Raw genomic sequence first — 144,179 nt, 5'->3', positions numbered from 1 at the left:
GTGTGTGTGGTCAACAGGATAACCAGCAATGTAGGGGTTCAGGACACAGCAGAGAACGATAAGAAAAAGCAGATGTAAAATGTATTCTGAGGTAGGGATGGGACATGAAACAGATTTCATTGCTTAAACTTTCTTCCTTTAAATTTTTGATTAATTACGATCGATTAAAATTAGTTTGATTTTTATCGAGATTTTGATTTTATTGAATTCTGTTACCGAGTCATGGAATGTGGTTAAGTGTCTGTGCTCCATTTCTCCAGTCAGGCTGTTACTCCTGTAGGAGAGCCATGGTGCCTCGTACTGGGAGGTGATAGTGGAAATACTCAACAGCTCCTTCAGTGAAGTACCAGCCATTCACCTACATCCACAAAGGTGGATGTTAGCTTAGCAACTCTCATCATACCTCCTAGGCTATGATACAGTCATTATATTTTGTCTCTATATATTGACTTTATAATAATAACTGGTTTCTTATATCACCGAAATATTATTCTAGTGGTCCACAAGAGAAAATGTCCTTCATTCAGAAACTTAGGTTAAGAGAACATGCTGGCTGGCTAAGTATCTAACTTAGGTTTAGAGAACATACAGGTTAGGGATCCTCCATTAAGGCCAGGTAGCTGCTATTGAGCTACCTGGGTGAACTTCCTTGTCAATCTTTCCTAGGTGGGCTCTCTCACTCACTAGGCAAGTTTTTGTTGTTATTGTTGTTGTTTGTCTGTCATGGGGCTTGAACTCAGGGCCTAAGCGCTGTCTCTGAGCTATTTTGCTCAAGGCTAGTGCTCTACCACTTTGAGCTACAATTCTACTTCCAGTTTTCTGGTGGTTTATTGGAGATAAGGGTCTCGCGGACTTTCCTGTCTGGGCTGGCTTTGAACTGCAGTCCTCAGATCTCAGTCTCCTGAGTGGCTAAGGTGACAGGCAAGAGCCACCAACGCCTAGCAGAAAGAATTTTTTTTTTTTGCAAGAAAAACTAAAGTAAATTTCTCTTGGGAAATGATAGCCTCACTGTTTAAGTCCTTTGCTATCTAGTTGAAAGATCATAGACATGGGATTTAAACTGATTTGTGTTTAAATCTTGGCTTTACTTGTCATTTCTATAGGGGACTTAGGCTGGACCATTAGCTTTCCTGAAGCTCAGTCCTCTTGACTATAAAATACAGCGGCCTGGCAGTGTTGTGGGGGACGATATGAAATAACCTGAGAAAAGACCACAGTGCCTTTCTGATCCGAAGTTGGTTCTCAGTGAATAACAGCTATCATGGCTGTGGTCATTTCCTGTTGTGTATATCGTTGTCCTATAGCACACAGGAGCAGGCTGTAAAATACATAAAGTCACTTCCACATGTTTGTGGATACCTAAAAAGATGGATACCTCAAAAAGGCAGACCTCAAATTATACCTGTGTCCTCTCTCTACCACTTTACACCGAGGAAACAGGAGAAGCCACACACCTCCAAAACACTAAGTATCTCCATGCCACTGCATGTCCCTTTCTACCTGAATCTCGACCTCCTTCCTTCCATGTCAGCCCCTCCAAGTCCTAGGGTCCCTGCTGGAGATGATTTACCCATGGTCCAACTGGGGAAGAGTCATCCAAAGCATTCAGGAAGCAAGGGTTGGGTTATTAGGCCTGGCCGGGGGCTGGAGGAGGGCATGCTGGCCACCTAGCAAATCCTAAGACCACTGGAGGATGCACTCACTCACTAGCAGACAACTACCTCAAGCTGGGAAGAAAAAAGCCTGGTGGGAATAAATAAGTCTTGTTTTTTTGTTTTTCATAATGGATTTCATGATTACAGAACTCACATCCAAGAAGCTGAAGCTATAAGTGGCTGCAATAATAATAATAATAGTGAAAAAAACACACAGAAAGCAGACTCATTGGTCTATAAGGATGGGGTTTGTTACAGGCTGGAAACATCTGGAGGAGAGTGGCTGACCCCTCCCTCTGCCAAAACGTGCACTAAGTGTCGATTAATGAAGCAAGGAAGGGAAGCTCTTGGTCCTGGGCCTGAAGGAGATGGCCCAAAGGAGATGGGCCCCCAGGGTTGGAAGAAAGTGCTATGGACAACCCAGGGGAAGAAAGACACACCTTCCTCCCAAAGGCTGTGTAGCAGGTGTGACCAAAAAGCCCACTTGAAGACATGGGATCTGGGCCTGGGAGACTAAAATCAAGGCCGCTGAGCGGGGACGCAGGCCCAGGGAGAGACAGTCATCACAGGTCATCACAGAGCACAGTGCTAACACAGCACCTTGATGCTGCTGGGCCTCTCACCAGCCTGCTACTATATTGTAGGGCCTGGGGTCTAGGAAGGAGAAAGAGTTGAACAATTCAGTAAAAGGCAAGAAAAAGTAAATGACAGAAAAGTTTGGTGTGTATTAAATAATATGGAAATGGAGGTTGAAAAGCAAGAATCTCAAATCCCTACCCACTCCATGGTTTATTTTCTCTCTCGCTCCTATCTGAAAACACCACCCAGGGTAACAACTCACACAAGCCACTCACACTTCTGCTTGAGAAAGGACGGCGAGGGTAGGAAAGAGGAGAGAATGTAGATGAACTTGTTCAGTGCTCTGTACATGTGGATACAGAATGTAACGAATAAAGCCCTCATAGGATTAACAGAAAAATCCGAAAACTAAAATATCGACTCTGTGTTTTGAAAACTAAAACATTCCTTTAAAAAAAATCAAATACTGCCTCTATTCATAAAAAAAGAAGAGAGAGAGAAAGATCAATCTCACTTTCAAATGGAAAGTGATCTAGACACTGGCATAGGTTGAACAAAGTACATTTTAAAAAATGTTTTTTAAGACACCAGCTTCCAACTGTGTTCATCCAAGAAGCCTCAATTATCTTCAAAAACCACATTTAGTTCATCAGTGATTGGCCCATCTGGTCTCCCCAGCGTCCCTTCCATTTTTTTCAGTTATTATTATTTGTATTGTTTATATATATATATATTATTGTAAAGATACTGTACAGAGGGGTTACAGTTACATGAGCAAGATAATGAGTCCATTTCCTATCAAGCATTGTTACCTCCTTCTTTGTTTTTCCCCTACCATCCCTTCCCTCCCTCTCCCCCTCTCCCCCAAAGTTGTAAAGCCTGTTTTCAATATACTGTCTTGTACATCTCATTGTTACAATGGGTCATCCTGTATCCTTGTTTCAGAATTTTGTTACTGCCCTTCCCCTCCCCAAATTAGAAAAATGTATGTACAAGATGCAGGGCACTGGAACCAAATACAGTGGAAACAGGGGTTATACCATGGGGGAAGAACATACAAAAGAAACCAAACAAATCACATAGTACATTATATATACATTACAAAGAACAGCAAGAGATAAAATCTCTTGTGTCCCTATCTTGAGGTTCATTTCACTTAACATCAGCTTATATGGTTGTATGTACATAGCTTTTGTCTCCTCCACTCTTTACCATTTCAAAGTTTGTTTGAGTCGTGGGGAAAGGGCAGCAGAGGAGGCTACTTATACTCAACTGTAAACTATGTGCATTTGAGATACCATGGAGAAGATATACTAGCAAGAAATGGAGACTGAATGCTAGGAAAGTAAAATCGGCCCTGCTGGGGCTAGGTCCCAGAGGAAAGCAGGTGGGAAAAACGAAGAGGGGTGAATGTGGCTGAGGTACTACGTATCACTTGGATGAAACCAGAACAACAGGCCCTGTGGGGGAGACAGAGGGAGTAGAGGGGGTGAGGTTGATGCAGTGCATTGCTTGCATTTGTGAACGCGTCACAGTAAAGCCTCCCTGGTACACCGAATATGTGCTAATTTAAAAAGAAACTTCAAATAAATGCATCAATGATAAAGACTATAATGGCTTGAAGTGAGAGCGCACCTGCCTCACAAGCACAAGGGCCTGATTTCAAATCCTGCTACTGAAAACAGATACTGAAAACAACGTGACGTTCATCTTTTTGTTTCCAGTATTTATCAAATCTGTTCCTTATTCTTTGGGTTTTTCCTCCCGTCATGTTGCAATTTGCACTTTGCTACCATCTTGAAGAGTAGAATTGATAGGGATTGGGGTTGAGAGGACTTGCTCGTTTTCGGCACCAGTACTGGTGCTTGGACTCAAAACCTTCTCACTGCCTCTTAGTTTTTTGCTCAAGGCTGGTACAACCCCACCTCCAGCCTTCTACTGCTCAATTGAAGATAACAGTCTTGTGGACTTTCTGGCCCAGAATGACGTTGAACCGTCCTCCTCAGATCTCAGCCTCCTGAGTAGCTAGGATTACAGGTGTGAGCCACCAGTGTCTTGCTTGGTGTTTTCTTTTTCTTCGTGTGTGTGTGTGTGTGTGTGTGTGTGTGTGTGTGTGTGTGTTGGTACTGGGGCCAGAATTCAGGCCTTGTATACATGCTTAGCTTATTTGCTCAAAGCTTATGCTCTACCACTTGAGTCACACCTCCACCTCCTTGATGGTAATTTTGGCTTTCAGTGTTTTGTTTTACATGCTGCTGTGACTGAATGAAGTAGTGAATGTTTATCAAATAGTCGAAGATTCTAGCTCCTGTTCACTAAGCTTCATTTGTATAATTACTCTTGATTTTCAAAGAAACATTACACTAAATCATGCTGCAGTTGAAAAGGCCTTTACCTTTATTATTTTGTTAAGTTTCATAAATTCCAAAGCCTAAAGACTGCTTTCAAATATATTCCTTCGTTTGATTTGCCACTTCTAATGTCGCTTTAAATCTTCAAATGGTTGTTCAAGGGGGTCAGTTAACCATTGACCGTGTCCATTTATGTGTCCAGTGCATCTTGATCAGGGTCTTTCCCCTCTCCCCCTCCCCCTCCCCCCAAATCACATCACGTTTTCAAATAAAAGAAGATAGAAAAGTATATGCAATATGTGTAAGGATATAGGAAATAACGTAGAAAAATACTTGATGAAATTGTTGTTGGAGAGCTGAAAACTGAATTTAAGGACCTATCTCGTCCTGTACTATGTAAGCTGAAACCCCTTGTGCTCTCGAGGTGGAATTGCTTCCTCCAGTGCCCCCGACAAGGCAGGCGCTTTCTTTCCTGAGGTAATGTGTTTTTCATCCGGAAGGAACCCAGTTGACAGGAGTCCACATCTGGCCTGTTGGCAAAAGATGGATTTGCTTGACAATGATGTTTGAGCCCCTGTCAAGTGTTTTGGCACGGAACAAGGACATGAAATATGCTTGTATTGGGGCTGGGGACATGTCTCAAGTGGTAGAGCACTTGCTTAGCATGAACAAGGCCCTGGGTTCAATCCCCAGTACTGCTACAAAAAAGATTAAAAGCCTATGTTTCTTCGTGAAGGGATAGAGTTATGACCTACCGTATTTATTCTCTCTGTGCAAACCCAAGCTGCAAAGAATGGAAAGCTAGGTTTTTTTAGTCTGTGTTCTAATACGCCTGCTCCCTCCCTCTCTCTCTCTCTCTCTCTCTCTCTCTCAGCTTTGCATACGTATATACACATGAACCTACTCATCCTGGCCCTCTGGTGAGCTCTGTGGAAGACACCTGCACATTTCACTTAAAATACTAAGTCTGAACTCCTTATTGGGCCCTACTAGCCTTACATAAGCCATCCTGGCCCACCCGTGTCCCAGTCGCTTCTCTACTCCCTCCTCGTTCAACAGCTCCGCTGGTCGCTTTCAGCTCCTGGCTGGAGTCTCTGAGCTCTCTGTCCTCATGATCTGAGGAAAGCCAGCACCTCCCCAGCACATCTCCTGACTGGTCTTCTCCATCCTCTGGTGTGGGTCACATGACTCCCCACGGAAAAGCCTTCCCATTCATATCCTCTTTCTAGATAGACGTACCTCAGTGATAAGCCTGATTCTCTAACAATTTGTTGTCATTTCATTTGTTGGATTATCATCCTAACAAGACTTCAAACAATGTGAAAGAGTAGAGACTATATCTGTTTTGTTAGGAATTCATTCCCGGCCCTATAGAATTATTTGATGAATAAATACACTAATGAAAAAGGTAAGTTCATAGGCAAGTAAACAATCATTTCCCAAGACCTTATCAATGTGTGTGTTTTTATCTACTCACAATTGGAGATATATGGAGCCTCCCCCGAAGAAAGGACAGTATAGAATAGAATGGAACAGAACAGAATAGAACCAGGTGCCACAGCTCCCACCTATGGATGGAAGCCATCCAGGAAAAGAAAGTCCATGCAACTGTTAGGGGATGGAATGGAATAGAATAGAATATTCTAATATCCTCTTGCTAGGGTTTCATGGAGTGCTAAGGAGAAGCTACTCCTGAGACAGCCCTGAAATCTTGGGATAATAAGTAGCTATTTTTTCTTCTCCCAAGACCAACCTCGCAAGCAGCACTCACTGTGAGTCTCCTCTCTGTTCTGATGCTGCTGGGCTCGGTCACACGCATGCACAGGGTTAACTAACTTGGCCACCAGTGACAGGAAGGGAAGTGAGTAAGGCATAGAAAGGAGTTGGGCAGGGCTGGGAAGGTGGCTCAGTGGTAGAGCGCTTGCCTTGCATGCCTGAGGCCCTGGGTTCAATTCCTCAGCACCACAAAAGCAAAAAGATAAAAGCCGGATGTGGCGCTGTGGCTCAAGTGGTAGAGCTCTAGCCTTGAGCTGAAGAGCTGAGGGACAGCGCCCAGGCCCAGAGTTCAGGCCCCATGACCAGAAGACCCCCCCCCAAAAAAAAAAAAAGAAAAGAAAAAAGAAAGGAGTTAGACAGTTATGAAGGCCACCCGCACTTCGTGGCTGTGGTAGGGAGAGTCGGGAGTGGGTGAGGCCCAGCACTGTACCTGGGCCTAAAGGCCCCAAGTGCCAGGGCTCCATGTGCCTCATTCCTAGGTTACTCTTCCCAACCAAACCTGCATGCAGAAGAATTGTTGGCCACAAGCCAGAGGTGCTGAGAAGACTGCCACACACTCTCCCTCCTCCCCAGGCCAGGTCCCTGGCTGAGGTTCAATAGAAAGGGCAGAAGGAGGAACAGCAGGAGGAGGAGGAGGAGGAGGAGGACAAGGACGAGGAAGAGGAGGAGGAGGAGGAGGAGGAGGAGGAGAAGTGGAAGAGGAGGAGGAGGACGAGGACGAGGACGAGGACGAGGACAAGGAGGAGAGAGGAGAGAGGAGAGCTTGGATTATCCATGGCCTATATAATTGGCCTCTGACAGTTTGGCTTCATAGATTCGCAGGTTCCCCCTTTCCACCTATGAGCAGGAAATGAGGAGGAGGCACCAAGAACCAGGAGTTAAAATGCATCCTAGGGATGAAGCGCAAACACTGATGTGGTGGTGTTCACAACACAGGACTGTGGAGAGCTGAGGCTAGACCGCAGTAACCAGGCAGTGCACTTAGAATATTTGTCACCACTTAATTGGTCCCTGGATCAAAGAACAAACGCATCACCAAGAGGGGCAGGGGAATCGTGCACGGCTGTCTTGTGGTGTGAAGTGCTCTCTTGTGGTGTGAAGTGCTCTCTTGTGGTTTGAAGTACTGTCTCGTAGTTTGAAGTGCTGTCTCGTAGTGTGAAGTGCTGGGCACGGTGAGACTGGGCAGCCTCTGCCATACTGGCAGCAGCCACTCAGTGCAGAGGACACAGGTGCCTTCATCTCCAGGGAACAGTGACATCTTGGCCTAAGTCTTGGGTGTCTGGGCAGAAGCCTGGGGAGGACTCTAGCAGATACTCTTTGAAACTGTCAGTGATTTCTGAGTGTGTATGTGTGTGTGTGTGTGTGTGTGTGTACTGAGGCTTGAACTCAGGGCCTCATGTTCTTGCTTACCTTTTTCACCCAAGGCTGGTGCTTGACTATTTGAGCCACACCTCCACTTCCAGCTTTTTGCTGCTTAACTGGAGATCAGAGGCTCTCCGATGGGTCTGCCCAAACTGGCTTCGAACCCTGATCCTCAGATCTCGGCTTCCTGAGTAGCTAGTATTACAGGCGTGAGCCACCAGCACCAGGCTCAGTAAGTCATGTCTAAATGGAGGTTTGATGCCCAGGAAACCAACAAGGAAGTCTATTGTGGGTAGCCATGTGCATCTGCACATATCTGCCAGAGCTTTAGGAAAAGCCAGATACAGAAATTTACACTGATTTAAAAGTTAAACCGGAATCCTGTTATTCTTTTCCCAAGTGCATCCTTTATAAAACCATTTGGAGTAAGATGGCTTCATATACTCCATTCTCTGCTATCACAATATGCATAATTCATGAAACTAGGTCCATTTGTCTTTCATTGAACACAGAGTTTTGCATAAAATACACTGTAGTCATATTTAATTTCATTCAAATGGATTTTCATGAGTTTATTTAACGTTCTGTTTGGATCTTGCTTTCATGTGTGGCCTCTACTGTGTCCATAAATCTGTTCTAGTTCAAACAGATTAACTAGGGATGCACTCATTTCTTCAGTGTACATCGTGTGCTTGGGAAGTTTGATTGCCATCCGACTGTAGACGTGGCTACTGTGTGCATTCAATATTCAGCCAAGGATTCCTGGTTTCAGCTAGCTCAAGTCCCGTGTGTGGTGTGGGTTATGAATATAGAGCTGCGTTGGTGCTTAGCACCTGTGTGTGTGCACAGGTGTGTGTACTCTGCATTTTGTGCAAGCTCACTTCTGCCTATGACTAAACACTCTACTCCTGACTATGGGAAGGAGCTCTGGGTGTCCAGGACAGACTTGGCTAGGCAGGGGGAGCACATGTCTCCAGGGCCCAGTGGGGTGGATATCTCAGACAGTCCCTGTGGGCCACCCCTTTACACGCACACACTCACACACACACACACACACATACACACACACACTTCAGGTTACTTCAGTTGCCAGCTGCTGCTATTCCCCTGCCCCGTCTCCTCCTGGACTCCCGTATCTACCTGAAGGACAGGACAATAGACTCCATCAAATCACTTGCTGGACAGGTGTTCGAGCACCTATGAGGAGCCAGGCTCCATTCTGTGAGGCAGAATTCAACTTGGCCAGGCAGATAGTTCTCACTTCTATGGGCTGTGTTCTTGTGTTCGTGTGTGTGTGTGTGTGTGTGTGTGTGTGTGTGTGTGTGTGTGTGTGTGTGTGTCCTGGGGTTTGAACTCAGGGTCTGGACACTGTCCCTGAGCTTTTTAGCTCATGCTAGCACTCTACCACTTGAGCCGCAGCTCCATTTCCGGCTTTTTGGTGGTTAATTGGAGATAAGAGTCTCACAGACTTTCCTGCTCAGTTTTTCATCCTAGCTACCCAGGAGGCTAAGATCTGAGGATCAGGGCCAGCCCAGACAGAAACATCTGAGAGACTACTCTCTCCAATTAACCAGGAAAAAGTCTAATGTGGATATGTGGTTCAGGAGGTAGAACACCAGCCTTGAGTGAAAGAGACAAGTGAGAGCACAAGGCCTAACTCAAGTCCTAGTACTGGCACAAAACAAAAAGGCTGGTGACCATGAACTAATGTAGTCGGACAAATGGTCACTTTCTGTAGAAACAGCGGTCAGGTCTCCCGGGTCCCTGCATCCGCCGTCACCGAAATGGAACCACCAGAGACTCATTTTTGCACTGAAGCTCTAATTGCTTAGTGGAGGTTGAAAATTGCCTCCAAGAACTGGTATGGTTTCTTATTCCTACAGACAGTATGCCCTGAGAATTAAAGAGAGAAAAATTTAGTTTTGTTTAAACAAGGATTTCTGTGCTTCTTGTGTTGATGTACGAACCCCCTCGCCAGCCATGAGTTAGCCCGTGCTTCCTCAGTTCTTATTTTGTGCTGAGCTCTGCAAGTACATCCTGGAGCTTCAGAGGTGAGCCAGCGGTGGCTTCCTAGGCTGTGGCCCAAGGACAGTGGAGAGGCAGCTGGAGGGCTGGAGGGGGCAGGAGGAGGCAGGAGGAGGCAGGAGGAGGCAGGTAGTTTGTGACAATCTGCTTTGGAAGGTCCATTTGAAAATTGCATGCTGAGTCCCCTCCCGCACCTCCTCCACCCCCTTTCCATGATTCAAGCAAGTGGAAATGGCATGCAAGACTGCCTGTGTTCTCTGAAGAGGAAGCTCATAGCTCAGGGGGAATTCTATACTTCAGAGCAAGGCAAATTCTCTATCAAGCCTTTCTTCAGTACCCCTTGGTTTAATGCAGAGGAGACAGAGAGAAAATGTCTCCCTCTTATGCCCAACTGAATGATTATGCACACACACACACACACACACACACACCCCAAGAATACAATGTCAATTTTAATAGTGTTCCCAAGTCTGCAGCAAGGTGAGTGGTGTTCTTTGGACCCAGAGTTGTGTCCCAGGCAGGATGTAGACTTCTCACTTTCAAAGGTCTGTGGCGGTATTGAGCCACCTGATGGACAATACTGGTTTCCAGCATCCTCGACTCCTCCCATCCTCGATTCCTCCCCTGTACCAAAGAGATGTCTGGACAAGGGCAGAGATGGCAAATCCATTGCGGGCCGGGGTGGGGGGTGGGGGTGGAGGGGAGGCAGATGCCCGCAGGCACCGCAGAAAGGGGATCTGAGATAAAGGGATCTGAGATAAAACGCAGGAGTTCAAAAGATCAGGAGGCGTTTTCATTGATCCTGGACTTGTGCGAACCACACCATCAATCACAGTCATTGGAAAACGCTTATTAAGGGCCCAGAGTGCAAGGCTCCCATCTGGTCTGTCCTGCAACGTTTGGTCCTGGGCGTCTCTTCAGAATGAGCACAGATGCCATCAGCATCAGATGCTGACCCACACCACTGCCTCTTCCTTGGGGTGGGGGAGAAAAGGGGGCACGTTGCTTGTTGCTTACATGCCTGCTGCAGGGGAGAGGCATTTGGGCTCAGCCCTGGGGCCAGTGGACCGACAGCCCTGCCCCTGCTCACAAGCACACGGTGGGCAGATTTGGCCAAACCAAAGCTGGACGTCTTGGAAATACGTCTGCGCCATTCTGCATATCCTAGAGGTACTGGTGAGATGCTCCCTGGAAGAGACACGTGGGATGCTGGGAGATGTTGTATTTACCGCAAATCAGTAGGAATGAGGCAGGCACCGGGAGACAGCCACGGAACAAGACGCCATCCTTCTTGCTTCCTCCCCTGACCTCACTGAACCCTTGCAATCCACCTAACCCTAACTCAAGGGAAGAAAGTCCAATGCTCTATCATCCAGTACAGACATGTGACAACTGAAAACGTCTTATACGAACTCAAGGTGTGCCAGCCCAGCTCCCCAGGAGGCTGGAATCTGAGGATTGTGGTTCAAAGGCAGCCCAAACCAAAAAAAGGTCTGCGCTTCTTATCTCCAGTTAACCAACACAAAAAGGGAAATAGAGGTGTGGCTCAAGTGGTAGAGCACCAGCCGTGAGAGATAAAGCAAAAGGACAGCATCCACTAAATCCAAAATGTTAGGTGATATGACAAAATTAACAGGACTTAAGAAACAAAGAACTTCCACTCATCTGGTCAAACCACTACTAAATATCCCCATGCTGCTGATCACATGTATGGTGTATATGTGTACACTGTTATATGTTATAGACCGCGATAGACAATTTGCTCCAGGAAAGTTAGAATGAACTTGTGACTTTAAGTGAGCATCATTATTCCACAATACTGTGAAATTTGGGAAATTATGCAATCACTTAATCACAATTTAAAAAAAAAAAAGAACCTCGGGGAAGGGAGGGAGGGAAGGGATGGTAGGGGGAAAACAATGGAGGGGGTAGCAATGCTCAATAGGAAGTATACTCATTACCTCACTCATGTAACTGTAACCCTCTGTATAGTATCTTTACAATAAAAAAATTTTTAAAAAAAGACAGCATCCAGGCTCTGAATTCAAGCCTCGTACCGGCACAAAAAAAGGAGGAGGAGGAAGAAGAGGGAGAGGAGGAAGAAGTTCTGCCCATATCCTCCTCGCTTACTACACACAGAAAACAGCCCCGTCATTTTAACTTGCCAGGTATGTCTTATGTCTTAGTGACAGGCTGGATCACTGTCACCTCCCTACAGCTGCTGTTATGTGGGTTTCCCAGTGCCTATCTTGTTCTAGAGGACTGGAGTCCACACGTGCATGTAAGGAGGAAAAGTATAAGTCCAAGTCTGTGGCATTTGTCAACACAGCGGCTCAGACTTGTGCTCAGATGACAAGTCAGAAGGACATCTTCCCCAGGCGCCGGTGGCTCATGCCTATCATCCTAGCTACTAGGTGGCTGAGATCTGAGGATCGTGGTTCAAAGCCAGCCTGGGTAAGAAAGTCTAAGACTCGTATCTCCAATGAACCACCAAGGAGGTGGGGGTGGGGGGAAACTGGAAATGGAGCTCCAGCCTTGAGCAGAAAAGCTCAAAAACAGCAGCCAGGCCCTGAGTTCAAACTCCAGTACCAGCATGAAAAACTAGTTTAATCAAATAAAAAGAAGATATGCAAGTTCCTCCCGTGAACAAGGCAGACAAGGGCATTGTGAGTGGTTAAATGGAAGCAGCAGAAGAGGTGGTGGCATTGGTTGGCCGTAAGGACCAAAAAAGAAATGGGGAGAGGTGAGGCTGGTGCTGGGTTGCCTGAAGGCCCTGGCGTGGCTGACGGAGGCCCAGTCATTCAACAACGTGAAGATTCATCACCATTTCCCCCAGCTTGTCACCAGCTTTTATTTCCTGAAATGACAGAGAACTCTTATTAACTACGTCAAAAGCTCAAGACAGAAGGTCAAACGCGGGCCGGATCACAGATGACGCTGATGGATTCCCTGCCCCACCTCACACAGACTCACAAAGAGGTTCAGGATTTTCCAGACAAATGAGCATTGGATCCTACCCAAGAGGCCCTCAACCCCAGGGAATGGCACCCCTGTGTCTCCCAGCTCAGTCTGTCCTGGGCTACCACATCCAGAGGCCCAGGGTGAAGCTCCCTGGATCTGAAGCCCACCACACCCCTGTCCTGTCCATCTGGGAATGGGGAGTGCCCATGGGTTTCTCCTGTGCCAGTTGGAAGTGCAAGACTCAAGATGGCCTCCAGACAGTAGGCTGCCTGGGAAACTGAGCCCGGGATGGTGGGAGCCATGGCGTGGGATAGACAGTACAGCAGGCAGTGGAGCTGAGCTTTCCTTTGAGCTAAGACGTGGAGCAGAAGCCCAGGATGCCAGCAGACGTGACCCAAAAAGACATGTGCTCATGACCTGACATTTGAGAGCGCAGCACCTCTGTACATCACCTCTGTCATAGCAACTTTGGATGGCACGTCCACACACAGGACGTCACCAGCCCATCCATAGACAAGGAGGCAGGGAATAGGGCAGATGATCTTACTGCTTCCATGTTTAAAATGTGGACAGTGAGACTCAGAAAGTTGAAAACACTTGCCTCCACCCTCTTCCAGTAGCCTGGGCGCAGAGAACACCCATGAAGCCTGTTGGAATCATAGGAAGGTGGGTTGGTGCAGGTCATGGACACCTTGGCACCTTGAAATCTTCCTCATCCTCATTCCTGGACTCACCTCCACAGCCAACATTCACCAGAGACAGAAGGAAATGTCACGGAAAGGAACAAGGTCATGGAACAGAATCAAGAGTAAGAAGATGGCAGGCAGAGGGCTGGGAAGATGGCTCAGTGGTAGAGCGCTTGCCTTGCATGCATGAAGCCCTGGGTTTGATTCCTCAGCACCACATAAGCAAAAAGAAAAAAGCCGGAAGTGGTGTGGCTCAAATGGTAGAGCGCTAGCTTTGAGCTGAAGAGCTGAGGGACAGCGCCCAGGCCAGAGTTCAGGCCCACGACCGGACCCAAAAAAAAAAAAAAAAGATGGCAGGCAGAGAAGAAAGAGAAGGAAAGAGAAAACAAAACAAAGCAACAATCTAGTCTAATTAGGAATATATCTAAATAGAGGAATATTTTAGGTTTTCTTTTTCCTTTTTTCTTTTTGCCAGTCCTGGGGCTTGAACTCAGTGCTGGGCACTGAAGCTGAGCTTCTTTTGTTCAAGGCTAGCGCTCTACTACTTGAGCTACAGCGCCACTTCTGGCTTTTTCTGTATATGCGGTACTGAGGAATTGAACCTGGGGCTTCATGCAGGCTAGGCAAGCATGCTACCACTGAGCCACCTTCCCAGCCCTAGAGGATATTTTAGAAGGAAATTTAATTTTACTCTCTTGATTGCACCTAAGTATGGCTTTAGTGGAAACTCCTCACAGATCTGTTGTATTAAAGAACAAAAATGATTCATAATAGATTTTTTTATTAGCTCATATGACCCTCGTTCAGAGTTCTTGTTTGTTTGTGTGTGTGTGTGTGTGTGTGTGTGTGTGTGTGTATCCATGTATATCTGTGTGCATGTTCCTGTACTGAGGCTTGAACTCAGAGCATCTTGATCTTGCTTGTTTTTTTTGCTCAAAGCTGGTGCTCTACCACTTGAGCCATACCTCCACTTGCAGTTTTTTGTTGGTTGTGGGGCTTGAACTCTGGGTCTCGGCACTGTCCCTGAGCATTTCAGCTCAAGGTGAGTGCTCTACCATTTGAGCCACAGCACCATTTCCAGTTTTCTGGTGATTAATTGGAGATGAGTCTCAGGGATTTTCCTGCCCCGGCTGGCTTTGAACTATGATCCTCATATTTCAGCTAGGATGACAGGTGTGAGCCACCAGTGCCCGGCTTCACTTGCAGCATTTTTGGTGGTTAATTGGAGATAAAAAAAATCTCTGGGATTTGTCTGCCCGGGCTGGATTTAACTGGCTTCTCAGATCGCAGACTCCTGAGTAGCTAGGATTACAGGCGTGAGTCACCAGCAGCATATGTTCCTAGTTCAGAGGTTTAAATGCTTAGAACAAGGCCTGAAATTTAGCTTACATTTATAATGCATATTAAGAAAAAGGGACTAAATCAATTAGTCTGGTAGGGAGGGGTGGGGATGGACAGGACAACAATATGGATTTGCCAACTTGAATGAAAACCAAAAGCCATTAACCTATTTAGAAACATTGACTTATTTGCTTGAAAATCATACACGGGCTTACTCACTAAAAATAGATCTGAAAGGAGACAACATTGATGCAGTTGAAAATAATCAAATAAAACCAAATTTCTTTTTCTAAATATTATTTTGTTTATCCTTAACACCTAATTTATACCAGCTTTCTTCCATCCTCCTCCTTCTTCCTACTCCCAACCCCACAGCTTCAGTGAGACACACCCTGGCCAGTTCATCCAAATCGAAGAAATTTTACTGTGTTTTCAGGGTAAATGTGTAGAGGCCTGTTTCCATTCATGAAGCCAAGGGAGAAAGCAAAGGCCCAGGGCTAAATGTTTAAACGAGCATAATGTCTTTTTATCCCACAAAATCTCAGAAGCAAAGCTCCTATTCAAGAGTCATTTCAACAATCTTCTGCAGAGATACTTCTTCTGCCTGCAAGGGAAATCTTGGCCAAAAAGCTTTCAGCTGTGCTAGAAAACAATCTATGTAGATAGCTTCAACTTTTGGAAATCATTTCTGTGTATGTGTATGTGTGTGTGTATGTGTGTGTGTGTGTGTGTGTGTGTGTGTGCACGCATGCACATGCACACCCAATACTGGGGCTTGAATTCTGGTCCCGAGTACTCTCCCTTAGGATTTTTGCTCAAGGTTGGTGCTCTACAACTTGAGCTATGCCTCTACTGCTGGCTCTTTGCTGGTTAACTGGAGATAAGAGTCTCACTAACTTCTCTTCTTGAGCTGGCTTTGAACCAAGATCTCCAAATCTCAGCCTCCTGAATAGCTGGCCACTAGCACCCATCTTCTGATTGTTATTCTTAAACTACGTCTGGTGGGTTTTACAGCCATACTTCTGCCATGTTTTCTTTCCTGGAATCTCTCAGGCTTTGATTCCTTTTTAATTGTGTCTAGCCTACATTTTGCAGTATTAAGACTCTTCTTCTTGGTTAAGGAGACAAGAACATGTCAGAAACTGAGGTGCTGGCACTCCCTCCATGTATGTTGGTTGTTACGAGCATTCACCATGTGACAAAAGGAGCTTTTTTCCCCCCCACAAGCTTCAAGTTATCCTGTATCTTTATTTTGACCTCAGTCTCTCCTTTCTATGTAGCCTAAAGTCCTTATTGTCTATGTTGGTAGAACTTGAGGCCCGACCGCATCTTGCTCTTTATTTTTCTTTACCTACATTGTTCTTTGAACCTCATTCTTTAAGAGAATGTTTAAGACATCACAGGTCTTCCTCTGTCTTTGTGTGTGCATGTGCGTGTGTATGTCTGTGTGTGTGTATGTCCGTGTGTGTGTATGTGTGTGAGAGTGTGCCAGAACTGGGGCTTAACCTCAGGGCCTCACACTCTCCCTTGGCTTTCTCACTGTAGGCTGGCTCTCTACCTCCTGAGCTGGCTTCTTGCTGGTTAATTGGAGATAAGATTCTCATAGATTCCCCAGCTCTAGCTGGCTTTGAACCATGGTCCTCAAATCTCTGCCTCCTGAGTAGCCAGGATTACAGGTGTGAGCCACTGGTGCTTGACTCAATTTTTAAATTTCAAGACAGTGTTTTACATGTTTACTAACAGTGTATCACCAGTCTGCAACCTTGACCTGAATGCCTACAGTCTGACACTCATACCTCTACTCACAGAACAGACTTGTGACAATAGCACTCATGTGTGCAATGATCTGAGAGGGCTCAGGACACATTCCCTTATTCACAAAGGAGCTCCAGGCTGGAAACCTGCGTTCCCACACAGCTCGGGGCTAGTCTCACCATTTTTGTAGCAGATAGTAGTTTACCACAAGATTGCTCTTGTTGGATTCCTCCAGAATTTTCGACACAAATTCCGGGCCCATCCCAAGATTCCAGACACTCACCGGCGATTTTATTTATGGGACCCATTACTAATGGTCCTGGGATTAAGAACCTCATGGAACAGATGCCAGAGAAGTTGTTGCTAAAATGGTCCCTGCTGCGTGGATGGAGATGGAGCAAGCCCCACCCTGCCCTGTGTATCCAAGGAAACCGGGAGGAGGTCGGGAGTCAGCAGCGCTGCCTTCATGGCCGCAGATTATCCATGTGGAGAAAGCCGAGACGTGGCAGCTGCTGGGTGAAGCCTTGCTCATTTTAGGATTATGGAAGAGCTAAACAAGTCTTGATAAGTCACTAAAAGCCAAGTCTATCTTTGGAACCCAACATCATTTTCCATTGATGAAGAACTGGAACTGAAGTTGGTTAAAATTTAATGTTAACAGGTAGACTATATATATAACAAATATCATCATTCTTACATGCCAGTAACAGAGCTTAAACTCAAGGCCTAGACACTGTCTCTGAGCTTTTTTGACAAACACTAGCATTCTACCATTTGAGCCAAAGCTCTACTCTGGCTTTTTGCTGGTTAATTGGAGAGTCTCAACAGACTTTCCTTTCCAGGCTGGCTTCAAACCACAATCCTCAGATCTCCACTTCTTGAGTATCTAGGCTGACAGGCATGAGCAACGGGCACCCAGCTCATTATTTTTTATTAGAAAAAAGTAAATTAAACCAAATTTTATCATCTTCAGAGGAGATGATAAAAGATACTGCATAGCTATAATATACAGTAGCATGTAGCTAGCTAGGGAATAAATGAAATTAGCTTTAAGACAGGTGTTGGTGGCTTATGCTTGTATTCCTAGCTACTTAGGAAACTAAGATCCAGAGAATTGAAGTTCAAAGTCATCCCTAGTAAAAAAGTCCATGAAACTTCATTTCCTAAGTAACCAGCAAAATAAAAAAGGTCTGGAAGTGTGGCAGACGTGGTAGAGCACCAGCCAATCAGACTGAGAACTTGTAGAAAGAAAAGAAGAAAAACAAACAAGAGAGAGAGAGAAGGGTCAGGAAGAAGATTTTAAAGGCTAGCTATGGGAAATATGCATTATATCATCACTTTTTGGTTAGAACACAAAAAGAATAAAAAAGGAAAGAAATAAAAATCTATGTGAACATGTATCAGTGTAACTATACAACTGAGTTGAGGCTGAATAGGCTTAGAGAACAATCTAGAAAAACACATGCCAAACAATTAACAACAGTGTGTCAGTGGTGTATTTTTTTAACAACAAGCAAGAAGTCATTTTGTCAATTTAAAAGTTAGTATGAGAAAAGTATTTAGCTCTTATCAGATCAAGTTGACTCATTAATTTAGCACCTGCTGGCCTCTAATCCTATGCTCTGATCCATCAGAAGATGAAAGAAACACTTCTCCTGTCCTTCAGTATCATAATCCATGAAGGGAGTCCTTGGATACGTACAGTTTATAAATACTTTTCAAGCCCACATGCTCAAATCCTTCTCCTTTCATGAGTCAGAGAAGCTACAACTATTCTTATTTTACCCATGAAGAAAACTGACTTTCAGAATCTGGAAAGAACTTTGTCCTGACTCTAAATCTGAGCAACACTGCCCATTTCTCTAAGATAAATGTGTTTTGTGGCATCTTATATTTCTCAGTGCTGAGGCTCTGAAGAGAAAGATAATGTCAATAATGATGGTTTAAGAAGCATTTGAAGGATTTAGGAAGAGATGAGCTATACAATGTTCTAGTTTAACTGTCTATTCAGGAGAAAGGAGAACAAGGAAAGGGGTGACATTGCTCAAGATGCATTGTATTCCCAGACTGATGTGTTGATCCTCTGGACAGCTACTTAAAGATCATTTTAACAAAGAATGAGCTGGTCTGGGAATGTAGCTTAGTGGTAGAGTGCTTGCCTAGCATGCGTGAAGCCCTGGGTTCAATTCCTCAGAACCACATAGACAGAAAAAGCAGAAAGTGGCGCTGTGGCTCAAGTGGTAGAGTGCTAGCCTTGAGCAAGAAAGAAGCTCAGGGACAGTGCCCAGGCCTTGGGTGCCCGTGGCTCAGATCCATAATCCTAGATACTCTTAGGCTGGAATCTGAGGATCATTGTTTAAAGCCAGCCTGTGCAAACAAATCCAAGAGACTTTTATCTCCAATTGACTAGCAAAAAGCCAGAAGTGGAAGTGTGGCACAAGTAGTAGAGTGCCGTTCTTGAACAAAAGTGTGAGGCCCTGGGATTAATCCCTAGATACACACACACACACACACACACACACACACACACACACACACACACACACACACATCATAGAACAGTCTTAGCTATCATTCATATAGTATCATAGATAGCAATGGCCTTAGAAATCACCTTCTGTGATGTTTTTATGTGTCCGTTTTGAGGGCAAGAATCTGCAGTCCAGAAAGCCCTGAAGCCTGTCTTACTTTCTGATCAGTGGTAGAGCTGTGCCTTGACTCTTCTTCCCTTTTAGCCCCTTCCTTAATGACACACTGAGATCTCAGCCTAGCTTTTCTGCGGACTTCAGTTGCAAGGTAGTTGCTCCCACCACGTTCGGTCAGATCTAAGGAAGATTCTCATTGGTTCACAGGGCCTCACACCAGCTGTCCTAGAGCTAGTGAGTGTGCTATTCTAATTGTGCCTGTGTCGGAATAGCTTTTCCTGACATGCTATTTTTCTATGAGGAAGATAAATGTACAAACCCAAGCACAACCAGCGTTCACCTGGCTCTTGCTTCAAGTAGGACTTCTAATTCATCCTGACTTTAACAATCTAGGAGATAGATTGGAATTCCTACCTTACTGCTAACAAAGGGGGAGACAAAGGCTCAAACCAGGCCTTTTTGCAAATAGTTTTGGGGCTTTTTCCAAGTATATATCCCTCAAAGGTGTAGCAGAGGGGGAAATAACCTCATTGGATTTGGCCCAAAGAGTGTAGCTTCTTTTGTAGTAAAACATACTAATAAAAGTCTCTGCTTTCATGAGGAAGGCACCAGAAATCAAATAACAGAGTATTTCATGTTGTCATCTCCTGGCCTATAAAACTGAGAAGACTAGACTCCTGGGGAGTTACTGTTTCCCAGCCTTCCCGGGAACTCTGCTCATTTTCCATCGGTCCAGACTTCAGGATTTCATTCTCCGTCCAGCTTCCTGATCTGCTCCCAGCCACAGTCCACGCTGTCCTTCTACAGTCCCTCAGATCCGTGCTCCCTTGGAACAGATCACTGGCCCACCTCAGGCTTAAAGATTCTGCTGGTGGCTCACACCTGAAAGCCTAGATTCTCAGGAGGCTGACCTCTGAGGAGTTTCTGAAGCCAGCCTGGGCAGGAAAGTCCAGGAGACTCTTATCTCCAATTGACCACCCAAAAGTCAGAAATGGAGGAGGGGTCCAAATGGTAGAGTGCTACTTTTGAGCAAAAAACTAAGGGAAAGTGCCAAGGCCTTGAGTTCAAGCCCCAGCGTGTGTGTGCACGCACGCGCGCGTGCACACACACACATACACACACACACACACTTCTATGAACTTTGTCCTGTGAATTCCTGTGGTAAGTCAAAAATTCCCTCTACCATTCTTCCATCTCTGCCTTAATGTCAACTAGTTCCACTGCCTAATGAAGGGAGAGAAACGGACAGTGAGTTTACAATAGCAGGTCCAGCTGGACCTTAACCAGGACTTAAGCATTGTTAGCACGCTGTTAAACACTATTAAAACACCATTGATGTTAACGATGTCTCTTGCAGTACTGATGTTTGAAGTCAAAGCCTTGTGCTTAAGAAAGTGCTTTACCACTTTAAGCTAGACCTCCAGCCCTGTATCTTTTTTTGTATTTATTATTTCTTTATTTTATATATATATATATATATATATATATATACATATATGTACATATTAGAGACCATGGTGATTTGGTTCTCTAGTTGACAGCTTTTGGCCCCTGATCTGGTGCCACTACTGCATGCATTGAACACTCCACAATGCCTGGAAGAAGAGACATGACAACCACAGCTGCTCCCTGAAAAAGCCCAACTCTGACTCCAAAGGGCACTGTCATAGCCTTGATGGGTTCAGCTACCTTGTACCAGGCTTTTTGCTATCACAAACCCAGATACCCTGTAGTCATTTGCACCCAGACTGTGACAAATGTGAGGAAGCCTTCGTTTGCATGAGGATCTGCTGTGATTGGGGCAGGCAGGGTCCTTTGTTTGCATGAGGATCTGCTGTGATTGGAGGAGGCATGATCCTTCATTTGCATGAAGATTTGTTGTGATTGGTGGCAGCACTGTCCTCTATGTGTATGAGGAACTGCTATGGTTGATATTGATGCCCTTGCGACCATCCTGTTGGGCTATGTAAACAGCTGTTGGTCTCACTTTGTGGGTCAGCATCCGCCTGAAAGCTGTTCCTGGTGTTGCATGGTGAGGCCCAATGAAAAGCTGATAACACAGAGAGAGAATCATGGGAGCAGCAGTGGAGCAGTAACAATGTAAGGACATGCTGAAGAGTTCCAAAGAGGACCAGAAAGCATGTGAACTGCAGGTGACAGAGACAGCAGGGGTTGTGAAGAGCTGAAGACAAGCATATGTGGGCCTTGGCCATTAGAAGAGTTCCAGGCAGCTGTGAAGCCTTAAGGACTAAGGGTCTCAGACACCCAAAGCCTGAGACCTCCAATACTTATCACTGTAATAGTGCTGAGAGTCCAACATCTGAGACCTGCACATGAGTCGTGACAATCTCAGGTGCTGCCTACCGCTGCTTGCTTGGGTCTGCTCACAGTGCCCTCTCTCTGCTACAGTAGCTGGTTCTTGTAAAACTTGTTTCTATAGGCCTTGGCGATCAGCGGAGGGAGCAGTAAGCCTCTGACCCACCAGAGGTGAGAGCTCAAAGGTTGCGGATACTCAAGGTGCCAGGATGGCCAGCAACAGAAAATCTTCTCCTTTCCTATTAATAATGCCTATCTGGTTAAAGCAAAAAGATCCCAGACAGCCGACCGGTAAGATTGCAGCTTATTGCAAAGAGCCAGAATGAACATGTCCCCTACTACTCGCTCTTAGTTAGTTATTTCTCCAAACAGAAAGGATTATATCATAGAAAGCATAAAATGCACCTAAAAAAATATTCTCCAGTAAAGCCCAATAGACCTAAGGTGTGACATCCCCGAGGAGAGCCAAGTCACAAAAGAGCTAGTCATTCCGGAGACCAAGTTAAATAATTCACAAGTGTAGCGATCTCGGCCCAGCTCGCACCCTTGCGCGCAGGGTTATGAAATGCCTGAGTAGGCAACACCGCCTCTGTTCGGTCTTGCTTGATTTGGCCCGGCAGAGGCAGCTCCTCCGGTATCTGGCTTTCCCCATGCATCTCACACCTTCCCAGTGACCTTCTCACTCTCTGCTCAGCCCTTCTGCGGCGAGCTGTGTCGACGTGCATTCGCGTCATCAGACCGCAGCATACAGCTGGTATAGTCATTCATGGTGTTGTCCTCTGGAGATGCACATGCAGGGGTGGGGGGGGGTGGCAGTTCTGCTCAAGCCCCTGAAATCACCCACAATAGTGGGTGTAAGGATGTGTGTGTGTGTGTGTGTGTGTGTTCAAGGATGTAGCATCAGTAGTGTCCATCTCTAGATATGAAAGAGGAGACTGCAGTTCTGCTCAGGCTCTTGCAATTCATCTGGGATAATTATGGATTATAATTGGAAGATAAATGCCCCCTACTACTCCAGCTTGCTGCTCCTTATAGTCCCTTGCCCTGCACAGCACTTGGTATCCATCCAGACTTGTGCTTGACTGATAATGCCTAGTTCCTTGGAGTACAACACTTGAGCCGTGTATTGTCTATTTTCTTTGACATGAAGTTTCCTAAATCCCATGAGGACACTGAATTAGGTAACCAGGGGCTTCTGCACTTCCTTAGAGCTCTGTATCATCCAACTTCATTTACAATCACCAGCCACAGTTCATCCCTGCTCAGACTATGTCAAGTAGTCTTCTCCCAGCTACCCAAGAGTCCTGCGCCCCCTCTTTCCAGGAATGCTTACCCGGGCGGGCTGGGGCCTAAAAACTCCATTTCAGCAAATGTCATCTGAAGACAGGCTAGGCAGAGGAGGTGCCGACACCCCAGAGATGACTTCCATAGCCTGTCATACCTGGGCTTTTTCTGAGTAAAATAAGGCCCATAACATGACTTCCGGGCACATTATTTTAGCATTTTGCCTAAGTAACTAGTTTGTATTAATAGTGTAGGCTCTCAATCATACTGAGTATGACCGTTAGCAACATTCTTGTCCTTGCTACAGCTTTTTTTCCTGTTGCACGAATGTGGGCACTATCATCACCATCATTCTATCAGTCTTGTAAAGTGATTGTTGAAAAATCAAACGGTGTTTGTAGAGCACTCGCCTGGCATATATAATAAATATTTGGTAAATATTCCTCGTTTCGTAGTCCTTACCAACTGAGAAAAACTCATGCTGAAGCTAATGAATCCTCACAATGCTTAAAGGAGAGTGGAAGAACCGCCCCCTCTCCCCCCTCCCTGCCCTGCAGTGATCTTGACAGAAGGGTTGAACCCCAATGCTGTGCAGTTGGCTGTCCCAGCTTGACTTAAGTTAGATTTTTACCCACTGGAGTTACAGGAAAAGTAGATTCACTCAACTCAGACTAGGTCTGCTCAAGGACTAGCAAAGATACTCCAATGCTTAGCAAATATGTTTTTATTTTTTTCCCCAGCCACTCAATTAAATGACATTTCCTACTTCACGGGCAGCTACGTGTCCTCACCATTGAAATGGAAAGGAAATCATGTAACCAATTCCAGACCTGGCTTATAAAAATGTCCCGTGTTCTAGTTTTCCTTTTTCCCCATCTGCAAAGCTACGCCTCGAAAACAGAGCTGCCAGGAAATGGAAGGAAACTGGTTTCCAAAACTATTGCTTGGACAAGAGCCACCTCGGCCAGGGGCGACATGTTGGATTACAAAATTAGTGGAAAATGCACATTTGTGTCCTGGGATTTGGAAGTATGGCTGCTACACCATTAAGAGAAAGGTGAAGGGCCTTTCTCTATCTGTGGTGGGAGGAAGGACAGTCTCTATGTAAGACGGGGAGAATGCTAGGAACGCCTGTCACAAAGTCTAGAATGAGAACCGCTCCGTGTTGACCTGAGGAACTTTGGCTGCCATCTTTGCCCATTAGGGCTCTATGGGATGAAAAATACACAATTTTTAAGGCTCAAAACCTCTGTGTTTTGCTGTGCCTCTTCAAGTCTTGCAATGAAGGATAATAAAAGCAGAAAGTGTGTGGAGGAGGCATCTGACGTGGGAAATGGCATTAGGCTGGCCCATAAAAGGTGAGTGCTCTGAGTGGGAAGGTGAGCTAAGAAGGAAAGCATGATGAATGTTTACTTGGCTTTAAATAGTGAGGGCCCCGTTCACCCTCCCCCATGGCTGGAGGGAGTGAGGGGCATTTTGCAGACAGTGCCTGAGTTAGGGAGCCTGGCGGCTCAACCATGCAGAAGCCCTGGCTCAGGGAGTAGATGGAGGAACTGGGGATGTAAGTTGAGCCCCCCACAAGACACGAGAGAACCCTGAGTTGGCAAGGAACAGAGCCAGAGAGGAAAGCGGGGTCTGGAGGGAGGTACCAGGAGGAGAAGGAAGAATGTGATAAGAGTTGACTTAGGACAGGAAACATCTTTCTGGGGGCTAGTGGCTCACGCCTGTAACCCTGAAGAGGCTGGGATCTGAGGATCATCATTCAAAGCCAGCCCTGGCAGCAAAGCCTTTGAGACTCATCTCCAACTAAGGAGCAAAAAAAAAAAGGAAGAGTGGGTTTAAATGGTCACCAGCCTTGAACGAAACGGCAAAGGGAGAGGCCCTGAGTTCAAGTCCCAGAACTAGCACTGGTGAGAGAGGTGAAGAGGGGCAGGAGGATTGTAAACATGTTTAATCCTTCAATCAATCCTCTGCCAGAACACATCAACCCACACAGAACATGTGTCTTTGTGTCTTTATTGTCTGGCCCAGCACCCTAACATTAGAACACCACCCTCCATCCCCCTTTTCTCTTCAGTTTGTGTTATTTCCTAAAATCCTTCAAAGGACAATTCAAGTTCAACCTTCTCTGTGAAGCCATCTCTGGTTATTTTAGTCCCTGTAATCTTATTTTGGAAAAAACAAAAACAAAACCCAAACAGTAGTAGAAAGCACTGAACCACAGTCTTGTATTTGTTCCGCTCTCTTATTCTGTGTATATTTCTAACAAACAAAATTCACTTGCTCTCCCTGGAACTGGGCTGGCAATCACCGTTCCTTCATGATGCCTATAGAGACCGATTGCAAGGTATATACAAAGGTGCTGTGCTCACAGCACCAGGTCGTTCGTTTTCTCTGCATGAATAAACACACGGAGAACAATTGCGAGGATTTTATTTAGCGGCTTCTGTGCTTGGCACTCAGAGACAGTTCCATGCATAAGGGCAAATTTTTATACACCTTTTCTTCATGTTACATATTTTACATAACCCTTTTATTGCCCCCTTCTTTAATATTTATAATATTGGATACCCACTAGGTATATAAATACATTTATCTACAACTCAAAACCAAAAATCTTAATAATATCTGTATTATTTTTACTTGTATTACTGTATTTGCATTTCCACACCCTTTAAAATTTCTAGCTTGCACCAAGCTTCAACTTGTTTCATTAGCATTAAAAGAATCTGAAGGGAAAAGGAAAAACAATGGGAAAAAAAAGTAAACCCCAAACTTCAAAAGCAATGAACTATTGGATAAAAATGGAGATCTAGCTGGGGGCCCACGGCTTTCGCCTGTTACCCTAGCTCCTCAGGAGGCTGAGATCCAAGGATTGCAGCTCAACATAGCCCAGGCAAGGGAGTTCCATGAGACTCTTCTCTCCAATTAACCAGCACAAAGCTGGAAGTGGAGCTGTGGCTCAAGTGGTAGAGTACCTGCCATAAACCTAAAAAGCTAAGGGAGAGACTCAGGCCCTGAGTTCAAGTCCCAGTACTGGCACAAATATGGAGATCTCCGGGGCAGGCGGATATGTGGAGACGACCCAGCCTCAGTTCCCTGGAACCTGGCGGGATTTCTTATGCCACAGTGTCCAGTGGAGAAGCAGTTGGGATCAGAGGTGCTGGGCTAGCACTGGGGGCCAGGCCTCTACTTGCAACCTCTGCTCTTGGCATCACCTGAAAGTCTATAAAATCTATCCTTCACACTTCTGTTTGCCTCACCCCACCAGGCTGCAGGCTCTCGAGTGGGCACTTGGGCATGACGTACCTATTTCCTGGGTCATGAGGGTCAGAGTAGTATCCTTGCCCTTGCTGGGCACAGGTGGCTCACACCTGTTATCCTAGCTACTTGGGAGGCTGAGATCTAAGGATCTCAGTTGGAAGCCAGCCCAGGGAGGTTCTTATTTCCAATGAACCACCCCAAAAAAATCCATAAGTGGAGGTATGGCTCAAGTGGCAGAGCGCCAGCCTGGAGTGAAAAAGCTATGGGACAAGGCCCAGGCTCTGAATTCAAGCCCCAATACCAGCACACACACAAAAAAAAAAAAGAGGAAAAAAAAGTGAATCCCCCCCTTGTTCCAGACCCTCTCTGGTGCCCCACTACCACCCTGTCCCCAAAACACTGCTCCTCCGTTACCCCAGCATTTTTCCCTAGAACCTCGACAGGGTAAACCCTAACGACTTTCTTCATGGGTTCAAACTCCCTTCACCATGCACTCCTCCTCTCTCAGTCTCGGCCTCTGCCCCCTCTCCAGCTCTCTGCTCTGTCTGTCTGTGTTTCCTTCATTTCTTCTCTTCACAAGACATCACTGGGCCCTCTCCACAATGGCACACTGAGTAAAGAGAGTCAAGAGTAACCTCCCCCCCCAAAAAAAATCAACCTTTTCCAGGAAGCCAAGTCCAGCTGCGCGGCAGCGATGTCGTCCTGCCTAGCTTGGAGTGAAGGCTTCCAGAGAAGCCCTTCTTCCAGATGAAGGCTGAGCTGCCGCAGACAGAGGCTAGCCGTTGGCAGGCAGGCATGCAGTCCATGCTGCAGTCTGTAGCCCAGTTTCTGGGAAAAGCACCCATTCGGAGTCTTGTGCCAGAGTTCGCCCAGCCAGTGTGCAGCATGTTGGGGTGTGTGAGTTGGTGTGTGTCGATGTATGTATGTGTGGAATTCTGTATAGGTAGGTAGGCTCTGTGTGTGTGTGTGTGCACGTGCGCGTGCCTGTGTATGGTTTTATGGCGTCTACCTGCTAGCATCTCCTTTAACATGATCAGAAAATGATCATCCAGTCTCTTCAAAGGACGCTCTGACAATAGACGAAGCTTTCTAAAGCGAAGGCTTGGAAAGCAGGCAAGTGGCCACTGAGCTGCGGGTGCTTTACGCTCACATCCTTCAGCAGCTGCCAAGTGTCTCTGGTGGGTCTTCTGCATGTGTTTTCCTCCTACACACACACACACACACACACACACACACACACACAAATAATAATAACAATATAATAATAACATAGTTACTGCTTTCCAAAGGCACTGGGGCTCCCAAAAGGAGGATCTGCGCAGGAGGCCGTGGGGGTCTCGATGTCGTCCTGGCAGCGCTCTACACCATGTGCACAGACATCTGGGAAGAAGAGGAGCCAGGGACGGCCCCGTACTGCCTGCCATCGCAGGTGCTGGCTGCCTGCTGGTTGTTGGGTGAAGGGCTAATCATGTGCATGCCGTGGTCCATCCCCGCGGGCAGGTACTGCCGCTCTCCAAAGGCCCCGTTGGAAGGCGAGGAGCAGATTAAAGTGCTTTGGGAGGCACTCAGTTTCTCGGGGCTTGTGGCCAGCCTAGGGGATGTGGGGAAATTGTATCCGTACAAGTTATAGGGGTTGTGCAGGGGGAAGGCGTTGTAGGAGCTCTGCTGCATGTGGCCACCCCCAAACATGTGTGGGGATGAAGAGCTGGAGGCCGCGTTGCCCGCCTGCATAACGTACTGGAACTGGGAAGTGGGGAATGACCCCAGCTGGCCACCGTAGGCTTCCATCTTGCTATTGCTGGACAACGAGGAAGGAGCTGGGATTCCTGAGATGAGCGATGGAGTCCTCTGAGCCATGAAGGTTTCAGAGGGCTGGGTGGCAGACGCGGGGCCACTCTGAAGCCTGTTGTAGCCACTGTCACTCAGCCCCGGGTAGCTCTGCAAGGCGGCCATGTTGCTTCGGGCACAGGGCGGGTAATCGGAGAGGTTGAGGTTACACAGCTGGCTCTCCCGACAGCCCACGTTGAAAGTGTTGGGGGCCAAATGGAAAGTGGGAGGAGAACAAGATGGAGATAGAAGATGAGAAGAAGCTGAAGGGGATGGTGTCCCTGTGCTGGAGGTGGTTGGGGACGTGCCGGTGCTGCCCCCTGAAAAATGAAACAGAAGTGACACTGAGAATTTTAGGACAAGTCTGTCTAAGCCCACCCAAGCTGCACAGGACACCACACAGACACGTTTGAAGGTGTGAAGAGGGGCTGGCTTCGACAGAACTGTGGCACTCTCTCTTTGACCACATATTAGTTATCAATATAATTTTACTTTATTATTAAGGTGTTGTACTGAGGTTATAATTCCATAAGTCAGGTAATAAGTGCAATTCATCTTGGATGGTGTTACCAAAGAGTAAAAGAAGATGAATTCTCCCCCCCCCCCAAAAAAGCACACTGAAGTCTGTCTTTTTCTGCAAAAGACTTACTAAGTCTTACTTTTAAAAAAGAAAATTGAAATAGGCCGGGCACTGGTGGCTCACACCTGTAATCCTAGCTATCAAGGAAGCTGAGATCTGAGGATTGAGATTCCCAAGCCAGCTCAAGCAGAAAAGTTCATAAGACTCTGATCTCCAATTAGCCATCAAAAAGCCAGAAAGTGGAGTTGTGGCTCAGGTGGCAGAGCACCAGTCTTAAGCAAAAAAACCACGAGACAGCATTCAAGCCAAGTGATAGCTTAAGGCTGCGGGTTCAAGCCCCAGTAACAGCACCAAAAGGAAATAAAGGGGAAAAAAATGTGGCAAAAGGTGTGTGGAAAGAATGATCTTCCTAGACCTTCTCTCTCCCAGGAGCAGGACGAAGTGCAGAGCACCAACTCTCTGCCTCTTTCCTGGTCAATGCTGGGCCTGAGTCCTCACTGAGTTCCTGAGTGAGTGGCTGCTTGACCTTCCCTGCAGTTACCCTGATAACTTTCCCTCCCCGCCATTACAGTACAGTGTCAAGATACAGGACAGCTGCCACCCCTCAAGGCATGGGGCACCCTTTCTGTCACCCACAGTGTTTGTCCAGGACTCTAAGAACCTAGATACCAGAAAAGGATAAAGGTCATTTTAGGTAGAAAGAAGCAAGATGAAGCTTTTTATCAGTGAAGAAAATCTGAAGAAGATCAGCAAGATTCCAGAGATTGGGTACCCAAAGAAAACACCCAGAACGGGGCTGGGAAGGTGGCTCAGTGGTAGAGCACTTGCCTTGCATGCCTGAGGCCCTGGGTTCGGTTCCTCAGACTACATAAGCAGAAAAAAAAGCCGGAAGTGGCGTTGTGGCTCAAGTGGTAGAGCGCTAGCCTTGAGCTGAAGAGCTGAGGGACAGCGCCCAAGCTCAAAGTTCAGGCCCACAACCGGACCCCCCCCACCCCCCCAAAAAAAAGAAAGAAAGAAAACACCCAGAACATTCTACAAAAAAAAAAGCAAGTCCCAGGTGAGAGTCAAAGGGCAGATGGCCTCAAAGATGAACTCAGAAGAAAGCTGCTAGAGGGAGAAACACAAAATGTCAGCCTACACTACTAGTGCAGACAGTGGAACTCACTGTCGAAGTAAAACAATACACGGCTCTTTAATTTTATTTCGGAGTTATGTCTTTTTATAAGCAAAGTTAACATCATCTCTTTCTTGGTTAAAAATAACTTGTCATGGGACAAGTTCAGGAGATGCTCCTTCCTCTTTCTACCATTTAAATTCCTATGAAAGGAAATAAGGTGATCTGTTTTTTCTATATGATAAAGCCAGTGTTGTGAATATTGCCAACTGCTAGCTATAGTCAGAAGAGTTCGAGGCTGATTCCAGGTACCCTGACCTCTGCCCCACTTTGAGCAGTGCAGCCTTCTTTCTACCTCTTAGCTGTGAAATGAAGGGCAAGAACCAATGGACTTCAATTTCTGCCCTTCTCAAACTGGAGCTGCGTCCGAGGCTTACAGTCATGTGTGGTGTTAGTGGCCAGGGCCAACTTCCAAGGAACCCTACGAAGGAGTTGTGAAAGGGGGAGATTCTGCAAGGAATCTGCAGCTCCTGGAATGCCTGGTGGCCTCTCCCCATGTGCCCTGAGAAAGCTCAGAGCTTCGTTTCTTCTCCTCTTTCCCCTACCCCAGCCCACCCCCAATGCCAGGAACAGCACGGCAGTAAGTGCTCTGGCACCAATGGAGAAATTTGACTCTGGCTGTAAAGAGATTTGTGTTTTACGAGACATGTACCTGGTCCTCCTCTCTTTGAAAGCCCGTCCTGCTCTCCCTGCTCTGGTGTTTATGAGGCCCCTGAGGAGTGGGGACCACCTGTTCAGCCCGCCTCACCATCCCACCATCCTGGGGTAGACACAGCTCCATCGGGGCCCCGACCCTTGGTGCCCTGCAGCAGGAAGTGTCCAACGAAGCAGATGACTTTCTACAACTCTAAATGGCTTTCTCAGATGGAACAAACGGTACTGATTTAAGGCTTCGGTGGGTTTTCACTACCCCCCAAAATAAATAAATAAATAAATGAAATAAATAAAAATAAGAAGGGAACTATTAACAAGTTACAGGGATTTCTGCTAAGCAGATGAGAGGCACATGTTCAAAAGTTTATAGTCAGCTTGCTTCGGCTTTTCAATGACATTCACTGGAAATGAGAAGTAGGTGGCCTGTTTGTGGAGCTTTGGGGAGGGTGAGGCCTCCTTCCAGATGAACCAGCGTTTGAAGAAGGGGGTGAGCTGGTCCAAAGGAGGGTCACATGGCTTCTATCCACTTTGAAGAAATGTTCAGAAAGTACTCCATACAGATAATAGCTTTTCTCCCCCACCACTGTGCCCAAACTCCTCAAAGAGAGAGAAGATGATGGTATTCATTTTGCGAAGAAGCAAGCTGAGATACAGAAACATTTGTATTCCCTTAGGATTGAATAGCTCATGGACTCTTAAAAGGACTCAAAGTGCCAGCCAGTGAAAAAGAGGCTTAAGGAGATGGCCTACCCCCACCCCACCCCCACCACTCTGCATTCTAGTACTTGGCTGAGCAGAGAACCTGCAAAACAGAAAAGCCAGCACAGAAAAGGAGGCCAGGCTACATGAACACAGCAAGCGTCAACACTGCCTCTCCTTTTTGATGCCCTCCTCTTCCCTTCACCCTTCTTTCTCTCTGTATCTGCCAGGTCCTCTCAATGTAAATGCATTTAGTGAACAAATATGTAGTGTCCACCTGGACAAACCTGTTTGCAATTCCAGCTATCTCAGGGACTATGGGACCTGGGCAAGTACACCTCTTCGAGCTTCAGGTTCTATAATCATATACATGGAGTCACTAATGTCTCTCTTCTAGGAAGGATTGAAAAACAAGTGAAATCCTGTATACTGCCCAGCAATTATCACAGTGTGTGCTGTGGACATTAATTATGCTCTTTTATGAGAGGAATAAAGAGAAAAAATATCTGGACACCAGTGGCTCATTGCTGTAACCTTAGCTGCTAAGGAGGCTGAGATCTGAGGATCAGGGTTTGAGGTCAGCCCAGGGAGAAAAGTCTATGAAATTTTTATCTCCATTTAACCAACAAAAAGCTGGAAGTGGTAGTGTGGCTCAAGTGGTACAGTGCCAGCTGTGAGCAAACAAAGCTAAAGGAGAGCATGAGGCCCTACGTTCAACTCCAGTACCTTTAGAGAGAGAAAGAAGGGGGGCAGGGGATAATCTTGAGGCATCTGGGTCCCAAAGATGGAGCTCGAGTACAGGTCTTTGCGCAGGGAGCTGAGCATCCTGGGTACCACAGCCACAGAGGAGAAGAGCAAGCCCTTTTGTTGCAGATAAAGCCATCTCCATGCTTCTGTGGAGTGGAATGCTGGACCATCTGAGCCATACCCCCATAGGCTGGACCAGCTCTAGATCCTTTAGGACTGAGAATGCATCATCCTGTGTCTCCATCTCACAACACAGACCTGGCTGATCACAAATAAGGGGCTGGGTATTTCCCTCTGACCACTGACATCTTCTCTTCTGAGATGATTAACATGTACTACAATAAGCGGCGGAACTTTCTCAAGTGTCCCAAGGCCCAGCTCCCAGGACTGGATTTCACTTAGGGGTGGAAGAAGAGGAGGTAAATTCATATCCAACATTAACTGGCTCCAATACTCAAGGCAAACAGCCAAAACCACCCAAAGGAATCTGTGTTTAGCAGTGATCCCATACGAGGACAATAATCTAGAATGTTCTGCGTACCGTGAAGACAAGTTAAATGTGACCGTGAAAATCCTGAATACCAAACCTGCTGACTTTCGCATCTTCAAGTCTATCACTTCCAGATTGTAGTATGGAGGTTTTCACATAGTTTCCTTTTGGGTTTATTTGTTGTTTTTCCTCCCTTTTCTCCCCACTCCTCTCAAAAAAAAGAAAACCAACTCCCATCTGGGCTAGTAAATTTCTATGTCATTACTTAGTTCCACAAGTCAGATTCTTCTCTCCTCTAACTCAATGGCATCTGTCCCCAAGGAGTGCTGATTCACAATGTGTCCCCGAGTTTTCAGACAGGAAAACGGCAAAATATCAGCAGTCACAAACTCACCCCAGAGAACGAGCCCAGGGGCTACAGAGATGAATGGGCCTGGCTGGCACTGCTCATCTTGACTGAGGATAATTTCTTAGTTGAGATGAATGCCCTTCTCCTAACACAATACAACACATGTGGAATCCCGTGGTTTCAATCTTAGAAAGACTCCTTGGACCTCCCCCTCCATAATGTTCAAGATATACATAGATCCAACCGGTCACCAGAAGGACACAAAGGTGGAAGGCAGTGGGTGTGAGAAAGAGCACAGCATGCTTGGAAAATGAAAGTCAAAGCCAGGAGCCAGTGGCTCACACCTGTACTCTTACACACTCAGGAGGTTGAGATCTGAGGACCGAGGTTCAAAGCAACCCCCAGGCAGAGAAGTCTGTGAGACTCTTACTTCTAATTAGCCATCCATCCAAGAAAGCTAGAAATGGAGCTGTGACTCAAGTGCTGCCTTTGGGCAAAAAAAAAAAAAAAGCTCAGATCCTGAGTTCAAGCCATAGTTCTGGCACAAAAAAGGACGGGGGAGGAAAGAGAGAGGCAGATAAGCAGGCAGGCAGGCAGGAAGACAGGAAGGAAGGAAGGAAGGAAGGAAGGAAGGAAGGAAGGAAGGAAGGAAGGAAGGAAGGAAGGAAGGAAGGAAGGAAGGAAGGAAGGCAGGCAGGCAGGCAGGCAGGCAGGAAGGAAGGAAGGAAGGAAGGAAGGAAGGAAGAAAGGAAGGGAACAAGGGAGGGAGGGAATATGGAATTCAAGCAACAAAGTGGAGTCAGCTAAAGCTAGTATCAACCAAGGATAATAACAGGAAATTCTCACTGAGTATTTAGTCCTAAGCGCTTGTGTAAGCACTTTATTGCCTTATTTAAGGCATTAACTTGGCTAGGAATGTGGCTTAGTGGTAGAGTGCTTGGCCTAGCATTCATGAAGCCCTGGGTTTGATTCCTTCAGTACCATATAAACAGAAAAGGCTGGAACTGGTGCTGTGGCTCAAGTGGTAGAGTGCTAGCCTTGATCAAAAGAAGCTCAGGGACAGTGCCCAGGCCTTGAGTTCAAGCCCCAGGACTGAAAAAAAAAAAAAACAATGCAGTAACTTGTCTCATTCTTATTGTCACTATCTCCATGTTAGAGGTAAAGCCATGAAAAGGTTAGCGCACGCTTGGTCTCAGGGCTTCTGGCTAGGGGGTGGGCATCAGTGGGAGCTGGAAGGGCAATTAGAGAAGGTGAAGGGGTGGACATGGCTGAAGTACTTCATAGACACATGTGAAAACAGAACAATGACCTCTGATGGAATCGTTTTCAGAAGGGGGAAGGGAGATGAAGGAGAATGATAGAGAGACAGATTGGTCAGCACACATTGTATGCATGCATGGAAAGATCATATCACCCTTGTACAACAGTCTAAAGGAAAGAACATATCTTTCCTAAAAGAAAGTAGACAGTGGTCACTGGGGACATTAAGCAAGTCGGCATGTGGAGTTGATGTGAATGTTTGTGTTTTGCTGGGCACTGGTGGAGACTGTCTTGAAGGAAGATGTAAATACTCTGGAGGACTCCATCGTTTTCCAGGTGAGCCATGGTAACAGTTTGGAGTGTGGTAGCACGGGAAGTTAGCAATATGGACAGACTGGAGGACCCTGTGCTAATGGGGTTTGGAGTGGGGCAGGGAGAGAAATATCCAGCAAATGAGCAGTGGATCTGTTCTCAGAGAAGTTACCGGATCAGTGAGGAAGACTACAGACTCAGTTTTGGACTCACTGAGCATGAGAAACATTGGGGAAAGACATACAATGTATCATCAATTCTCAGTGGAGTATCATATAAACTCTTATCTGAAATGCTTAGCACCAGAAGTGTTTGGAATTTGGGATTTTTGTTTGTTTGTTTCAGATTTTAGAATATTTGCCTATACGTAGTGCATTGTAGAACAGAATCCAAGCCACCACATGAAGTGCCTCGTTATTTCTGTGTGAGGCAATTGTTGCATGCTGAGTAACTTTGTGCACGAGACCAAGATTCCTGGTCTGTGAGGTTCCTCTGGTGCTGTGACATCAGCATTCAGAAGGTTTGGGGTTTTTTGGAGTGACTCTGATTTGGGGTTTTGAGGTGAGTGCTGCGCATGCCACATGTGCTGCTGTTTCAAGGATGGATTTGACAGGTTCTCCCTACCCTGACAGGGTGCCAGCCGGGCTGCAAAGGTGAATTCTTAAACACCAGCATGCACCTTCAGTCGTGAGCTGACACTGATCCTCATCTCAGAGCTCCAACGCATCTGCGCACCTGCGCACGCAGTCTCTGAATCACTGTAATGACCTCACAGGGTCCAAGGCTGGATTTTTGCTTCTCAGGATTTTGCTACTGTGACTTGCTCACATCTGACCCTTCTCATTCTAATACAAATCAAACTGATAAAAATCCAACTATCATAATCCTGATGCTTTAATTGCCTGACAACCACCGAGTGTCTAGTCCATGTCTGCTAGCATCGGAGCAGAATGGAAGGCTTTGGAAATGTCAGATCTTGTTTTCCCCAGAGGAGACAACTTGCCAGCTCAAGTATCTCCCAAATTGTACCTTTCAGCACAACTGTCAAAGTGCTTAGATTCACTACTCATAAAACCTCTCAGACTGGGTCACACCGATGATTCTGGAATGCAGATTTAGAAATTGAGGCACAGGATTTATTCATCAGAACAAGACCAAATTGCACTTGGCTTATTATGGGTTTGAGTTCCTATTCCTTTTTCCCTCTGTTGCAATGTTTCCTCAGTGATTTTGCTGGTTAATCTCAATTGTCAACCTGATTGGATTGAGAGGCGCCCAGCCTGGGCCTCTCCTGCCTGGGCCTCTCCTGGGCCTCTCCAGAGGTGATTAGATCTTACAGGCTCTGACTTCATCAATGGCTTAACCCATTAATAGATTCAAAACTCAGATGAATTAATGTCCTACTTGAAGGACATTAACCACCAGCGGCCTTGGAAGGATAAACTTTGGCCCTGGCTCCTGCTTGCTACTCTTCTCCCTCTTAATCTATCTGGAGGAAGTTTGGCCAACAAGGAGAGTGAGTGAGGAGGAACACGATTGCAGTGGATTTTGGGTAAGGAGTGAGCAGCACAAAACGGAGGCACAAAGTCCACTTAGCACAACCAGGGAAGAGGAGCACTCTTTTAGACATGTGTTTGGAAAGAAGACAAGTGCAAGTTTCCACGGGCTTCCTGCAAGCAGCCTCCTGTAACTACAAGGCCTGAGGATTCATCACCACTGTCCACAGCTAAGGCTCTTCACATCTACAAAACTGGAATAGAAAAATCACGATCCTTTCCAGTGCCTCTGAACAACTGCTACCATTCCATCTCCAGTACCATCACACATACACACTCCGGCTCTCAGGATAGGACCTTGAATGCAGATAAAATCTGGGATCTGTGTTGAATGGAAACCCCTTTGGACAACTACTTAAAGAAAATATGTGTAATACTTAAAGACAATTTTAAAGTCTTATTTCTTTTTTTCTTTTTTTTTCTGGTCATGGGGCCTGAACTCTGGGCCTGGGCGCTGTCCCTCAGCTCTTCAGTTCAAGGCCAGCACTCTACCACATGAGCCACAGCGTCACTTCCAGCTTTTCTGCTTATGTGGTGCTGAGGAATTGAACCCAGGGCCTCATGCGTGCAAGGCATGCACTCTACCACTGAGCTACCTTACTAGCCCTTAAGTCTTATTTTCAAGTGGTTGCACAAAGGGGTTTAACACAACATGTCAGATTATGAGCATACTGTACCATGATCCATGTCACCTGTCTCCTCCCTCTGTCTCCCATCTCTCCCCACCCCACCCACCCCCTCCACTGGCCTGGCTTCATTTTCACATATGGAGGGACATTACGACCGCATCCTCCAACCCTTCCTTGTTTCCTGCTTCTCTCCCCTTCCCCTTGCCCTCACTTCCCTGACACTCCCCCTTCACTCCAGCACTCTTGGTGCTCATTTTGTTAGACTGTAAGGTTTATTCCTCAGAGAAGTTCCACTACTGGAAAAATGCTGATTCCAGACCCGGTGTGGCCAAGAGCTGCCACTTTGGTTCTTTATGCACCCACGAGCTTGCTCTGTTCCAGGAACCCTGGGCTAGCTCCTGTCTTGGCTAGGGGCGCTATGCAGGACACTCAGTACCCTCCCCAGCCCCGTTCCTGAGCAGAGGATGGGCCCGGGCTTTACCTTGCTGCTTCTGCATGGTGGTGAAGTCCTCAAAGGTCAGGGTGCGCACAGGCGGTCTCCAGAACGCATAGGTCTCCATAATGGCTTCGAGTCCAGTTCTGGAGAAAGGAGAAAGCCAGAGAACAGAGCTGCAAATTATTCCAAGAACTGCGCTGACTTTTAAAGAGCCAAAGGTGGTTAGGGGCTGGTGGCTCACACCTGGCATCCTAGCTACTCAGTAGGCTGAACTCTAAGGATTTTGGTTCAAAGCCAGTCTGAGCAGAAAAAAAAATTGGAGACTCTTATCTCCAATTAACCAGGAAAAAAAAGCCAGAAGTAGATCTGTAGCTCAAGTGGTAGAAAGCCAGCCTTGAGCAGAAAAGGCCCAGTAAAAGCACAAAACCTTGATTTCAAGATGGTTAATCTAGCAAGTGTTAAATGCACAAGAGATATCACCACCCAGATAAGTTAGTCTAGAAAAGTACAAGGTACCAATACACTGCTTACAGGAAGAACAGAGGTGCCCTAGTAGGTCATTAAAACAACAAGAACAACAACAAATCCATAACTATAACAAAATTTCACTCTGTCCCTTCTTCAGAATTGATTGTTGCACATGAAAAACAGCATTTGAAGTGTTAAAAGTCAAGGTCACTACTGTCCTTGAGCAGAGTTCAGTGATGATGGCCTCTCCAGTACAGGATACTGCCAGCCCAGCCACTGCATGCCTCCTCATGTACACCACCATGCACGTCACCACGCACGCTGCCACTGACAAATCCATCCACACTGAGTGTATGAGAAGGGCAAATGAAACGCATATGGATGTGGCTTCAAGGTTTTTTAAAATTGGGGGAAAGGAAATGAGGGGGGATTCTTGGGTAAATTTTATCAGGGGACATGGTGTGCATGCATGGAAAGACCACATGTAATCCTCTCAAACCATCAATAGGTGTTAATAGGTGTTAAATTATAGAGTAGGTGTTGGCGGCTCAGTTGGTAGAGTGTCAGCCAATGACCAAAGGGTCTGGTACTGAGTTCAAGTCTCAGTCTCAAAAAGACAAGAAAACATTATAAAGCAAAGGAAGGTGTCTTAATCAACAGAGAAGGATACGCTAAGAAGGAGAATAAGCAATCAGATACACTCAAGTTTCTACCACAGCAAGAAACAATGACCTGAAAGCCAAGAAAGGACTTGGTCCCAGAAGTTATACTGCCAGCCAGAACAACAACAACAACAACAAACCTTTCTTCAACTTGTGTCAGTGATTCTTTGTGTATGGTTTAGCAATTGAGCAGGTTTCCAAGGATCACAACCTGTCAGGCTTCAGGAAATGTCTAGTATTTTTACAAGCATATTCCTTGCTTATCACCGGAGGTTCTCCATTGGTGTTGAATATTGCATACATCAGATGGTTGTGTGTATTGTCTGCTATATCCTTCCGTTAATTGTAGCTTCTGTTCATTGTAGCCATCTTAGCCATCTATGTCATGATTCTGACAGCATTGTTTTGGATAACAGCATATCTTAACTGGCACTCCATAGCTCAAAACATGGTGTTGGTTGGGGCTTTACTTCAAGTTTTAACATAGCTTCTTCCAATTCTTGGGTTAAAAATAAGTGCTACGGAAGGTGGGAGGTTGGAGAGTAAGGAACAGTAGATTGCCTACGTCCTTCCTTTGCAATACCACTGGAAGGGATGTGGGGGCCCTTCTCAGAACAGCCTTGCTTTCTCTGAGGCAGTCATTTACAGAGTTGCATGCTTTGAATGACAGGAGAAACGTTACATTAGGTGAGAACAGACCATCTTTCCTTTTCACTGACAACAGGGTTCCATGAGATTGTTCTTCAATGAGCTACTAACATACTGATTGGCTCTTTATTTCGGAACATTTTTGTTTCCTCTGTGGACAGCCCTTACTTGCAAAGTTAACTTTCTAATGTCTCCTCTGGAATCCTGGAGGCTTTAAATACACCCACATTGGCAAACCAAACTCTGTATTTTAAGAAGAGGTTCACAGGAGAGAGTGTTGCATGGTGTTTATTAGCTGTTAATCTGTGAGAATAGGAATAGAAGTTATCTCCCAGCAGCCACCCTACATTAATACTGAATATAGTACATGAGACTATTCATGGAGAGAAAGAGCCCAAGCAGTTAGGGAGTTTAGAATAATAAAGGGCTGGGTTGATGGACCATGTGGAGCCTTGACGGATAGAAGAAACAGAAAGGCCCAGCTTAGCTCTTACAGCTCTGTTCTGGAATGTTGGCAGCCCACCAGAACCTCTCAGGATCCCCTGTAGAGTAGGTACCCTGCTCCACCTTCTATTCAGGGATCCCAATGAGAATACAACACTACCTTGAGGACAAAGAGCAATGCCCTCTCATCTCAAAATAGAGGGCTAGAAGGCTGTAACGTGGCAATCACACACCCACCAGTGTACTGCCAATGCTGTGTTTAATGAGCAGGTAGGAAATGATCTTTGATCTATGTAGCAACTGCAGAAATGATTTGATTTAAACCACCCCAACTGTACACTGGAAACGAGTGACCATGTACTATGTGGCTCGATCTGAGGCCTAAGTATGAAGCTGATTGAATACTGGAAACCCATCTTGAGTGTTGTCTCCTTTACCTCTTCTGACATCTGATCATCTACTCTTTGCTTTTCTTCCCTTTGGCAGTGGTGGGGTTTGAACTCAGGGCCTTGTACTTGCCAAGCAGATTCTCTATCACTTACATGACTCTCCAAACCCTCCCCCCAACACACACACACACACACACACACACACACACTTTATTTCTTCACTTTTGAGACAGGGTCTCACTTTACCTCCAGGCAAGTCTAAACTGCAGTCCTCCTAATTGTGCTTTCCCGGTTCGCCAGGATGACACACAGGCACACCATACCCAGCCACTTGGTAGAGATGGAATATCACAAAGTTTTTGTCTGGGCCAGCCTGCAACTACAATCCTTCGAATCTCCGCTTCTCAAGTAGCTGGGATTACAGGTTGAGTCACCACATTCAGCCCAGCCCAATGCTGAGTGTTAGTCCAGCTTCTGTGGGTATATTTTCTTGAAAAACTATTCTGGTTTTTTTACATGTACTAGAAAGTTCTGTTACATTCTGCTGCAATCTCTGTTATAACTTTTACCCTCTCATTCCATTACCAACAGATACATGAGGAGAGGGCCAGACATTTCCCGCAGGAGGTGTCCTAGCCACATCTCAGGGAGGCCTCCTTTAGCTTAAGAATGTAACATCCATGTCTGGTGTCAGGGGCTCACACCTGTAATGCTGGCTACTCAGGAGAATGAAATCTGAGGATTGTGGTTTGAAGCCAGGCCTGGCAGAGAAGCCCAAGAGACCCTCATCTCCAATTAACCAGCAGAAAGTCAGAAGTGGGAAGTAGCTCAAGCCTTGAATGAAAAACAATGAAAAAGAACATGAGCAAAACCATGAGGCCCTGAGTTCAAGCCCCAGGACCAGCACAAAAGAATAAATAATAATAAAGCCTCCAGCATATCACATATGGGTACATCCATCTTTAACAAGGGATATTTTAGTGTTAGCGTTGGGGACAGAAGGGTTCTGACTTCTCCCCAAATAAAGGATAAGGCCACAGTATTACTCACCACATCCATCTTTCCTAGATCTCCACCATATAGAACATAATACCAGTGTCCCAACTGTGCCTTTCCCAACCTTTCCTCTTTCTTGTCTAATTCAAGAATCTTTCTCCATCTCCACCTAGAGAAACTGTGAAGAGGGAGAGGGGGAGGGAAGGAGCGGCCAGATTGTCCTTCTAGAAGCAATATCATATGCCCTAGAAACCTAGGGACTGACTCTAGTGTCACCTAAGAACTGTTCCTTAGCATGAGGATCTCCGACAGACACACAGGAAACCCCCACACATGAGAATCAGGCTACATCCTTCCCTCAGCCCTGGGGACTGGATGACTGGAATCTGGGGAGCTAAGTCAAGGAAACTGCATGGCGGATAACATACCAATCAACTAGGCTCCGGCCAAGGAAGGAATGTTCTAAGAACTGAGACTAGGTCAGGGAGGCTGAGCTCAGGGAACGATGGCAGAGAGCGGTAGGAACAGAGTGTCTGTTCCATGTGAAATGCTCAGACATTGTTATTCTCTGTTTAGTTTATGCCCTGATCTCCTTTTCTTTCCCATCTTATTCTAGTATTTGGAGAGAAAAAAATCTCAAATCAGAGCATGCCATTATTTCAGACCTACTTACAAGGGAGCTCAGCGACCTTGGACTGTCCTTTCTCCATTCAGGTGAAGGATTTTTTTGGTTTTGTTTTTTGCCTTTGTTCTTTTGTTTTGTGCCAGTCTTGGGGCTTGAACTCAGGGTCTGGGTACTGTTCCTGAGCTTTCTTTGCTTAAGGATAGTGCTCTACCACTTGAGCCATAGCTCTACTTCTGGCTTTTTTTTTTTTTTTTTGGTGTTTATGTGGAGATCAGAGTCTCTCACGAACTTCCCTGCCCGGGCTGGCTTTGAACCACAATCCTCAGATCCCAGCCCCCTGAGTAGCCAGAGTTACAGGTAGGAACTACTAGCACCCAAGTAGGCACAGTTAAACCTTTCACATTTTTTTCAGTGGATTGAGAATTTGTTTTTCTGTCCACATTATTCAGGATATTCTAAAAAACAACAACCAAAAAACCCTTCCCATCAGAAGTCTGCAAATTGTCTAAAAAGCAAGCCATCATTCAAAACACGTATCTACACAGTGAACTAGCTGTGGTGATATGCCTCTTTGAATGGCTCCAAAGAGAAAATAATCCTTGGAGTTGAGTTATGACAATGCATTATACACATAAACTGGTACACTGAGTTGAAACCCCTTTGAACAGCTAATTAAAGATTATAGATATAATAAAATTAGAAACTAAAAAAGGACAGTCCATCAGCTGGTGATGCATTGGACTAGAGTAAACCAACTTTGGTTTTAGTATTTGTAGTCACCAGAAGGGTAGAGTAGTATTGCATGAAGAGCATGCTCTGAGGCTAGACTGCCTGGGTTCAAATCTCAGCCCTGTCTCCTACAGGTGCAACCTTAGCCAAGTTATATAACTTCTCCCTGCCTCACCCCCCTTAGCTGAAAATGGAAATAGTGATGAGACCTAATCCTAATAGTTACGTAATAATGCAATTGATTGGGGATGAAAAAAATCTATCAGAACTCAGAAGGAGAGGCTGAGGACCACTGGTCCAACTCAAGCAAAAGAAACCCCATCATCCTGCTAGAGTTGTGGTGTTCTTTTGCTGTAAGTGGAAGCTTTGGGAGCCCTGTGGGTCTGGGTTAAACGTTGAAGGAGCACTACGCTACCTAATTGCTTTGCTCATTTTCTAGTCAAAGAACCAAAAAGCGTGCCCCTCGAGCCCCTGCAGGCCTCATTATCTTGTAGATATTTCAAACTCAATCTGTTAGCCATTAGAAAGACGTCATTGTGTTCAATGACACCATCCCTGGTCAAGAGCCACAGATAATAAAACCATTGCCAGCTTTCTCTGGCAAAGCCCCATGGCCAAGAGGACAATGGTGGAAGAGGTCCATGACAACAGAGAGACAGACAGACAGACAGATAGACAGAGAGACAGAGAGACAGAGAGAGACAGAGACAGAGAACAAACAATAAGGCAAAGAAAAATAACATTAAGTGCACATTAAACGACCCCAAGTCAGTGGATATAGCAAATGCTATAACCTGGATGGAGAGTGGGAGTCCAGCTGTGCCAGGTTCCAAAAGAAGCCCAGCTCCCTACGGCTGCCCTGACCACTTCTACAGCTCCTAACCTATGCCAGGGACAAGCAGAGAGTGTGCAAAACCTCAGGGTACTCGTAAGGTTGCCAGGGAACGAGCTAGGTGAGGTGGGCTGGGAAAACACAGTCGCTGGCTGTCTAGAGAACAGCGGCAGGCCTGGCAACTGTGTGGGGCTGTGTGGGTCACTGTACTGGTTGAACCAAGATGCATGGTCAGCGGACGGGCCCCCAGCTTGCTGAGCCAGACTGCGTGCACAGAGGGGCGTGGCCCCATCCTCTGGGCAGATTTGCAAACTCTGAACGCGCACACCTTTCCAGAAGTGCACTGAGAGATGGTACAGCCACACCAGCAGCTTCAGAGGGAAATCCGGATCCTTCCCATGTCAGATGCAGCATGGATGAATCGGTGCTCTCATTTGTATGCTTCTGGCTCGAATGGCTACATGCAAGCAGGAAGCTGAATCGTAGGAAATAACCGATATGTTGTCTTTTATTTTTAGTGTTTTTTTTTAAACATTATTTGGGAATCAACTAGGAGCCTCACCTCTCTTCTGTATGGTTATTGTAGAGACTATGTTTCTTGATGCCTCTAGAGATGATGGAATGGGTGTGAGGCTGAATGAATCGGCTAGAACTCACTTGGAGGACAGTGACTCCCCAGACGCTGGCCTGCTTAACAGGAAGTCACAGGTGTGTGGACAACACTGCTCTCCGCAGGGAGGCAGGCCTGAAAGGGCGTTCCTTCCAGATGCAGCAGCAGATTGTTCATGGGTTTGGGTTCGAGTGAGAGGAAGGAGAAAAAGCGGAGGCTCAGAGCCAGGAGCACGTCTCCCATGAGACCTGCAGAGTGGCAGCCAGTCTCTTCCAACGCCGAGGTCCCCAAGCTCTCTGCTCTGCCCTGAGGACACCTGTCAGCCAGGCCACGCCCATGGCTGAATGTGGAGACCCTGGTGCCCGCTCCCAGGAAAGGACAGGGGGTGGCGGAGCCCCCACCCTTCCCTCTCCCCAGCCTCTGGGAGAGACAGGGGTCAACAAACCTGAACATGTTTTGGTTTGAGGTTTGGCAAACTCCCTCACTCCAAAGTATTCCACAAATGTTTTGTGTTCTGCAAAACCAAAAAACACTGGCCGAGCACTTCCCACCCACCCCTCTCCCTTCCCTCATGTTGAAGCCCATGTGTTTTTTTTTAAAGGAAATGGAATCCGTATGTTGGGGGGACACATTTATATACAGCTCATCAAGCCAGTTCCTCCGTGCGAGCCACGTATGTCTCGAATGCATAGGGAAGATGCAGGCGTTGTAGGAGCTGTGTTAGGACAGGAGAGGTAGCAGATGACAGGCTCCTTCTTGGAAGGTGCTATACAGTCCTGTGTTGTCAGGGACCCGCCAACTCCCAGATGGCTTGCAAAGAATTCTCTGTATCCTTTTCCCATCCGTGTTTCCCATCAGTACAAAGGCTTTAGAAATTCAGATGCCACAGGCAGCCAGAGAGAGGCAAGCCGCTGGGCAGGCTGAAGAGTGCAGGGTCATCTTGAACTTTGTGAAGAGGAAAAGTGCAAAGCCCCTAACCTTGCCCTAACACATTTATTTTCCTGTGCCCATCCTGGGCCTTGAACCCAGGGCCTCACACTCTTGCTGAGCCTCCTCACTCAAAAGCTGGTGCTCTACCACTTGAGCCACATCTCCACTTCTGGCTTTCTTTTTCAACCCCAAAGTGCTCATGGCTGTGCTTGTGCAAATGTTTATGTCTATGCAGGTGACATCTTTAGCTTCCACACCAAAGTGAAGGTGTGTGGCGGCTGTTTTTCTTTTTTTTTTTCTGTCGGTTGTGGGGCTTGAACTCTGGGCCTGGGCGCTGCCCCTCAGCTCTTCAGCTCAAGGCTAGCACTCTACCACTTGAGCCACAGCGCCACTTCTGACTTTTTCTGCTTCTGTGGTGCTGAGGAATCGAACCCAGGGCCTCATGCATACGAGGCAAGCACTCTACCACTGAGCCACCTTCCCAGCCTGCGGCTATTTTTCTGTGTGTGGCTTATCTCACTCACAGTGTCCTCCGGTGCTACCCATGTGGCTGCAAGCTTTCCCTCTTTCGTGTAGCCTTTGGATCTGAGTGAGATAACATGAAGAATTTCCACACAAAAGACACACCAACTATTGAAACAGGAGGAGGCAGCCTTGCAGACATGTGCAGCCTACCAGACAAGACAGACACATTCCTGTCTACTCAGTGCATCAGCCACGAGGGCCAACACGATGCGTGGAGCTTTCTCCCGGCCCCAGGTGAAGGCCAGAAGCCCTCAGCACCCCCAGCTAAGATGCCACCACTTACTAGTGAGTAGCAAATCCTCCAATATGGACCAGTCTTATTTGCAGAGTGAAAATGGAGCTCTGAAACAGGACCCAGGACACAAGGACACCTGCACCTCCATGTTCATTGCTGCACTGTTCACAATAGCCAAGTACAAAAACAGCCCACATGCTCCACTACAGATGAGTGGATCCAAAAGTTGTGGTACCTATATACAATGGAATATTATGCAGCCACCAGAAAGGACAGAATAATGGCATTCACAGGGAAATGGATGGAACTAGAGCAAATAATTTTGAGTGAGGTGAGCCAAGATCAGAGACAAACGGTACATGGTCTCCCTGATATGTGGATGTTAAATCTAAAATGTAAGGAGATATGACAATGTAAACAGGACTCAAGAAATAAAGGACCTCTACTTAATTTGTCATATAATTTCTAAATGACTTCATGTTCCTGACCACATATATAACATATATATGCACATCTGAGGGAAGCTAGAAAGAGGGCACAGAATTAGAGGGAAACAGGTGAAAAATATAAACTGAGGGACCCATCAGCTACACTGGACATTGGTGAAAATGAACTAAGTAACTCAAGGGCAGCGATGGGAGGGAGGGAAGGAGAGGGAAAGAGGGAACCACTGACACTAAGCAAAAGGGAAGAAATACACATATCACCCGATGTGGAAGAAATAGCTGTAGTGTCAAAGTTTGTAGAGACCATAAGCTTTATAGACCATAATAATGACAATGCACCTCATGAAGGTTAAAATGTGTGTGTGACTTTTAACTAAGTATCACTATCCCACAATACTGTGAATTTGAGAAATTCATATAATCACTTAATCTCAATAAAAAAATATTATTAAAGCAAATGGGGTTCCGATTTCCTGAGCTGTGCTGACAGAACTCCACCGCATACGCCATCTTGTGCTGCCCACGTGCTCTTGGGCGGTGATGAGGGCTACACATAATAGCTAGATATGCAGATACATCTAGCCACGTCCGTCTTTGCACTTGCTGTGTCCTCTGCCCAGGTTCAGGTACCTTCTGGCACCTTCTCTGCATCTTACCAAGCTTCAGATCCCCAATGCCATACTTGGCCTACCTATCATGAATCAGCAACTTAAGCCCAGCCTCATCCACATCGTGAGTTCAAGGACAGCCTGAACTACCCAGTGAGACCCTGTCTCAAAAAAAAAGTTTATAAACCAATCCTTTCATAAGTTATTTTGCAAAGGGAATGACCATCCAAAGTGATTTTTCACATAAATCTGTGTCACAAGACAGTAATACATCACTGAACGACAGGGACGTGTTCTGAGGAATAAGGCAATAGGCGATCTAATTGTTGAGTAAACATTCAAGTATCCTCACACCAACTCAGACAGCCACAGCCCATCAGCACCCAACGTGTTCTGGCGGCTGCTGTCTCACACAGTCTGCCCTTGGCTGAAACACGGCCAGGTGGTCTACGATCAGGCAATGTTCTACATAGCTCCTGACGTAGTTCTAAATGGGATAGGATCTGGGTGCGTCTGGAAACCCCACCGCAGAAAGAATAGCAGAGCTGAAACAGCCAGCCTGCCATCCAGATGGAAGGAAACGCCTGCAAGCTATGAAAGAGGTCTGACATCTGATGAAAGCAAGTCATCGCTGCCAAGTCCCGGCGCTGCGTGAGACCGGGGTGGCACACCGATGATTCGGTCTGGTCTTCTCAAGATAAAATTCTTTAACTGAAGAACCCTGGAGGTATCCAACTTCCCCACACAGCTCAGCTCTCCTGTAACTGTCCACAGAGAATAGATTTTAACTTTGCCTAGGAAAGGTGAGCTAGGAAGAATTTAGGGAAAAGAAAGAACTACTAGCCAGAAAATCAACACAGCCTCGCAGGCCTGTTACAACATCCGCAAACAGCCACAATCAGCAAGAGTAACTTGAGGACCACAATCAAGTCTTGATGACAATGGCAAGTTATCAAGAGAGGCAGTGTTCTAGTTACTAAAGCAAGAAACACATAAACAATTAAAAATGAAAAATAAAAGAGCAATAAAATGAATAAATTTGGGGGGAAAAAAAAGGCTAGGTGCTGGTGGCTCATACTTGTTGTCCTAGCTACTCAGGATAGTGGTTCAAAACCAGCATGGGCAGAAGAGTCCCTGGGACTCTTACCTTTAAGTAACCAGAAAAAATCCAGAAGTGGAGCTATGGCTCAAGTAGTAAAGCATTATCCTTGAGCAAAAAAGGTCAGGGACAGTATCCAGGCCCTGAGCACAAGCCCTAGAATGGGCAGCTTATACAAATTTTCTGAATGATATTTTATTTGCTCCTAATTCCTTATTTTCTGACTATGTGAAAAACATGACCGATGGCTACAAGTTCTGTACCCACTTACAGATCTGGCAACCTTTTCTAATCACAAATCACCGAATACCTTATTTTACCTAAGCAGATTGCCAGGGTGATGATCAGGCTAGAGGAGATGCGTGGGGAATTTGGTGTGATGACGGTCATCGATTTGAGGATGGGCCGTTAGGGCAGCTCTGTGACTTTTTTTTTTAATTGTTATTATAAAGAAGATGTACAGAGAGGTGACAGTTGCATAGGTCAGGTAAAGAGTACATTTCTCTTTGGACAAAGCCACCCCTCACCTCACGCTGTGACTCTTGGGATTGGCTGGCCATTGCTGAGTTGGCACAAGGGCAGAATTCATAGGCATTTTCAAGAAGCCAGGAGCCAACGATAGATAGAGTGCAGAGATGTCACAACACACAGAAAGAAACTTGGTGAATCTCTTGCCCAGTATTTTTACCTGTTTCTTCCAGAATCTCGGAATCCTTTAGCAAAAGGGTTTCGGTCAATTTTTAACCTGGTGATCTGAAGAAAGACAAAAGAAAGACACACATGTAAATATGAATTGTTTTCATATTGACTGATTTCTTTTTGTCTAACTCTGAGGAGAAAAGAAATCCCTGTATGGATAACAGCTGTTGTTTTCACTTAGTTTCCTGTTAGTTTGAGATTTAAATTGCAGCTTGATATGGAACTCGGGGCCTGGCCCGCAGATGTGTGACTTGCTTCTCGCTAAAACCCAAAGTGTCTCCCGCATGTGACCGTGAACTTGCCCTGAAGTGAAGATAAATTATTTGCCCAGATCGACGCAGAAAGAGAAGGCTTGGTGATGGTTAGGTATGCAATTCAGGTACCCTGGGAGGGGCTGTGAGGCCAGGTGTGCTTGACAAATGCTAGGTCCCGTCAGGGGGGAATGGGGCCCCCAACCCACCTCGACCTCAACCACCCCAACAACTCACTCCACCACCCATTTCCCCTGAGATGTGCCTTTCCTGACCCCGGGAATGCTCATTGAATGGCCTGAAACATGCACCAGTCAGCTGGACAGGTGCCAGTGGCTCACACCTGTAATCTTAGCAACTCAAAAGGCTGAGGTCTGAGGATCGCAGTTCAAAGCTGGCTCAGGCAGAAAGTGTGTGAGACTCTGATCTTCAACTAATCAGCAAAAAGACAGAAGTGGAGCTGGGACTCAAGTGGTCAAATGCTAGTCTTGAGGGAAAATGTTAAGGGGACGCTACCCAGGCTCTGAATTTAAGCCTCAGTGCTGGCATCTGAAAAGAAGGAGAAGAAAAAAAGAGGAAGAGGAAGAGGATGGGGGGAGGAAGAGGAGGAGAAAGAGGAGGAGGACGATGACGAGGAGGAGAAGGAGAGGTAACTCTAGAAAGTAAGTTAATCTCATTATTTCAAGTCATCTTCCTACTTCTGCTAACTGTAGAACTGGTCACTAAGACAACTAAAATGGTTTCCTACACTACAAGTTCTTCCTTGTTCCTCTTTTGTCTCAATCTCGTTGGAGAGGAATTTCCCAAAGCCACAGCCTTTACAGGTCTTTAAAAATGCAATGTGAGATTCTGACAGGCAGACTCTGACTTGAAAGAACCAAGCTGCCTTCGAGGTTACTTTTCTCCTCAAACATTCCTTGCCTCTAGGACTGTGCACTATTAACATAGCATTAATAATGTAGCCAAAGCAATTCTGCATCTATTTTATAGACCAGTGTAGGAGCCTGAAGGTTTGGCTTTCTAACGTCTAGTGTCTGCTATGTGAATAGTATATTAAGTTTAAAGAGTGTCACTGCTTTTCTGGGCTTGACTTAAAATCAGTTCTTTCTTCCTCCATAATCCATAGCAATAAACCACACACCATATTTTCTTTTCATGTTGGGGTTATAATATTTTATTTTCTCTTTCAAGTTGGCTTATCCCTGTCCAACTCATTTATGATAGTGGTTTCTGATATACGGTTGTGCTGCCAGGTTTTAGGAGCCTCCACAGACCCCTGTAAATAGACCAACGTTCTACTTCACGGGCCTGGGAGAAATGGCTAAGATTCCTAATTTCCACAGCTCGGTGGAACCCAAAGGGTATGTGTGGAAATTCAAGAGAAAGAAGCTCTCAATCCTTAGGGGAAACATCACTTCTTTCAAAGACTTAGACAGCTTTATGAAGAGTGAGGCTATACCACTTGTTAGTTATCAAGTGTCTTCTGTGTGCTTAAAGTAATGAACAGGCTACACAGGTAGTGAGAGGGCTGGAGACTTCATGGGTCACGCTCTGATGTCCTCCTTTGTCCCCACAAAAGAGCTTGCCATCTAGAAGATGATAAAGGAGACAAGCAGTGATGGTGACAGTACAGACAGAAGGTGACAGTGCTCACGGGAAAGACTTTTGAGCTTGGCGGTCACCTAGGAGTGGAGGAGCTGGGCCTGAAAGACTGTGTGTGATTTTCATTGTACAAAATGGAGGAAGAGATGAGGAAAATATTTCTTAAGAAAGACTATCTGGCCAGGTACCGGGTAGCTCACTCCTGTCATCCCAGCTACTCCAGAGGCTGAGATCTGAGGATCACAGTTTGAAGCCAGCCCAAGCAAGAAAGTCTGTGAGATGATCTCTAATGAACCACCGAAAAAGCCAAGAGTGGAGGTATGGATCAAATAGTAAAGTGCCATCTCCTTGAGCAAAAAAGCTAAGGGACAGTGTTTTGGCCCTGAGTTCAAGCCCCAATGCCAGCCCAGAAAGAAAGAAGGGAGAGTGAGGGGGGGAGGGAGAGCACAGACAGAGACAGAGCCATTTCCAGCTCCCTAGCCTTGGAACTGATCTTTTTCCTTCTACACATCACTGCCTAAGACAGGAGCCCAAGGATCCATCTTCATGAACGCATACCTAAACCATCACCTTCTCCTCCGTGGCTCCCTCATTTCTAATCCAAGCTTCTTACCCAGCCTTGCAGGGCCAACACCCCCTAGCTCCTGCCCATGTACCAGCCATGCCTCTCTGCCCAACAGAGATGCTGTTCCCCCTCGCCTGCCTTGGGCACACACCCCACCCTCGCTCCCCGCTGTTCACAATGCTGACCTCAGTATAGGGTTCAATCCATTCCCAGATGGTTCCTCCAACACAGAAAACCTCTGCTGGTCTCTTGAACTACATCTTCAATTCCTTGTTCTAAGCTCAAGTGGCAATCACCTAGTTAATGTGATCTACGTACTTTACTCTCAATCTCTGTTTCCTGTCCTGTAGGCCAAAAACATATCTAATCTGCATACCATTTTAAGTGCCTGATCTGCTTCAGGACATGAATGGGAACTTGGTCAATAAAATGAGTGGCCCAGTGGCCAGGAAGGAACTAAGATGACCAGTCTAAACCCATGATGGCAACATTTTGAGATTCTCAGTGACACAACTCTATTAAGTCCACTTGTTTGCGCTGCTCCATTACAAACCAGAGCCTTCAATGCCTTTTCTTTTATAACCAGGCCTCTCCATGACCTGCTGGGCCCCCAAAGCTTGTCTATGGATGACTTTGGCCCAGGGGTCATGAGGAGATATGGAAAACTGAGGCCGTAATAGCATATTTTTCTTCCCTGATTTTTATTTCCATAACCCCATCAGTGATTTGTGTCATCTGAGTTATTGAAGATAGGCTTGGTACTGTTCATTTTAATCATTACCATGGACATTTTTACCTAGAGTTGTGCAAGCAGTTAATAAATAAGCTAGACCTCATCATGCATGGAAGCACAGGCTCCGAAGGAAATGAAATTTGAATACCCTGAGTCGGACTTTATAGAACCGGGGCTGAAAGAGTTCTCTTTTATTAACACTGTCTGAGTTAATGCGATGTTTTTACCATGTTACTCCAAATGCTTTCCATCAGAGAAAACAAAACACTGAGCCAAGAACCTGAGCCGGCACACAATACAAAACTGCACATGACTTGATTAGAAAGAGCAGCACTGGCTCAATTGCCTGCAGACAATGTGTACCCGGTGCTCCCTGAAGGCTGGGCTCAGGAGACAGGGCTATCTCTTTTTAAATTCTAACTTCTTGTTTTGAAAAAAAAAAATCCATATTCTACAAGTCTTTTTTTTCCCCTGAGAGATGACAAAGACTTCACAACGGAAATTTCCTGCTAACTCCATGGCATCTGTATCTTGCAAGAAAAAGCATAATGTTAAGTCATTGTTATCCCCACGCTACCAACTACTTGCTCTCCCCTGTGAGATTCTGGGCATGGGTGCTTTTGCCTCTCTTCCACAGACCTGCCAAGTTGGCATTGAAAGAGAAAATAATAATAATAATAACTTCAGTATGTTTGCAATTCTGAAAGTCTGTAAGTTGGGCAGCCAGGGTGAAAGGAAGAAATAGGGGGAAGAAAAGGGAGGAGGGAGAAAAACATGAGCTAGTCCGTGAAAACAAAAAGACTTTCTTCACATTTCATATCTCAAGAAGCAGAACCACAGATGTCTGAGGCAGTCAGCAACGCAAGTGCGCCAGCCAGTTCACTCATGTACGAAGCATAAATCCAGCGTGCCACATGCACCATTATCTTAGAACCACGGGGGTGGATGCACCCTTCATCTTAACTTTGGGTTTCTGAGCTTCCAAAATTCATAGGCCAATTCTAATCCCTTCCCCTAACATTTGAGAGATCAAAATTATGTCCTAACTTTTTATTTTGCCAACTGAAAATAATGAACATCGATCCATCTTCCTGCCGTCATTACTTCATTACTCTGTGTGTGTGTGTGTGTGTGTGTGTGTGTGTGTGTGTGTGTGTGTGTGTGTGTGAACTCAGGGCCTAGGAGCATCAGGGCTGGCAATATATCACTTGAGCCACAGATTTTTGGTGGTTAATCAGAGATAACAGCCTCACTGACTTTTTCTGCCCAGGCTGTCTTTGAACCTTGATCTTCATATCTCAGCCTTCTGAGTAGCTAGGATTACAGACATGAATCACCGGTGGCTGGCTCATGCTATTTTTTTAAGTACGTTTGTTCTCAAAAAGCTCAAAATACTAGGAGGAGGTTGAGTACAGACGTGTAAAGTTCTTGAGAGAGATACGGTGTCCAGCAGATGTAAGAAGGCAGAGCTCATCTGGTGCTAAAATACAGATGAGAGGTACAAAGGACAAGGTTTTCACCAAACTTGAGGAGCAGACGGAATTTAAGCTGATAGACGTGAAAGAGAATGGCATTTCTAGAAAAACAAATGTATGTAAAAGCAGGGGAGCTACAAGATCAGCCAGAAAAATCTATCTCCATCAAGTGCCCAAGTAAAAATGTGGCAGAAGTAATGAGACATAAGCACCAAATGGAGTTGGTGAGATGCCACAGAAGAGCCAAGGTCCTGGACTTTAGCACTCGGACACTGAGACATCAGCAACAATGTTTGACTGGTAAGTGATGCAATCAGTACTGTTTTAGCAAAAGCCATCTGTCAATAATACGTGGCTGGCCTGTATACACGCAAATGGCATTCTAGGTAACATGATAGAAAGCTATCTTAGGGGCCCAAGATACAGGGAAGGCAAGATCAGAACAAGGGCAGAAGTAATACAATTAGAAGGAAGAATGCAAAAAAGCAAGAAGTGGAGGTGTGACTCAAGTAGCAGAGCACCAGCCTTGAATGAAGAAAAACAAGTGAGAGCTCAAGACCCTGAGTTCAAGGTCTAGTACTGGCATGGGCGTGTGCACACCTGCAGGTGCACACATGTACACACACACACTCTCAGGTGCCTGGCAAAAGACTGAGGTTACTTGGCTTTATTGGAAAACACTGTATCATAATGAATTGCATGTGCAATTTATTAGTCCCACAAATGGGACTATTTAACAATCATGTCTATTGATTTATCTACAGAATACAGTCTTGGTAAGCCAGAGCTGTAATCATGACGTGAACATGGGCAGAACTGGGTATGATTCGTGGATTTTGAATGTCAGCGCATCATGAACTCATCAACATGAAGATGCAGGGATAGAAGCCATTGCCTTTTGATTTCCATCTCTTCTGAAGCCAGTACAGCTCCCCCACCCCCATGTCTAGGAACCTACTTTTCTCTTAATGAGCAATTTATCCTTGGAACTAGCATCCATCCCGCCTCTCCTCTGCCTGTGTAGACACAGCCAGGGAACAGTGTAGGACAGCCGAGTGTGAACTGGATGTGAGTCTGAGTCGGAGAGCACATGCGTGTGTCCTGGTCCTCTCCTAGCTCTATGTGGATGGCAGGAGTCTGAAGGAATTGAGAATGTCACTCAGGGTCGCACGGTTGCCAGTGCTATCGTCAGAAACCAAGGCAGGAATAAACAGTTACTGCTGAACCTCCTGGTCTATATATGGCATCTGCCCTGTCCCTGCCCAGATGTTGGTAAAATATTTCTCTGCATGGAAAGTACTCAGACACTGTATGGAATACCACAATGGGAGAATGGAGAGGAAGGGATTTCAGGACCCACAGCTGCTCCTCCATTGGGGTCAAAGGAAGCCATCACTTCTGACTCTCATCACAGTTGCCATAACAGCTCTCTGGCCTCAGTATTCCACTTTTCTTCTGCCTACTAAATCAGCAAATCAGAATATGGACCAGCAGATCACTGACTTCACGAGAAAATGATTAAAATGGCAGTTGGGATATCAGGATGTTCTTGGTACAATAAGCTTTTTGGCATACTGGGATGAGTCAGAATGGTTCATATAGCTGGGTGCTGGGGGTTCTCATCTGTAATTCTAGCTACTCAAGAGACTGAGATCTGAGGATCACAGTTCAAAACCAGCCCACACAGGAAAGTCTGTGGGACTCTTATTACCAATTAACCACCAGAAAACTGGACATGGAGCTGTGGCTCAAAGTGATAGAGCACTAGCCTTGAGCAAAAAGAGCTCAGGGACAGTACCCAGGCCTTGAGTTCAAGCCCTTCAACCGATAATAATAATAGTAATTGAGTTCTAGCCCTACAGCCTATGATGATGATGATGATGATGATGATGGTGATGATGATGATGATAGCTACAATAGTGACTAAAGTTGGGAATGCTGTAGTTGCTGGGAGATTCTGACCATCATATTGTACTTACTGAACTAAAGAGTTTTCATATATCAAATTTTTCTGATGATAAAGAATTTCTAAGGACTATTATCCAAATACCCCATGAAAGACAGAAATACCCTTTCTATGTAAGTGAAAGATGACTCAATCACTGTCACCTGACTGCACAGGTAAGGAAGTGTTATCTTCAGACATTTTGAGCACTACACAGAGTGTACAATACAGAAAGTACTGAGTGTAATGTAAGTTCCTTTGGCTTAAGAAGACCCCCAAAAATTCAGCAAATGGAAGTGTGCTACTTCATAGCAAAATAAACAAAAATCTCTTTTTCAAAACAGGATTTACTATAGGACCCCTTTGAATTAGACACATAAAATGCAATGCTAAAATTGATTTTATATGCATTTTTAAGGAAGTTCGTCAAGTGAAATCATTTGTAAATCTAACTAGCCATCCTCTAAAAAAATAAAAAAATCATTTAGAATACCCACTGTTACCCATCCACATACTCCACTATTACCATCCACATACCTCCTCCATAACCTGTCGGTTCAGAAAAGGTGTGGACACTTACAGGAAAAAAATCTCCTTTTCCTCAAAACAAGGGATACCCTGGTCTAATGCCAGTGGCTCATACCTGTCTTCCTAGCTACTCAGGAGGCTGAGATCTGAGGACTGAGGTTTGAAGCCAGCCCAGACAAAAATGTACAAGAGAATCTATCTCCAATTAACCACCAAAAGTGCTGGACTAGACACATGGCACAAGTGGTAGAGCATGAGCTGGCATGAAAAAGCTGAGCAGCAGATAAAGGCCTTGAGATTGAGCCCCAGTACAAGAAAAAAAAGGGAGGAAAGAAAGAAAAAAGGGAGGAGGGAGGGAGAGAGGAAGGGAAGGAAGGAAGGAAGGGAGGGAGGGAGGGAGGGAGGGAGGGAGGGAGGGAGGGAGGGAGAACGGAAAAGAAGGAAGAAAAAGAAGGAAGGAAAAGAAGGAAGACCTTGTTCAGTGTGCCACTGAAGTATTCCGCTGCATGACCATTATTTGCTTATGTGTCTTTCACTCGACTAAATCTCTTCTTTAATTAATGAAAACAATACATTAATCAGTTCTCTTTCTACTGAAACATATTAACTTCCCACTAAATACTTAGAAAATGAACATCTTACAGATATAAAAACAGAGCTTATAGATAAGCTAGAGGCAAATTTCGTCTTAAATTGCAAATGAAGTCATGCTTCTTAAGGAGTTTGAGAGGCTCTCAGCTGATTTGCCGCGGCCTGGCGGAAGGATACAGGAGAAAGTTCAGGCACAAAACAAGGTCTGGAGCAGTCCTCAATCCGTTCAAAGGAATTCTGAATTACGAGGCTCACTGACCAGGACATGGTAGAAGAGATCGTGAATGGAGAGACACGAGGCTGACTTAGGAGATTCGGTCTCTTCGTCAAGGGTCTTGTCTCTACTCCAGCTGCCACCAGATTGTCACCACCCATGCCCTGAGCATTTTGCAAGCCTAGTGCTTCTCATTCTGACTCTATCACGCCATGGGGAAAAGATGAAGCATTTCTTAACCCAAAGCAAGAACCTGCTTGTTGGAGCATGGATGCACAGGATGCTTCCCAAGGTGACCGCTTACCTGCTGGTTCTGATAGGCCGTGACGGTGGTGAACACGGTCTCGGGAAAGTTGAATGTCTTCACCCCCTCTCCCACAGGAACCGGCTTGGTAGGCGAGAGGTCACTGCTGAAGTCCTTCCGGATCACATGCACTCGGGGCTGGTATTTGTGCATGGAATGCAGGATGATCTGAAACGAGAAGGGGAGGCTTTGGGTTAGGTCTCCCTGTCTTCTCAAGCTCTTGTGCAACGAGAGTCACATGGCGACGCATCATCAGAAGAGGACAGGAAGCAGGAAGTCCGCACAGCCATCCATGGTGGGGGAGTGGTGAGTCTTCAGATAGCATTGTGTGGAACCACATACCAGGATATCCCTAGCAGGGGTGGTGACGTCGTGCATTTGTTTTAATTGCAAAAAAAAAAAAAAAATGCCAAATGATTGCTTTCGTACCAGCAGGTAATATAAAAGCATTTCTCAGTGCCTCTGCCCTGAGACACATCATTTGCATTTTCAACACGGATCCAGGCTGACTTTAGATTTTACGCACTGTTGTTTGTGCTCATTGTTGAGATGATGGACGTTTGTTTATGTCACACGAGTGGAATGTGTGTTCTCACTGCCTCCAAATACTGTCATTTTCTCTTGAGGGGAAAAGCAAAAAGGAGCGACAGTTTCATGTCCTTAGTCTCTCCAGTAGAGCTACTGTCATTGGGTGACCATTCAGCACATGTTTTATCACCAGAGATAAACTAATAACACTAGTTGCTTGGGTTATACCTGCAAAGCCTTTAGATTTAGTCTCCCCCATTATCAATTCATAAATTTCTTCACCAATCAGCTCCCACTGTCTTTCCCTTCTGTTCCCTTCTGAGTGAGTCTAATGGGCGCTGTGATTTCTTCTGCTTCATCTGCCCTCTATCTCAGTCTTGCCCCTGATAAGGCTGTAATTCCTGGTTCAGAAGGACTTTGTTCGATAAACATAAGCTGATATGGAGCAGATGTTTGGTAAATGTTAGGTTGGCAATGAATGAAATATAACTGGAGGGGAGAAAAAAACCCTTTATGCTCACTTACTTAGGAAGACTTCAAGTGACACGGAAATCCTTATTTTATCTATGCGGAAAAGGCCAGGAGCTGGTGAGCACTACAAGAAAAAGGGGGAGAAGGAGGAAGGCAGGGGGGACTTTGGCACTCACATGTCCTTGATCATCCAATTCGTTGTTGGTCAGCTTGAGTTTGTCAAAGCTGACCACCTGCCTCATCCAGGTGTCTCCAGAAGCCAGAGAATCAGGGTGTATGTACACCCTGGGAGGCACGGGAGAATCTGCATTGCCAGCCACCATCCACTTCGAACTGTGATATACATATCTGGGATAGAAAAGGAGAGAGGAGGATTCAGATTGACTCAGAGAAAGAGAGAGAGAGAGAAAAGAGAAGAGAGAAGAGAGAAAGAGGCAGGTCCAGGGGACAAGTAGAGCCAGGAATAAGGAGACACAACAAGATGACAAGGATGGGAAGGGGACCGAAGGACACAGAGGCTGTTGGTGAGACCAACAGAAGGGGGAAAGGCAAGCGATGGGGTGGGCTGGGGGCGGGAGGACAGAGTGGGCTGGGGGAGGGCAGACCGTGGTGAAGATCACACTGCAGCTCCCCGGAGAACATTCTCACACTCCTTTTCCTTTCTTCTCCCTCTCCTTGCCATGCACCACCCACCCACCCAACCCCCCCCCACACACACACCCCAATCCTGAACCCACGTGTCTAGCGAAGGAAAAGGTATTTTACGGCAACCTTTCACCTCCCAAATGCAAACCATATTATCCCTTTGGCCACTTGTTTGGGATCTTGTTCCTTATTAAAAACATCTCCCATATTGTCCTGTAAAAGGTAGCCATGTGCAGAGACCCTCAGAGCCGCTCTCTGGTTAACTGTTTCCGTGCTGGGAGGCAGAGTTCTGGGGCCTTTCTGAGTTAGTCCAGGCATTCCCAGAAACGCCACCAAATCTTCCCACCGAGGGGGATTTTTTCTTTGATAAAAATGGTCTGCCGTTCCTCACTGGGCCCGCTGCTCCCCCATGAAGCTGTGGGAGTGGGTTTTACAGATTTCCCCATGTTCTCAGGGAGCTCAGGGCAGACGCCACAGACTGACACTTCTCTGCTTCCGGGCTCTCGGGGTCACAAGGATCCCAGGTCCTGGCAGCCAGAGGGAGACACACGGCCTAGATTAGAGGGCCAGGGTCCCTGGATATTCTAACACAGACCAGTGACTTCCCTCCTAAGTCCTACAGTCCACATCTCACAATGCTCCCAAGCCCTCTCAGCTCCTCACTTCCCGCACGCCGTCTGCCAGTTGAAAAGTCACAGGCTTTAAGTTCTCAGACTTTCACTGTTTCAAATCCGAGAAACAACTCACTGATTCCACGGAGATATCCAGAGATCAAATAAGCCACAACTTTGTCTGACAAGAGAATTGTATAATCCATCCAAGAGATTTAAAGATTCCATCAGCAAGTTGGGTGCCGGTGGCTCACACCTATCATCTTAGCTACTCGTGAGGCTGAGATCTGAGGATCAAGATTCAAAACCAGCCCAAGCAGCTAAGTCCATGAGGCTCTTACCTCTAATTAACCACCCAAAAGCTAGAAGTGGGGATGCGGCTCAAGTGGCAGAGCATTAGCCTTGAGCCAAGTGAGAATCTAAGGCCCTAAGTTTAAGGGCTAGTTAGTATTGGTGCACACATATGCGCGCACACACTCACAAATTCCACTGGCTTTTCATAAATTAAAGGAAAAGTCACTTAGCACACTTTCGGACCCACAAATGAAAGCCCAGATCAATGTTCTTCCTGAGGTTCTCCCAGTTTTCCTGCTGTTCCTGTCCATCATTTCCAGGATCCTATCAGAGGTGCGACTGAGTACTCAGCCCTGGCCCACTTTTCCCTTCCAACTCCAAAGTAACTCCTACCCCCCCATCAGGTAGCCAAATCCTTTCATATGTTACTCACCTTCATGCTCATTGAATTAATTTCAGGCCCAAGATCCCTTTCATGGTTGCTGCCCTAGAGACACTATGAAACCTTGTTTCGTCCAGAGATGCAAAGAGGATTTTAAGACCCGACTCACTAAGCCACAATTTCCTACATTTACTCACAACTTCCTGCCTGGTGCTCTACCACTGGCCATTAACATACCATCGTCCTGGCTCCCTGTACAGTGTGCACTGTTAAAATGCTTCATCACACAAGTTTAAATAGTGATCCTGAGGTTGTTAGTGGTGTTGACCAGCCCCCATAGCAGGGTTTTATCCTTACCTGTATCTTTTATTGTCCACGGGTACAATGTCCATCGCGATGTAGTATTGCTGGTGAGGGTCAAGACCAGTAATTTTCACTCGCATGGCAGGAAACATCCTCCTGGGAGGGTAAATAAGGTAGTGAGTGAGGCAGAGGAAGAGAAGTAAGCAGAAGGAAGGCTCAGGGTGTCGAATTAGGTCCTCTGAGCATCTCAAGGTCCAGTGACCTCAACTTCTTTAAGTTGATGGATACTTCTCTCGCTTTGCAAAATATCACTGTAGGATGTGCCGTGGGGCCTTGGGTTGTGAGTTAGCATTTCTTCTTAAGTTTTTCCTGCCAGGTGCCAGTGGCTCACACCTGGAATCCTAGCTACTCAGGAGGCTGAGATCTGATGATCACAGTTCAAAGCTAGCCCGGACAGAAAAGTCCAAGAGACTCTTCTCCAATGAACTACCAAAAAAGCTGGAATGACTCAAGGGGTAGAGCATCAGCTCAGGCCTTGAGTTCAAGTCCCAGTGCTGGCACAGTTTTTTTAAAAACTTATTTGATAATCCATATACTCCAGAAGCTTGTACCATCCCCTGCTTCATGTATTTAATTCATCTTTTATGTGACACATATGTGTATATGTCAGTATATATGTGCTTGTGTACATTTCCTAGTAGCTATGATCTGAAAGGTTGACACAATAACACGTTACTCTTATTTGTTACTGCAGATAATAAACTTATCACAGTGATTTTTAAGATATTTTGGACTGAGCTCTTAATAACCATTCTAAAAATAATCCCAATGAAAAGTTGTTGTTTTATTTACATAGTGAATGTATTGCCCATCTCCAAAAGAAAGGCCATGAAATGTTGTTTTATTTTTTTCCCTCCCTGTATAAACGTGCAACAATTTCTGTGAGTTCTCAGGCTGTCGATCTATGTGTCAGAGGAAGGGGGGCTGGGGAGACCAAATGGACTGGTGGCCTCCGGGCACTACCTTGTTTTTACCACAATGGCTTGTTAAACTTGCCAAAGCGAGTGAGGTCAGGATGTGGCGCTTTACAGCTTCACTCATGACTGAAGACAGGCAAGGGTGGGAACAGCCCCAAAGAAGGATTGAGTTTCAGCAAGTAGAGAATAAGGTTCACCATTCTTCCTTAGCCATCAGAAAGCAGAAAACCTCCAACCTCTTTTACATCAAGCCAGACATTAAAAAAGAACAAGAAAAAGTGCCCAGTTCTGTGGATCGCCCTCCTCTATGCTCTAAGGCCCCTGGACACAAAATGCCGCTTTATGTTTAAGCATCTGGGGCTCATTAGGAGAGCTGGGCAGAGCTGGTGCTAATGAGGCCAAGGTCATGGGTTTGATCTACATAGGGCTTAATTGGCTTTGCTCCATTTCATGACCACAGACCATAGGCTGACCTCAGTGTATGGTGGCTAGTGATCTGAGAGCTGTCTGCGCAGGTCATTCATTCGCCACTCTCTTAGGGAAATACAATCCCAAAAGCAATGGTCCCCTGGCAGTGAGTCAGAGACATGACCATATTTTGAGGGGTACAAAGAGGACCATCAACCTCTAATGGGGATATGGCTGATTCTCTTTTGGGGCTGTTGTCAGTACTAGGGTTTAAACTCAGAGCATTGTACTTTCCCAGATCACTTGTTCTACCACCTGAACCATGCCTCCAGCCTGGTTTGTGCTGGTTGTTTTAGAAATGACATGCCTCAGATTTTTCTGCCCAAGCTGGTTTCAAACCATAATTCTCTAGACATTAGCTTTAGTCTAGGCTATAACCTACAGACATTATAGACATATAACCTATAGACATTAGCTTTAGTCTAGGCTATAACCTACATTAGTGTAGTCTAGGTTATAAGCATGAGCCACCAGCATCCAGCTTATCCTTAAATAATTGAAAAAAATAATACACAACTATTTATTTTTCCCTATTCCATTGCTCCACAAAGTCTGATGCTGGCATGTTGTTTTGTATTTCTCTCCCTGACCTCACAAGTTTAATTTAGTCTCATGGTGCACTAATGAAATGTGATGGTTAGCTATCACACATCCACTATGATGAACACTTTGATATGTATTAATTCTTTTTTTAAAAAAATGAAATCTTTGTTCTATACATTTAAATAGAAACCCATAATTCCCTTTAATAACAATGAATTACAATTGCCTTGTATTGCCTGCATTGTAGTGAAGGAAATTGATTGTTTTGTCTGAGTGACTCCCTGAGGGAGAAGACTTGGTATTTTTAATTTAATAACAATTTTGTCTGGAACAGTTATATACCTTGAGTGAAATGCTACCTGTCTCTTCCCAATGCTCAAGCTCTAAAATTAATGAGCAGTATGACTCTGGATAAATCATTTAGCTCCCAAAGCAAAAGGACTTGATTATTTGTAATGTGCTGACCTGCTTTAAAATTCTACATGTAAATTTTAATTCTCCCAAAAACTTTGCCAAAGATTTTGGGGGAAAAAAACACTTTTATTTTAATACATGAGAATTTACAACATTGTAAGGGGAAAAGCCAATTACTCATAGTTCATAAAAGTGTGTTGTGTTTGGTTTTAATTTTATGGGTACAATGTAGGGCAATTCTTTTGTCTCAGAAACCCAAGAATCCCTACCACCGCCTCTGTCCGTGGTACTGATTATGAGATTGTGTTGCTGCATGCAAACACTGAGGATTCAAAACTTGATTGTGTAGACAGTCTTCATTCAGAACCAACAGGATTGGAGTGTGAAGAGAAACAGACGGTAACTGAGAACTTAAAACAAACAAACAAACAAAACAAAAAGAACATCGAAAGCTACATAGGGCAAAGTGAAAATGGGAATCCAAATGGAAAAGAATGCTGTGTAAGAATGAAAGTGGAGAAGAAACCAGCCAGGCAATGAGAAAGGAGGAATGAAGTTCATCAACAGTAGAACTTCTCCACGTGCTTCTGAGCTGCTCCTGAATCATCTAAGACGGAATCACAACACCTGAGACAAGTCACAATCGTAGGATCTAAACTTAAGCAAAGGTTTCCAATTCAACTGATGAGGAAACCAAGTTTATCTCTGCTAGGAAAGAAGTCGCTATTCTTCAGCCTCTAGAAGAACTTGTAGGAACAGAGGTGGGCAGAATAAATCATGGAGGAGCAAAACTTTTCAAATGAAAACGTTTTGCTTGGGGGGCAGGGGGAGGCTGGGAAGGGATGTGAAAAGTAAACAAAGGAGGAGGCTGCAATGCTTGATAAGAAATGTACTCATTATCTTGCCCATGTAATTGTAACCCCTCTGTACAGTATGTTCACAAAAAAAAATTAAAAACAAAAACAAAAAAACATTTTGCTTGAATTGTTTTGTTTTCTTCCAGGCCTTAATGAGGTAAGAGCCCAAAAGCTCAAGTGACAAGAAAGAATCAGCCGTAGAAGATGTTTTCTTTCAAAGTGGCTTTATTTAAGGAGATTACGGGTGGACTGATTTGGTAGTGAAATATAAAGAAGGAAGAGGGTTTCAGGAGAGAAGGGAACAGGCCAAAATCTCAGATTTGCTTGCATCCTACTGAGTGGGTAGATGACCCAACAAAAGCATTCTTTCCCCTTTCACGTCCATATTCATGGAAGTAGCCTATGAGCAGTGAGGTAGATCTCTTCCCTTCACACAACTTGTCAGTCTATAGACATTGGCTTTGAAAGCACAAAAAGAGAATTGTTCAGCTGGTTTTCAATTGACCACTCTTGTATAATCAAAACCATAACCCAAATTTAGTGTCAGGTAAATTGTTTTTATTTTGAACCCAAAAGAGCAAAAACTACAACCATTTCTTAGAAGCGCAGAGTCATAAATAGTTTTTAAGACCATGACTTGAGAGCCTCACAGACTGATGTTGAATTCTGGTGCTATATTTTACTACCCCATGACTAAGTTAGTGACTTAGTCAAGTTAATTAACTATTAGTCTTTGCACCCTTGTTTGTAGGTAACATGATTATTATTATCCTGTGATCACAGGAGTCCTTCACAGGGGTCTTGTAAAGTTAAATGATATTATATTTAAAATATTTACTTGGGGCTGGGAAGGTGGCTCAGTGGTAGAGTGCTTGCCTCGCATGCATGAGGCCCTGGGTTCAAGTCCTCGGCACCACATAAGCAGAAAAAGCCAGAAGTGGTGCTATGGCCCAAGTGGTAGAGTGCTAGCCTTGAGCAAATGAAGTTCAGGGACAGCGCCCAGGCCCAGAGTTCAGCCCCCATGATGACAAAAAAAAAATTTACTATATAGATGTTTATATAATACTTATTATATAGGTTTATGTATAATATATTTATATGCATATTTATTAATATATAATAAAATATATACATGAGTGTCTCACATAGAATAGATAAATGGCAATGGAAACTGAAACCTAGCTATGGAGAATAAAATGATGACAACAAAGAAGTGGTTTATTGAAAACTATTTCAAGAGAAAATGTATTTTAACTTTTTTTTATCATCCTAGTATTTACCTATTTATGTTTTGTATGAGGTCCACAAGTCTAGGGGTAACACCGGTCCTGGGGCTTGAACTCAGGCCCTGCACGCTCACATGCTCCTTTCACTTAAGGTTGTTGCTCTACCATTGGAGACACATCTCCACCTCTAACATTTGGTTGGTTAAATGGAGATAAGAACCTCATTGACTTTTCTGCCCAGGGCTGGCTTTGAACCTCCATCCTGAGGTTCAGGATCTCAGCTTCCTGAGTAGGCGTGAGCCACCAAGCATATGGCTCACAATCAACGTGTTATCATAATTTCAAGCCAACAATCAGATATTTGGGCCAAGAAGCAGGTCTCCAAAGCTCACCAAGCCCAATTTTTACTATGTGTCTGGTTGTTCTAGTCATCCTAGAAGACGTAAACTGTTGACTGGGGAGAACAATTCCTGAGACTGGAGAGGGAAGTTTGGGAACACATGCTTTGATGATCTATCTTCGGCCTCTTAGGATACCTAGACCCTTTGGGAGTAGCTGAAATATATTTGCAAAAAAAAGAAACTGTGGAGCGGTGGTCATTTAGATTTGAATGCTGGAGGACAGTGGCAAAATCACAATGAACACAAGAAGAAGTCATGGCTGAAATAGGAGAGCAGAAGATGCTACAGCTTCACCAGGGTGACCAGAAACCCATGATGCGGAGGAGGCAGGGAAGAACACAGGCTCCGACTACTGTTGATTCTCAGAATTTGGCCATTGCAAGAAGTGTCTTACCTGCCTGCTTTGGTGATAATCATCTCGGTCCCGATATCATGGAACCTCTTCCAGAGATCAGCGCACTGAAGGTCCACCTGGATCTCCTCCATGGATGACATGGCGGCAGGCACGGGTCCGGCAGCTCCAGGGACCAGCTCTGCGTGACCGCCGAATGAGCAGGCAGCTCGCTCCGTGAGCACCTCAGAGTCGGACCCGGTGCTCTGCTCAGAATCTGCAATGCAAGCAGCCAAGCCTGGGGTGAGATGCTGCTGAGTTGCTTATCACCCCTGGCTCTGTAAAGAAGGGGGGCTTGGTTAGGTTTCGGGGTGGGGAGGAGCATGGTAGCCTGGAGAGAGGTGGACAAAAGGAGAGTTGAGCTGGGAAGCGCCAGAGCACAACACTAAGAGTATTTTATTATATTTTTTTATGGTTTGGGTTTTGTGATTTACGACCTTCTTTTGGGGTTTCGTGTTTCCAACTTGACATCTGGCATTTTAGTAAGTTTCAGCAACAGCTGAAGAAAATTGGCCCAGGACAAGCCGTAATAAAGAGCACTAATGTCACCACCTTGAAGAGAGGGAGGCCAGTCTCGAGATGACAAAATAAATACCAGGTTGGAGGAAAATAGAGATCGCAGGCTCTATCTGGAGATCGAGGTTAGACTGTCGCGTTTATTCATACGATTATTCAGCCTGCTCCCTCAGTCCAGACTCTCCTGACCCATCTGTCAGCTATTCTTAAATCCAGCCACTTCCTCTCTGTTCATCCCTGCCCTGGGACATCACACATAATGAAAAGAGGTTTGGGATCTTTAGAAGCTCTTTGTCACGTGTTTGAGTAAATGGTTTTTCCTAAGATCCAATCAGGTCATTTGGGATGGAGGGGGGATAAAAATAATCCTCTTCGGGGAGGTAAGGCGATAAGCATATGGAAATCGTTACTGGAGAAAGCGATTGAAACAAAGGGAAGAAGGGAGATCAGGGGACACTTTGTTTGGTTTGTGAGTCCCGGGCAAGGATCGCTGGTCCAAACACGGAGGAGGAATCAGAGCAGCCCAACACAAAGCGGGCTGCCGGGACAGATGGTCCTTTCCTGAATCTTCCATGCTCCTGACAACCAGGGGGATGAACAACAGGGAAGGAGAAGGATGGGGAAGGCTGGAGTCAGAGAATACGCTGACATGTTTGAAGTTTACATTGGGGAACCTAATGTCAAGAATTGTTAAGTCATAAGATTTTGACAGTTTAGATTAGCAAGTAGAATCTTTCCAGGTCAAAAGATCCCTTCAGGTCTTGTGATCAAATGGGCTCAATTAGCATTTCCATCTCCTCAATGCTTATCTTTTCTTTGGGTTTGGGGTTGTTCTCTTAGTTTCTGAATGCTAATTAAATTTATTTTACTATTAATTAAATTTATTTTTAATTACTACATGAAATCACAAGCATTATGTCTATTACTGGGGTAGTATGATATTCTGTTACCAATGTTATATTCTGTTACCAATACTATTATGTTTTATTGAAATCAGGTTGAACATATCTCCTCAGGCATTTATTATTTCTCTATGGTGAAAACCTTCAATCTCCTACATGCTAGATTTAAGGAATGGTATAGCCCTCTTACCATGCAATAGCACACCAGAACCTCTTACTCTTACCTAACTAGAACCTGTGGACCAACCTCTCCCCAGCACCCTTTCCTGCTCTCCACAGCCTCTGGGGACCACCATTTTCCTCTCAACTTCTATGAAGCCAACTTGGTTTTTGTTTTGTTTTGTTTTCTGTCAGTTGTGGGGCTTGAACTCTGGGCATGGGCACTATCCCTCAGCTCTTCAGCTTAAGGCTAGTGCTGTACCACTTGAGCCTCAGCACCACTTTCAGTTATCTCGTGGTTTATTGGAGATAAGAGTCTAATAGACTTTCCTGCCAGGGCTGGCTTTGAACCGTGATCCTCAAGTCTCAGCCTCCTGAGTAGCTAGGATTACAGGCATGAGCCACCAGAGCCTGGCCAGCCAACTTGTTTTTAGACTTTCACACAGGAGTGAGATCACACCATCTTTGTCTTTCTGCACCTGCCTTATTTCACTACACATAACAAGCCTTGGTTCCATCTATGTTGTTGTAAATGACAGGGTTTTTTTTAAGGACTGAATGCTATTTCATTGTGTATCAGAACTTTATCCATTTTGTCAGTTGATGGACACAAGTTGTTTCCATTTCTCATAAGCAATGTTGTAATGAATCTGGGAGTGCAAATGTCTCTTTGACATTTTGGTTTTATTTCCTTTGTACATACACCCAGTAGTGAGATTATTGAATCATATGATACTCCTATTTTTATCTTCAGGAACCTGTTTTCCATACTGGCTGTGCTAATTTAATCCTCACTAATGGTGCTCCAGGCTCCCCCTTATTTATACATCCTTTCGGTATTTACTCTACTTACTCTTTTCCATAATAAGCATTACTACCAGGATGAAATGTCACTGTAGTTTTGACTAAGACTTCCCTGATTGTGGTGATGAACACTGTTTTCATGTTCCTGTTGGCCATATAGATGTCTTCTTTGGAGAAATATCTATTTGTGTATTATGTGTATGTGCCAGTCCTGGGGCCTGAGATCTGAGTCCAGGCACTGTCCCTGAGCTTTTTCATTCAAGGCTAGATCTGTGCCACTTCGTCCACACCTCCACAGCTTTTTGCTGGCTAGTGGGAATTAAGAGTCTCACAGACTTTCCTGCCCGGGCTGGCTTGGAACTACAATCCTCAGATCTCAGCCTCTTGAGCAGCTAGGATTACAGATGTGAGCCATTGGCGCCCAGTGAGCAATGCCTACTTAGATCTATTGAGAAATTACTTTTTGGTGCTGTTAAGAGTCAGTGCTTCTTGGACCTGAGACCTTGACACTACTATGAGGGAAGGAGGCAGAAGGCCATACCATCTTGCTGCCATCTTCACCTCCCTACAACTGCTTTCTACCTCTGCAAACGGACATCCCACAATTCTTACACTTTCTTTCTTTCTAGCTCTGCTTTATTTTCTCTGTCAACGTGGTGGGAGGGCGGGGTAGGACTGGGAAGAGAAAGTGTCCACAGGGAACCAAGTGTCATTTTCTTCCATCCTTGCCAATTCTTCATCCTTCATTTCTAAATATATTGCAGAAGTAACCCAAAGCCCTGAATAAAAGATAGATGCCTGATGAAAAATTTAGTTTACTCACAGTCCCAACTGCTAGCTTCACCAAAAACAACTAGAAGCTTTTATAAGTATTCTGTACATGTCTCTACAGTTTTATGCCGTTGACTCCCTCAGGTGCAGATCAGAGGGGAGAGCGGGTTCTCAGCGGCGGCTCTTCATCCTGACCTGAGTGCAGTGCTTTCAGGAGCAGAATTGTTCTACGGTTACACACACACACACACACACACACGCACACACACACACATGCGCGAACGCACACATACACACAGCAACTCAGATGCCCTCAGCCATGGACTTTCAAATCCCATCTTGTTGCTGTGATCTCCCAGACACTTCTCACTGACCAGAGATGGCTCAAAATTTTTTTCTCAAAACAAGATTTTTTTTCAAAATAGCTTTGAACTGGCCTATCGCATTAAAAAGTCTCCTCACGACTGCTTAACAAAATGGATGCCAAGAAGCTGAAACGTATTGGGTTGGAAGGGAGGTCAAGGGGCTGAAGGCAGACAAATGGAGAGGGGAAGCCAGAATACTCAAGACAGGTATGTGAAAATGGAGTCAGGAAACTGGAGGAGCTGGGAGGGGAAAGATGGAGGATGAAGGAAGGGATGACGTTGATTAAGACGCAGCGTACTTCTAAACTGGTTTGTTGAACTGAACCCCCTCTGGTACAACTATTGAAAGACAATGTTAAAAACAAACATGAATAAATAACCAACACATAGATCTCCTCATCTATGATGTCCACAGGCATGAAGGCATTTGAAGGATCTAATTAGAGCCTCACGGAAGTTTTAGACACATTTTCTCCAGTACATGTTTAGAAGAGGCAGGGACAACGATCATCACCCGAAGCCATAAATGCTTCATGGTAACAAAGTCACACCAGGAGTGAAATGGAGATGAACACTGGAAATGTAAGCAATAACCAATGACTCTGGTCTCACTATGTCAACTGGGATAACACAAAGGGACTCAAAAAGTAGCATTACATACATTCAAACAGCGGAATCACTTCAACACAAGAGAACCAATTTTCTCATCATGTGATGAGAACGACAGAGCTGGAACCCCTCAGCATGTCCTCCACCTCTGACAACGTGGAGAGCATAGGACTCCTCCTCCATGCCAGGCCTTACCTGAAAAACCTCCATTCAAAGTCCCACCCATGAAACTGTCATGGGAAGATGGTCACGTGAGGGAAAAGCCTCCAGCCTTGAGAGTCACATGACCATGGGAATGAAAAATGTAGTGAGCATTCTCTCAGGCTTGACGTACAGTTTCAATCAAACCAGTCATTAAGCACCTACGAGCATCTGGCCTTAGATGAAGTACCGCAAAGATAATCAGAAACAGCATTTTAAACCTCGAGGAGTTTTCTAGCTGGTTAATTGTGTGTTTACTGAGTGCTTATAGTGCGCCCTGTGCTGGGAAGGACCACGTCCACGGAGGAAGCTCATCTCAAAGCGAGCATTTGTAGCACAGGTGGAACCTGGGAACATGCAAATAATCAGAGAACGAATAGCACAGGAAATCACCACACATTTTCCCTACCAACACTACTGCTTTAGAAAAGTCCTGAAAAGAGGGATTTGAGAGGACTGTGACCATGCTAAGGAATCTACAGAAAGGAAATGGACAAGTCCACAAAGACAGAGGCAGCTGGCCCAGGGCAAAGACTTTCGGAAGCAGCTATTTGTACTCCTGGAAATACTCCAGACTCCCAAGGCCTCGCTAACATGGTATAGCCCAGATTGGAAGCCCCAGACACGTTCGCAGCTAACTTGAATACGCCATAAGATTTTCCATTCTCGGTTTCTTAGACAATATAATGTGGAAATAAAGTTAATTTTATATTTTATACAGCTTTAAAAAAAACTTCTAGAAGAGTGAAGGCCACCTGTAAAATGAGGTACTCTCCCATATCCTTAAAAATAGTCACCTCAGGCCGGGCGCCGGTGGCTTTCGCCTGAAATCCTAACTACTCAGGAGACTGAGAGCTGAGGGTCATGATTCACAGCCAACATGGGTGGGAAAGGCCACGAGCTTATCTCCAATTAACTACCAGAAAACCAGAAGTGGCCCAAAGTAGTAGACTGCTCGCCTTGAGCAAAAGAGCTCAGGGACAGAGCCCAGGCCCAGAGTTCAAGCCCCACAACTGACCAAAAAAGAAAAGTCACCTCAGAGTTCAGTTGGGATTTAGTGCCTAAGTGAAAATAAAATGTAATGCCTTTCTACATCATACTTAGATAGAATATTTAGACTAGCTAAATCAATATTTTATCTGTTAATCAAAATGATTATCTAATATATGATAGTTATCTATTATAAGAAATATATAAGTGGTTATTTAAATCAAATCAGATAATCTATCCTAAAATATAATCCATTCTTTAAAGATTAAAAATATATCTGTACCTGTGAGTTGTGAGTTCTTTTTTATCTGTTACTTCCCTTCTTCAGAAAACAATCATTAAAAAGTCATTACACACGTGAGCATAAGTGGCTCACATGTGTAATCCAAAATATTAAGAAGGCTGAGATCTGAGGATCATGGTTCAAAGCCAGCCTGGGCAGGAAAGTCTATGAGACTTTTATCTCCAATAATTTGTTTTTAAAGCCAGAAGTGGCGTTGTGGCTTGGTAGTTGAGCACTAGTCTTGAGCAAAAGAAGCTCAGAGACAGAGCCCAGGCCCTGAGTCCAAGTCCCAGGACTGGCAAAAATAAAAATATATGTTAAAAAAAAAAAGAAATCATTTGGTGACTCAGAAAGATTCCTCTTGTGAGTAGTATTTCACCAAATCGGGGTGAAGTTACACTTAAAGAAATTAAAAGAAATTATTTTACAAATTTATACTAAACCAGTAACATTGTGTGACTCACAGGGCCTAACGAACACCAATTTCCATCCAAAAATGTCCTTAAGAAGAGAATCTACTCACCAGCCCAGCACATCAGTGACTTTCCACCCCTGTCTTGCTTTGGTAAACTATACATTATCACCTGTTGAACTTAATAAATGTATTTATGAACAGCAGCAATAAGTAGTTTCTTCATTTGTATATGACATGTCTAAAAAATCCTTCTGATAGGTAAGGGAGGTACGCATTTTTGTGTCAGTTTGTGAACAAAGAAACTGAAAGGAAGAGAAATTGAAAAACTCCAGGACTAGAGCACTACTGATTTGATGACTGGGTCTCTGCATATTTGGGCTATGCAGAGTATCTAGGAATTCTGTGACACGGTCTGGACTCTTTTGGACCGACTCTACAGCTAAAGTGACTTAAATGTGTTTGATCTTGGCCAGGTCCCATCACAATGCGGGTCCCCAACTTCCTCCATCTTCATAGCACTGCCCAGGCACATTTAATTAGGGGTGCTAGGATGTCACTCCTACCTCTAGTGTTTAGTGGACCAATCTGTAGCACAGTTAAGAGGCCGCCACGTTTTAGTATAGCAAACCAACTGCACTGTGCCAGTCTGGTTACCATAATCAGAAGATGCCAACAGAGCATATGCTGGGATTTTGACACCACTTGATATTAGACAGCATTACAATGGGTTTTACACTGGGACAGGTAATAAGGATCTACCTTGAATGCTGGATTTTCAAGAATCGTTCCTGGTTTCAGAGAGCAGCGCACCTCTACTCCTGAAGCTCTTCCACCCTCTGCCCCACCAGCATGGGGATCTTGGGAGTCTCTTGTGAGTGCACTGTACCATGCTTTCCTTATCTTGGTGATTAGAAGCTGGGGGTCAAAAGTATGATCCTACCTTTAAAAACCGTATGGATGGGGCTTGAAGGGGGAGAGTACTGGCTTAGCAAGTACAAGGCCCCTGAGTTCAAACCTCCGACTGATAAGTAAATACACACATACCTAATAGATAAATACATACTTTTGTCTTTATGATAAGACATAATCTAATGATCATGATGATCATTTGGGTAGAGGGATGAATAGGAGCTCACAAGCACTATCCAAAAGAATTTGTGATTAATGCTAAAGAGCTCTCAGAGGGACTCTGCTAGGATTTTTTATAGATAATATCATTTAGTAAAAAAAAAACTAGAAATGATGGTTATTATCTCCATATTGTATCTTAATGCTAGAGTTTAGATTATATCAGTTCTGCTCCCTAAGAAGTCTGGGCACTGAGATTACATTTAATTCCATTTTTCCTCTCACTGATCATTTTGCTTTGTGTAAACTGGACTGTGTATTAATTGAACATAACAGATAACCAAGTTCTTACCCCTAAGGCACTCCTGGTCTAGCAGGAAGGACAAATCAAGCTGTCAAATGAGGCTGACTATATGAAACACTCCAAAGAAAGTTGGGAAGAGTATTGAGGAGCTTTCGGGAGGAAAGATGTCCATGGTAAGAACACTGAGAAGACTTGCCAGTAAGTCCAATATAAATGAGCAAAGAAATGATGGGAAATAGTTTCAGGTAGTAGTAATAGCATAGAAAAAGATTGGAATTCTTTTAGAGAATGATAAAGCAAAAGAAAGAAACTGCCATAGCCAGAGTCTAAAGTGTGGAAGGGAAAAGGGAAAGTCATATAAGAGATGAAGATGGAGACCAAGCATGGTGGTTCACACCTGTAATCTCAGCAGTTAGGAGGCCAAAGCAGGAACTCAAGACCAGCCTAGCTACATAGAAAGTTATAGGCCAGCCTGAGCTACTTAGCAAAAGATAGATGATAGATAGGTAGGTAAATAGATAGTTAGGTAGATAGATAGATAGATGGATAGATAGATAGATACAGAGATACAGAGATACAGATACATAGGAAGAAACAAGGACAGCAACACAGGGAGAAGCTGAGAGAGATGGAGACATCAGCTCAACTACACAACTACTTACTGAACATTTACTATGTTCTAGTCAATATAGATTACACTCAGGGCTACCTCAGGTGCCAGAATAGGAGTTTGGGCCTTTCTTCTCTACAGATTGAAGTTTCATCATACATGAAGGTGAGGATGTGTCTGTCTCCCTTCCAACCCATGAATTCCACACACTGGGCTACATGCTTTGCCTCGACCCCCACGTCTGATTTCAGTGGGGAAGACGGGTGGGCAGAAGACAGCTGCAAGAGTGGAATCCTCTGAGCAGAGAGATGCGCCCAGCCCCTTCCATGTTCCCAAGAAAGAAAACAGCTTGAAACAACTACAAAACACACACTACCGATGTTCATCACACACCTGACCCTTTTTTTTCCTGCTAAATACTGATAGATGAGCACATCAACAGTGATTCCTTGGTCATCTTCCTGGCCCTGGGGTTTCAGGATGCCCATTCACGTGGGAAGAGACATGGGCATCTCCTAACCAAGGCCGCGCTCTGGCTCAGAAGATGCGGGCAGGGGAAACTGGTCTGCACGGACACACTGCATCAGGTAGCTCAGAGCAGGCTGGTGATGCAACTCCCCAGGGAGGAGCTCTAAATATGTCCCAGGCTGAGCATCTGGCACTGCCCTGAGGACGCGTCGAGCTCAAATTTGATACTCCGCACACAGCTTCAAGAGAATGAACTCTAACCCCAGTTGGATTAAGCTAAAATTATGATGGTAGCAAACACTCTGAGGAGCCCGTTAGATGGCTTTAGTAATGGAACGGAGTCTCTGGGCTCTTCATACCTTACAAATTCTGGTTGAGAAACAGGGGGAATGCAACCTGAAGCCGGCAATCCTCCTGCCAATATGCCAATTAAGGAGACTAAGTCCTCTTATCTCTTTAGCTGCCCAAAGCACTCCCTGCCTAACAACCCGAGAACACAGAAGCGCAGCAAGGACACGGCCCATCCCTGAGATCCAAGCCTTTTAAAGAGGCTTTGCAAAGAAGTGACAGTGATCATTATTCTGTCATTTTAAAATCTGTTTCTTGTTGAGCAGGCAAGAGCTCAAGGCCATTAAGGGTTCAAACTCAGGAATGTTGTAAAGGTGGAGACAAGGATAGGTAGAGGAGGAGGAGGTGGTGGAGGAAAGGAGAAGGAAGAAAAGAAGGGGAGGACAAGGACGAGGATGAGGAGGAAGAGGAGGAGAGCTAGGCACTGGTGGCTCACACCACTTAGGAGGTTGATCTGATGATCACAGTTCAAAGCCAGAAAGTCCCCAGAAGACTCTTATCTCCAATTAATCACTCAAAAACCAGAAGTAGAGCTGTGGCTCAAAGTGATAGAGTGTTAGCCATGAGCAAAAGAGCTCAGAGACAGAGTTCAGGCCCTGAGTTCAAGCCCCACAAATGACAAGATAAAAGAGAAGGAGGAAAGGAGGAGGAAGAGAAGGAGGAGGAGGAGGAGGAAAAAGAGGAGGAGGATGAAGAGCAAGAGGAGGAGGAGGAGGAAGAAGAAGAAGAGTAAGAAAAAAGGGGGGAGGAGGGAAGAAGAGGAGGAAAAGGAGAAGGAAAGGAGGGGTAAGTAATGAGGAGAAAAGGAAGAGGAGGAGGAGGCATATAACAGACACTATACTAGACATTTTACGTGTATCTCATGTAATTTTCCTAGAACTGCTACAAAGTCAGCACGGTTGACACCATTTAACAAATCAGGAGACTTAGGCATCGCATGCATCAAAGGCGTCTGAATCAAAGGTGTCCAAGTGGGCTGTGAGTTGTTCTGACAGGAGAGCTGATGTTTTTCCTGCTATATGCCATTTCCCATTTCCAGACCTGGACCTGCAGAGCTGTGCCCCCAGCCCCCACCCCCACCCCCACTCCAACCATGTGGTCAGAAGACAGCTCTGAGGAAACCCCCACACTGTCCATTCTGTGGGGAGGAAAAGCCAATCCAAGGCCACGCGGAAATCTCTCTTTTTCCATACCAGGATAATTATGTTGGGGAATACTTGAGATCTCTTCCCCAGCTTCACATTGTTCAATGAGTGTGTATGAGGGTGAGGGGCCTATTTTGCTACATGGAACTAATTTTTACGTTGTTTTTATTATCTTTGAGGAATTTTGTATTTCACTTACTTATCTCAGTTCTACCTAGGTAAAATATCCAGATGTGACAGACTCTGAGTGTCACTACTAAATCATATACCTGCTTTATCTTCTTTGCTTTAGCTGAAAGTAAAATAATAGCAGCTAATGCAGTGCTTGGAGGATGTTTTGAGAAATTTGGAGTGACAGTATTGTAATGACAGCAGGACAAGGAAGCATTTCAAATGCTTATTTGTGCAAAAGTTTTGAGTACCTTAAGTGAATATCTACACTTGAAGAGATTTCAACCTATAATTAAATGAAAGCACAACCAGGTGCTGGTGGCTCACACTTGTCATCCTAGCTACTTAGGAGGCTGAAATATGAGGATCACAGTTGGAAGCCAGTCCAGGCAGAAAAGTCCATTAAGACTCTTATCTATAATAAACTACTCAGAAAAGGCTGGAAGTGGTGCTCTGGCTCAAGTGGTAGAGCACTAGCCTTGAGCAAAAAAGCTCAGGTATATTGCCAGGCCCTGAGTTCAAGCCCCAGGACCCGAAAAAAAAAAAAAAAAGCAAGCACTTCATAAAACGGAAAGTAGCTAATTAACATAGAAGATTCTATATCAATGTTGAGAAGGGAAAAAAATGAGACAGAAATGGATTCTGGGTTTTCTATGATTTTAATTCCTTCCTTTCATTCTCTCTACACAATTATAACTGTGACACTCATTTTTAGTTTGGAAAATTTTCCTGATAAATGCACAGATAATTATAATATTGGAGCTAGGTACTGGCAGCTCAGACCTGTTATCCTAGCTACTCAGGAGACTGAGACCTGAAGATCTCAGTTCAAAGCCAGCACAGATAGAAATTCTTAGCCTGAAATTCTTAGCCAGAGAGAGAGAGAGAGCCTGTATTCAAGCCCCAGTATCGGCACAAACCAGCAACAACAAAAATAAGAATTAGCCACAAGTCTTATGAAAATCTCCATCCTAACGGCCTCTTGCATCAAAAGTTGATTTGATCAATGTCTAAATGTTGATCAGATCCAGTCGGGGTGGTCTTCAGTCCATTTCAGGCCAGCAGCTGACAGTGCACGCCCCTCCTCGAAGCCCTTGGCATTGTTCCTGGGTGAAGCGACCCATTAGTTCACCCCCAACCCAGTGCTCATTTGCTCTCTGCAACCATGACTCCTAACTACTCTCCACCACCTGTGGCCCCGTCAGCCTCTGCCATCGGACAACTCTACCCCTGCCATTGTGCTCTTTTCATTCCTGTGAGTTGAAAAATAGGCCTTCCTCCAAAGGCCTTAAAAGCATTTGCCACATCAATGTAGAAGCACATTCCCATTCACACCAAAGAATAAACCAAGGGAAAACTTAACCAGCCCATTTCTAAGTCATTCAACTATGACTGCTGGAAACAGAGCCCTTGGAAATGGCAACTTCCAATAGGACAGACATTTGAGCTGAGCCAGGACTGACATATCCATGACTTGATGCTCAGGAGACCTCTAGCTACAGCAACTTTACCATCTACTCACCACACTCTGGAAATATGAAGAACTCTTCTGTTGGGTGAATGCCAGTGGTACAATGGCCAGCAGATCCTTCATAATGTCTTCCACGATCTTCTTTAGATCTTCTGAACCAATCCACTCCATCACTGATTGATTCAGCGAATAATTCTTCACTACCATGGGCCTGGCAATATTTGGGTGTTTTGAGAGGTGCCAAATGGAATGAAGATAGATCTATGTCCCCAGACGCTTACAAAATCCTTAGATACACAGGCAAGGTCTGCGAATAGGTCTAATAACTGTGTGGATGTCAAAACCCAACACATATGGCATCTAGCACATTAGAGAGTCCCGGGCCTCATCCGCAGCACTCTCCTCCCAATTGTTTAGCCTGAACAGGTAACTTGACCTCTTCAGTCTTTAGTTTAATCATCTCACTTTGTCATTAGTTTCATCGTTAGTACCTACTTTGAGAAACTGTGATGAGCTTCTAACAAGATGTATGGATATATCACAGACATAAGCATCTCACCAAGAGCAGGAGGTCTGGATACACCAATGCTGCTTCTCAGGCCCTGTCATCTAAGATAAATAATGACTAAAAATGTCATCACAGTTTAACACGTCTCCATCTTAGAGGTCATTTCTGGGTCTCAGGGAGAAAGGTGTGTAAGATGTAAAGGCAGAGAGGTGGAAGAGAAGAATGGTCTTCTAGGAAAGGAAGTGTGGCAGAAGTATGACAGTAAAACCCATCAGACATGGTTAAAGAATAGCAATTGAAAGCCGGGAGCTTATGCCACATGCCTGTCATCCTAGCTACTCAGGGGGCTGAGATCTGAGAATCATGGTTCAAAGCCAGCCTGGGCAGGAAAGCCTAGAAGACTGTTATCTCCAATTAACCATCAAAAAGCCAGATGTGGGCTCAGGTAGTAGAGCACCAGCCTTGAGCAAAAAAGCTAAGGGACAAAACTCAGGCTCTGAGTTTGAGTCCCAGTACCAGAGCATGCATACATGCACACACACACGCGCGCACACACACACACACACACACACACACACACACACATACACACAAAAACAGCAGTTGTTGTGAACCATACCGTATTGTACTGTTCCTCTTGTACTCAATGAGGTGTTATTTTGTTGAATAAATGAATGAAGGATTGAATGAAATGCTGTATGTTAAGCAAAGTAAGAGAGGACCTATAGGCAGAGGAGAGCTGAGAGGTTGTCTGGTACCAGAAGAAGGGTCTTGACTATGGTTCTTCAAACCTGCTTCCCAAAGACAGTATATCCCTGGTTATCTTCACAGCAATCCGTGTTCCCAGCATTCCCAGTGAAATCGCTGTGAAATCCTGGGGTTGCCTCCCAAGTCATGAGCCAGGGTGAAAAATCCTACCAGCTTTCCCTTCCATGACTGTGAGCTGCGCTCAGCTGATGGGAAAGATCTGACCCGAAACCTTTCGGGGGCTTTCAGTGTGTGTGGTTGAAATCAATCGCTTCTCTGAGTTGCCACCAGAACCACGCAACCTGGAAAATACTCCGATCCTAACCCTCCTCCACATGACCTGGACAAGGGCAGGCGATGGTGTCATGAACAGAATGGGCAGAGGATAGCGCTCCTTACAAACTCTCTAGCTCTTACGGAAGTGAGACGGGGGTGGAGAAGCAGAGACACTCATTCCCCAGGACCAGAAGCGCTCCCACACGGAGCGATGCCGCACCCCTGCCCCCATCTCCAGTGCTCCTGCTGGGTGGTGAGGCGGGCCGGGCTTCCAGACACACTGTGGGTTCAGAACAAAGCACAAGCCAGCTGTAGAATCACACAGACCCCGATGTGTGGCCACATCTGTGGCTCCTTAGGCTGGCTGAGCTACTTTTCTCTGCTGAAATGAAAATCATGGAGCTATAGATTCTCCTTAACATCTCTGGTGCAGTATAAGAGTATATCTAATTCTACCCTTCATTCAGAAATGGAGGTTGTCATTAAGAGTTAGATCTTTCCCTAATCGCGTCCTTGTCTATCTTTGCTTTGACAAATGCTTCAAATGAAGAGAAACGTATCCCAAGAGAGAAAATGTAGAATGAAAAAGGTCACAGGTAAAGAGAATATTTTAGAGCTGGAGCAAAAACTATTCAAAGTGAATGTTGAAATCCTCAGAAGGCTGAGATCTGAGGATCACAGTTCAAAGCCAGCCCAGGTAGGAAAATCCATAAGATTTATCTCCAATTAAAGAGCAAAAAGCCAGAAGTGGAGCTGTGACTCAAGAGGCAGCACACTAGCCTTGTGTAAAAAAGTTCAGGGTCCGCATCCAGGCCCTCAGTTCAAGCCCCAGGACTGGCACACACATGTGTGCATACACACACATACACACACACACACACACACACACACACACACACATCACTCAATGTTATTAGGAGCAATAGTTTAAAAGACAGATGAATAGAAAACAAGGAAACAATGCAAGAGCCACAAAGAAAAGTCTGTTTTGATGTGGCTCTATTTAAGTGACAATCAGGTCCTCATTGTTTGAGAAGAAAAATGACAGGTCTGGACAAGGTGGACAGAGTTCTAAAAATGTCTTATGACAGATTTGCAAGAAGCCAAGAGGCCAGGAAAGCAAACTCCAGGCTTCAACAAAGAGGTAGAGATGGTGACAAAGCCTCAATAAACAGCCCAAGGCCATTGTCCCAGGAGATATAGAGAGACCCCCCCCCCCCCCGAACCAGAAGGCTGCTGGGAGCCAGGCTGCAACTAACAACCATGTCAAGAGCAAGTCTCTAGCCCAAGACTAGGTAAGGAAGCCTGGGGGAGGAGAGGAGAATTGGTGCTTAGGAGGATGGGTGGGATGTCCTAAGAGTTGACATTATGACCACTGGGATTTAGACAACATAACACAACATGCCACCATCCCAAGAAGTCTGAGAGAAGAAGAGACCCCAGGTCCTTCTTTCCCCCAAACCCAAACTTATCCAGCATCATTTTTAGAAACCCTAACACCAAAACGTTTCAATAGCAGAAAGGAGTCCACTTTGGGGACACGGGCCAAGCACTGAAGGTCAAAGTGAAGGGCATGGGTAAATGACATTAACCATGTTGTCTTCGTATGTACAATTCAGTGACCCCAACTTAATACACTTGCAAAATTTAGAATTCCACCCTTACAACCTCTGACCTCAGAAAAAGCCCAGGAAAAGTCTAGGGGATTGGGGAAGGGGATTCTTTCTTTTAAAAACAAAAAACAAAAAACAATCATTCCCAAAAGGGAATAAATAGGTCATCAAGGGCCCCTAGCCCTGGAGAAGGCTTTTGGTGAGGGCCCAGTAGAAGGGAGTGGAATGAGGCCGGAATTATGAACTCTGTCCATGTAAGTAAGAAGGCTGGTTTGGGAATCTCCGAGCCCACATGTTATTTCCTATTCATCCCTTGACCCTTCGACTCATCTTCACTGGGGTCACCGGTGGCCGCCTGCCCCACGGCCTAAGCATCTTCTGCTTCCCCCGGGGCCTACCTACCTTGAAGGGTCAGAATGACTCTTGAAGAGAGAGTGAGCTCCAAACCTGTCAGCAGTTTGGGGGCTGACAGCTTCTAAAATAGCCAGTGTGTTCATGGGTGCCCGTTGCCCTCTGATGGAGTTGCTGGTGTTGCAGAGGCAGCAGGATTTCTTGGCCCAACTTGCTCCCACCCGCCTCCCCATTAGGCTTTCTGCTGCCCGGGGCCAGCATTTAAACACTCTCCACGCGGCTGCCAGTGCGGCATCTGTCTCCATGACCCAGCCTGAACTGTATTTAGAAGCTCCGGCCACGGCACCACGTGCCAGCTCCTCTTGGAGTGACAGGAGATTTCCTGAGCACCTGGGCTTAGGATTCAAGCCCTCCTCCAGGCTTACGGGAGCCGGGGGTCAAAATGACCGTCCTCCAAGGGTCCGTTTTCTTCTCCTGAGGGGAGACTTCTGCCGAAACCTGTCTCCGTTGATTCTGTTGCATAATGTGCTATTTTGAAGGTTGTACTTTTTATTCAAAAGCTAATACATGCACCGCAGGGGAAAGAAAAATCATGGGGTTGGGGGAGAACCATTCTGGAAATTAGCTCAGTGCTCTGCTCATGGCCTATGAATTCACCAACATTACAGACCATGATAATGACAATTTGCCTTGGGAAGGTTAAAATGTGTTTGTGGCTTTGACTGAGTCTCGCTATCTCACAGCACTGTGAAATTTATGTATTCACTTAATCTCAATAAAAAAATTTTTTTAATTTCCCCTGAAAAGGCACCATGGAAAGCGTTCAGAATTTTCCAGATTGAATAATGAGCTTATTCGTGACTCTACTTTATAAGATGGTGATCATGGTTTACTTGGTCTTCTTGGAAGTCTCTAAGCTTACTTAAAAGTACCATAGGCCTGGGAATGTAGCTTAGTGGTGGAGTGCTCACCTAGCATGCATGAAGAACCCAGGGCTTCCTCAGTACCACATACACAGAAAAAGCCAGATGTGGGACTATGGCTCAAGTGGTAGAGTGCTAGCCTTGAGCAAAAGACACTCAGGGACAGCGCCCAGGCCCTGAGTTCAGGACTCACAAGAGACAAAAAACATTAGCCTAGAAGAGGGGATGGGTGGGGTTGGAGAGATGGGGGAGAATGGTAAAAAGAGTGACATTGTACTCATAAACATGCTGAATTGAAATCTCTTTATACAGCTACTTAAAGATAGTTCCAAAAACTGAAATAAAAGGCAAAGAAAATTCAGCCTAGTGGAGTCTCCAAGCAATTACAAGTTAACTCTGATCAATGACTAAAAGAAGAAAAGAAGGCCTCACTTATTTACATGTGAATGTAAGCACCATCCAGGGAAACACATTGGCAATTCCATACATGATCTGGATGGCTTCCAGCTTTGAACATTGCTGTACACAGAGTGATTCTAGGTTCTATCAACTCTGATAGATCACAGGAGAAAGAAGAGAGACCCCTCAACTCCCTGCCCAGTGTCCCGGACCACAGTGCCAACAGACACCCTGTCATTTAAAAGGCATCAGTACTTGGCCTCTCCTCCTTTCTGGGCAAAGACCCAGCACTCAGGGACATGGTTTTAGGATGCTGGCTTCTAATCCATGGAGGGGAGATTCCCCTCCTGCTCCGATGGGTGTGGAAATCACCACCTCCCCTTTGTTCCGTTATAAATTCAGCCCTGGCTAATTCCAAGCCTCCTATGTATCACTGACATTTAAAGATGGCATTTTGACAGCTTAGATATTTAGCCTCACTGGACCACCAGCCAGTCAAAAATTTTAAGTAGTTTTAAGAACATGTGGAAGTAATTTTTTTCCCCAAGAATTCACAAGTGTGGAGGATGAGATCTTAGGGGTGGCATGTAAGCGATGTATATATTAAAGTAATACTTTATATACTACATTCAATGTATAATCAGGATTGATTTAACATTGGGGCAGATTTTCCATACCATATGCAAGTGTTACTATTGGACACAACTTGAGAACACACCACCTCGTACCTTCCTTAGAAGCTATGAAAGTCCCAGTTCAGCGGCTCATGCCTATCATCCTTACTATCCAGGAGGCTGAGGTCTAAGGATCACAGTGCAAAGCCAGTCCAGGCAGAAAAGCCCATTTGACTCCCATCTCCAATTAACTACCAAAACACTGCAAGTGGAGCTGTGGCTCAAGCAGTAGAACAGTATTCCAGAGTTTTAAAAACAATGGCAATCTCATGAATGGCTACCAGGCCCTGAGTTCAAGCCCTGGCACCAAACAAAAGCAATCAAAGACTTGAAAAGTGTGTCCTCCAAGGTTTCCACAATTTGAAAGCTGACAACTCCTAAAATAGCTGGGAGTTACATATAAAATGTATACACAGTAAGTATATATACATATGCTTACTCATATTATTTTTACACCCTATATATAAAATTATAAGTGAATGTGCAATGTATGCCTATCAAAAATCCAAATGTTATGGGCAAGGTTATTTCATGCAAATCAAAATGATTTTGACACTGGCTGCCCCTAATGCTACAGCTATAAATCATCTCAAATGGATGCAGTGAATTTTTATGAAGAAAAAAATTATGTCATAAAGTATTAATTTCTGGGGCTGGGAAGGTGGCTCAGTGGTAGAGCGCTTGCCTTGCATGCATGAGGCCCTAGGTTCAATTCCTCAGCACCATATAAGCAAAAAGAAAAAAAAGCCAGAAGTGGCGTTATGGCTCAAGTGGTAGAGCACTAGCCTTGAGCTGAAGAGCTGGGGGACAGCGCCCAGGCCCAGAGTTCAGGCCCCATGACTGGACCCAAAAAAAAAAACCCACAACAACAAAAAATAAAATAAATAAAATATTAATTTCTGAATCAAGAGCTGGTGGCTGGTGGCTCATGCCTGTAGTCCCAGCTACTCAGGAGGCTGATATCTGAGGATTGTGGTTCAAAGCCAGCCTGCGCAGACAGATCACAGCAACTCTTATCTCCAACTAATCAGCAAAAGCCTGGACATGGTAGAGTGCCAACACAGAGTGAAAAAGCCAAGTGGGAAGACAAAGTCCTGAGTTCAAGCCCCAGTACTGGCATACAATTTTAAAAAAAAAAATGTAGGCCAGGAATGATGGCCTACATCCTCTAGATCCCAGTCCTCAAGACGGTTTACAAGTTCAAGGTCAGCCGGGTTCCTGAGATCCTGTTTCAAAAGAACAAGAACTAAAGCTGTTTTGTGCTCCCTGGTGAAGATGGTGGCCATGCTTCTCTGTGCTAGTGTGACACCTAAACGATCACCGGAGGCCAGAGTACTTTCCCTGCCTGCTTCCTTCTTTCCCGTGTGCCTTGAGGGTAACCTCGGGAGCATATAAATATTAAACAGGATTCGTGACATGCCCATGAGATCCTCTGGGAAGTCTGTGGCTGGCACGTTACATGCTAGGCATTGCCTGACTGCTTTTACCTGAGTCTTGCTCTCTGATCAGCAGCATGGACACAGACAGCTCACCAGGTTGTCTCTCCTCACGTGTGCCAAGAGCTCTCCAAGGTTACCCTTGAGGAAACACACGGTCCTGTCCCCTGGCCAGAGACAGGCTCTCTGTGTCAGTGGTCCCTCTCAGCCTCTGGGGCAGAGCCTGTACCTGGCACCAAGATGGACAGGCCATTCCCCTGAAAAGGCTGGGTGGAGCTGGCGTGCAAGGCCACAGTGCCAAGGCTTTCCCAAGGGCCACACGGTGGGGGCCAGCCAGAGGAAAGAACATTTCGGTGAGCTCACCTTATTTGCTGCTCAGAGCCTCCATCTATTTTTACCACCCTGTGACAGACAGAATAACAAACAGAAGTTACCTCTGCATTATTTGTGTGTGTGTGTGTGTGTGTGTGTGCCAATAATGAGAGAGCTTGAACTCGGGACTTTGCACTCCCACAAGCCTTTTTTATTTTTTGCTCAAGGCTGGCACTCTGTCACTTGAGCCACACCTCCATTTCTAGCTTTTTCTTGGTTTATTGGAGATAGGAGTCTCATGGATTTGTCTGTCTGGGCTGACTTCAATCCTGGATCCTCAGATCTCAACCTCCTGCATAGCTAGGATTATAGATGGGAACCACCCACCACCTGCATCTGGCCCATTTGCTGGGTCACTACTGCCTCATCTTGAAAATAAAGGTGACAGCCGTCTACTCCTGGGTGGGCAGGACCCTAGCCACACCTACCTCCCAGCATCTCATTCCATGACCTATGATTCTGTAAGATGTAAGCCAAGCTCACCAATTACAGGTGGTAAAGTGGGGACTAGAAGCCAGGTCTGCTGACTGATAGATCTTTATCATACCACAGTTCCTTTGGCCTCTGACTTACTTGACTAGCTCCATGTGCCAATTAAATGTGGCACTATAATTGGAGTCTCTCCCCTGCTAAATTTGTGGGTCGTGGGGCTTGAACTCTGGGCCTGGGAGCTGTTCCTGAGCTCTTCAGCTCAAGGCTAGTGCTTTACCACTTGAGCCACGGCTCCACTTTCGGCTTTTTCTGCTTATGTGGTACTGAGGAATCGAACCCAGGGCCTCAGGCATGCAAGGCAAGCACTCTACCACTGAGCCACCTTCCTAGCCCTCCCCTGCTAAATTTGATAAGCCTGTCTCACCATATTTTAATTTTCCATTTTTTTGTTTGTGTTGGCTCTGGGACTTGAACTCATGGCCTCACTCTCTCCCTTAGCTCTGTCACTCAAGGCTGGTGCTCTGCCACTTGAGCCATACCTCCACTTCCAGCTTGTTGCTGTTTAACTGGAGATGAGTCTCATGGATTTTTCTTCCCAGACTGGCTTCAAACCATGCTCCTCAGATCCCAGCCCCCTGAGTAGCTTGGTTTACAAGCTAAGCCACCAGCACCTAGCATCTGATTCTCTATTATGATCAACATATATAACAACTATTCACTGATTGTACACAATAGCCTATTCCACAAAGAGGGCAGACAAATGTCATCTTTGAATGATGAGCTTGCAGTTCATTCCAGGATGCTATCTCGACCATCTGCCCCTTTAGAGAGAGGTTTCCAGGATACAGGGAGAATGGTTATAGCCAAATTCCCTCACTCACTGTCAGCAACGGGAAACTTTGCTCAGTACAACGAGAAAATAATTCCAGTGCAGGCCCCATGATGAAATCAGGGCAGTGAATCTCAGGTATGGGTTGAGGTGGTGCTAATAAACCTCCTGAAGAATACTTCCTTCTTCTTGTCATAATTTATAATTTAGTCATGTGCTAAGGTGATCAGTAACAATAACAATGATAATGACAACAATTATAATTATAATAATAATACCTCTTAGGTAAGAAAAGCAAATGTATTCACCAATTCTGACTAATTGACAATGACATGGAATAGCACAAAAGTGAGATGCACAAGGCCCCACCTGAGCTCAGAAGGAAGAGTAGAGATTGATTAGTGATGTCTGCCACGAGCAAGGGAGTAGAAAATAACAGCATATGCATAAGATCTTCATCATCACCGTCCTCCTATGGCGTCTACCTAAACGCTGCCACACGTGAATTGTCACGATAGCCCTCTTACCTACTTTGAGGAAATAACTTTATTTTGTCATAGTCTGTATCTCATGTTTATCTGCCCAAGTGGTCCAGGTTTTCCAGAGGCGTCCGGCAGGCCACTGATATCTCCCCTGCAGCAATAAGGTCATCATGTTAGCAAAGTTCTGCTCTGACACAGTTGTGGATTTAATGGAGAACTAATGTCTTCATCAGTATCTGTGCTATTTCACACTTCATTTCCTCCCCAGCTCTTGGATGGAAACCATCCGGTCCTGGTGATTTACTTGGTGGGAGTTTCTTGCAAGTGAGCTTCCTTTTCTCAGGATGCCACCCAAGCATTTCCAGTGCTCCAGCTGGGGAGCACCCAGCCTTGAAACGCCAGCGCTAGGCCGGGTCATTCAAGAAAGCCAAAGGCCTTGGCAGCAGCCCGGACATGAGGCCCGTAGCAGAGGCCCTCAAACCAGAGGCTCACAGAAGCAGCTGCTGTGTATTCTGCTTCCTGGACAAGGCAGCTTTGGGGGCTCCAGGGAGTCTAGATTTCCAGAATCCTAAGAGCTGAGAGCTGGGAGGGGAGGGGAACCCCCAGATGCTCTGAACTTGTGATCCACAACTCAGGCTGACTCCAGATTTGTGGGTGTGGGTGTGCGTGTGCCAGTGCTAGAGCTTGAGCACTGTCCCTTTGCTTTTCCTTTGCTCAAGGATGGCACTCTACCATGTGAGCCACAGCTCCCCTCCTGGCTTTTTACTGGATAATTGGAGATAAAGGATGACTTTCCTGCCCAAGCTGGCTTCAAACTCATCCTCACATCTCAGCCTCCTGAGATTGCAGGCATGAACTACCAGTTACCCAGTTGTCTCCAATCTTCAAAGCAAATATTGTTTTAAAATTCTTTCTCATGACATAGCTATCACCTAAGCAGATACTCTAAGACAAGCCTAATTGTTATTTTCTGACCATAGAGAAAAATATTGATTTCAAATGTCACATCTGAACTAGGGCTATAACCCAGTAGCAGAGTGTTTGTTTAGCATGCTCAAGACCTGGGTTCAATCCCCAGAACCACAGGATTCAATAAATAAATCTCCTAACAGCTACCTTGGGAAAAAGAAAACCAAAACAGCCCTTAGCATGAATACACAATGTATCTTTAGTTTTTAACTTGAGAAAATTCTGGCTCCCCGGCACCACTCAGAGGAATGAATAGAGAAATTGAATGAAGAAGGGTTACACATTCAACCCAATTTTTATAGGACTGTTTTTTGGAGAACGTGCCCTGCCAATGCAGCAGTCCCAGGGACTGGGAGGACACGGCTTATGAAAGGGAGATTTCTCTGCTGACTCGCTGTCTGTGGCTTCATGAAAGGGCAGACCCATGTCCCACGCCTGTGTTGGAACATGACAAAGAAAAAAGGGGCAAGAAGGGCCCGAGATAGAGCCAGTCATTGAGAGCTAAGACACCGGGGTACCGATGACATCTTCTTCATACACATGATGCAATCTCAATTCTGGCCTTCCACAATAGATGACAGGCACCAGTGGCTCACACCTATAATCCTAGTTACTCAGGAGGCTGTGCTCTGAGGCTTGTGGTCTAAAGCCTGCTCAGGCAGGAAAATCTAAGAGACTCTTGTCTCCAATTAGTCACCAAAAGTTGAAAGTGTTACTGAGACTCAGCTGTGATAAAGTATCAATCTGGAGCAAGAAAAAAAAAGCTAAGAAGAATGTGATCTCCTAGTTCAAATCCAAGTACTGGCACACAAGAAAGAGACAAAGAAAGAGAGACCTGACAGGTTTGCTAATAGTAGCAGAAGAGGATATGTAAGTGCTTGGTCCCAGAGCAAACTCTAAATTCAAGGCCTTTTCACAGAAGCTGGAGGGACACCGGCCTGGACAGTGTAGTGTGTCATAAGGTTTTAATTTTAAATGAAGATTTGCTATGGGATGGATAAACTATGATGAAGATGATTTTCTCTTTACCAACAGGAAAGAGTTCAGAGACTACCATGATGGAGAAAAAAAAAAGATGTGGTGGCACACATCTATAGTCCCAGAAGTAATCAAGAAGATCTTGAATTTGAGGCCAACTCAGGCTACCTAGCGAAAAAACCAGAGCAGGGTTGAGGGTGAAGCACAGCACTTGCCTAGTATACATGAAACACTCAGTCCAACCCCCAGCACCTCAGAAAATAATGAGGAGGAGGAGGGTGCATAAAATAATAAATGGTAAAAAATAATGATGATGACGATGATGATACAGCAGACAATAATGAAGAATAAAAAAACTTTGAAGAATAAAAAACAAACAAGCTGGCATCGGTGGCTCACATCTGTCATCCTAGCTCCTCAGGAGACTGAGATCTGAGGATCACAGTTCGAAGCCAGCCTGGGTAGAAAAGTCCCCATAAAACTGTTATCTCCAATTAAACATTCAAAAATGGGAAGTGGCACTGTGGCTCAAAGTGGTAGAGCTCTAGCCTTGAGAACAGAGAGGCTCAGGGTCAGCATCTAGCACCTGAGTTCAAGCCCCACAACCAACCAAAAAAAGTAAATAGGAAAAATGACAGTTCTGATTTCTCCCAGCTCACTGCTGTTAACAGCATGACAGACGTGGCCTTTGTCCTCGCAGGAGGAGTGGTGTACACACACCTCAGCATCTGTGTGTGGACATATAACTTTTCAAGGACAATTGATGAACATTTTCCCGCTCCCTACAAAGACAGACATTACTTCAGAAGATCTTAATTGTTTCTAACTCAATAGTCTAATGGGAATGGGACCAGGAACTGGTATGAATTTTGAGTACAAATGGAGTTCATGTGAATATTCTAAGTTGTCCGTATGTCTACCTGTGTGAATTCTCCTAACCAGAACGACCATATACAGCCAAGGTTCCACGTCTCAAATTCTGTGACAAGCAGGCAGTGAGTGGAACATCTGTCCTCCTGTGGACACGTACATCATCTGATCAGGACTTTCCAGGGGGCTGCCAAGGCCCCAGCCTGCAACCAAACCGAAATGGAACAGGAAGGCTAAATGTCACACATTGAGACAGTCAGAGGCGCCTGTGGAGACTAGAGGAAGCTAAGGAGTTTCCCTCCTTGGCTTGCCAAAGTGAGGATCAAAGGAAGCTTGGAGTGGGTGCCACACCGCAGCTCTGGAACCGACATCAGGTGTTCGGCCTTTTCCTGGCTTCCAGCGATATTGAATACAACAGACAAATTAAGATCAAGGCCCAAGCACAAGCCTGGCCCCAGGAGAGCCCAGAAGCAAACAGATCATCTCCATGAGCCAGATCTGGTCCCCACTTGAAAGAACACCTGCTAATGGTGGGGTGGGGGTTACAACAGGGCACAATGATCCCCAATCAGAAGCCCAACAGTATGACCACCGCAGGGGCCAAACTCATCAAGGGCATTTCACTTGGCCAAACAAGAAATCGTAACCCAGGCACAGAGCAAGGGAGGCGGAATTCACCGTGCTGCTGCTGCCCCTGATTAAGCATCTGCGTGTGGAGCAGTGACTACCCAAAATAGCAAGAGAGCTCAAGTGCTTACAGGAAAACCTGACCCTCTCACTTCAGGCAAGCATGGCCTACCAGCAAATCTCAAAGACAGGAAATATCTCCGGGATTAACAACTCAAGCCAATATTCATTTCAGGCTGGAAGATTTCTCTCCTCTAACTGCCCCAGCTGGTGCACACAGCGCCTCAGCTGGGGGTACTGTGGGCTTCGAAAGATCTTTGCCCAGTATGGCTTTCAAGTTCTGCCTTTAAGAGGGAAAGTGCAAGACCTTGGCAGCTGAACGACAGAGAAGTCAGGGAGCTTCAGGCTTCAGGCACTGGCCAGGGGCCCAGGAAGGGAGCGTGGAGGATGCAGCAGCCATCTTTCCAGAACCCATCCATTCAAGCACAGGCAGCCTGTGTCACCTATAGGGTGTCACTTCAGAATTGCCGGGAAGGCTTCCCAGGCCCTAAATTTGCCTGCAGCCTTGTCATTCGTCCAATCCAGGCTTTTGTTTCCATTTAAAAGGGACTTCTGTCCGGGCACTGGTTGGCTGATGCCTGTCATCCTAGCTACTCAGGAGGCTGAGATTTAAGGACTGTGGTTCAAAGCTAGTCCAGGAGAAAAGTCTGTGAGACTCTTATCTCCAATTCACTACCAAAGAGCCAGAAGCCGAGGTGTGGCTCAAGCAGCCAAGTGAGATCATGGGCCTTGAGTTCAAGCCCAAGTACTGGCACAAATTTTTTTAAGTTATAAAATGTTTAATAATGGGGGGGACCATTTTATCCAAGAGCTCAGATACATTACAGAAGTCACCATGAAAGCTGGCCTAAACAAAGCTAGCGATCTAGTTCCTGCTTATCTCCATTCATGTGACAAATCTGGGAAATTAGACTTGGTTATGGAGTATAAGGACTGTCCTTGCAGTGATGAGTTAAATAAAACCATGCTGCAAATGCAACTGTGTACTTAACAATAATCAAGGATATAAAAAGGAGTGAAAAATGTGGTCAGTGTTAGACCAATCCAACGAGCAGTTCGATCTTACCCATCAGCTCAGAGTAATGTCTGGGGCCTTCCCCCACCCTAACCCCTCTGCCCTTACGGTTAGTCAGGAGATGGGCTTCTCCTACCCAGGGTCAAGACCAAGGTGAAATGAGGAAGATGCCCACTTGGAGTACAAAAAACATAAAAATTAAATAATGTTTCAATAAAGTATTCCTAAAAGTCAAGATTCACATAAAAACTTATGATGGGCAAAATCATCAAAACATGAAATAAATGATAGGAATTACAAGGGCTTTCCCCTCAAAATGTGTGTGTCAGATCCCTAACCCTCCAAGTGGCTGTTCTGGGAAAGGAGGTTTTGAGGCGGTGATCAGGGAGAGATTAAATCAGGTGCATGAGAGGCCCATCTGACTGAATTAGTGTCCTTACATGAAGACTCAGGAGAATTGGTCCCTTGTCACTCTTGATCCCATCTGAGGATATAGACAGAGGGTGGATGTCTCCAGTCAGAAAAACAAGAGTCCTTAGCAGAACCCAAGCCCTGGGCCCTGACCTGAGAACTCCACACTCCAGAACTGAAGAGTAAAGTTTTGTTGTTGCTCGGTCTGGGGCATTTGTTATGGCAGCTAGGCAAATAAAGACAGACTAAAGTAGTATGTTAATAATCAATTATGATTTTTCCTTTTATCTGAGGTTCAAGTATCATCCCAATATTTTTTTTTACCAGTCCTGGGGCTGTCCCTGACCCTCTTTTGCTCAAGGCTAGCACTCTACACTTGAGCCACAACATCACTTTCTGCTTTTTCTGTGTAGGAGGTACTGAAGAATCGAACCCAGGTCTTCATGCATGCTAGGCAAACACTCTACCAGTAAGGCACAATCCCAGCCTCATTCCAATACTTTGATAAAGTATTTAGAGAACCAAGGATTTTTATAATAATTCTGAGTTTCTAATATATTGCACTATAGCATTGTCTTCCTCATTAGTGAGGTGAATTTTGCCTTACCCTCATCCCGGCCTTGCCCTAGAAAATACAATCCAAAGCTACAGTCTGCTCTCACCTTAGTATCTTCACATGTCCCCATCTCCCACACAGGCCAAATTGCCGTGATTTCTAGCCTATGTTGTACCAATGTCTTATCTTGTGAGGTCATGCTGACGTGCTCACAAACTGCCTAGCAACTGTACCTGGGGTATCCTCTGCTTTCCAAAAGCCTGGCTCCAAAGATGGTATCTATCCAACTGCTGCCCCACTCAGGAAAAAATCAAAGATCAAGAGTGGACTAAGAACCAAGAAAGAAGATTGGCAAAGGATGGGTAGAATACCACAATAAATGGTCCAGTATTATGAGTACTAGTTAATAGGAAGTTGGTAGAGCTTGGAAAGAAGATACTTAACCAGGTATCAAATGGTGTAACATCTTCTATTAGATAACTGGAGAGATAGATGCATGAATGTGTATATGGATGGATGGGTGGGTGGATGATGGGTGGGTGGATAGGTGGATGGGTGGGTAGATGGATGAATGGATGGATGGGTGGGTGGATGGGCGGATGGATGGATGGGTAGGTAGATGGGTGGATGATGGATGGATGGATGGATGGGTGGATGGATGAGTAGATGGGTGAATGGATGGATGGATAGAGAGTAGATGGGTGAATGGATGGATGGGTGGATGGGTGGATAGGTGGATGGATGGGTGGATGGGTGGGTAGATGGGTGGATGGGTGGGTAGATGGATGAATAGATGGATAGGTGGGTGGATGGATGGGTGAGTGGATGAATGGGTGGGTAGATCGATGAATGGATGGATGGATGGATGGATGGGTGGGTGGATGGGTGGATGGGCGGATGGATGGATGGATGGACAGATGGGTGGATGGATAGATTGGAATGGATGGTTAAGTGTATTGTGATGGATGAGTGGTGGATGGATAAGTACAATATGAAGTTAAATCCATGTCATGGTCCTTCTCCTTGTGGGAGAACATAGCAGTAAACCAGATGAGGAAGGTGCCTCCTCTCTGCACCAAGACTGTGCCAGCTGCCTCCCACACTACCTCTCCATGTTCTCCCAACTCTGAAGGCTGCGGTGTGGAGGCTTTTATGCCAGAAAGCTTTCAGGCAAGCAAGAGTATGTATTTATAGACATCTGCGAGAGAAACCTCAGCTCTGCTTTGGAAGGCACAGAGCTGTGTTCTGCCAGGTGTTCAACCCTTCCATGTCTGAGCATGAAATGTACGAGGTGTCTTAGGCTGATGCTGGAGAGATGACGGTCTTGATATTTCCAGAAATCTGACCTCTGTCAGCACTGCAGGAGCTCCCATTCCTTTGCTGGAAAAAAACACACCCTCCCCACCAAACAGAGGCAGAATCTCCCCGGAGCGACTGCACTTAGCACCTGTCCCTGCCCTAGTGTGTCCCCCCCACCCTCACCCTAGCCCCTGTCTAAAATCACCTTACCACTTACACGAACAAAACAAATACAGAGCCTTTTCTTCCAGAACCATGTTAGTCATACTCCAGCTCCTAATTTGTCATTGAGTAGTGAATTAACTCAGACTTCCGAACAGCACAAGCTAGATGTAAACAGTAGAAGAAAGACTCATATCCAATGAACATGAAGAAAAACCAGAAAAAACAAACAAACAATATCTTAGTAACTTCAACATATCTGAAAACACCCTGATTGTACCCATTTCCCCTCCCCCTACAAACCCTTGGAATATGTGGCCTAGGAGAGGAGCCAGCGGGCATATTCCTGTAGTATCCACGAGAAGAGATGATGTAGAAGAGCTGCACGGACTCTCTCTGGCACTCCAAGAGAAGGCCTAGAATTTGCTAACACGAAGGCATCCCTAAAGGCTGGCTGAGGAGGCCCTGGAACTGAGTCAGTGAGGGGCGAGTACGGAGGGAGAGAGGGAGGGAGGGAGACAGACAGACACAGAGAGAGAGAAGAGAGAGAGAGAGAGAGAGGAGACCTCTCAAGACCTAGTACACGCGAGCACTCGTGCGTGCGCGCACACACACACACACACACACACACACACACACACACTCCATCTGGCAGAAGCTGGTAGTTTGCATGGGGCAGGCCAGGGACATCTGGTGATTTCTGCCTCAGCCTTGGGCGATCAAATCAACATGCTGTGTTTCTGGGCCCGATGTGCCTTTCTACCCAAATGCACTTCTCTAGCCTCACATGGGGAAACTTGCTACCTTCCTCCCAGTTCAACTTTCATCGGATTCACACCAGGAAGACAGCTCCAGTGCATTCTTGAAGGGGAATGGGAACAATGGGATGACAATCAGACGCATAGAAACACCTGCACAGCTTCCCTGCACTTTCCGCTCACCTTTGCCACCACCTAACCTTGGAGGTGACACCAGATTTGGTGATCGTCTCCCTTCGGCCACAGCTGCTGGCTTCTCGGGACCCTAGAAGAGAAGCCAGTGCTGAGAAATGCCAACGTTTGTACAACACAGTAAAGTGACCATGAGGCCGCGCCGGAGCAGGAGGGTGAGAGAAGGACAGCGAGGGAAGGCATGCCAGGCAGGAGGCGCAAGGTTGTCATTTATAGGAGATGACACAGCCTCTGAAGCAGGCTGTCGAGCACGGGGAGAAGCCCCTGAGGCTTGGAGCTCCGTGTTCTGGAGCCCAGAGGGTGTGGGACACAGGGACAAGGGCCACTCTGACTCAACCAGCCCCAGTGCTTGTTGCTCGTTGCTCATTGCTCGTTGCTTTGCAGGGAGGAGGGAGGGCAGGAACCGAAGTCTGGTCAACACAGAAGTGACTCCAAGCACCACTTAATCATCTGGACATGGCCCAACCCGTCCTCCGGGTGAGGGAAGGGAGCCATGTGTTCTTTTGGCTGTCAGCGGCTCTCACGGCCCCAGCCCGGCTGCAGTAGCAGGAAAGGTGGGATGCAGTGTTCCCCGGTGAAGGGGGTCACAGGAAGAGGGGTGGCTCGTGGGGTCCTCCTTCCTCTGGACCCCCATGCAGGAAACACCTAGTAGAGGTTCAGTAGACTGCAAAGGACTCTGGGCCCTTGCAAAGGCAAGATTGTGGTCTCTGATTCTATCCATACCCTGCCCGGATGGCTACATCACAGTTCAAGGCTTAGCCCAGGCAGGAAAGTCTATGAGACACTTACCCTCAATGAAGAGGAGCAGTGGCTCAAGGGGTAGAGCACCAGCAAAAAAGGCCAAGCAAAAGCATGAGGCCCTGAGTTCAAGCCCCAATACTGGCACATGCACAAACACATACACACACACACACACACACATATACACACACATGCACACACAATTCTAATACATGAAACCCGAAGTTTACCAAATGAAATTGCTGTCTCCTTTGATGACAGTGGTATAGAGAAGGCACATCACATTTGTTGTTGTTGTTGTTGTTGTTTTGTCAGTTGTGGGGCTTGAACACTGGGCCTGGGCGCTGTCCCTCAGCTCTTCAGCTCAAGGCGAGCGCTCTACCACTTGAGCCACAGCACCACTTCTGGTTTTCTGGTGGTTCACTGGAGATAAGGGTTTCATGGACTTTCTTGCCTGGGCTGGCTTTGAACCATGATCCTCAGATCTCAGCCTCCTGAGTAGCTGGGATGACAGGCGTGAGCCACTGGAGGCGGCCACATGTGTTTTTGTAGGACAACAAAGCACATTGTGCAAACGTCAATGAGTGCTGAGTACTGGATAAAAGCTTTGGGGGGGGGGGGGGTGAGCTGCTAATACATTTCTCAATTACAGAGGAATAAATATTATCATCTAGAAATAGTCTTGAGCTTCTATCACTTCAAATGGTGCCTGCATATCTGTAGTACACTATGACAATCAGGATGATGAAGAGTGACTGTCACCACTCCCCCAAAAGTGAACCAGACTTTCAGTCTCATCCCCAGGGCTAGAGGCAGCAATGGAGCCTCCCAAGTGAGTTCAAAAGACCATGACGCTGTGGCTCACAGGCCTCAAAATCAACTACACGGACAAGCGGAGTAACAACAGGGCTCCTTGAACTTCAAGTGTGTCTGCGTCACCATGTCCAATTAGTGTGAAATGCAATGCATCATATCAAGGGGCTTGATAAAAAGGGCGCAGGGGCTCACGCCTGTAATCCCTGCTACTCAGGATGCTGAGATCTGAGGACTGTGGTTAAAAGCCAGCCTGAGCAGGAAAGTCTCTGAGACTTTTATCTTCATTTAACCACCAAAAAAAAAAAAAAAAGGCCAGAAGTGGAGCTATGGATCAAGTGGTAAGGCACCAGCCTTAAGTGAAAAGGCTAAAGGACTGAGTTCAAGCCCACAGTACCAGCACACACACAACAATATTGCATGTTTGCTTGAATTGAACAACAACAACAACAAAGAACAGCAGCTCCAAGCACCGACCCAATTATCCTCTTTAAAATCCTTACAGCCGTGACTATGCCTTACTCTTCTACAGACTTTATGTAGAAAATAGCTCCTGAATTTCATTGAATGGACTATTTGTTTCAGGACTCGTATAAAGACAGCCAACTGCACGTGTGCACAGGTCACGGGAGGTTTAATCGCTGCAGTCAAATGCACAACCCTGCTCATAACTGCACACAGCCATTCTTTGGAGTGGGGTAGCAAGAGCCAGGCAGTGTCGCTGATCTGCCCTCTAGCCCCGGGGGTTTCCAGCAGATCCAACTCTTTCCTACTACAGGAAGGGATAAACACCCTTTGTCTATTTCCTCTCACCTCCAACAGCAAGGCAGCAGTAGCACTAATTAGTTGTAATGGGGTGTTCATTTCACACGGTCTCAGTAGGTTGCTTGCCTTTCTTTGAAATGGTCTGGAAACAGCCTTCATTGAAACATCTGAAGATAATTGAGCCAAAGTTGCACCCAAACACCCTGAGTGACATGCTTTTATTCCTCCCTCACTAATAAGAACGCTTTGCTGCCATTCCTTATTTACTACAGATCTAGACACCCTTAGGCAATGAAATCTTGCACCCCAGGACCCTAAAAGACTAAGTGGGAAGGAGGGTTAGTAATAAATGGAGGGGCAGGGAAGCTTCAGACAGAATAAAACCTGGTGTCTGCTTAAGGGACAGGAGAACGGCCCTGCAGATCCATAAACTTAAGCTTCAGAGCTGGAAAACAAAAACAAAAACAAGGGGCAGGAATTGGGGTAAGAACTGAAGGTCTATGATAAAAATCAAGTTCCAAGCCAGGCACTGGTGGCTCATGTCTATCATCTTAGCTACTCTGGAGGCTGAGAGCTGAGAATCACAGTTCAAAGCCAGTCTCAAGCAGACAAATCCGAAAGACTCTTGTCTCCAACTAACCAGCAAAAAGCCTGAAGAAGAGGTGTGCCCAAGTGACAGAGCATCAGTCTTGAGTGAAAGCCAAAGAAGAATATGAGACCCTGAGTTTATGCCCCAGTATAAGCATGCACACACACACGTGCACACGCACGCACATGCACATACACACACACGAAAAGAATCCATTTCCAAGTATTTTTCATAGACCAAGATATATTTTTCAAAGTCAGGAGAATGTTTCCTGACACGTTTTTGGCAAGCAAATGCAATGATATTAATTAACAAGCACTAAAACTGTTTTCTAACATATTGTTGGCAAGTTAATAGACAAATAGGCTTTCAAACACTGTGGCAGAAAAGTAAATTAAGCATCCTCTTTGGGAGGAACGTCCATCAACTTTTAAATGTCATAATGCTAGCTCTACAACTCTACTTAGAATTTATTGCATAAACATTATCACCAAAAAAAATGTCTGCAATTAATCAAGAAGCAAATGACTGACAACAGCCTAATGTTTCAGTAAAGTAAGTCTGATAAAAGTTACGATACATTCACCAAATACAAAACCTTTGTGAAACATGGAGGGGCGCTATTTAACAAGCTACAATGTAGTAGTTCAATGTTAAAACCATAAAATTCAAAGCACTGTATACATCATACCACAATTAGTGTCTGCATGGTAAGGGTGTGCACTCGTGCATATGTGTGCAATTACTCTTGTAGTTCATCCACATGACCCATGAGCATCTATCCACAACGATGCATTCTGGGATGCATGATTACTTCTTGGTCTATGCTCTCCACTGAGTATTCGTTGGGCTCTTGGAATTGTTTATTATGTGCACAAAATATAGATTGGGGGATATGGGGGTTACAATAACGGGTCTTGAACTCAGGGCCTGGACACTGTCTCAGGTCTTCAGCTCAAGGCTAGTGCTCTACCACAAGAGCCATAGCACCTCTTCCAGTTTTCTGGTGGTTCATTGGAGATAGGAGTCTCATGGACTTTCCTGGCAGGGCTGGCTTTGAACCGTGATCCTCAGAGCTCAGCCTCCTGTGTAGCTAGGATGACAGGTGTGAGCCACCAGAGCCCATCACTCAAGCACATTTTTAAATCTTTTACCTCCTTTTACCCAGAGTCCAGAGCACTGATCACTAATAGGGAGCAATCATACCTACCCCACACTGCTACATGTCCTGGACACACTGTCTTCACTGGTTTTCCTGTGTCTAAAATGACTACTAGTTTCATTCCTGATGGATTCAAATGTGATTCTTCACATGACTTTTTTCCTTCCTACGACAGACAGTACTTTGAAAGAATATACTGCTTTATAATGTGAAATATTATCAGTATTATACAAGTGATCTTTTTGGTCAAAAGCCAACAATTTGTCTAAATTTTCCAGCCAGCTGTTTCAGTCAACAGAGTGCATATAGCTGGGTGCCAGTGGCTCACACTTATAATCCTAACTACTCAGAAGGCTGAGATCTGAGGATCAAGTTGCAAAGCCAGCCCAGGCAGACAAATCAGAGAGTCTTATTTCCAAGAAAGCAGCAAAAATCCACTAGTGTAGCTGTGGCTCAAGTGGTAGAATGATAGAACGCTATCCTTGAACAGAAAAAGCTAAGCAAGAGGCCAAGGCCCTGAGTTCAAGTCCTAGTATCTGCGTGTGTGTGTGCGCACACGCACACACACACACACACACACACACACACACACACACACACACATAGAGCAGTGGATATAATAAAATCATAGCTCAGCACAAACAAATCTAAAATGTGATTGATTCACTTATTCTCACATATATGTATTGAAACCAAGGATGATGTAAGGTCCTGAGATATACAGACACAGAAGATTCACTCATGATGTAAAGGAATGACAAAGTTGAGGGAAGGGAGCAGAGATAAACAAGTATTCATGCTCCTGCAACACCACAGCAGTCTACCAGAGTTACGAGCACAAGCCAGAGGAGAGGAAAGGTTGAGTTGACCACATGATGCCTGCAAAACACTGACTTTCACCTACACATTCGCTAGATATCAAGATATGCAGGCAAAAAGCAATTGCTCACAACACTGCACATTTATTTGTGGAGGGATCTGCAAGTTATTAGTAGTAGTGTTTTGTAACAGGATGCTAATCAACATGCTTGTTTAGTATTGTTTCAACTTAGTCAACCATCTAATTTAATAATTCCCAAACTGAAGGACCAAAGAGACTCAATGATTGGTGGTTATTTCAGATTTCATAGTGGTTGGAACACTGGGGAAGAATTACAGAAGGGACTTGGAAGTAGCAACATTAGGAGACAATGTTTCAATCACATTGATTTTAAGTAATGTGTTTCCCATCATATCACTTCAGTGTTAAGTTTTCCAGCCTGGTGGACAAAGTTGTATCCAACAACACAACAGTTCATCTACTTACTAGGGAGTCAAATCCAACACATAAAGGAAGGAGAGAGACAAAGAGAAGATAAAATCAGCAAAGCCATGTGACAAAATACTGGAAGTCAAATGAAAAGGTTACCAAACATTTCTCTGTGTGTGTGTGTGTGTGTGTGTGTGTGTGTGTGTGTGTGTGTGTGTGTGTGTGTGTGTACCAGAATTGGAGTTTGAACTCAGGGCTTATTTTACGGTTTGAACTCAGGACTTGGACACTGTCCCTCAGCTTTCTCACTCCAGGCTGGTGTTCTGCCACTTCAGCCACAACTCCACTTTCAGCTTTTTGCTTGTTACTTGGAGGCAAGAGTCTCACAAACTTTCCTTCCCAGGCTGGTTTCAAACCTCAATTCTCAGATCTCAGCCTCCTGAGTAGCTAGGATTATAGGAGTGAGCCACCAGCACCTAGCCTACATTTCACTTTTAAACTTGTGTTTTCTCAATTCAGTGTTATGTTTGCATCTGACACATATTCTAAGAATTGCAAATATTGGGCAGAGCTTTCTGTGTTAACCCACATGAAATTAAATCTAATTCTAATATACTTCACTTCAGGAATGGTATTCTGTTTTCAGTGTTAAAACCTTGAAGGGGTTTCATCTTTCATGACCTTGATAAATCCAATTATCTTTCATGACCTTGATAAATCCACAACCAAAAACAATAACCTATAACAATAGCAATAACAATAAAACAAAAACACCATCCTGAGCCTCATTCGCCTAGGGAGGCTATAAACAGATATTACTTGCTGCCTCCCGCCTCATTATTTCAATAGCCACAAATCATTTCTGTTGCAACAAGAACCAATTCTATGTCCTTGCTACAATAATGAACGTTCTCCGTTTCGACATTTGTTTGGGTGTTGGAAGAACTGTTGTTGCCATAGCTTTAAAAATACAGATTCCAAAGCACTCAGAACACACACACACACACACACACACTTACCAGACCTTTCTCTTCCAGGCATTCCTCCCAAGATCGCTCTGTCCAGCTTCCAGCTGCCCAACAAAACCATCTAAGAACTTTCCCAAAGTAAGGACCACTACCCTTCATCTCCATCCAGGGCTCCTACAGGGAGTCTGTGAGGGAGAGGACCCTCGTGTTGAGTGTTCACACACCTGTCAGGTACGGGAACAATGACATGGTCCTGTCTTGAGTGTGAGATTGAAGTACTCTGCAGCGAGCTCAGAAGACTGGGAACATGAGAGCTTGATTGTTTCTGAACAATTCAGGGAGATTGGAGTCTAGACTGTCTAGTCAGGAAATTAGTATTCACCAGACAGCATGGCTCACACTTCTCATCATAACTACTCAGGGGGCTGAGATCTGAGGACCAAAGTGTGAAGCCAGCTCAGGCAGGAAAGTCTGGGAGACTCCAATGAACCCACAAAAGACTGAAAGTGCAGGTGTGGCTCAAGTGGAAGAGCACCAGTCTTGAGCAAGGGGGGAAAATCAAGTGAGAGTGTGAGGTCCTGAGTTCAAGCTCCATTAGTGGCTCACATATGCAGACCATGCACGTGTGCACATGCATGCACGCACACGTGCGCACACACACACACACATACAAGTAATTGAGATTAGGAAGTCATTTTTTTTTAGGTTGTCCTGGGATGGAATGGCTCTAATATCAAAATCATTGCATCAGCCGGGCGCTGGTGGCTCACGCCTGTAATCCTAGCTTCTCAGGAGGCTGAGATCTGAGGATCGCGGTTCAAAGCCAGCCCGGGCAGGAAAGACCGTGAGACTCCTATCTCCAATAAACCACCAGAAAACTGAAAGTGGCGCTGTAGCTCAAGTGGTAGAGCGCTCGCCTTGAGCTGAAGAGCTGAGGGACAGCGCCCAGGCCCAGAGTTCAAGCCCCATGACCGCCAAAAAAAAAAAAAAATCATTGCATCAGCTAGCATAGGCTATTAGCAAGTTCTGGGTTAAAGAAGAGATGCTGTTTTGCAAGTCACTAAGTCACCAAAGACAAGTGGCCAGGAGTCAGGACAACTCTCTCCTCTGAGACTCTGCCCCAAGTTCCTTAGCACTCTGGACAAATTACTCATTTCCAATACCTCATGTCACACAAGGGAAAAACACCTCCAAAATCATAGCTTCGGTTCACACCCAGCTCTTTGTGGAAACAGGCAGGAAGAGCAGGATGTCAAACTCTGTTAACCACTGGGGCTCCAATGTGGTGGTCTTATGGTGTTGCACTCGGCGGTGGCTACCCCTGACCTTATAGGCCGGACAAAGCTGAAGAGAACCTGATACTTCGGTGAAGAATTAGAAACTGGCCAGGCACCAGTGCGGCTCACGCCTGTCATCCTAGCTACTCAGGAGGCTGAGATCTGAGGATCGCAGTTCAAAGCCAGCCCATGCAGGAAAGGCTGTGAGACTCTTACCTCCAGTAACCACCAGAAAACCGGAAGTGGCGCTGTGGCTCAAGTGGTAGAGTGCTAGCCTTGAACTGAAGAGCTAAGGGACAGCGCCCAGGCCGAGAGTTCAAGCCACACTACCCACAAAATAAAAGAATTAGAAACTGAGTGCTGGTGCCTCACACCATAATCCTAGCTACTCAGGAGGCTGAGATCTGAGTTCAAAGCCAGCCTGGGCAAATGAATCTGTGAGACTCTTATCTCCAACTAACCAGCAAAACGTGGGAAATGGAAGAGTGGCAAAAGTGACTGGTAGAGCACCAGCCTTGAGCACAAAAGCTAAAGGACAGAACACTGGCCCTGAGTTCAAACCCCACTACAGCAGTATAGCCATGTGCATGAACACACGTGCACGTGCGCACACACACACACACACACACACACACACACACACACAGCCACAGCATGTGCAACGTATTATCATCAGAGATGTGAAAGCAGGACCGAATTTCAGAGGCTGCTATGACAAGAATTTAAGGAGTTGTCATGTGCTCCTAAGAGCTATTCCTGAATTGCTTTCTCTTCCTAAAGAGAAATCCAGAAATGGTACCATGTTGGGATAGTGTCCTTCCAGGAAAAACATAATAAAATAAAATCATACATATCTATTGAACAATTTGTAGAGTCCGCTGTCTATTGATGTGGAAAAGCCTACAGAGGCAGCGTGAAATGTCCTTGTGATTCAGAAGGGAAGCTACTCTGATAGAGACACACAGACTCAGCCTTTTCCTCGCGTATATATGAAATGCTGAGAAACCTCCTTCCATACTTGGCTTTCCCAGGTCCAGCAAGCTTTTTGTGGGAGTTTTGTTCTCAGGCTCCCAAAGGCCTTCACTCCACAGTGTCTAGAACACAGCCACTGGCAGCGCCACACACAGCACAGCACTGGTCAGCCTTAAGATGCCATCACCAAGGTGGCTGTGGTAGCTAAGGCCCCAACACAAGCAAGTCTGCAGAGCTTTTTGTTCTGTAGCCACTCCTGGCTCTAGGTGAGGCAGGCCAGAAGACACAAAGGCCAAAGGCAAATAGAAAATAAGACTGTTTTCCAACTTGACCATCTGATTCAGACCAAGAGTAATATTAAGGAGTACTCTGTAGGATTTTTATTATCATATCCAGTATTATCTAGTATTATTATAACCAATATTATGTATATATATGCATATACATATATATGTGTGTATATGTATATCCAATACCCAGGTTTGAACCCAGGGTTTGGGCATTGTCCCTTAGCTGCTTCTCTCAAGGTTGGTGTACCAGCACCACTTGAACCACAGCTTCAGTTCAGGATTTGGGGTGAGGAATTGGAAATAAGAGTCTCACAGACATTCTCACCTGGCCTGGATTTGAACTTCCACCTCAGATCTCAGCCTCCTGAGTAGGACTATAGGACAATAGGACTAGAGGCTTGAGACTCCAGTGCCCGGCTTGAGTACCATGCGACTTGATATGACTCAGAAAGTATCTGGCAATGTGCATCTTCCTGACTCTGTAATTCTTCTTTTTCTGAAATGCATTCTCACAGAACGGCCTCATGTGACACTGTCCCTCCAGTTCACCCAAAGATGGCCTTGTGTTCAGGGAGGTTAGCTCTCCTCCTCCTTCTCCTCTCCTGACAGCCTGCCTATCTCCCATCGGGAGCAGAGCACAGAGCTGGAGCCACCAGTCCACCCTCTCACTATTCCCCACTACTCATGGGAAAGAAAAGACAGAAGAATTTCATTCTGCTTGGGTTTGGCCCAACTCCGCTTTCTCAGGAAAACATGTGTAATCTGGGTTTCATTTAGAGATATCCTTTGCAGTTCTGTTTAACACTGGGGATTTTCAGATTTCCTTTTATTCTGTTCCTTTTCCTCCTTTTCAGGAAACAGAGGGCACTGCGAGCATCAGGGCCTGAAATAAATTGGGCGAGATCGGGGACACAGATACTCCCCTAAAGTATGATTCTGCTTCTCAATGCTAACACTTCTTTAGGCAAAGACTCCAAAAATGAACCCCATGCAGCTATCACTCAGCACCTTCCATCCACAAGAATGCCTAATGGTGTAATCAGATCATCTCTCTCCTTACTCAAACCCAGTGGTCTGATCAGAGTTGTAGATGGAGAGTGCAGGGTATAAAGAGATCAGCTGACATAGCTTGGATCAAAAGAACCTAAAGGCAACTAGCAGACCCCTTATATCAGGCCTCCAGGACCATCTAAAAGCCAAGTTATGTCAGGGCACTGGTGGCTCACATCTGTAAGGCTAGCTACTCAGGAGGCTGAGAGATGAAAATCAAAGCCATGCAGGGCAGACAAAGCAAAAGACTCTTATTGCCAATTACCTAGCAAAGTAGAGCTATGGCTCAAGTAGTAGAGCACCTGCCTTGAGCCCAAAAGCTTAATGAGAATGAAAAGCACTAAGTTCAAATTCAGTACTGGCAAGAGAGGGGGGGAGGAAGGAAGGAAGACAGGCAGGCAGGCAGGCAGGCAGAAAAAAAAGAAATTATTTGATCAAATTACTCAGTAACAACCTCCACAAAATGGAGTTTTCTACGATGGCCAAAGAGAGTTCCTGGCATGTCAGTGGCATCCCCTAGCTGGAGTCCCTTGTGAGCATACATCACAGCCGCGACCTGGCATGGTGCAGTGAGGAACTCACATGGAGGCTTGTACAAGAGGAGCACTCTACAGCCAATATCCAGTCAGGTGCCAGTTGGTAGCATTCGAGAACTTTCTTCCACAGTGGTAATACCCAAATATGTGAGCTATAGGCAAATAAATGTCGTTTCCTGGAGCCACGACAAATTAAATTTGTCACTGCAGGAAAACACCTAAGAAAAGGGACATGAAGGAGGAAATCTTTTTCTGGTACATGGTCTCAGGAGAGGGTGTGTGGGAGCAGAGCTGCTCACCTCATGGTGGCCTGGAAGCGAGACAGAGACAGAGACAGCAGACACACAGAAAAATGGGCGGACAGAGACAGAGACAGAGAGGGAGCATACCCAGTCCTCTTTCTAGATCTTCCTTATAGTACTATCGGCAGGCAACTTGGCCTTTAGCCCCTTTCCTTTAGGGGACATTTCCTACCAAACCGTACCGGTCCCCATCTTCTGCCTCCATTTTCCACACCAGCCCACATAAATAAAGGACACTAGAACATGAAGGGCTGGTTGTTTTCTAGAACATTCCATACTCATCTCCCGACAGAGGTTCCAATGCATCACAAGGCTGGTACTGAGATGACAAGATAGTAGACCAAAAAAGAAAGATAGATGGAAGGAAGGAAAGAAGGAAGGGAGGGAGGGAGGCAGGGTGGGAGGGAGAAAGGAAGGGCCTCAAAATACAGGGGAAAATATCTTAGAATGTATCTTTTTTAAACTCCTTCAAAGTCTGTACCCATACCCCTGCCCCACTATTGCCCTTGTCTAAAGTCGAGCTTGCATTCTCAGTACTCACGAGGGACAAACCACACAGCTGTGGAGGCCGCGTAATCTGGGCAGGAAAACAGACAGGCAGAGAAAAAGAAGAATGCAGTTGAGCCCCAAGAAAAAAATGTTAACATCCGAAACCAATTCACCCACACAGCCTGTAGAGTATTACCCCAGCTCTGCATGGTACCTTATCACCCCAGCACTCCCCCTACACACACATACACATGTGTGTACATGCACAGACACATGCATGTGCACACACACATGCACTCACACACACAGGGATCATTTGGTTTACAATTCGCTTCCCTAGAGCCATCAGGTTGGCCTGTGTCTGGGAAGGCACTTCTGTAGTTCCTACCACCCAGAAAGCATCTCACAGAGATGCTGTAAATCTCTGTGCTGTCACACTCTGATCTGGGTAATGCACTGAGCACCAGATGGGATCTAAGGTTCCCAGGATTTAATACTGGTCAGGGAACCAGTGTGCCAAATGCTGAAGGAAAATACAATCGTGAGGCCTGTCTGACCAGCTGTGGGTCTTGCAGAATCTCTGCTTCTCATTGGACAGGATTCGTGAATCAGATCTAGTAAATCACCCAAGACTGCATACTCTATATTTTAAGACTCTGCCATACTCTATATTTCAAGAGCTTGTCTTCAGCCAGGCTCCCATGGCTCATGCCTGTGATCCTAGCTACTCAAGAGGCTGAGACCTGAGGATCATGGTTCGAAGCCAGCCCAGGTAGAATAGTCCATGAGACTTTTATCTCTCATTCACCAGCAAAAAGCTGAAGTGGAGGAGTGGCTCAGTGGTACAGCACCATATTTGAATGAAAAAAGCTAAGGGACAGACAGTGCCCAGGCCCTGCGTTCAAACCCCCAGCACTGGCAGATTTTTTTAAAGTTTGTTCTATACATGTTCCTTGGGAAAGGAAATAGGTCTTGAGCTTCATAGCCTCTGTTGCTATACAAACAGATCAAATTCCATTCATCAGTTGGCTGATCAGTAGGAGAAAGCAAAGCTCTGAAACAGTAATAAGGGTTTACATCTTCCCCTTCCTAACTTCCAAACACCACTTTCCTATCATCTGCCACAACAGACAGAACCCTAACAGACTGTACAATTAAACGGCCAAGACACGCATTAATGATAAAAGTCCACGCTCAGAAATCAGGGGAGGTAATGGGTGTAGATTTTCTCCAAATCCCTGTTGGAGACACCAGACTTCCTAAGAGAGGAAAGTGACAGAAAGACAGCAAACAGGTGGACCAGGAGAAAAAAAAGAAAAGAAAAGAAAGAAACAAACATTGGAACTCACTGCTAAGATCTCTGCAGCTCACTCCTAACTTCTCAACTATTTGCAGCCACGGAAGGGAAATGGAGCGGTGAGAGTGTATATCGAGATGAGAGATTTCTGCAAATAACTGATTCCATACCAACAGCCTCTCTCTGAAGAGCTGTTACAGACTTAGAAGTGCCACTGCAGTCACTCAGAGGTTAAAGTCAGAGCTGTGACTGAGAGCCAGCGGACGGACAGACAGACGGATGGACAGACGGATGGACATGCTTGCTGTGGGCCTTCAAGGCAGTTTCCTAATCCCCTGGCATTAAGACAAGAAGCCACTGTGGAAGTCAGAATCTCATCCTTTCTAAACTCAATCCCTGACAAAAGGATTTCAGAGTTTACCAAGAAATCTACCAGTTGCTAGTCACTGCCACTGATACTGTTCTAAGCTGTTCCATTTTGAATCAATTACCAATGTGACTCCATCCAAGCTGTTGTGAATGGAGAAAGAAATGGAGGGGGGCAGTTTGTTTCCCCTGAATTTCCCTGCACCAGGAGACTTCAGATCAGACACAATGTGTAGCCACTGCCCTTCCCACACTGAGAGTTCTGCGCATAAAAGTCAAGCACACCAACCACCTTGGGAAGACTTCACACAACCCCGGCAAAGATTTGAACGAAGCGCAGCTCCCCTCCTCTGCTGTTCCGGGAAACACTCCTCGGCCAGCTGGGAAAGTCCAGCACTCCTGGATCAGGGCTGGAATCCCGGCTACGTAGGAATTAGAGTCCTAGATAATTGCAGTTTAAAGTCAACTAGGACAGAAAGATCCAGTAAACTCCATCTCCAAAATAACTGGCAAAGAAAAGGATTGGAGGCATGGCTCAAGTGGTAGAGCACCAGCCAAGAAACTTGAGTGAGCGCAAAGCCCCCAGTTCAAAACCTAGTACTGCTTTAAAAAAAGAGTGTTATAAAAATTAATAACAGCAAACCAAAAAGGTAGAGACCCCCAAAATGTTAGCAAGGTCTTATTTCTGATTCCCTTGTCTCCATTTGGGGAAGGGCATGAATTCCCAGCAAATCCTGAACCACCAAGGCCTGGATTTAAATTCCAGCCAGGCTACTCAAACTGAACTGGACCTGTGTGATGCTTGGCAAGTTATTCAATCTGTGGAGCCTCGATTTCCTGCTGAGCAAATTGGGGAAACAATGATCTCCCACAGAGCCCTTTGGGAGTGAATGTAATAAGAGAATTTGGGTAGAGCCACAGGCTCAGGGTCTGATGGAGTAAGTGAGTTGTAAGCACTCTGAACTCAGATGACGCTTTGCATATCAGGTCAGAAAAGCACTGGAATGTCTATGCAGTCGACGCCAGGCCAGTCTAATTGGAAGACTGAGACCTGAATGCACATAGAAAAGCGCAGGCTCATCACCAGGTGCATGGGGGCCTGAGTGGTGGGGATGAAACACTCTGGCTGACCAAGGGATGTTGAGGGAGGGTTTCCCTCTCTGTCCTTCTTGCCCCCAGACACCCACTTTCTCCCTCTGCTGCCAGTAAACAGTATAAACAAGACTACAGGGGTAACAAAAAGAAGGTTTTTAAATAGTAAATTAGCTAATTCAAGTTTCTGGGTTTTTTGAAGAGAAAAATAGACTGGGAAAACCAGGATGGCCCTGGGTTTGAACATGAGACTGGAGCTTCTGGGATTTCTTTTAAAAGATTTACCCATGAGCACTGGTGCTCATGCTTATAAACTGAGCTACGCAGAAAGGCTGAGATCTTAAGATCGAGGTTGGAAGCCAGCCCAGACAGGAAAGTCTGTGAGACTCCTCTCTCCAATGAACCAGCAAAAAGCTGGAAGTGGAGGAGTAGCTCAAGTAGTAGAGTGCCAGCCTTAAAGGTGAAAAAAGCAAGGGTCAGTGTGCCTTGAGTTCAAACCTCAGCACTGTCACAGAAAGGAAAAAAAAAAAAAAGATTAACCCAGGCGCTTCTACTCTCACATGCAGCTTAATTATAGCTTTTTCTTTAGTTTGCTATGTTTATAGCCTTTCTCTGTGTCTCTCTGTCTCCGTCTGTCTGTCTCTCTCCCATATCAACACTCCCATCTCTCACCCTCATCCTTTACTACAGTCTCAACCAACTGGTGCAAGTGTCTCTTTTTGCTCAGAATGTGGGGGTGCCATGAGACTCTATCTCTGCAAAGAAAGAATCAATCTTGTTATTTCCTGCCAGACAAAGGTGCCCTTTAGAGTGTATCTGGGATATGGGTTGAAATGTCAGCAGCTAACCAAAGATAAGCAGAAGCAGGTCCGCATGCCATGTTGCTCCCTTTCCCTGAACCCAGGCTGGCTCTCCAGCCCTCTTGGAGCTCCATCTCCCAGTCCTCACTTCTGACTCCCTGCCCTGCCCACCCCCTTCCACCCTGAATATTCCCTCTCATCCTAGCTTTTGGCCTCAGCAGCCTGAACAGCAGCAGCTACGCCAACTTAGTTCTATTTGACTTTGTCAGCTGCGTGTGCTCTGATCCCATACTGTTTCCAGCCTTGGGCGATAAACAGTGAGGGTCCTCATGTCCCAAGCACCCCCTTACAGCAAAAGAACGGGGGAGACAGCAGTGGATGCCTATAGATCACAGTCCATACCAATGGCTTATTCAAGCTGCTCATCATCAACCCAACTGTGCTAAATCCATTTTTCTGTGTGCATGCTATACCTTCTGACCTTCACATCCATTGAAGGAATATACTCAAAATTCCAGTGTCACGGCTGAAAGTACTGGGATTCGAGGAAGTTAACTTTCCCACAGTCACACATTTAGGAAGTAACAGAACCAGGGCTTGGACATGAGCAGCGAGCAGGCTTTTAATCACTGTGCTGTAGAGTGAATGTGCTTATTTCCTCAAACAGAAATAAGAATAACAAGGCAGGGACTAGTGGTTCACTCCTGTCATTCTAGCTACTCAAGAGGCTGAGATCTGAGGATCTCAGGTCAAAGCCAGCTGTGGCAGAAAAGTCCTGAGATTTGTCTCTATAATTAACCAGCAGAAAACCAGAAGTGGCTCAAGTGGAACAGCTCTAGCCTTAAGCAAAAAAAAAAAAAAAAAAAAAAAGCTCAGAGACAGTGCCTAGGCCCTGAGTTCAAGCCCTGGAACGGGCAATAATAATAATAACAATAACAATAATAATGAGTAGCTGTCTGGGCTAGGCACCAGTGGCTCATTTCTGTAATCTGAGGCTCACAGCCAGTGCAGGCAGAAAAGTCCCTGAAACCCCAACAAACAAAGCAAAAGAGCCAGAAGTGGAACTATGGCTCAAACCAGAAGAACACTAGCCTTGAGCACAAAAGCTCAGGGACAGCACCCAGGCCCTGAGTTCAACTCCCAGAACCCAAACAACAACAACAGAAAAAAGTAGCTACCTCATAACAGTTTTTGATGTATGTATCTACAACCACATATTATTAGTTTGAATGTGTCTATGTGTGTATCCTATGCACAATGGCTGGCACATAATCCATGATCAGTGAGTGTTTTGACATGTTACAACTATACATATTGTGTTATCGTTTATGATAATCTTCTTATTTATTAAATGGCTTTTACGGACCAGCCACTTGTACTAAGGGCTAGACAAAGCAATGAAGACAAAATCCCAGCCCAGGGAAGTGTACAGAATAGCAAGGACAGTCAGTAAATCCACATCCTCTGTGACTGTAGGAGACTGCAAAGAGCTGTGGAAAGCAAGAGCCTTAGATGAGGTGAGAGACACCTTGGACTACAGAAGCCTATAAGGAAATAAAGCCTCACCACACAAGAAACATGAGAAACCCTGCTTGGTATGCGCTGGGCAGAGCCTGACCCTGCTCTCCAGTTCAGAGGCTATGAATAGAGGTTTTGAATGCTAAGCTGTCTTCTGCTCTATCTTGTTGACAAGCGTTTTGCCTGTTACTAAGTCATCCTTTTAGCGATCTCACATCTCTGCCAGATCAAGATCTCGGCTTAGCAGACTAGACATAGAAAATAGTTACAGCGGTCTCAAATAGTAATGAAGAGAGGGTAACTGACTTATTTATTTATTTATTTGGCCACTAATTCAATTCACCAAGAATGATCATTTTCTCCATCATCATTTTTTTTCTCTCAACATGCAGAGTTTCTTTTGTTATTCCTGGGACTAGCAATGAATAGCATATTTCCTCTCAATTTGTGAATCTCATAGAACCCTTCCAGTATAGTTTTACAGGAAACAATGGGTTACTTCAAACACAAAAGACTGGAAATCACAGGCCCGAGATTCTCAACATGTGATCATAATATAAATCTTTTTCAAGAGCTTGATGAAAGTTGCTAACTTGAACTCTAAAGAAATATATCTATATAGGTCTTGTATTGCTATTACTGTTATTTTCCATAACTGTAAGAAAACTTCCATTATTCCAAAAAGTGAAGAAAAAGGCCAAGTATGGCCAAGGTATAGGAGAAGATGCTAAGATTTTCTGTTTGTTTTCTATGTGCTGGTACTAGCAATTGAACTCAGGGACTAGATGTTCCTCTAGTGTTATCACTGAAGGCTAGCACTCTACTTCTGGCTATTTTGCTAGTTAATTGAAAATAAGTCTTGTGGACTTTCCTACCTGGGCTGGCTTGAAATCACCACCCTCAGATCTCACCCTCCTGAGTAACTAGGATTACAGGCATGAGTCACTGGTGCCTGGCTAAATGCTGAGATTTTTTAAGCAAAAGTTAACAGCATCAGGAAATCTTATAGCTCTAGGGGCCTCATGTTTCATTTGAGCCCAGCTCCCTCGGCTCACTAGTTGAGGCCTCTCCAGTGACTATGAAACCATTTTAAAACATTTTTTCCCACATTAATATGTCTGCCTGTGTATATCCCTGGTTCCGACATGAATGCTAAAGATAGCATTTGAATCTAGGTCTTCTAATTAATGCAACCCAGCTGTGTCTTCCTACAGTAATGCATGGACTCAGTACAGAAGAGAAAGGTCTGTGGAAGAGAAGAAGAAGAAGAAGAAGAAGAAGAAGAAGAAGAAGAAGAAGAAGAAGAAGAAGAAGAAGAAGAAGAAGAAGAAGAAGAAGAAGAAGAAGAAGAAGAAGAAGAAGAAGAAGAAGAAGAAGCTTTGCAGTATAGCAAAGACAAAATAAACAGCTAAGATTTCTGAAAGGATCGATTATTCAGTTCTCCTCTGCAAGCTTCTTTATGCCTTTCATTTTTTAAAGTAATGCTTCAGGGGAAAAAGTGCATAATTACAGCTTTTCTTGGTCTTCATTGCCAAAAAAAAAAAAAAAAAGCAAATTATTAATTAAGCTCCTGTACTGAAAAACGGGAGCCCAGTAAAAACCTGGTTGCATTCAGTGCTGGCACAAAGCTTCTCGGTCCTTCCCTCTGTGAAATCGGTCATTTTTTTTCTTTTTCTTTTCCTGCTTTCTTTTGTATATACTTCGTTTTTGTATTATCTTTAAGCAGTGTGCAAACGGATTTCAATTCAACGTGTCAGCGTATGAATGCAATGCATCCTGATCAACCTTACTCCTTCCATTATTCTCCCCGTCATTCCTAGCTTACCCTCATCACCATTAATTTACCTGGCTCCCTTTTCACATAAACTAGATTGTTTTTCTAGAGCAAGAATGGAAGTTCTGCAGCACACAGCTCATCTAACAGCAGGAGAGATCTGGGCCTTCCCCTCCGAGCCAGGAGAGACTCCTTGTAGCAGGACTTGGTTTTCCCTAAGGCTGAGCTCTGAGGCAAATCCACTCCCACTGCTGATCAGTCTCAGTCTATGTGTAAAATTGAGTGGTTTCTCTTTTTTAAACAATTAGTTATTAACCAGGCAGGGTGGCTCAAGCCTGCAATCCTAGCGACTCAGGATGGGGTTGAGATCTCAGGATGGAGGTTCAAAGCCAGTCGGGGTTCGAGCAGGAAAGTCCTTGATATTCTTGTTTCTAATTAACCGGAAAAGAGCTGGTAACGGAACTGTGGCTCAAGTAGTAGAGCACCAGCCTTGAGTGGGGAAAAAAAAACACTAAGGAACAGCACCCAGGCCCTGAGTTCAAGTCCCAGTTCAGGCACATATATAAAGAAGCAAAGGAGCACTGGAGAGCGTTTCTTTGTTTAAATGGGCATGCAGGCACTGGGTTCCTTTCTGGAACCCCTCACACGGAGAACCAACAGGACAACTTTCTTTTTCTTTTCTTTTTTTCTTTTTTCTTTTTTCAACCAGACTGACTACAATATTTACGGACCCTAGAATTACCCATTTGGAAATGGTTAAGGATTAAAAGTTCTGCAGGCCGAGGGATTCTTGGTTTCTAATTGCTAATGTTTGAAGTCGGTTTGAGTCCTTGGAAATTTGCTCAGTCTGATGAAAGCAAAACTCAAAACTCCCCTCAGGGCGCGAGGTGCAAGATCCTTTTTCATTTGCTGTGTTTTCAGGGGTCTGATTGGGTTTTTTTTTGGGGGGGGGGTCTTTTACCAAGGCCCTCCCGGCTCCCCCAGGACCCTGACATATTTCTCCCCGGTGCAATTAGAGCTAAGGGACACACAGCGTGGCCCCTGTGGGACGAATCCCGCCTGCCTGCCTGCCGGGCTGAACCTCAGGGCGAGAGCTGGACCTGAGCTCTGCGCTCCCGGGCGGGCGGGAGGGAGGGCGGGCGGGCGGGCGCAGTGAGGGCAGGGAGGAAGGGGGGAGTGGAGACCCCGCGGAGACTCGGGAACTCGTGGTGGTCACTTCTCTACCTTGTAGAGGTCACCTGGTTGCTCAGTGTTCCCAGCGTGGGGTTCATACCCAGGAAGGAATATGAAGGAATATGACCCTGATTTTGTCCGAAGTGAAATGTCGCCTGATTGTTTTTAAGGGAGGAAAAGGGGACATTTTCCATATGAAGGAGGAAGAAAATCAATTCTCTCTGAGCCCATTTATTACCTGGGGCTTTGTTCCTGAATGGGAGAAAGTAGAGCGCAGGGGCAGGCACGACTAAACCAGCCCTTCCCAAGGGGAACTCAATTGCCATTAGTCCCAAGTTGCTTTTTCCTTTTGTTCTTTAAAAAAAAAAATCCTACAAAGTGTGCTGTGGGTTTTTGGGAATGGCTCATTGAATCCTCTGCAAAAATATTATAGAAAATGTAAGATCCATGAGAAACTCGCAACATGTTTTTCATACATTCCTAAATTAACTTGAAGCCCTAATTATCGTCCAGATCTCTCTCGATTACTCTATTCACTTTCGATGTGGAAAACACAAAACTACTCTTTACAACAAGAAGCCATGTTGTGGTCATTTACTAAAGCTAGCAAAAATTATTCACAGGATCAAATGCCGATGTTAAAGAAAAATTTCTCTCTCACAGTGCATTTTTTCATTGTATCTGTACAGTCTCACTCTTTCACTTAACTCAAAGAGTTAAACGAAAGCACATCAGTAGCTACAAATTTCAAATCTGAGATTCTCTAGAATTTTCCAATGATACCCCAAAATAACAAAATTTTTGGCTTTCCAAATTTTATGTTCCCAGTTTGTTACACACACACACACACACACACACACACACACACACACACACACACACAGAGCAGTTTCTTGTCACTAATGTATCATCTATATGTCATTAAGAACTCGTGGCTATAACATCACGGTATTCACATACATTTGTGTGTACATGTATTTTCAAATGCTTATTTATAAAGAGCAAAGTTAAGTAACAGGAAAGCATGTTTTTAATGCTGAATAAAATATGGTGTTTGCAATATCATGCAATATAATATAGTGTTTTCACTTCTCTCCTGAGCAAAGCCCCATGCCTCCAAGTAAAGCCATTACAGGCTCTGGTGAATTGCTGATTAGTCTAGGCCAGTTGCTTAAATCTCCCCCCTCCCCGCCCCCCCCTTCTTGGTCACAGCATGTCCTCCTTACTAAGTCTCATTTTCTACCCAATACTTAGTGCACAAGGGCCTCATCTAAATTAACTAATGATTATCCTTCTTCAAAGAAGTGTAAACAGACCCTAATATATAAATTTGCTAATTGCTGTTCCTAGAGCATACCTCCGAGTATCTCAATCATACACCCATAAAATCACAGGCTTGCCAGAACCCAGAACACAAGAAAGCAAAAATAAACCATGTGGATACAACTGAGAAAGGGTGAGAAAGCTCTTTTTTCCCCCTTCTTTTGGGAAAAAAAAAGTCAAAAGCCAAACCTCAGGTGGGATAGTTCACTCCTCTAGTCTCTATGGAACTCTTAGTGTTTCTAGAGTAATGAGTAACTATACATGGAGAATAACGGTCCCCTGGATTTGTGCATTTTGGAAAAGAGGAATGAAAGCGCCCTGCCACTGGCCACCATCAGTGGCCGATGTGCTTTGTTCTGAATGTGAAACTTCTCTGAGAAGGAACTCTCCCCCAGATCGGCCAAATAACGATTTCCTCTGAAGTCTAACCAAGTTCAACCGGAGCTCACAACCGGGCTCTGGAGGAAGAGCTCTCTCATCTCACTAATACTATAAGTTTTGTTCGGTTCGGGGTGATGGGCCTGGAATGTTCCATTCTTTCATACTAACATTGGCAGCTCTCGGGAATGCTGTGTGAACCCCATCCTTATGCCTTCTGAGTCTTTTCCCTGTGGTGGGATCGGTGATCCCATGATCAATGGCTTGTTTCCACTGGGCTCACTTCCTTCCACCCAGGCAAAGGATAGAGAGGACTCAAATCACCAATGCCCAATTCTTCTGTTTTGACTCTCAGATTCGACCCCTCCTGGCATTTCTCACTGGCTCTCCGAATGTGGCATGCATTTAAGATACTTCCAACTCAGTTTCAGGATTTAAATTGTTGGAGCGTCTGAGCTTAATATGAGGATTCCAAGTGCTGGGGAAAACGGGTAGACCTTATCAATACAATCCAGTCCTCCTCCACTTTAAGAAATTCAGCTCTGAGGTTAAGATCTGAGGACCACACTTTGAAGCCTAGGCCAAGCAAAAACGTACCTGAGACTCTTATCTCCAATGAACTACTAAAAGCTGGAAGTGAAGGTATGGCTCAAGTGGTAGAGTGCCAGCCTTGAGTGAAAAAGCTGTAAGGGACAGAGACCCATCTCTGAGTTCGAACACATGGAGTCCAATTCTTCCTCTCTACGTAAACTTAACCCCCTGAGTTTTTCTTTCTGGAAAGTTCATTTATTTTAAAAAAATCAAGAAACTCAACAAAAGCAGTGGGTGCCTACAGGTAGCGTTCACGAAGAAACAGTGTTGGGTGGGTTGAGTGGAGGCTAGAGGTTGAGCGCTAGTCTACCGAGGATCCTCGCCTTTGTGCACCCCGGAGGAGGGGAGGCGGTCCCCGAACTCTCTGTTCTCTCTCCGTGAGCCCCACGGGGCTGGCTTCTAAAGATTGGGGATAGGGGCGGCCCCGGGGTGGCGCAAACCCAGGCCAAGTCCCGCTTCCTCCATCACAGCTCTAGTTCAAGCCGCCCCACGGGTCCCGGATCGCGGCAGGTTAGAAGTTTTCCCTTTCCTCCCTTGCTTTCCCCGGGGCGGCCTCTGCTTCCAGGTCCAAGGGTTCCGTTCCCGCTGCCCTGCCCGGAGCCCCGGATCGCGGCACGAAGCGCGTCCGACCCGCACTCCAAAGGCGAGGTGAGACGACGCGCGTCCCTGCTCCCCTCGCTTCTCCTGAACACAACCGGAGAGACCTGGGGGCCTCGGATTGCTGCCCCTGAGGCGCAGGGTGGCGGCGAGTGCCGGGCACAGCCCGAGCCACCCACAATGCCTTCCACGGACTCGACCCCGGGAAACCCCCGCGTCCTAGCCGCGCGTACGCGTGGCGCCCGAGCCCCGCTCCAGCCCCACGGCGAGCACCGCCCAACCACGTTCTCTCCTCTTGCTTCCAACCCATCGCCCTCCACGTGCGTGCATGGACACTCTTGAGTCACCGCGCTCAGGTCCCTGTTGCGTGTGGAGGAGGAGAAGGGAACGGAGAGTATTTTGTTTTTTAATCCCCCTCCTCGGAGCAAACAAAATAATTACCCGGCCCCAACCATCCCCGTGGACCTGGTTATCTCAAGTCCTAGCTCTGCGTGAGCACAGGTGTGCCCGCGTGCCCCAGCCTTTTGTGCGCCCACCCTGAGTGCGCCCGCGCCCGCGGCCGCCCCCCCCCCGCCCCCGCCTGCGGATTCTGAGGCGGGAAATCCCTGCGCACCGGGTTTGAATTATTTCGCTCCGCAGGGGACCGGGCGAGCCCTGGGCCCCGAGCCCCGGCTTGGAGACGTCGGATGGTGTCCAGCCCCAGACCCACGCAGTCGGGACTTAGCGTCCCGAAAGGTATCTCCAAGGCCCCAGCAGCTGCTCTGGCCCATCCAGACCCGCAGCGGCTGCGGGTGCTTCTCCAAACGCGTGCGGGGTGCGCGACTAGGGTGGTGGTGGAAAACCAACGGGCCTCGAGTGATCGGGGCTAATCGGCTCTATGGGGTTGGGAGGGGGGGGGTTCCCGCAGCTCCCAGGCCAGACTGGCACCAACTTAAGCCAGTCTGTCCAAACGCGGGAGACATCGATAGGGTGTGCTGGCGCAAAAGGCCGAGCGGCCTTTTGGATTCAAGTTCGATCAACACGGTCAGCGTTCTGTCATTGGAGTTTTGAGTTGTTTGAGGGTCCTGGCGTTTGGGGGCGGGGGGCTGGAAGAGAGTAAGAGAGGATGAGCTGCCCCCGTCGGAGAGAAAAGGATCATTAAGTTGTCCTCAAGGCCCGCGTGCATGGGGGGGGGGGGGGGGGGGAGCCCTGCGGCACGGAGCCTGTGCATGCGTGTGCGCATGTTTCCCTCCTCTGGCCGGATGGCAGTTTCGTTTCGAGTTTTGAATGTTTACCCCGGCGTTGCACTCTCGTGTAGGCCCAAAGCTGGGGAGCCAGGCCCCCTTTCCCCCCACCACCCCGTCTCCACCCCACACCGGGGGAGAAAATACAGATGGAGCAGGTTTGAGAGGCCCAAGCCCCGAAGAAAACGCTGCTCTGGGCCCGGTGGGTGGCAGGCATTTCTCCATCCTCGGCCTGGGCCTGCAATCCCGTCTGCGGCTACATAAAACGACAACAACAACAACAAAAATCCAGTCCTCAGAAGGCCCGGCCCTGGCCCCTGGCCCAGACCCCCTGAGAGCTGCAGCTCCACGCCACGACGCTTGTTTTCGGACAGCTGTTTTCCCATACAAGGTCCACATCCCAGATTATAAGAAAGTCCTGGTCCTGGCCAGAGCTCCAATTTGGGGACTCCCGCGCACCTGGCCGGGGCCTGTGGCCTGTGCCCCAAAGCCAGGAGTGCTCTCGTTGTGGCTTCCCCCTGCCCCTGAATCCCTGCCCATAAACACAATTTGTTTTCTAGCGTCCGCTGCCCGCCTTTGGTTACTAAAACGAAGGACAGAGTAAGGGCGCGGCCCAACTCCTCAGCTGCGTCTGAACTTCCCACCTTACTCACCCCATCCCGAAGGAGCTAGGGAGCAGAATTTGGGGGTACCCCCTCCTCTCCTCGCTTCCCGCAAAAGAAAACTACGAACTAAGCGTGATTTCGAGCATACGGTTGGCCCTTTGGACCCCAAGAACCCGGACAGAACCCCAGCCCCAAACGAATGGCTCCCCAGGCCTGACCAGGCCTGCAGCCTGCAAAGTTAAACTACTTCTGCCAAGTGAAACGGCTCCCGCCCCTTTCCCCCTTCCAGACTGCAAAAGGCCCGTCTGGGAGCTTTGAGAAGGCCCTAGAAAGATTCTCGACCACGGAGAACCTTCGGTGTGGACACAGCCACGCACTCCGAGACAGATGAAATAAATCTCCTTTTAATTTCGTTTTCATCGACCCATAAACATAATTCCCCAGCACTAAACCCAAATTCCGCCACAGGCCTCAAGAACACGGAGAATTCACGAAGCTCCCCTCCCCACCCCGCTCTGCAGGTCACCCACTAATCGGGTTATTATTAGCCTCGGGAGCATGGAAATTGAACTGTCACTGTCTAAGGAGAAAATGTAAGCGACAGCTGTCTCTGCTGGGATCTGGCTGGCTTTGGGGCTCGGAATCCCCGGGCTCCAGGCCGCCCCCCCTCCCGCCCCAGTGCGTCCCTCCCCCCACCCACACTGCCCCCCACTGGGTCTCCGCCAACACTTGGGACTCCTGAACTCCGGCTTGGTTTGGGAAGTTAAGGCTGGAAAACTTCTGGATACTCGGAACGCAGTGTTGTGCGTGTGTGTGCGTGCGCACCAGGGTGCTCCAGACAACAAGTTTCCTGCCGAGCGGTGGAATTCGTGACACTGCACCCAGAACTTTCCATTGTTTCCCTCTCCTCCCTCCCTCCATCCTAGGGCTCCTGCTTGACGTACGGACCTGGCGGCGGAATGGGGCCCGAACCTGGGTCGCGGAGCACTGGACTCGGAGCCCTGACTCACGGGTTTCGGGGTCGCTGCCCCGGTCGGCCTCACTATTAACGCAAAAATCCCGCCCCATGACCGCCCCGTGCGGGACCGCGTTCGGGGAGGGTGGTTTTGCTCCCGAGATGCGCCGACGCGGGGTAGTCACGCACGGAAACCTCTCCCTCGGGGTCCCCCGAAGCTGACTCAGAGACGGGGGCGCTCGGTCCTGCACCCCACCGGGCAGAAAGACGACCGCGCCCCGCCTTCGAAAAGAAGCCAGCCGGGGAGGACTCGGGGTGAAGGCCGAGGCACGGGGAGGGAGGCGCCCCGAGGTCCAGTGGCCCGCGACCGCCCCAACCCAGCTGCTGCGCCCCTTCCGCACGGGGGGTGTCCCCAAACTCCGCTCTGCCCCCCCCCCCCAGGCGCCCCGAAGAGAAGGGAAGGCGAGCGCGCAGGCCTCCGGGCTTAGAGTGTGGCGATTGGCCTGGAAGCGGCGGGCGGCGGCCCCGGCCTGCGCCCCCCCCCCCAGCGTGCGCCCCCCGCGTGCGCCCCGCGCCCCGCTCCCCGCACTCACCCGGGTGCGGCTCCAGGCCGTGCGCCGCCGCCGCCGCCGCGTCCTCGGCGTCCCCGAGCGGGCCGGCGGGGCTCAGCGCCTCCACGGACAGGTCCAGCCCCTTCTCCTCCCAGTCTCGCAGTTTCCGCTTCTTGTTCGAGCCGATCAGGGCTTCCACCGAGAAGGCATGGGCGCGCGAGCTCAGGGCGACTGCAGCTCTTCTCCTGTCGCTCATCTTAGCCGCCCGCTCGCGGGGACCCCTCGCCTAGCTCCCCCCGCGCGCCCCGACGCGGCGTGCGCCCGCCGGGCTCGGCAGGGACAGGCGGCGGCGGAGCGGGCCGGAGCCGGGCTGGGGCCGAGGCCGGGGCTCCGCTGGTGCCTTGCGCCCTCCCCCTGCGTCCTCCCCCCGTCCGCCCTCCGTCCCGGCCCGGGCACGCGCTCCCGGCTGCCCCGGCCTCCAGCAGCTAGCGCCCGGGAACGACACCCGCTAGCTGCCGGCTCCCGGCCCGGCCTCTCCGCCCTACCCACCCGCGCCGGCCGCGCTCATAGGCTGCGCCCGCTCCCGCTCATCTTTTTTTTATTTAATTCATCCTCTCTCTCTCCTCTCTCTCTCTCTCTCTCTCTCTCTCTCTCTCTCACTCTCCCTCCCTCTCTCTCTCTTTTTCCGATCTCTCCGTCCTCCCTCTGATCCAGACTTCTGGGAAGCTGCCCCCCTCCCCCCCAAATTCCTCTCCTTCTGGAGAACTGGGGGGCAGGCCGAGCACTCTCCTGTCCGAGGGGTGCGGGAGAGGGAGGGGGAGGAAGAAGAAGACGACCGAGGGGGGGGGGGGGAAAGCCAGCCCCCAACCAATGGCAGGAAGGGAACTGGAGAAAGCCGGAAAGCCTTGGCCAATGGGAGAAAAGGAGAGACTGAGGCTCAGGCCAAGGCGAGGCGCCCGGACGTGCCCTGGACACTCATGGGACCACTTTAACCCCTGGCTCCCCGGTGCCCCGGGACCCCCTGTGGGGAGAGATGAAGTCGGGGTTCTTTAAGGCTCCTGAAAACCCCGTGTCCGCTCGTTTTCCTCCCAGGTCGCTCGGGTCTCCCCGACACTGGGCGTGAAGTCATTTCATATCTGCGCAGAGAAAACCTTAACTTGCCACCCCCGAGGAGGGGAAATGAAGGAAAAGAAAGGGAAAGGTGGTCTGGGGTCCCCCCCTCCTGCCTCCCCCGCCAGCTCCCCAGATCGCCAGTGCAGCCCCGGCTTGGCTCCCCAGTTCCCTGCGTTTTCTAACCCCCTGTGGGCATCCAGCAAAACGAAACAAACCACCAGGCCCCGTGGACTGTCTCGGGTCCCCGAACTAAAAACCCACAGCGGGTGGCTTCCTTCCTCCAGGCTTACCTGCTGGAGGAAGGCGCACCGGGCTCCTGGAGAGCCAGCGGCTGCTGGGGGAGGCCGGGCGCTCGTAGGATGGACTGCTCGCTGGACCGCGTGCACCGCAGGTCAAGCTGGCCTGGCCAACCCCGGCCTTCCTTGCGCGGTGCACACTCGGGCCTGGCCTTCGCCTATTCCAGGCTCTTACTAAGTTGGGGGGGGGGAGAAAACCCCCATGGAGCAATGCGGGGAGCAGGGCAGCTAGGAACTCTGGATTTTAACTAAGGAACTTTCTCAAAATACCCTCCCAGGCGGCCACCTCTTGGGCCTGGCTCTCTTCTCTCCCTGTCTCTTCCCCTTCCCCCACCTCACCCCTTTTCTTTTTAATCTTTAGAACTGAACATCTCAACCATCCTGGAGATTTCGTTCCTACATGCCCACCTAAATTATGCTCTGATTTAGAGTGGTAGAATATTCCAAGCGCAGGCTAGGCCTCCCAGCCTGGAAAAGCATCTCAGGTTTCCGCAGGGCAGCGGCCTACACAGCCCTGGTTTCCCCCGCAGCCCCATCGCAGTGCTGAAACGGTTCCATCCCCAAACTAAAAAGATGGGGGAAAACCCACTGGTACACAACTATCCTATGGAGCTAACTCTCCTGGACAGGCCCTGCTCTGAACCCAGAAGCTGAAGTCAGGAGTTTCCTTAGAGTGCTGGAATTCCCGGGGCACCAGCTCCCCACTGTCCTCCAAACTTCAAACTAGAAAGGAAAACCCAGTGTTCCAAGCCTGACTGACCTGGGAACCGTGGAAATCCAACCTTGGATATGTCATGAAACCGCGCTGCTGCTAGAGCGAACATCCAGTATTGAGAGCCCTGGGGGCACCTTGAAGCCCCTCTGGGGGGGGGGAATGCAGGATTTGCAGATTTCTCTTAAATCACCCCAAACCCGGACAAGAGGAAGCTGATATTACCCCACAAATACAAAAGGAATCCTGGGAAAACTCTGGATGAGTGAATGTGCCATCCCTGGCCGCCATGTGGAATCTGTGAGACTCCCGCCTGGAGACTCCTGGGCCGCACTCCTTGCTGATGGGGGGAACCCAGAGGGCCAGGTGCAGAGCCTCCTGCCTCGGTGACTTTAGCCTTGGTTTTGTAGGAGCAGCAGATGAGAAGTGGCAGCTAGTGGGCTACTTTGGGCTATATATATTAGAGAAAAGGCCAGCCACATGCAGGTCCTTCCTCTTCTCTGTGGCTCAGGCCTCCATCTAGGCTCTTGATCTGGTGTCTCCAAAACCCAGAGAAGAGAGAGGTCAGAGGAGAGGTGGAAGTGAGGATATCGGAGGCTGCCTGAGGAGGTGAGGAAGCCATCCGATCAGCCTCCAGACTTTCCTAGATCTTTCTTCCACCCTTGTGATCTGTGTCTCCACATCTCTTCTCTTCTCGGCTGATCTGCCTCTGAACTGAGAAGTGGAGACTCAACAGGCCACACACCCTTCCCAAACCCACATCCATTTCCACAATCCACTAACCAAAATGCAAGTCCAGGGGCCTGAACTACACATGGATGCCCTTGAACAGAACAGAACATACTAGAGACAAAGAGGACCTGGTCTTCAAGGTTATGCATCTGCACCCTGTCCCAAAGCTCTGCTCAGCAGAGTTCTCAATAATTTTCTACATCCCCCCAACACACAAAGAGGCACAAAGGAGGTCCTAGCCCATCCCATAATACACACCAACCTAGGTTAGCCCACTGAAGCCAACTAGACCCAAGTGGAGACAGAGTGGTTTGGAAAGTCATGAAAATGAAGGTTTCCGCTCATAAGTGGGAAGGCCAGTGAAATTTCCTGATGCTACAGAGGTTAATCTAAGTGTGCGTGTGTGCCCACTCACTGTGTGGAGAGAACCCCCTGGAGAAAAATTAAGCACAATGTTTCAATCTGTTTAATTTAGGTATATAATCTACTGTGCAGCTGCCCGGATAAGAAAGGGAGGGCTATAGGATTTGGTGTGATAGAAACATGGGATTCATTTTCTATTGATAATTCAAAGACCTTTAGAAATATCCTCTCATAGCTTGGGAGCTGGTGGCTCAGGCCTGCAATCCTACCTACTCGTAAGGTGGAGATCTGAAGATCCCAGTTTAAAGCCAGCTCATGCAGGAAGCATTCATGAAACGCTTATCTCCAATTAGGCAGCAAAAAGCCAGAAGTGGAGGGAGGGAGGGAGGGAGGGGGGAGAGAACTGTGAGAAAATGAGAGGTGACACTGTTCAAAAAGAAAAGTACTTACTACCTGACTAATGCAACTCTAACTCCTCTGTACATCATCTTTGTAATAACAATTTTTAAAAGGAAAACAAAATAAAAAATTTAAAGAAATTATGAGCCAAATAAGCCTCTTTCTTCATTAAAAAAAAGCCAGAAGTAAAGCTGTAAGCACCTTGAGAGAGAGAGAGAGAAGAAGAAAAAAAGCTAAGGGACAGCATTCTAGAAATGAGTTCAAGCCCCAGTAAGGGCACAAAAGCAAGCAAGAAAGAAAGAGTAAGAGAAAGAAAAAGAAAGAGAGAAAGAGAGGGAGGAAAGAAAGAGAACAAAGAGGGAGGAAAGATGGAAGAAAGGAAGACATAGCCTTTCTCTTTTAACCTTTAGGAAAGAGAATGGCATCTGCAGTGTAAATTTCACACCCCAGCCCTCCTCAGGCCCTCAGCCCTCAAACCTTACATTTGGCCAGGTCCCTTTCACATTTTTTTGTTTTCTGGGCCCAAAGCTAACTGAAAAGTAATAAGCCAAACACACACATACCCGAAGTCCAGCCCCTGACAGACTCCAAAGAGTGACCAGAAGGTGTTGAGCCGTGGAAAGTCACAGGAGATTCCCCAGGTGTCATTGGCAACCTGTAGGGAGGGGAGGGCAGACCTAGCCTCCCTTGGCTGGAGAAAGAGAAGGCCACATAGAAACTGCTCGCCCAACATAGTCATGTGCAAATATTCTGATCTTTCAGATACACACACACACACACACACACACCAACTGAAACAAAACAAGAGTTTACCCCGCAACACCAGAAAAAGAGTCATAAAGACAAACAAGAATCTCCAGAGAATAGAACCCCCACCTCCTCCTCATACCTGTCTTTTACCTCCCACCACCCTACACCAAGCACCACTTTCAATTCCCCAACTACTCGCATCCAGACGAAGGTGAACAGCCAGCCAGCTTTGATTTTGGAGTTGTGAGTGAGTAATTGAAAACAAAGTTAAAAATAACAGGCCAACAGGACGCGGTAGACAGCCTCCCCACCCTGAAAACACTGGGCAGGACACTCAGTGGGGGCCAGAGGATTGTAATGAATTCCACCATCAAGGTAGGTATAAAACATTATGAGCCGAAGATGGGGTGGGAAGAAGCCAGAAGGACTTTAAGACCAGGTGGAGCCTAGCAGCTCAGCCTAGTTCAGCCCCAAATTGTAGGAATTTAGGCAAATCCATTAATGGGCTGGGGGGGGGGGGGTCCTCAGTTTTCCCAGTCTTCAGCCTGGACGGATCCAAATGATTTACAACTCAACAAAACAGTGGAGACGCATCCTTCCCGAATTCTCCAGCGAGGAGGACAGAAGGGTTTTATTCTGCCTGGTTTGGAATCTTCCAGGAACAAGGAGGAGACCGACATGACTTTTTTTGCTTCACTCCGAAGTTGACTCTCTCCAAGCCACAACGCAAGCCTGAGGGGTAAGTGGGCGCTACCCCAGGGTGCAGGAGAAGAAGCAGATTTTGGAAGAAGCTGGTCCACTGTGGATTCAGTCCTGTAGGCCTCATCTATGCTTGCTGGAGCTGATGCTTCTGCCCGAGCCCCCCAAAAAAGCTGAGGGTCCATCTCCTGCATCCTGCATCTTCATTTTGACGATTCAATCACTCTTGACAAACCGAAGTCCAAGGGGGCAAAAGGCCTTTAATGCTGGGTTTGTGTTTTTGTTTGGTTGCGTTTTTGCGAAAGAAAACTCTCCTCTTGTTCTTGTTTAACCCAGCAGCGCGCCCACCTCTCCATCCATCCAGATGTTTGCAATAAAATCGCAGGTTTTGCCTTTGGGACTAGAAATAAAATTTAACGGCCTTCACCCTGTAATTATTCTCTTAGCTCGCCCTTCATAAATTTATCTGCTTTCTATCGGGGCGTTGGGGCAAGAGGCGAACGAGAAGGGGAGGGAGGGAGCCCCGGTTTTATATTGGAGACTATAAAAACGCGCCACCCGGTTTCCTCGCCCGCAGCCAGTGTGGCCGTGGCCGGGGGAAGCCGGGCCGGTGGCAACATTGCGCTATTGTTCACCAGCTCCGCTCTGCGCGGGAGCAGGGTCCGTCTACAAAGGGGGCCTTGTGTGGCCTGGCCCCGCGTGGCCGCGCCCAGAGGGGCGCGGAAATCCTGTTCCCCGCGGGCCCAGCTCCCCTTTTCCCTGCACGCCCCAGAGCGCGCCCAGCCTAGCTGGGCCAGCTTCGCACCAAGCGAAATTTCCAGCCTCAGCTGAGCTCTGGAGGGACCCGGTCCTGGGTACTGCGGTGCCGAGGTGCCGAGGACCCGCCGGCTGGGGAGGAGAGACCAAGAGGTTCCCAGGAACCCCACCCCCCCCACCCACCGCGGCGGGCCCCCAACCTTTCTCCATCCTGTCCGGCTTTGATGGATAACGGTAATCCACTCTCAGAAACTCGGGCACGCCTCGGAGAGCCAGCCAATGCTGTGCACCCCCATATAAGTATGTGCACCCGCAACTGTAAGCGCCTATGCTCAAGGAAGAGCCGTGATTGTGTCATGTGTCTGGCTGGCTGGCAGCCCGGTGTGTAAACAACCCCAGGTACCCCATCCCTTACCCATCCACAGCACCTTTCTAGAATCAAACGTGAGAACAGATAGGGCTTGGGTAAACAACCTCGCAGAGCACAGAGATGTGTGTAGAAACAGCGCGCGGCCTTTCTCATTCATGTGCCCCAAAGTCTGCCGGAATCTGCCAAAGGCCTGACACATCGCTTGACCCCTACGCCCAGCTTTATGATCAAGGTCTAGGGCCCAGTCAGAAAAGGAGAAACGAGGAGCAAGCTGCCCACTCACCTCAAGCATTCAACTCACCTCAAGCATTCAACTCACCTCAAGCATTCAACCCTTGGGGGAGTCAGCGGCTCCCCAGGAACCCTGGGCATTTAGCAAAGCCCTGGATCCCCCACAGAGAGCAGACCAGACCAGAGAAACCGGGGTGAGTCGTGAGGCTTTTGTTTCCAATCATACACAGTCCCTTCCTCCCTGGAGCTCCGGGCTGAGCCCACAGCATCAAACCCAGGAGCCCAGGCAAGTTCTACTTAGCTAATTCTTCCCATCTCCTCCTCTCCAGGCCCCCATCTCTTCCATGTTGGCCTCCTAACTATGACTCCATTTCTCCTTCCTATTCATTTTGCAGGTGTTAAAGTTCCCTTTATTTTTAAAATGAAAGACAAATGATCTAAAGTGTCTATTGAGTAAAGAGGAAGAAGCTCCATCGCAACCTCTCAGGGTTCTTCGCAGTTGCTACCCTGGTTCTGATGGCAAGCAGAGTGGGGGAAGAGGGGCGCCCATTACTAAAATCAGGTGCCCCACAAGCACCAACAGCTAAAGGCCGCCAAGTTTAGATATTAGAGTGTTGGTGTAATCGTGATTTCCTTTCTGCCACAGGTTGGATTTGTCATCATTGAAACAGACATGGAGGCCCAGTGTTGGTGGCTTACACCAGTGATCCACACTACTCAGGAGGCGGAGATCTGAGCATAATGGTTTGAAGGCAGCCCAAACAGGAAAGTCCATCCGATTCTTATCTCGTATTAACTAGCAAAACCTGGAGATAAAAGTGTGGTTCAAGTGGAAGAGCACCAGCCTCGAGCAAAAAAAAAAGGCAAAATAGTTCAAGCTGTAGCACTGGCAAAAACAAAGACACAAAAACTACCCCCCACCAACACCAGGAAACAAGCCCTCCTCAGTAGAATTGCAGGAGCCTCAACCTACGGTTATCACCCACCAAGGATGCCTGGTAGATTTTTCCAGAATCATTATGATCAAGAAATCTCTACCGGCCCATGGAGAGTGAACTGCTTCTCAAAACACTTCTCCATACTGGACAGCTACGAAGCTCCTAAGACAGACTTCTGGGTAGTTAACTCTGCAAGCCTGCCAAGGGCAAGGATGGCCAGGTTGACTGGCTGAGATGGCTGGATTTGTGTGTGTGCACGCCCACAAGTGCATGCTTCACTGTTAGACTCAATGGGAATAGGGGAGGTTGATGTGCATAAACTAGCTTAGGGGAAGTGTTTCTTTGACTTTGGCCTCCTGATTCACATGCTACTTTTTTTGGACCCCCAAATCAAATCGAAGGGGATGGAGAGGAAGCCAGATTTCTTGGGAGATATGCAAAGGTGCATAGTGTAGCTGCCAAGAAACTGGCCAGGCAAGGATATTTGCAATCACCAGAAGCCTGGAACTCCTGCTCCCCGATGAATCCTCAAATGTGGATTGCTTTTCGAATCAGGTGGGTCTTTCAGAGCAGAGACTCGCTGGCCAGAGTCTGGACGGAGGCAGGAAATCTCTGAGACCCTATTAGAATCAATTCTACTTCTCCCTGGTATCTCTCACATCAGGGGACTGATGGGTTTGAGCATGCTTCCAGGGAGACAGGGTTAGAGGCACTGGAGCAGCACCAGGGCCAGCATGAGTACCCTACTTGCTGGGCAGCCTTCAAATTGGAAGTGAGGACTTCTGACCCTGCTTGGAACACAGCAGGAGGCAGACATATTCCGGGCCATGCCTTCCAGAAAGGAAAAAAAAAAAAAGCAGAGGGAAAAGGTAAGTATTGCCACAGCTTTGCTCCCTTACCAGCAAGTATCATTCTGCATCTCCCCTCTCTCTGCTCTGCATCACAGGGAAAGCTCAAAGCTCACCGGGATGGAGCCTTTTAATCAGTGCTGCCCCGTGCTAAGTGATTTACATAGCCTAAGTCTCCCCACCCACTTTGAGTTCCCAGAGCTAGGAACCAGTGTTGCCAGCCACAGTCTACGCTGGGGGAAACCTCCGGAGGTACAAAGGAGTTCTAGGACTTGTCGGGGAGCTCAGTGTCCTACCTTGAAGGTAATCTGGTTCCAGGGCCAGAATTATTAACCCCTGTCTCCCAACCCCTCTTTGTATATTTCTACACATGCAATGTACACACCTAGGTTGTAGCAGGCTTGTAAGAGAGTCCGGGCCACAGCAAGGAAGAAATGCAAGTATTGATGAAGTCATGTTCTACAGGCTGAGAAAAAGAAATATCCGCCTGGAAACACGTATTCCCATCTGAGCACAGCACCCTTGCTTTGGTTTGGGTTTTTTTTTTTCTTTTTCACTTGTTTATATTATTCTTAAGTAGTTGTACAAAGGGTTTCAGCTCAATGCATCGTGATAAATGTTACTCCTTACAACTCCCTAAACTCCCCTAGCTCATCCATCCCTTCAAGTTACCTCCTTCCATTTCCTTTCTTCCTTCCTTTGTTCTTTCTTTTTGCCAGTCCTGGGGCTTGAGCTGTAGGCCTGGGTGCTGTCCTCGGGCTCCTTTTGCTCAAGGTGAGCACTCTACCTCTTGAGCCACAGCACCACTTCTGGCTTTTTCTGTGATTAATTGGAGATAAGAGTCTCAGGAACTTTCCTGGCCAAGCCTGCTCTGAACCATGACCCTCAGATCTCGGCATCCTGAGTAACTAGGATTACAGGTGTGAGCCACCATACCGGGCTACATGGTTCCATTTTCATACATACAAATCGAATAGAATGACTGCATTTCCCCTTCTTCAGATCTCATTTGATACCCCTTCCCATTGACCTCACCCCCAGAACGCTTCAAGTTCTAACTTCCTGGTGTTCATTTTGTTAAACTGTAAGTGGTTCAAAGGAGTTCCACCATTGGAACCCTCCCCTGAATATACCACACTTCAGTTACGTATGTATACACACATTTGGTCCTGTGTATGTTTGTTAGTTTTTATTGGTTGCGGGGCTTGAACTCCAGACCTGGTTGCTATCCCTGAACATTTTTGCTCAAGACTAGTGCTCTACCACTTTGAGCCACAGCAACCACTTCCGGTTTTCTAGCGGTTAATTGGAGATAAACAGTCTCATGGATTTTCTGTCTCAGCTGATTTGAACCATGATCCTCAGATCTCACCCTCCTGAGTAGCTAGGATTACAGGCGTGAGCCACTGTATCCAGCTTTACATGTATGTGGAAAAATTAAATGTCATTTCCAGTATCCTTACAAACAGGAGGTAAAGAGCTGGTGTCTCCCAGGGCTAAGTGGATCATTGCTTGGGCTGCAGTGCTTGTTTGGAGGCGGGGAGGGGGATTCTCTCAGCAGTTGCCTGAGGCTGAGCCCAGCAGGGTTCAGTCAAAAGAGATGGGCTGAAAACCCCCAGTTTGGTCCCCTGGCCTCCTGGCCTACCTTGTGGCCCAGGAGCCCAGCAGGATTTTATAAATGTCCCTTTCCAAGCCTGGCACCGGGCTCATGCCTGTCATCCTAGCTACTCAGCAGGCTGAGATCTGAGGATCACAGTTCAAAGCCAGCCCAGGCAGGAAAGTCTGTGAGACTCTTATCTCCAATTAACCAGAAAACTGGAAGTGGCGCTGTGGCTCAAGCGGTAGAGCGCGCTTGCCTTGAGCTGAAGAGCTGAGGGACAGCACCCAGGCCTAGAGTTCAAGCCCCGTGACTGACAAAAATAAAATAAAACAAAATATAAATAAATGTCCCCTTCCAGTGGCTCTAGCCCTTTTGAAGTCCCTGGAAGATTTCTCGATCCCAATCCCATCTGTGGCAAACTCCCCCAACACACACACTTCTTGGCTGGTAACTCTAATCAAAAGCCATCAGAAGGAAGTCTCAGTTAGGCACACCTCCTGTCTCCTCAGGAATTGGGGACTCCCAGTGCCCAGCAAACTGGCTGTGCCCCAGGTTGGGAGGTCCTGGCGGACAAGTGTGTTATCACAGCATGTTATCACAGTTTCCAAGTATTAGTGCCTAGCTCCAGGGCCTCTGATGAGATATGGCATACTTTGGGCAGTTCCGGGAATGTTTTCAAATGGGGATTCCCCCCCACCAGATACCCCTCCTCCCCCACGCTCCCAGACCCACACACTCATAGGGCTGGGCTGGGGCAGATGGAAACCAGATATTTAATTTCATCCTTAGGCCCAGATTCACTTGAAATGAACACAAAGGACCAATCTGGAGGCTCTGAGCACACTTGTTGGCGTCCAGTGTTCACCGCTTGAAGCCCAGGAAATCAGATTCATCGTGGGAGAGGAGACACAGGAATACAAATGAGAACCACCATCCTAGGGCCTTGGAGCCAAGTGTAAAGAAGTGTTCCAGTGTAAAACTTGGGGTTGAGAGAGTGTGTGACTTAATCTGGCAGAGAAGGGGAGAAAAGTCCAGTCTCGCCCCCACCAAGTCCCTCCTCATGGGCACTCCCCCCTGGCTTGTACCCAGGTCTCCACTGCCTCTGTCCCCCAAGTCTGCTACCCTCATGGCTCAGTTTGGTTCTGTTTCAAGATCTCAATAGCTTGATAGCCTCCTTTCCTTGCAGAGCCTCTGGGCCCAGCTCTCCCTTCCCCTCCCCTCCCCTCCAGCCTGGCCAAAGCCAGCCTGGACAGCTGTGGGTGCATGGAGAGCTGTGATTGAAAAAAGAGCAGACCCTGGGATCACCCGGCCTGGGCCCCCAACAGCCGCTGTGCACCCCATCCAGATGGGGAGGAAGGGGTGTCCCCTTGCCTTTTCTCTTTCTCCATTTTGGGTTCCACTTGGAATGTTGGCAGCCTCTCACCTTGGACTCTCTCCTCCTCCTCCTCCTCCTCCTCCTCCTCCTCCTCCTCCTCCTCCTCCTCTCCTGCTCCTTTCTCCCCATCCCCTGCATAGCAAATCTAGTGGACTTGTTCAAGCCATGATTAAAACTGGTGGAGGTGGAGATTCCATTTGTGCATGGGATGGGCAGGGAAGCCTCACCCCTCTCCTTCTGGTTCGTGCCCCTCCTGGGAAGCTCTGTGGAGGGAGGTGAACGTGGTTAGGTGGGAAAGGAGAGGGAAGATGTTCTGTGCTGTGCTGTGCGGTGAGGACTGACTACCTGGGCCCCAGGGCTCTATGGGCTTCCAGCTTCTGTCTCCTCAGTTCTGTCTCCTCGCTCTCTGCAGGTCCTATCCTGATCTAGTCCCATGGCAAAGCTGGTACGGGTGCCTCGTGGTGTAATGTGGTTCTATATAGTGCAGAGCAGTGCAGGTAACAGGTCCACCTCCCAATCTGACAGTGACCTCTCTTTTCTAAAGTCTTTCTCAAGGCTCTAAGAAAATAAAAGGGAAAGGAAAAGGGTTGGGAACAGATTGGAAGAGAGGAAAAGAAAAATAACACAAGCAATAAATGGAGAGAAAGAAAAATGAAAGTGGACAAGATTACTCTGTGTGTGTGTGTGTGTGTGTGTGTGTGTGTGTGTGTGTGTGTGTGTGTGTGTGTTGGATCTGCGGTTTGAATTCAGGTCTTAGAGCTAAAAGCTCTGCTCTTGCTTAGAATTCTCTCTCAAGGATGACACTCTACCACCAGAGCCCACAGCACACGTCTGGCTTTTTGCTAGTTAATTGGAAAGAAGCTCTCACTGATTGAACCAGGAGCCCCAGATAGCAGTCTCTTGAGTAACTAAGATTGCAGGCATTAGCCACCAACAAGATGGCTTTTTAATGACTGGAACCACAACCTGGCATGAAATTGGCACCTAGGCACCCCACCCATAAGCTGAGCACTTACCGGTGAGTCAGAGCTGAGGACTGAGTCACCAGTGTCCCTACCAGCCCTCAGGTCAGACATAGCAGAACCCCAGTGGGGTATGAGATCGTCTGCTAAGAATTCTTAACATCCTACCGCACCCCACTGAGACCAGACCGCTGAGGGTCCTGTCTAGTGGGCTTTGGCACCCCTTTCCCCGGCTCCAATGTGCTGGCTGCTTTGTCCTGAGGATCAACAAGAAAAAGAGAACATGAGGAGAAGGAGGAAGGTAAGGCTGAGAGACCCTCCCCCCCCAGACCCGGACAGCCAACCCCAGAAGGCTGGAAGTTGGGCCAGGTTGGCCTAGCAGAAGAGAGGTGCTGGTGGGAAGTGGGAGGTCTATGTTGGTACTTTCCTGAATAGTCTTCCAAATCTTAATCCAATCTGCTGTTATTAGGCAAAGTGCCTAGAGAGGTTGCAAGTCCATCTTATTTCAGTAAAGTCTCCAACTTTTCCTGGCAAGGTAGTTGCGAGGGGGCGGCGGCTCGAGCCTTCCCTCCTCCCCGTTCCCCTCCACTGCTGAAGACTCAGCCTAGCGCCATCCCCACCTCTGGGCACCTTCTCTCCCAAGCATTTCTTGGCCAAAGACAAAGTTCAGCTTTCTGACGGGTGAATCGGTCAGGGGAGGCAAAGAGGAACGAGCCCCAGTCCCAGTGAACACTGAGCTGGCCCGGCCTGGGAAGTTCTCTGTACCCCCGGTGGTGGCACACATGATGTGATTTCCCACACACCCTACCATCTTTTGGCACGCACACACACACACACACACACACACACACACACAAATGAAAGAAATACAAAGTTTGGTATTGGGAGATCAAAGTATCCGTTTCGATGCCTCTGGAAAACAAAGGAGGAGGAGGAGGAGGAAGAAGAAGAGGAGGAAGAAGAGGAGGAAGAAGAGGAAGAGGAGTGGCACAGTCAAGGTTACCCAAAGGCCATTCCACTGACTGAATTCTCTTTTCCTCTCCGGGTTTGCCAAGCCCAGGAGCGCAGCGCTATGCCCTCGCTTTCAGGACGCCGGGCTTTGCCTCCACTTCCCCCGCAACTCACGAGACTGGGGGCCCTGGAGCTACGGCGGAGGCGGCGCCTCGCATGGAGTGTGTGTGGGGGGGGGACGAGGGAGGGAGAGCTGATCCTAGAAGATGGAGTCCCCAAACGCAGGCCTCCAACGCCCCAACGTCGCCCGTAGCGCGTGATTCGGAGGAGCGGGGTCGGTCCCCGCTCCTGGCTGGCGTGGTGAGGCCCGGCCCGCCGCGCAGCTGCGCCAGCCAGGGGCGCAGGGCCACAGGCCCTATCCCCGGCCCGTGTGATGTGGAGGTCTCCACCCGGCACTGGCGCGCGCCGGCCAGCGGGCAGGGCATCGGGGCGCCCGCGGCGGGGAGCCACGGGAAGGGCGCGGGAAGCTTGAGAGGAGCAGACACCCCGGAAACCATCGGAGTCCCGCGCCCGCTCTTTCTGGCGCCGTCGGAGCCGGCCTGGCCGCTCGAGGCCGGGGGCGGGGGCCTGGCCGGGCGCCCCAAAAGCCGAGCGGGACGCGCAGGACGCGTTTCCCGCCCGCAGCGCGCGCGCCCTGGGCTTCGTGGCTCTCGATCTGATGGGTCCCCTCCGGGCCATTTCTGGAGTTTTCCATTTCTAGGGTGTTCACACCCCTCCCCCGCCACCCTAAGTGCGGACGCGTTTTCGGGTGCGTGTACCCACGCAGCAGCCCCTCCCCACGCGGCCCACCCGGCGCTCCCTTCGGGCACCCGAGGAGGGGCTGCGGGAGAAGACGGCGGGACCCCCCCCCCGTGAATGGGGGGCGGGGATCCCCCACGGCCCCGGCCGCAGCCCCCCTCTCCGCGCGTGGCTCCCTCCCGCTGCTCCGAGGCCCCTCGGGCGCCGCGCGTCTTACCTGAGCCCGGCAGGTGCGGGGCGGGCGGGTCGTCCGGTCGGCAGGGCAGACGCGGGGCGCCTGCGGCGGCGGCTGGGGAGGCGGAAGAGGGGGACCCGGCCCGGGAGAGTGCCGTCAGCGGGTCCGAGCCCCGCCTCCCCAGCACAGCGTCCAGGAAAGCTTGGAACGCTCCCCGTTGTCTGTCGGAGGCGCTCCGCCGGGGGGCTTCGTCCCCACCCGGACTCGATCGCGGGGGAGAGCGGGCCTGGCGGGGTGGGGCGCGCTGCAGCCCGTCCCCCCACCCGGGCCTGCCCGCTGGGGTCGGACCCAGGTTCGAGACGGAGGGTCACGAGGTCTCGGTGCCCAGTGCGCCCCGGCACGGGGACGGCGGCGCGGGCGCAGGGGGAGGGGGTCCACGCCTGTAGTAGGGGGTTCCGAACTGGGGAAGGGTTAGAGCGAGATCTTCTTGGAAGTCCTACCCATCTGCCCATCCTTAACCGCAGGCTTCCAAGAGACTCAGTTTCCCCGGATCAAGCCCCGGGAGGGGGGCGTACGCCTGCCATCCTAGCTCCTCGGGAGGCTGAGATGTGAGGATAGCGGTTCAGAGCCACCCTGGGCGAGAGATTGTGTGGGACTAACTAGCAAAAAGCTGGAAGTGGAGCTGTGGCTCAAGTGGTACAGCACCAGCCTTGTGTGAAAAAGCTAAGCTCCAGTACAGGCGCGCGCATGCACACACACACACACACACACACACACATTTTGCCTGCTACCTACAGATCCCTGTGTCCCCCCACTTTTCTGAGGCGTCCCCTACTTTTTCTGAGGTCGGTCCCTGGGGATCCAAGGACCCCGCAGATTCACGACCACCTTGGGTGAGAAACTGAGTCAGGAGCTACCTATCCCTCTTTGCACAAGGCTGCAGATGACCAGGTTCCCCATTTGTGATCTTGAGGCAATTGGGCAGCCCCCTTGGTTCCTGTCACCTGTGCGTGCATCCTAAGCATGAGGGAACTCCTAAGCATGGGCCTGGCTATACCAGGAGACACCACCTGTACGCGCGCGCGCTGTGCAGGGCCCCACCTACTTGGCCAGTCCGCCCCGCAGCTACCTCCCTGCCCTGCTGCGGGATGATTAACGACCCCAGATAGTGTGAGGAATTCGACTTCTCAAGCTCAGCATTTTCAAGGCCTTAATTCGTCCCTGGGTGACCGTTAGGGGCCGCAGCTGTAGATCACGGCCAGGTAGAGTGAACAGCTGATTCAACACTGGGACTGGGGGTTGGTTTTGTTTTTAAAGGGGTCTCGGGAGGAGGCCCAGAAGGCGGCCAGCAGGCTGCGGGCAGCCGCCTTGTCACCGCTTTCTTTATTTATAAACAGCACCGGGGGAGCAGATCGCAAAGCCCCTTCGGACTGGGGGGCTGGGGCAGGGAGCGGCCAAGTGGCCCAGGCTCCAGGCCTGGGCTCCCTGGTTTCCAGACCCTTTCTGCAGGCCGTTCTGAGTTTAGCCATTTTTCTGCTGGGATTCTCCTCTCCTCTCCTCTCCTCCCCTCCCCTCTCCTCGCCTCTCCCCTCCTGTCCTCCCCTCTCCCCTCCCCCCTCCCCTCTTCTAAGCCCCTGCCCTCCCCTCCCTTCCTCTCCCCTCTCCTCCCCTCTTTCTCTCTCTCCCTCCCCTTCCTCCTTTCTTCCTTTTCTTCCTTCTTTCTTTCTGTGTGTGCCAATATTGGGGCTTGAGCCCAGGGTCTAGGAGCTGTCTCTGGGCTTTTTTTTTTTGCTCAGGGCTAGTGCTCTACCACTTGAGCCACAGCTCCACATCTGGCTTTTTTTTTTTTTTCTGGTTAATTCAAGGTATGAGTCTCATGGACTTTCCTGCTATTTCTTTCTATTCTCAGGTCTCAGCCTCCTGAGTAGCTAGGATTACAGGTCTGAGCCACTGGTGCCTGGCTCTGTGAAGATTCTTGAATGCTCTGACCCAGGCCAACAGGGCATGTGCTTAGGTGAGAGAGTGCTCTGGGCAGGGCACCAGTTGCAGGCATGTTAGTTCCAGTTTGGGCTTGAAACAAAGAGGACATCATCAGTGCACCTGCTGTTCCCCATCATCTTCCATATCGTGTAAAGACAGGAGATGGTAGCTAGCCAATCTAGCCCATGGCTGCAAGCCCAGCTACTCAGAAAGCTGAGATTTGAGGATGATGGTTGGAAAGCAATTGGAGCAGACAAATCTGGTAGACTCTTATCTCCAACTACCCACCATAAAGCCAGCCCTGAGATGAAGCTCAGTACTGGTGCGCACACACGATTATCTCTTGACAACGTGGAGTCTGAAACATTACAGGTTGTCCTAACAGCTACTACCATCTCTTAGGCGGTTCTGAATTTATTTACAAATTTAAAAATTACCTTTAAGTAGCTGTACCAAGGGGTTTCACCTCAACATGTCAGGTTGTGAGTGCAGTGCACCCTGACCAGTCTCACCCCCCCCTCCGTCCCCCTCCATCCTCTTCCCTGCCTCTCCCAATCCTGTTGTGGATTTCAATGGAGCTTTGTTTTTTTTGGTAGGTCATGGGGCTTGAACTCCCGGGCTTGGGCGCTCTTCGGCTCAAGGCAAGCACAGTACCGCTTGAGACACAGCGCCACTTGTGGTTTTCTGGTGGTTTATTGGAGATAAAGTTTCACAGACTTTCCTGCACAGGCTGGCTTTGAACTGCGATCCTCCGATCTCAGCCTCCTGAGTAGCTAGGATGACAGGTGTGCCATGGGCATGCGTGGCCTAGATGGAGCTTTAAACATAGTCTCTCCCTGACTTCAGCTCAACTTCTCATGAATCAGACAGCCATTCTGGGGGCATGGCATTTGGAGGGACCCCCAAATGCTGGGGGGCAGGAAGTGAGAGCAGAGAGGGAGGTTAGGAAGGGAGAACCAAGGAGAAGGAAGGGAGGAGTCTCTATCCCTGTTTTCCTGGACCTTTAGGCAGGAGTTTGCTTGTTTTTCCTTGTGATTGGAGCAGTGGTAGGCATTTCCTCCCAGCTTGCTACCCATCCCTCACAAAGCAACAAGGGAAGGTGTTGGCACCCTGTGGTGTTGGCAGGCCAGGCTGCGGTTCAGAGGAACTTCACCCTCCATGGGGGGGGGGGGGAGAGAACTGGAGGTAGATCTGGGCTCTACAGCTTTCTCTTCCTTTTCTGTTTCTGGTACTGGTACTTGAACTCAGGGCCCGGGCCCTATCCCTTAGAGCTTTTTTCCACTCAAGGCTGGTAGTCTGCAAACTTGAGCCATACCTCCACTTCTGGCTTTTTGCTCGGTCACTGGGGGAAGATAAGGGCCTCATGGACTTTCCTGCCCAGGCTGGCTTCCAACTGCAATCTTCAGATCTAGGCCTCCTTAGTGGCTATGATTCTGGGAGCCCAGGAAGGGCTCTAAGTCTTGGGGCAGACTGGACTCCCTTCCCCAAAGCGGCTGGATTGTAATGTCTCCAAGCAGTTTTATTCTGCTGTGATTAAATACTTGCTTTTCTAAAACCAACCTCAAGCTGGAAGTGGGAACTGCTGTAACTGGCCTTTCTGTGGCTCACAAGTCAAAAGAGTCCAAGCCTTCCTCAGCACTCCAGTCCCTCTCTGTAAAGGCTGCAAGGCTGCGTTGTGACCCACAGGGCAAACCTTCTGGAGAGTATGCAGGCATGTGGGGCAGGGTCACAATGTAGGGGGCATGGGTGAAGTCAGCCCAGGGAGCATCGCAGAAGCATGAGTGGAAAGGGAAGGAAAGACGGGAACTCAGTCATTCGCCTCCTTTCCTTGGGTGACTCAGGCAGAGGTGGGCCTGGCAACTCTACCAAACACTGCCGACATTCCTGCCCCTGGTAGGGAGATAGAAGAACAATTTTTAAAACCCCAAACCTCCTACATTCTATGCATAGTTATTTGTTTCGTATATTATATGTGCATATACAAAAAACCCACATCGTGGTCCGAATGCACTCAGTAAACAATGATTAAATGTGTTCCATAAACAGGAAATTGTGTGAGGCTGCCCCCCTCCGTCCGTGTGTGTGTGTGTGTGTGTGTGTGTGTGTGTGTGTGTGTTAATACAAAGTGAACCTGCCCACACCAACCTAGGTTCGTGGCAGGCTTGTGAGGCACAGCTCTGGGCTGTCAGGAAGCCAGGTGTGGCTTGAGGACACACACACACACAGACACACACACATATTTTGGGTGGCTGTCAGAAGTAGTAAGGAGGCCTCTGGCACCTTGAGAGGTCTCAGGCAGAGTTCATCCTCCTCCCGTACCAGGGCAGGCAGAGGTAGAGAGGGGGCAGTGCAGCTTCAGAGCCCAGACTTCTGCCTTTGGGCTAAATCCGAGAAACAGCGTATCAAAACCCTTTCCAACAAGGCTTTTCATTCCCAGAGCCAGCTCTGTTCTTCTCAGCAACCCGTAAGAAACGGGGGGGGGGGGGGGTGCAGAGGGGAGAGAGACGAGAGACCCCAAGCCTACTGTCAACCCAGTTTTCCCCCAATGTATATGGCAGAGAGAAGGAATGGCCAATTTAAGGCTCTTTGAGAGACGGAATGGCCAAATTAAGGAAGGCTCTTTCTGCAATGATACCCGTGTACCCGTACAAACAAGCAAATAAGGGGGCAAATTCAGTTGTAGGAGTGTGATCACACCTAAAAAAGGCACACACACACACACACACACACACACACACAAATAGGAGTTTGCCCCAAGTTCAGAAACTCCAGACTTCAACTATCACTGTCTGTTGGATAGTTAAACAGACAGAAATTGCACTCTTGTTATGCAAAACATGTTTGGTAATATGTGAACATTCTGGAATGGCTAACTGGAGCTAATTTCCACAACGTGAGTCACACACCTATTTTGTGTGATGAGAACACTGTAAGCATTCCCTCTCCGTAATTTTAACCATTTTTATTGTTATTATAATGATGTGCAGAGGGGTCACAGTGACATAAGTCAGGTAAAAAGCACATTTCCTTTTGGACACTGTCACCCCTTCCCTCGCTCCCTCTCAGGGAGTTGGAAGAACAAGATACATTAACTGCAGCCACCATGTGGTACAATGGATCTTTTATACTTACTCCCCCTGATTCGACTTCATTTCAGTTTCATGGAGTTTGAGGAGTCACTTGACCTTTTCTTTTTCTCCTTTGTTCCTTCCTTCTATTCCCCCTTCTTCCCTCTCTCCCTCTTTCTTCTTTCCTCCCTCCCTTCCTCCTTTTTTCCTTCTCTCTCCCTTTTCCCTCTCTCATTCCTCCCTACCTTCTTCCTTCTTTTATCCCTTTCTCTCTCCCTCCCTCCTTCACTTCCTTCCTCCCTGTCTCCTTTTCTCTCTCCCTCCCTTCTTCCTTTCTTCCTTCTTCTCTCCCTTTTCCTTCTCTTCTTCCTCCCTGTCCTCTTCCTTTCCTTTCTCCCTCCCTCCTCTCTTTTCTGGAGCCTGGGATCTGGGGGACAGCCTTCTGAGCGGGCCCAGCTCCCACCTCCCCAGCGCGGGGATTACACGCACACCCTCCACACGCACCATCATTTGGCCTTTTTTTAAAACAATCATTTCCACGTGTTCCTTTCCTGGGAACGGGGGCGCCCCGAGCCCCCACCTGGCGCCACAGTGGGTAAAGCCAGGCGGCCTCGCCCCGATGCCCGCGGGGAGGCGGCGGGGTGGCTGCGGGGCGCACGGCGCGCGCCCCGGCCTCCACGCTCTGGGACGGCTCCTCTCTGTCCTGCCCGGCCGGGGCTGCGGGGCTGCGGGGCTGCGAGAGGCGGAGGCCCGCGCGGACCGTCCACCCGCGGCCCGGGCGGCGGGGCTCCCGTGGAGTAGAGCGGAGCTCGAGCCGCCGAGCTCCGGGTACCTCGCCGCGTCCGGAGGAAATGGTGCGGCTCGGCGGCCTCGCGCGTGCGGCCCCCTTCTGCGCCGAGCCCCTCATCCCCGTGGTTGTGGTTTCTTCTTGAACACAGCCGGTGCGGGGCGCGGCCACCGCGATCGTCTCCACCCGCGGTGACTGCGCACACTTCAGGCCGTTACGCCTCGAGGGGCCCCGGCCTCGGACGTCCTCGGCCGGCGGAGCCCGAGCGGGCCGGGCGAGCGGGGTCCGCGGACGCGATGCAGGATCCGATCGGGGTGCCGAACGCACGGACCTCGCACCCCCCCGCAAAGCACCGCCCGCACATCCCGCACCACCCGCCCGCTGCCTTTGCCCCAGGCGGGAACCGCGGCTCAGTGGCCAGGGCGCGCAGCCCGACCCCACGCTTCGTCTTCCTCCGTGGGCTGGGGCCGGGCGTCCCGCTCAGGGGGCCGCACCTCCTGCCCACCGGCCTCCAGATGTTGGCGGGGCGCGGGGCGCAGCCCTCCAAGGCGTTTCTCGTCTGTGAAAGCGTCTGGAATGGGCCTGCCAGCTTTCCCAGCCCCACAACACCAGATCCTGGGAGACGGGTCCCCGGCGCGGGGGCTGCAGCGGGCGCGGGGGCGGTCGGGGAGCCGCGCAGTCCCCGCGCCCTGCGCCTACGGCCCGGCCTTCCTCCTCCAGAGATCCCGCTTCCCGCTCCTAGAGGGGAGTCACCCCGCCGCGCCCTCGCCGGGCCCCTCAGGCTTTGCCCCAGGACCGGCCCGCACCCAGGAGCGCACTCGCCGGCCATGAGGGCCTTTCCGCGGCCGCAGCCAGACTTCCAGGGCCGGCCGGCGGCCACAGCCGAGATTTCCGGCTGTAGTCAGTGCGCACGCTCCTGCAGCCCAAGCCCTCCTTCTTCCTCCACCAACAGGCTTTGTGGGGTCGGAGCCCCGCAGGACTCCAAGCTTGTGCCTGCGATGTGGGACAACCCTGTCCTGTGAATCCATGCATCCAGCCATCCACCCACCTATCCTCCATCCAGCCATCTATCCATCCACCCACCCAAACATCCATCCACCCCCACCCATTCATCCATCCACCTATCCACCCACCCATCCATCCATCTATCCGCTCACACATCCATCCATCCACTCATCCATCCATCCATCCATCCATCCATCCATCCATCCATCCGTCCATCCATTCGAGGACGGTGGTAGAATCCCTGGGCCAGTACAAGTCTGTGTGCTCCCACCCTGCCACCTCCTCAGCCTTTTGCATTTAAAGACCCAAAGGAAAACGCTGTGACCCGTCTACGACCTCCTGCACACTCATGTACACTGCCCCAAGGCTAAGCGAGGAGTGTGTGTGTAAGGCTTAGTTTCTAAGCTACCTTCCCTCAAACTCAGGTAAAGGCATCCATTCCAGCGAAAGAAAGAAGTGGTAAAATCCACACTAGCGAGGCAGTGGATTTAACAGTCACAAGGCTGCCCCCTGGTGACAGTTTCCCGCAATAACACTCCTGGGCAACCTTAGGTTGCTTCTGATACTTTCGGGGCTAACATCATCTGTGGGTAGAAAAGTTATTGAATCCAAACGTTCCCGCAAGAAAGGGAGGAATAGCTTAGAGAAATCCCCTGCCCACAAACCCCGAGCATTTGTTCAATTTGTACTTTCGAAATGAAACTCTCCAAAAACAGACAAGGTCCCACCCGTGGACTTTCTTCTCTCCTCTGCCTTTCTTTTCTCTTTCGGAAACAATAGCTCCGGCTGTTCGAGTCAGTCTGATGATATAATTCTGAAGGCATGCACAGGCAAACCAGAGGCCAAGCCGCCAAGGGCTGCAGCAGTTTCTTTCTTTCTTCTTCTTTCTTTCTTTCTTTCCTTCTTCTTCTTCTTCTTCTTCTTCTTCTTCTTCTTCTTCTTCTTCTTCTTCTTCTTCTTCTTCTCCTCCTTCTCCTCCTCCTCCTCCTCCTCCTCCTCCTCCTCCTCCTCCTCCTCCTCCTCCTCCTCCTCCTCCTCCTCCTCCTCCCCCCCTCCTCCTTGTTCTCTTCCTCTTCTTCCTCCTCCCCCTTCTCTGCTTCCCCCTCTCCTCTTCTTTATCTGTTTACTCTTCAGGAAACTTGGTGATTATTTTTCCTCTCTCTCTCTCATGGTATTCGATCCTCTATGGACCCCTAGCATCATATGGTAGAAAGATGAAGGGATTGAATTCTGTCCCAGAATGTTCTTTTCCTGAATGGCATTGGTGTCGCTGAAGACCAGCTGAGGCCTTCTACAAGAAGGGAGCCCAGAAAAGTCCTCTAGCTTCCAGAAAGAACAGGAGTTTCTGCCACAGGCAGAGACCATGTTTCCAGAGACAGAGGAGAGAGAATTCCATTTAGACTCTCTGGGTTTGGCAGCTCACACCACCAAAATACTACATATTTGCATAACAGGATTGAAAAGACACATCAACAGGGGGAAAGAAAGATAACCAATTATTATTTTTTATTAAAGAAATCTTTGTTTCGTTTGGACACTGGTGGCTCACACCTATAATCCTAGCTACTCAGGAGGCTGAGATATGAGGATCAAGGTTCAAAGCCAGCCTGAGCAGGAAAGTCTATGAGACTTATCTCCAACTGGCCACTTGAAAACCAGAAGTGGAGCTGTGGCTCATAAGTGGTGAAGTGCTAGCCTTGATAAAAAATAAATAAAAAATCTCAGGGACAGCGCCCAGGCCTTGAGTCAAGACCCATGACCAAAAGAAAAAGAAAAGGCTGTTTAGCATACTTGGCACTGAATTGGGGGCGAGGTGGGGAGGAGATTGGGGGAAGGTGATCTTGAGTAGTCTCAATCTTTGGCATGTTGATATATTATAATGTTTGCTATGATTTTTGTACGTCACAAGCAGAACTCAATAAATATTTTGCAACTCAACCCAGCACTGATAGCTCATGCCTTTCTTCCTAGCTGCTCAGGAAGTTGAGATCTGAGGATCTGGGTTCTAAGCCAGCCTGGGCAGAAAAGTTCATGAGATTCTTATCTCCACTTAACCAGCAAAGAGCCTGAAGTGGAAGTGTGGCTTAAGTGTCAGAGCACATAGCCTTGAGCGAAAATGCTCAGGGACAGTACCCAGGCCTTGAGTCCAAGCACCAGGACTGATGCACACACATTTTCCATTGGAATGTTGGAAATGTATAAAGTGAAAATTACAAAAAAAGATGAGATGTTTGATTCTATGCACTTAAAAATCCTCCCAGGATGCATTTTAGTCTGATGGGTCTCACAAAGAAAGACCATTCATACCAGACTGTGAGGGATTGGTTGTATTTAATGAGTTAGGAGATGTGTCTCTCCTAACAAACCACATACACTGAGAACAGAGATTCAACCCGAGTGCTGTACACACCTCATCACACAGGTTGCTCAAGGGGACGAGCCGTCACCTGGGGGAATGGTGGCAGAGAAGACACAGGCTGGGTGGCACCGGCTTGTCCGTCATCTGGTGACTCAGGAGCCTGAGATTTGAGGATGAAGGTTCAAAGGCAGCCCAGGCAAGAGACTAGGCGGGACTCATCTCCAAGTAAGCAGCAAAAAGCCAAAAGTAGAGGTGTGGCTCAAGTGGTAGAACACTAGGCTTGAGCAAAACAAAAGAGTGCGAGGTCCTGAGTCCTATCTGTACTGGTGTACACACACATACACACACATACACACACACACACACACACACACACACAAGCTAGACCACATTAAGTGAAAACTGAATACATAGATGTATTCACAACAGTGGTCCAGGGGTGGGGAAATTCCATCAGCCTTGGTGGCTCAGGTCCTAGCCCCCAGGAGCTCCTCCCAGGTGGGGGCGTGCTAGGGGGCAGAGGCTTGACTATTCCCCTTGCTCGCGACATGGCTCCTGTGGCTGTGTGTAGTGCCCTGTCCTGCCTGCTTGGCTCAGTGGGTCGCATGGGTACTTATGAGATCATCTCAAAGGCTCTGTCCCCCGCACCTGAGCACTAGCTAGTTTGGTCTATCCCAAACACATCTACGATCACCTCTCCTCTATAGGCATGTCATGTGACAGGCAGGTCATGTGACTAAGGAGACCCAGAGAAGAGCCATGCTTGATGCATGCTCACAAAGTCCATATCCTTAGAAAAAGCTATGCCAATCTATAGTTTCCCATAAGAGCCACAACATAAAACTGAAATAACCATGAAGTAGAAGGTATCTTCAGGGAGCTTCCTGTACCCTCTTTTTCACTTTAAAAATTTTTATTTTTATTTGGTGCCATATTGGGGCTTGAACTTGAGCTCTTGCTTAGCTTTTGCACTCAAGGCTGGAGCTCTGCCACTTGAACCTCAGCTCCATTTCTGGATTTTTTCTGGTTAATTGGACATGAGTCTCACAGACTTTCCTGCCCCAGCTGGCTTTAAACTATGATCTGAGCTCAGATCTCAGCTTCCTGAATAGCTAGGATTATATGTGCAAGCTGTAGGCACCTGGCTTTGTTTTATATTTCATTGACTATTTCTCCTGTGGTAAACACAGGCCCTGGAGATTGGTGCTTTTCAAAGTGAAAGTCTTCCACTTTTTTGAATTGCCATCTTTCAAGCACCCTGTACATAGAAGTCAGTAATTCCCAATACAAACATGCTGACCTTTTTTATTTTTTAGCAAAAAAATGAACTATTGTTCATTGATTGCTTATAACATCTGATTTAACATGCAAAAAAGCTTCACATAACTGAATTTTATGTTGAATAAATTCAAAATCAGAGAGTACTAGGCTTAATCTTCCATTCAACAAATCAGAAGTATTTTACATTTCAGCCACACAACCTGTTTATTATCTCATAATGGTGAAGAAAAACCACCCTGCAAGGCTGGGCTTTTGCCTTTTATTAGGTAGGAGGTTTTAAAAAACTAAAAGACTGAAAGCTGAGCAGAAAGTAATGGGGCACATATACAACGCCAGGATTTATTTGAGTCTCTCGGGGAAGTTGCCCTGAGATTCTAGCTATGTCTGTGCAGACAATAGCTCAAACCATGTTTGTAATGTTTCTTCTGGAAATGACTTCATGGACTATTGAATAGCTCCATCAGAGCCTCTGCCAGGCACCAATGGCTCACCCCTGTAATCCTAGCTACTCAGGAGGCTGAGATTTGAGGATCATGTTTGAAAGTCAGCCCAGGCACAAAGGTCTGTGAGACTCTTATCTCCAATGAGCCACCAGAAAACCAAAAGTGGAGCTGTGGCTCAATGTGATAGAGAGCTAGCCTTGAGCCATGGAGCTCAGGGACAGTACCTAAGCTCTGAGTTCAAGCCCTACAACTGATAAGAGAGAGGTGGGGGGAGGCGAGAGATAGAGAGACAGAGAGACAGAGAGAGACAGAGAAAGGGATAGAGGGAGAGAGGGAGAGACTCTGAGCTGGATGCTGATTGATGGCTCATGCCTGTAACCCTAGCTACTCAGGAGACTGAGATCTGAAGATCTAAATTTGAAATCAGTCCAGGCAGGAAGCCCGTGAGAGACTCTTACCTCCAATAGTCAGAAGTAGAGATGTGGCTCAAATGGCAGAACAGAAATGAAACCGCTAAACTAGAGCACAGGCCCTGAATTCAAGTCCCACTACTGGCACCACAGACACACACAGACACACACACACACACACAGACACACACAGACAGACACACACACACACACACACAGACACACACACACACACACAGACACACACACAGACACACACACACACAGACACACACACACACACACAGACACACACACAGACACACAGACACACACAGACACAGACACACACACACACAGACACAGACACACACACACACAGACACACACAGACACACAGACACACACACACACACAGACACACACACACACACAGA

The 144,179-nt window shown here is 47.2% G+C and overlaps 1 protein-coding gene across 1 annotated transcript; it reads right to left on the bottom strand.

Moving 5' to 3' along the window:
• Positions 1 to 27,359: 27,359 nt before the first annotated feature.
• Tbx15 (T-box transcription factor 15) lies at positions 27,360 to 118,618 on the bottom strand. Its single transcript, XM_042692350.1, has 8 exons — positions 118,405 to 118,618; positions 64,381 to 64,594; positions 59,155 to 59,256; positions 57,042 to 57,213; positions 55,867 to 56,034; positions 47,648 to 47,712; positions 36,759 to 36,856; positions 27,360 to 28,147 (listed from the first exon to the last, which is right to left on the bottom strand). The coding sequence occupies exons 1-8, from the start codon at positions 118,616 to 118,618 to the stop codon at positions 27,360 to 27,362; spliced, it is 1,821 nt and encodes a 606-aa protein (XP_042548284.1).
• Positions 118,619 to 144,179: the final 25,561 nt, after the last annotated feature.

Source organism: Dipodomys spectabilis, unplaced genomic scaffold (assembly GCF_019054845.1).
Source record: "Dipodomys spectabilis isolate Male_0828 unplaced genomic scaffold, ASM1905484v1 ptg000148l, whole genome shotgun sequence".
NCBI classification, from domain to species: domain Eukaryota; kingdom Metazoa; phylum Chordata; class Mammalia; order Rodentia; family Heteromyidae; genus Dipodomys; species Dipodomys spectabilis.
The sequence above is the reverse complement of the archived record's forward strand: the minus strand, read 5'-3'. Positions and strand labels throughout refer to the sequence as shown.

Excerpts from the sequence above, each read along its gene's own strand:
- Tbx15 (XM_042692350.1), bottom strand. The coding sequence starts at position 118,618 with ATGAGCGACAGGAGAAGAGCTGCAGTCGCCCTGAGCTCGCGCGCCCAT. Across the intron at positions 64,595-118,404 it reads CGGCCTGGAGCCGCACCCGG|ATTCTGAGCAGAGCACCGGG; the intron begins GTGAGTGCGGGG and ends CTTGCATTGCAG. Across the intron at positions 59,257-64,380 it reads ATTATCACCAAAGCAGGCAG|GAGGATGTTTCCTGCCATGC; the intron begins GTAAGACACTTC and ends TTACCCTCCCAG.